The 144,179-nt window shown below is 47.9% G+C and overlaps 1 protein-coding gene and 2 non-coding genes across 9 annotated transcripts; 1 reads left to right on the top strand and 2 right to left on the bottom strand.

The window, feature by feature from the left end:
• Positions 1–26,941: 26,941 nt before the first annotated feature.
• Positions 26,942–112,922, bottom strand: LOC144105264 (spastin-like). Of its 7 annotated transcripts, XM_077638407.1 has the most exons (18): positions 112,764–112,922; positions 107,267–107,392; positions 101,329–101,517; positions 92,778–93,159; positions 62,068–62,154; positions 61,141–61,281; positions 57,568–57,819; positions 54,487–54,722; positions 52,935–53,180; positions 47,175–47,321; positions 46,147–46,222; positions 43,950–44,041; positions 42,659–42,738; positions 39,198–39,320; positions 37,529–37,599; positions 33,525–33,565; positions 29,113–29,271; positions 26,942–28,349 (listed from the first exon to the last, which is right to left on the bottom strand). In XM_077638407.1, exons 1-17 carry the CDS (start codon positions 112,881–112,883, stop codon positions 29,149–29,151), a joined length of 2,532 nt encoding a protein of 843 aa, XP_077494533.1. In that variant the 5' UTR covers positions 112,884–112,922; the 3' UTR covers positions 26,942–28,349; positions 29,113–29,148. The 7 variants fall into 7 exon arrangements, with proteins under 7 accessions (XP_077494533.1, XP_077494532.1, XP_077494535.1 ...); XM_077638406.1 differs by having other exon boundaries at positions 26,942–29,271; XM_077638409.1 differs by having other exon boundaries at positions 26,942–29,271; positions 101,329–101,496.
• An 8,384-nt stretch (positions 112,923–121,306) lies between these two features.
• On the top strand, positions 121,307–121,378 carry TRNAG-UCC (transfer RNA glycine (anticodon UCC)). The gene has a single exon. It is a non-coding gene; the product is annotated as a tRNA-Gly (tRNA).
• A 1,515-nt stretch (positions 121,379–122,893) lies between these two features.
• TRNAG-UCC (transfer RNA glycine (anticodon UCC)) lies at positions 122,894–122,965 on the bottom strand. The gene has a single exon. It is a non-coding gene; the product is annotated as a tRNA-Gly (tRNA).
• Between the last annotated feature and the right edge of the window lie 21,214 nt (positions 122,966–144,179).

Genomic DNA, 144,179 nt, shown 5'->3' with positions numbered 1-144,179 from the left:
ACATATAAGACAAGACATCAAGGAACTATTGGGCGAGAGGCTAGATGCTTATACTCTTGTGCGTGTACGTGTGCGTGTAGTGTCGTTTTGAGCTAGCAGGTGAGACAATACCTAGACAGTTACGAGTTGAGCCCTAAAATATAAATCTGCCTTTACTTCTGGCATGCACTGCGTGCATGCATGTGCACTTATAACATTTCATTGTTATCTGTATCCACTGCTCAAATGAGTCAGTGCGCTGTTGTGTCTGTGTACAAAAACAAATGTACGCCAAGAACATTTAGAAAACACTGCAGCAGCATTTACCACGACAATTACAATAAGTGCTAAGTACAGAATAGACTAACAAGGAAAGTTGGTAGGCCGCTTAATTAACATTAACCGATGATATTGCACTGGATGTTCTGAATTTCACTGCATCTAATCTCCCGCCATTTCGCGCGGTTTGCTGCATGATCGTTTGATGACACTCCCACGCGCAAGGATGGCAGGTGACGAAGACGACGCTTTCATACTACAGCATGAGAGACTGGCAGTTTAACACGCGTGAACGTGGGCACGTGACGAAGAACACGACATCGCAAGCACAGCTTGAGAGCTTGGCAGTTCGTTCAGGAAGGATGTTAAGATTTTTCCAAACTGACTTTTCATCCGAGGAAAGTGTATGAAAAGACCTACTTTAAACCAGAGTGGCACTTCCTCTTAGTGATTCGCTCAGCCTTACCTCGCGTCTAGTGCTCTGTTGCTCTGTCTTTTTACGATGTGTTTCGTGGCGTTTCCTAGAAGCTTTTGTAAATAAGTTAGTTAATGTACATAGACTATATTTTCAATGTAATAAATACCATGCTTAAAAAAAGCTGTGGTGATGGCGTAGTGGTCTGAAGCAGCGGCCAGCGCAACTAAGTGAGAGGCTGGGGAGTGGGAGGCTAAACCGCGGCCGCCGCGCTTTAGCCTCCCACTCCCCAGGCTATGAAGTTTTTTTAATTCTTTAGAGCCATCCCCCAGTGTGGTGCCGGCTTTCCGCGGCAGAGGCCCGTATGCTGTCGCTTAAAGTAAAACATTATTCAGGTCACTTCAAAATCATCCGGGTCGCTAAAATGCAGCATCTGAGCTCAATAATGGTAATCACTAACTCATCGAGTCTCGAATGAACAAATCCTGCGGTTGCTATTTTAGTGCTCTAGCGCTTCCAATCCGCCGAAAAGTGGTTGTCTGTCTGTGCGAAGCCTGCTTCTAGCGCGTGGGCCTACCATGGTCATGTGCAGTTGTGACGGCATCACAAGCTGCCCATCGGATTCTGAGCAAACTGCCCACCGTGCCAGTTCAAGTTAATGATTAGTCGCGAGAGATTTGTCAGGAACAACATAGGTCTCACAAGCACCACAAATGGCAGCGCCTCCAATCGCAGAGCAGTGGCGCGTAGCTTAACCGCTGCACCATGCGCCTGGAGCGCAATCAGGACTCCCAAGTATCTGTGAACGTAGAGAATGACCAACTTTACTGCAGTATAAGTCGAAAATGATGCAATATCATGCAAACTTAAATCATTTGATATATCAACAAAAGTAAGCTAGTTCAGGTCCAGCAAAATCATAGAAAGTGAAGATAAACCATGCAAACCCAGGGCTAACGGTGCTAGAGTGCGATAATTCGTGGTTAACTCCAAACTGAACCGCCAGTGATTTTTTTGCTTGCACGTCTACGCGTTATCCAAACTCTGAGTGTCAATTCTCTTCCATGCCTGCAAGAAATTTGGTTCATAAAATCAGGCGCGCGATTACGCGGCCACAGGTCGTACCAGGGAAATAAATATACCAAGCGATGTTCCTGTTATTTGGAGAGCAGTGCAACTTTTTCTTTTTTAGCACATCGTACAATGCAAGGCCGAGCGGGCGATGATTCAGCTGCTGTTTCATTTCCATGCTAAGACTACAGTGGCTGGCTTTGCCCACCTCATTGCGGCACCGCTTTCCTATACTGCAATTCCAGCGAAAACAGAAAGATGATATGACTGTACTGAACTGCTCACAGTGTGAATGAAAAAATTCCATACCAACGCCGCCAACAGGCTTTGACTTGACAGTGGAATTTCGTAGAAGGATTTTTTGCGTCGCAGCCTTTTCTTCTAAACCTCGGTGAGCTGAAATCAGACTTCGTTCCTGAAAACAAGACTTAGAACATGGACATTCAACCGACTTACTAGGTATAATTTCTACATGTCTTACTCCCCACTCGATCCTCTGACAGACTCGGGACTGTTAATGAAAATGTTGACTACGGTTCCTGTTGGACCGGCGGCCACCCGCAAGGCCCGGCAAGTTGTTAGCACTCTATACAGGGTGCTTCACCTAAAACTTTACACAGTTTTTAAATATAGGCTTTTTAAGTTAGAAGTGCGTTTTTTTCGGCATGGCATTGTCAGCGGTGTAGTACATCGCGGCGACGGAGAAGGTGTGCGACCCATACGTTTCGTGTTCGCCTCGTGTACCTCCAGACTGCATAAAGTACGTCTTCCCAGGGAACCTTCATCCCAAGAACAAGAGCGGGAATTCATAACGGGCTCCAAAGTCAAAAAACGTTAGCCACGAGTGCCACCTCCCTCGCCCTCACCTCATCATGTGTTCCCTCCCTCGCCATCACCTCACGCATTTTTATGCTCCCATCCTCCCCCACCCTCACCTCACCGAGCGAAATCCTCATGAGGTGAGGGTGAGGACGCGCTCATGAGGGCTCGCCCTCGTTAGGATGCCCATCTCTGCCGACTACCGCTTCGCTTTCAAGCCAGTCGCATGCAAATTTATTTATTTATTTACTTATTTTAAATACTGCGGACCATGTATGGACCTAGCAGTGGGTTCATATGCAATCGTTTAAAAACAAATGACAAAGATGATAGCAGAAAAAAACAAATAAAACCAAAAACAAAAGCAATGGAACAAAAATAGACATCTTCATACAAACTAAAACTCGCTAAACAATGCAATGAAGCGACTTTTTCCTCGTCTCTCGTTTATTTAACCCCCCCCCCCCCCCCCCCCCGCCAGAAAAAAAAAAGGTTGTTCGGCTCGCATGCGATTAAATAAATCGACAAACAACCGCGAGTTTATCGTGAACCAAAAAAGAACGCTTTGTACCCAGGCTGCTCTCAGAGTGTCCAGTGCCTAAGACGAAAACGATAGGCTCCTTTGCCGCCACAGAGTTTCGAAATATAAAAAATGGCTGGGCGAGTCGGTACATGATTGCAGAAAGAAAAAACCAGCGCCACGGACGGAGACACAGAAAAGGAACACATTTTTTTTTTGCAGCTGGACATCCACCGCCATGTACATGAAACTGCAATTGAGGTGTCCACTTACCAAGGGAGCCAGTTACGTATGTCTGTTTCACCGTGAATGCCAATTTACCTAATGTACGCAAGCGGTCTATGCTCCAGTGGCGCGTTTCTGCAGAAATGTTGTCAGCGCCACCGCGTATTGCTCTAGTGACTTTTTCTGCCACAATGTTGTCCACTCAAACGCATACAGCGCGCATCTCTCAGTCAATACCGCCACATACCACAAAGCGCGAATAATAGTTTGATAGTAGTATTAGTGGGTGAAGACGACGATGTGCAATGCACAGCGCGACAGTGTGTTGCAATTTAACACAAAGCTTGTTCGTCTGCGGCGATAGCCTAGTGCTCTCGCGCAGTGATCACCAAGCCGGTTTGTGTGTTAATTCCCACATATGCAGATCATTCTCTACTTTCATATCTCGCGGGAAGTCCTCATACCCCTAATGGCGCTGTGGTGCAGCGGTTAAGCGATGCGCCACTGCACTGCAACGGTAGGTGCAGGTGAGGCCAAGGTTGCTCTTCCCGAGGGACTAACCATTAATTTAACTGCCACCTGCCACGGAGGGCAGTTCGCTCATTATTCGATGGGCAGGTTGTGATGACGCCGCAAGATCACGTGACCTAGTTGGCCCAGCTGCATCCTAGGTTGCTTTCCAGGGACCTCCTGCGCATGGCCACGTGGCCTAGTGGTCTGGGCGTCCGCTTCGGCTGCGAGAGGTGGTTGGTTCGAAACCCACCGCCGGACACCCACCGGTAAAAATGGGTACAAGCCACCCCCGGCCCGGCGCCCGGCTTCTTCAGGGGTGTGTGCTTGGAAGAGGCTCCGCAAATCCCGCTGCGCCCCTTCGGGGGCAAACCCAGTTTCGAAAAACTCAGCCTGCAAAGGTGGTTCGTGTTTCACCTCCAAGTGAAGAGTTCGACTCAAGGCTCGTACGCTCTAACCAGCGTCAAGTTCAACACTAATGTCCTTCGTCAGAAGCGCTTCAGAGTATCACTGCGGTCCTGGGCAAGTTCGGTTTTTCCGGCTGTCCGACTTTGTGAGACAGTTGCTCTGATGGATCAGCGATAAGTTCCGCCGTCAACAATGTTAAATCCGCCTTGTGCGGTAGAAGCCTATTTGTGGCCCTTTTTTTTCCAAGCCCACAGACAGGATTTGAATGAGCAGGTTCCTTTGCCAAGCCATGTTCCCTAGCAAGCCGAGCACCAGGCCGAGTTACAACTTGTACCCATTTTGACAAAACCGGTGGGTAACCGGCCGGCAGTGGGATTCGAACCCAACCACTTCCCGAAGCCGAGGCGGGTGCTCTACAACGAGGCCACAGCTGGTGGGGCCACAGTGGTCTGGCCCCGGCCTACTCCGTGTATGGCTGGGGGGGGGGGGGGGGGGGGGGGACGCTTGTAGCAGTCCGAAAACTTCTTGGAGATTGAGATTGTGTTACATAAGATCTCCGTCTCATCAGCCGGGCTCGGTTGGTGTGAGCCTGTAAAGCAAGCGAAAGGCTGGCTGAGGTTGGGTTCTCAGTAACACGGGTGTTCTCTCAACCGAGGCGACCCTATTGAAAATAGGGCTAATCTGTGCTCCCTAAAGGGGGTACGGCGCCTCGGGGCAGACGGTTGTTTGGAGGTGCTGAACCGCGGCCCCAACCAGAACATTGGCAGTTTCGCTGATGATGGGCTGGATTGAATGGGTCGTCTGGACGGCTGCCGAACCGGAGGGTTTGGCTACCTGGCCGCAGTCTAAGTTTGCGACCGGACTTTGGAGTACTAGGTTTGCTCCCAGGTCGGGTAACGCTAGAAGGGGTAGCGTCCTCCCGTAACCTAGCGGGGCGCGGGCTTCGGCGATGAAGGCCCTAGGCGTAACGCTGGGAGCAGTTGCGTGCTCCTGTAACCTAGTGAACTGGGGGCGACTGTCATTAGTGAACCTGGGAAGGGCTGTGGCGACCCTCTCCCTATAACCTGAAGCAAGAGAGTTCATACGCCATGGCAGCTTAGGGTAGGCTGCTGTGGCTAAGTCTCAAGCAGCAACGCTGCAGGGAAATCCCCGCTGACTAACGTCATCAGGGGTAGGGGCGTCCCTGTGTAACCCGAGCCCTACCATCCCTCGGGAGCGCTGCTTGGGTCTGCCCTCGGACCCGCTCCGGGAAACCAGGGCCATCTCTAGGAAACGCTGAGGCCTGCGGGCGTCTCAGTAGGCTAAGAGATCGAGCACGAAGCGAAAGCAGAACTGGCGCTTGCGTCCTTTTGAGAGTCCGTGAGTAGTACCGCTGTGAGATCATAGGGGTGTGGGATGAAGCGCACACTCATGCTTCCCGGTACGTAGGCGGTAGGTCCTGGCTGACCACCAGGGCCGGCGTCAAATCCAAGACGCTTAATAAAACTTGGTAGAATCGGGCTCTCGCTTGGAGCGCGGCACGGAGAGATTACCCGAAGTCAAGGGCGCTTCGGCGTCTGGCAGCGGTGCGCAGCCCGGAAGCGCACCACGGGGAGTAGCGACCCCGCCTATCCGATGCTCCTGGGTTGGACCCAGGCACGACCAACGTGTGGCAGTAGTGGACCAGCCCGCCACACTCAATGGGAGGGCTTTCGTTCCCGAGGATGACCAAACCTAAATTGGTACAAGAGCAGTCTCTGGTGTGGGGGTCCACTAGTTGTCGAGCTTGCTACAACTTATGGGACTCGCTTCTTGGGAAGTGGTCTGGCCCCGGCCTACTCCGTGTATGGCTGGGGGGGGGGGGGGGGACTCTTGTGGCAGACCGAAAACTTCTTGGCACCGAAGCGTGGCCTTGTGGTAGAGCATCCGCCTCGCATTCGGAAGGTGCTGGGCTCGATCCCGAGTGCCGCTGGGTACCCATCGGTTTTTAATGGGTACAAGATTTCCCCCGGCCTGGTGCTCGGCTCTTCTGGGTGAGATGCTTGGTAAAAGGGTCTTGACCACAGTTGCTCTTACGGATCAGCGATAAGTTCCGCCGTCAACAACCTTAAATCCGCCTCGTGCGGTAGAAGCCCATTTGTGGCCCATTTGTGGCCATTTGTGGCTTTCTGTGCTGCTCTGGCGTTCCCCAAGGAAGTATTCTTGCTCCTGTTCTTTTCAATACCTACATTAATGGTATTGTTTGTGCTGCACCACTCGTAAAATTCGTTATTTATGCAGGTGACACTAGTGTATTCATATCCGGGGACAACATGGATGAGTTGGTAGATAGAGAAAACCGCGTGTTAGAGCAACTAGATCAATGGGCCCTGAGAAACGCGTTAAAAATTAATATTACAAAGACGACAGTTGTAATCTTCCGCTCTAAGAACAAATTAGTCCATTTGAGCAAAACTATTTCTTTAAGGTCTTGTCCTTTATAAGTAGTAGCAACGTTAAAAACATTCGGTGTTATATGTAATGAAAACATGCCTTGCGACGCCCACATATTACACATTACAACAAAATTATCTCATATTCTTGGTCTTCTCTACCGTAATTGCCACATACTCCAAAAATCTGCGATGCCCTTAATTTATCATTCCCTTTTTAATTATCGCCTTAATTATTGTGGCTTTATCTGGGGTGCTACAACTAAGAAAAATTTGCAAAAGATACACGTACTGCAAAAAAGTTTCCTGCGCCTTCTTGAAAACGTGCCGCGGTCTTATCACACCGCCGAACTACCCCTCCCCCCTTCGATAGAAGGGGAACAAGCTAATCCCAAGGAATGAGGTCACAGTCACTGATGAGGCAGCATGGTCTGGAAGTTAGGAGGGAGGAATAGCTTAGTGCTTATCGGTGGTGACTCAAATATGAGCAGGTGCAAAAGAACGATAATGGAGCGTGTAAAGGGTGATAAGCGGGTAGCAGTCCGGGCATTCCCAGACAGCACAATGGACGCAGTACTGAGAGAGACAAAAAGCGAACTTTCTGAGAACGTCGCAGAGCACAATTTGGTAGTGGTAGCGGCGGGACTAAATGATGTCTTGAATGGTGAAGCCGCAAAACTAGTGGAAAGATTAGCGGAGGGAGTTGATGATTTAAGGGCGATAGCACAGCAAGTCCAGATCTTGGTGTGCACAGTACCGGAGGTGCAAGGACGGAACGTAGAAGTTGCCAAGGACGTTGTGGCTGTTAACCAGGAGATAAGGAAGTTAAGCCAGGAGAAAGGCTTTGAAGTGTCAGACATAAACAGGGAAGTGCATAGAGCAGGCTTTGGCGGAGGCTTTACACGAGATGGCATCCACTTTAATAAAAGGCTAGGAGCCGAGATCGACTGGCACCTGCAGGCCGGGCAGTAACTTTTTTAGAGGGTCCACTGCGGCTCAGGGCATAGGGGTAGGTAGGAGCAAAGTAGAGTGTGTAACAATGGCGACTGACCCCAGCTAAATGGCCACTAGGAGGTCCAGGAAGAAAACTACAAAAAAAGAAAGTTAACACCAGGATCAGGTACATAAACATGCAAGGCGGTAGAAAGAGAGCGAAGTGGTTAGAAATAGAACATCAGTTAAAGGACGAAGAAGTGTATACGCGCTATGAGAGACACATCTCAGGAATCTAGAAGACCCACCGTTTATTGATGGCTACGTCTGGGAAGGGAGGAACAGAACAACAACCAAGAGGAAGGGAGGAGGACTAGGTATGCTGATATATCAAGGAACAAATTATCAAAGAATAAAGTTAACTTGCAAAGAGCATGTCTGGCTATCAGGTACAATTGCCGGTAAAAGGACATGTCTAGGAGTAGTTTATTTAGGGACAGGGGACAAATGCAGACAAGAAAACAAGGATCTAGTTAAGTGGCCCAATGAGGATATAAAGCATTTTGGAGAAGGTGTCGATATTCTGCTGGGTGACATGAATGGCCACATCGAGGATCTGGATGGATCATCATCATCATCATCATCATCAGCCTTACTACACCCACTGCAGGGCAAAGGCCTCTCCCATGTCTCTCCAATTAACCTTATCCTTTGCCAGCTGCATCCACCCTTTGCCTGCACACTTCTTAATCTCATCCGCCCACCTAACCTTCTGCCGCCCCTGATACGCTTACTTTCTCTTGGAATCCACTCCGTTACTCTTAAGGACCAGCGGTTATCTTGCCTTCGCATTACATGCCCTGCCCAAGCCCATTTCTTTCTCTTGATTTCGACTAGGATGTCATTAACCCGTGTTTGTTCCCTCACCCACTCTGCCCGCTTCCGATCTCTTAACGTTACACCTATCATTTTTCTTTCCATGGCTCGCTGCGTTATCCTTAACTTGAGCTGATCTCTTTTCGTTAGCCTCCACGTTTCTGCCCCGTAGGTGAGTACCGGTAAGATTATGCTGTTGTACACTTTCCTCTTGAGGGAAATTGGTAACCTGCCACTCATGATCTGCGAGAATTTGCCATATGCGCTCCACCCCATTCTTATCCTTCTAGTTATCTCCCTCTCATACCCAGATTGTAACGAGAATTTGATGCTTGAGTTCTGTTAGCGACACAGTCTAGGTATTGCAAATACAGAAACTAAGTGCGACGTATAAATCACGTGGGAGTCCCATAACACGCAAACGACCATTGATCACTGCTTAATGTCGCAGGGGATGTATAGCAAGCTCGCAATAATAGATATCGACGACGAGGCGAAGTAAAGCCTCTGAAGTGATCATAAGCGTTTTAGTCTACAGTTCAGGGCACTGCTCAAAAGAGAAATGAAGGGAAGTCAAAAAAGTACGCAAAATTAAATGACGAAAAAATAGCGCTAATAGCGGCTGGCATAGAGGAAGCAGTAGAGAAACGCCCCATGGAAAAGTGGAATTATAATCAGTTATAACTACTCATTAGTACAAAAATAAAAGAAGTAAAAGGAGTAAACAGCTGGAGTGGAAGCCACGAAGTTGGCGGAAAGGAAATTAGAAAGGCGATCGAACAACGACGGTTGACATCACCGGAACACAGAAAAGCAAAGAGGGCCCAGTTATGTGAAGAGGAAATAGGCCAGAATGGGAATCTTATCGACAAAAGAAACAACAAGTGCAGGTCCTCGTCCGGGCAGAAATAAAGCAGTCCTCTGATCGCTGGCTGGCAGAAGTTCGCGATGCAACTAAGGGGTGGGGGGGGGGGGGGCAAGAAAATTTTGGAATCATATAAGCTGGCTGCGTAAAGCGAATCACAGAAAGCAGGAACAGATTCACGATGCCGAGGGAAAATTTTTAGAGGGTAATGACGCTGTGAACTACATTGCATCAGTTATAGCTGAGTCATTTAGGAAAGAAGATAGGGTAATCGCCCCAAATGAGGGAACAACGCAGGACAGCACAATAGAAAACGGCATTACGGCATATGGCATTACGGGAACAAATGATGTGCGGCCATGACATCAAACAACCCTATGGCAACACTGAAAGTTTAAGAATGCAATAAAAGCAGAAATGACCATCACACGAGTGCGACACGGCATTGCGCGTGCATGGGTAAATCTCCCTTTTAAATGCAGCATACATCTGACTCTCAGTTGCGGGCTAGTGGCTCTAATCTGTTGAACTAAGATACTAGCCTGAATTATGAAGCTGCGATTGTAGGAACAGGTTAGTCTAACGAGGCAGTGCAGGGAGATATGGGCTGGGCATCGTTCAAAGCACGGGAAGCTCAGAGTAAAATGTTACACGAAGAACGATTGAGGCATTGGACGATGACAGGATGGCAGCTAAGGTATTTAAATACCTATAAAGAAAGAGCGTTGACTCACAATAACGAAAAGAACAAGGAAGCTAACCAGTAAGTATGCCAGACACAAGGCCAGAGAAAGACAGAGCATTAAATGACAGGTTAAAAACGCGGAAGGTAAAAATTGGATAGATTCAATGGAAAAGAAGCATAGTGTAGAACTATATCAATAGTGGAAAAGGCAGCTTGGTCGGGGTGTCTTAGAACGCGCCGCTACAAAAAGAAATTTAACACGGAAAATGACACATGTGCTGTGTGTGGTAAATCAGTAGAAACAATAGAACACCTCATACTAAAATGTGATGGTATCCATCCCGATGTCGATGTAGGCACAGTCACTCTTCCTGAGGCCCTAGGGTTTAGAGATAATAATAGTCATGTCAATAAAACTGCGGTGGAAATTAGCAAAACGCGATTGGAAGATTGGTGGCTCAAAAGCACAGAGGTGACATAAGGCTAAAAGTGTAAGAAGACGTATTTTAGACGAATTTTAATAACTTACAACACAGTTAAACAAAAATGAAGGGAAAAAAGCTGAGCATGGTGGCAACTGCCATCACCCCGTTTCAAAGGGGACGCTCCTACTTTCCATCCATCCGCAATAAGTGAAACATACTGCTAACTAGAAACCAGCACAACCGTGCTCCAGTATAGTAGAAACCAGCACAAGCCTTAAGAGCCCGTGCGACAGGGGTATCAGGCTTAATATATATGGCATTACAGGAACAAATGATGTGCGGCCATGACATCAAACAAGCGTATGGCAACACTGAAAGTTTCAGAATGCAATAAAAGCACAAATGACCATCACACGAGTGCGACACGCGCACTGCGCGTGCATGAATAAATATTTCTCCCGTTTAAATACAGCGTACATCTGACTCTCAGTTGCGGGCTAGTGGCTCTAACCCGTTGAACTAAGATACTAGCCTGAATTATGAAGTTGCGATTGTAGGAACAGGTTAGTCTACGTAATAGCACGATGCAATACAAATGTTTGATTACAAAACCATTTTAATCACGCACAGTATGTGTTAGTTATCTTCTACGACATTATTTTAGTGTTAAAGGAACGGCTGCTAACCTGGTACTAGCTGCTGACCATAGGTAGTAATTTAGAACAACCTCTTGCTGGACGAATTGGTGCATGGCTATTGTTAAGAACGAGTTGCGCATACATAAAGACCGAACGCAGGAAATACGATGAAGACGGAAAGAGCGCTAACTATCAACTGGTTTTATTCGGATAAATGTCCCTTATATAGTCAGCGTACATAAAGGTGCATGTGTATACGCTCGCAACTCTTTCTTCACTATAGATAGTAAAATGGTAGGAAGGGCCTACTTTTGCTAACTACCTTGAAGAGGGCAGTAAATATTTAGTTAAAAGTAGCAGAACGCAATCAGAGTCAGTCAGTCAGTCAGAGTCAGTAACTGGTGCACTTTCCACCTTTTTACTACCCTTATTTTAAAGAGTGTAGTAGCAAGATATTGTACATGGGTACTATAAATCCGGTACGGCAGGCGCCACTGTGAAAGGCGTTAGAAAGATACCCATACCCGTAGACTTCTTAGACCCTTCATAGACCTCATAGAATTCTCATAGACCTGGCGTCAAAGGGAACGACAAGACAAGCAACGTTCTATAAAACGGACCACGAACTCTGCTTATAGCACCGCGGGGTACAATTACTCTGTATTTTGTTGTTGTTTGTTGATAGAATAGACAGAAAAATTCTTAACAACATTCGATATCTTAATATATATTCAAACGGAGCCATATGCAACGACATTTCTCGCTGGGCTCTTCATACCGGAGTTCACGGCGCGTGTTGGGACTGGTTACTGTACAGTATTTTGTCATAAATAAATTCTTGCACACTACAGTAAAATTATTCGGTAATGTGTAAACAGTCCCTCTCTTCAATGCGCATTTGAACTCTATTGACGAATTCTTGAAATGAAACTGCAAGTTCCGGAACAAGGATTGCCTAAAGTTTATGCGAAATCTTGGACGGGCTTGGCATGCAGTATTGGAAAAGGAACGCTGATGCGCTTATCACCTCGTCCCTGCGCGTTGTGGTGAAAGGCCACTTGCTGGAGAAGTCAGTCAGCGCATTTTACCTGCCGTTAGCAGTAATGCCTCTCCTAAGAAAGGCAGTATAGACTCACGATAGAAGGACCAGTTGACTGTTGAGCCGAGGCCAGTCTGCCGTTCAGCGTCCTCAGCTTGCGCTTCGCTACCGGCGCCGGAAACGAGCTTGCTGTCGTCAGCCCTCTCGTGCTTATGGCCTCTCCTGTCCTGCTTCCCGCGCCCGCCACTGACTTCGAGGTCGTCCGCTGGCAGTGGCTGTGACGCGTCCGGAAGAGCTGATGGCTGAAGCTGCTGATCCTCTCTGACGGCACCATCTTCGAAATGCGCCGTTTGCTCTGGATCCTGGCCCTGCTTCAAAGCAGAGGCGTCGTTGCCCTTTGGCGTTGGCGACGCAGAAGCTCTGAGGTCGGAGTTTAATGGCACTGCTGCCACTGCTTGGGTGCTCTTATTGTCGAGAGGCATTTCTGCTAGGACCTGGGAATGGTACTCTACCAGAGCGGTGACGACTGCCGGCTCTGCAGGTGAGGAACCAGCGTGCCCATGGCAGCTAGCCGAGACAGTGGTGGTCCTTCCGGTGTCCTTGCTTTCCTGCTCCGCCTCTTGTGTGGCTTTCCCACTGGACGCTATTGCATCAGCTGGTTGAGCGAAGGAATAATCTTGCTGCCCTGCGTGAGTAGCCGCAGAGTCGGTTGACGGCTCAGTGGCCGTCTTGTGCTGCGGCTTATTATTCTCACTTGGCTGTTGAAATACCGCTGAGGTAGCAGCGCTTGCCAACTGCGCTAGCAATGAGCTGGAGGCACCGGTCGCCAAGGACGAAGTCTGACGCTCGTGAGAGCTTGACGAGAAGCCAACTGTTCCGGCGGCCGATGCGGCTTCCGTTGTTTTCTTCTCGAGGCAGCCATCAACAGCGACCTCTTCACGTGAATCCTTGCGGCTGCAGTAGGTGACAACGTAATTGTTTAGGTCAGTATTCTTAGACAGTTGTTTAGGCCTTTCAGCGCTTTGCCCGTAGTAGTAAACAATGCCGGATCTCCATGAAAAATTCGCTTTAAACGTCGGATAGCCAGTTTGATCTACCCTTTCCGTTCAAAAATTGGCAGTTGCTTAACTTCGCGAACCCTGGAATTCAACGCAAAGTAAGGACGCTTGCTGAGCGTCTGAGGCGCGTCCATGGCAGCTCCGCTACACAATCGCGACAGCCGTTCCATATGTACCCACACGATCACGTGGCTACGACTTGGTACCACATGTTCTTACGACACCCCTATCGGATGTCATCACGTGGCTTCACATCACCCCATCGAATGTTCTTAAGGCCAAAGGTCAACCCAAAGGTCACCCAATGTCAAAGGTCAACTAAAGGTCAGAGGTCAAGAGTTCGGCACCATAACGGTACCATATATGGTCATACACGGCTATCCTTGGTTGGGCTAAAGGTCGTTCAAGGTCAGTATCAGGCCTACGCGAAAACGGCTTTACCTAGCGTAGTGAAGATTTTCGCTTCAATATTATACGAGGGGGAGAAAACACAGCTTCATTGACCCTTTGCTAATCTTAAGAAAACGTCATAACATAGGAAACGGGCTGGTAGGTTGCACAGTTTACAGTACTTTGAACGTCATAAGCTGCCCTTCTTACTTATCGCATCTCTTGAATGGCCAGCAACGTAAGAGTGCGAAAGGCAAGAGTTCGCCAGCCCATACCAATAGTCACCAAGTTGATAGTGCTGTCTTTAAAGAAAGAGCTCGAAGTTCTTTCGACGCAACGACAAATTATACGCTCTGTACAAATTTGGCCAACAATGTCGTCAGTCAAGACGTAAACCAGAAGAGAAAAACAATATAATCCACCGTCTCTGATACTGACTACAACCACGCATTAAAAATGCGAACTTCGCAAATAAAACATTGAGAATTGCTGGAACTGTTCACGCAATATTTAGAGCGTCAACGTTGGCAAAGAGCAATTTTTTTTTACAGCCGAGACATGCGACAAGTCGCCTGCTACCTCAAAAGCCCGCGTTATATTTCAACGACTCTCATAATTCTTACGCACAGAGACGTGCTCACCCGGGTGGATCGTAGCTTCGTTTAAATTCAGGAGGGTTGGGAGCCGTTGCTTTGCTTGAATCTGCGACAGCTTCTTTTTCCGACCGCTGGCTCGACGCAGAGGATGACGAAGACGACGTTCTCGAGCCCTGCTTTCGCCGCTTCTTGCTTCGTGCGGAGCGGCGAGATGAGGACGCCTTCGATGGCTTGGCCAAAGCGACACCCGGCCCAGCAATAGGAAGCAAGTTGGCATCGGCACCACCGGTCAGACTTGGCTTCTGCAGAGAAGAGCCGACGCCCTGCATCTCTGCCATGGGCACTGCAGAGGGCCCAGAGGTGCCTGTGCTAGCCGCGGACTGCTTCCTGTCCTTGACGAGAGAAGACCTCTTGCGCTTGCGGATGACTCCCACCTTCTGCTGCTCCTCATGGTCCATTGTGTACGCCAAGAGGTGTCTTCTGTTGAAGCAAAAGCTCTCTAGACTTCGAATAATGGAGCTGGATCCAAAAGCTTCCGCAAGGAAAGCCTCCGTCTCTTCTTCTTCGTTCTCCACCTAATGTCGCGCGCCAGAGTGCAATCGCAGCCACGTCGCTTCGTTTTCTTGTAATTTGAATACTGTCTCTGATGTGGCTAGATTTTTTTTTTCGTTGTAAGTTTTGCGTGAGTTCTTCGTTCAGTTCTCCCAAATTCGCACGAGTTCTTATATTTCTGCTCTGAAGTGTGTCTCAGGTGCCCATTTTTGCGTTTTAGTGCGCTAGCACTTATAATAGACATTCCCTGTATATAGCCGCTGGTTGTTTGTCTGCGTGTTTGTCTACCTGTTTGTCTGAGCCGGCTTTGTGGCAGGCTGCTCAACCATAACCGAAAGACGAAGATGAGCCTGCTGCTGAAGCGCAGGTTCGATCTTTCGCACAAATGTGCTCCTTCATTAGCAACCTGCCCACCGTGTCAGGCGGCAGCTCATTTAATCGTGAGAGGATGCTCAGTAAGGCCAACCTGAGTCGCAGCCCAGCCCAAGCAACCCAAGTTCCACCAATGGCCGTACCTGCCATATAGCAGGGCAGTGGTGCATCGCTTGACCGCTGCGCCACAGTGCCAGGAGTGGTAGGAAGACTCGCAGGGATCTATGAATGGAGAGGATGACCAATTCCGCATATATGGACATTAAGCCATTGCCGTTATCCGAACGACTGCCTTCTGTGAACGCTGGATCTGAACACCAGAACCGGAGAGAAAACCGAACTGCTAGCACACCTAATTCGCATTTGGCGTAACTACTCAAATCGGCCATTATTTTTTTATTTATAGCGTCGCTTCGCAAGCAGCGAAACTGGTTAGTCGAATTTGGGGCCGAGCTCAGCCGGCCATTTTCGCCCTTGGTTGGGCATTTACACTTGCCAAACATAGACCATTCATCGGCAAACGATCTCGGACCAACGTGTACAGCCAACGTGTCACCGACCTCAGTAACTTTCAACCATGGTTTGCCCATGTGTAGCCCTAGAAAATTCTAGGCAGTATCCTGTAGCGAAACCCGTTTGATAACGCGACTTTTGCTTGAAATGGGTGTTACATTGAATGCTGTATACGCCATGAAAAAACTGACGAATATCAATTAGCGTCGTTACCCTGTAACACACGTCTTATGTTCATAGGTTGTCAGTCAATTTCTTTTTTTGCAGCCAGTATTCATCAATGCAGCATGGTGAGGCAACATGCAAACACTTGAGCCGAGCTCGGCCCGAACTTCGACTAACCGGTTTCGCTGCTTGCGAAGCGATGCTATACATATTTTGTGGTCAGAGCGAATACCCGGGTTCAAACCCGACCGCGGTGGCTGTTTCGATGGAGGCGAAACGCAAAGGCACCCGTGAGGTGTGCGGTGTCAGTGCACGTTAAAGATCCCCAAGTGGTCTAAATTATTCCGGAGCCCTCCACTACCGTCTCTTCTTTCTTCTCTCAGTCCCTTCTTTATCCCTTCCCTTACGGCGCGGTTCAAGTGTCCGCCGATATGTGAGACAGATACTGCTCAATTTCCGTTCCCCAACAGCCAATTCAATTCAATTCAGAACGGAACGCCACAAAGGAGAGGGCCCTTAATTGACAGAGCCAGCTGTTCTGCTCTTCCCTACTGCATGCTTTTGCATTCTGAGCACATGGATGTAACACTTCGGCAGGTTCAAAATACGAGCAAGGAAGGCTTCTTTGCAGCCACCATTAAAGCTGTCCTCAAGATCCCATACTTGGAGCGAATTGCAAAACATTTATATTAATTCTTCACCTTATTCGTTTCCTGTTGCTCTACCTTTCCTCGCTGTGCCGTGCTCCCTTTAGCGTGGTGCTGTAGCTCTCGCCCCTCCGCGTGACTCCACGCTGCAGCTCACACACAACTTCCCCTTCAACGACAGCTCATCGGCCAACCCTGGAGTATAGCCTACAGCAGTGGTACCCCGGGCCACTGTCGGCATTCGGACCCCTAATGAACACTGGACCCCGACACCCGACGATTCCTGAGGTCACTGTCTCTTACTCAAGCGCCACTGGGGTCTCACAAAGGAAAGATGTAGCCGGACATAGCAGCCCTCCAGACTCGCAGCACACTGTCACACTATTAACATGCAGAAAAGGAAGCGATAAACCATGAGTGAATAAGAAAATTCTAGCGCTAATTAACAAGAAACGCCGCCTGTATGCTGAATGTTTAAGAAATCACGAACAACGTGTTTTAAAGAAATTCGCTACGTAAGCTATAAAATTAAGGAAGAAATCAAGGTCAATAAACTACTTAAATTTAAATTTCATTGCTTGACACAATGTTAAAGGAACAAAGTAAAAAAACTTGGAATTTTTTTGTAAAATTAAGAGCAAAGAGGTGACCCCTAGTTTATTAGTTGATGGGGAAACATCTTTTCAGTGATTATGAGAAGGCTTGCTGTCTGAATTCCTATTTTAAATCCCTCTTGTTGCATACACTAGTGAGACGCCTGGCATATAATAGCGTACTAGAACATGCCCATGGTGTACCTGTCACATATAACGGTGTTCTCAAACTGCTTTCTAATCTAAAAGATTAATCTGCTGAGGGTCGATGGTATCCCATCCCAGGTAATAAAAGCTTGATCTCAAGAAATAGTGCATCTTAGTCCTTTTGGTTAACAAATCATTATGTAGCAACACCATTACCTGCGCAGTGGAAAGTAGTAAACGTCGTTCCTAATCATAAAAGCGGTCCATCTCTCGTACCTGCATATGCTGCAAAACAGTTGTAAGCATCATCTATAGTGCTGTGATGAAACACCTTCAAAACAATATTTTTTTTATTTTCAAATGCCCAACAGAGATTTAGACCTGGCTCATCATGGGTGACTTAACTGGTGGAATTCTGCGACCTGTTTTATTCTTTTGACATTGGATTTCAGGTAGGCTGCATATATTTTTAGACCTTCTGAATGCCTTCAATACCGTTCCTCATGCCTTCTTTTAGATGAATTATCTTGTCTCTTTATACACCCTACGATAATCGCTTCGAATAGAAATTACTTCGAGCGAACAAAGCAAGTTTTGATCAACGGATCTACACGTCTGAAGTGGGTCTGTTCTGGGGAATTAATTATTTATAATATTGATCAATGATATTGTAAAAGGCCTTTAGTTCAAAGTGCGATTATTATGCGGGTATATGCAGAGTACTGTGCCATTTACCAGAAAACTCACAATGACTGTGATGTTACAGAATGTTTATATACAACTCAGGGTTGGCCTGAAAAATGATATCAGTGAACAGTGAAAATTAAATGAAAATAGGATGTTGGGGAAAGGAAACGGCGCAGTATCTGTCTCACATCTTAGCGGACACCTGAACCACGCCGTAAGCGAAGGGATAAAGGTGGGAGTGAGGGAAGAAAGGAAGAGGTGCCGTAGTGCAGATCTCTGGAATAATTTAGACCACCTGGTCATCTTTACCGTGCACTGACATCGCACAGCACACGGACGCCTTTCGCGTTTCGCCTCCATCTAAATAACGTCTGTGTGCTGTGCGATGTCAGTGCACGGTAAAGATCCGCAGGCGCTCGAAATTATTCCTGCCCCTGAACAGTGCTAAGTCTCAATTCGTATCATTTAACCGAAAACGTCTTCCGGTGAAATCAGACTAAAATTTGAAAGGACTACCACTTGAAAAGGTTGAATCGAGCCTTTTCAAGGAATTTGTAAGTTAACGTACAAATATCTTGGGGTCTATGCCTCAGAAAACCTAACATGGAAGAGACATATTGAATATTTGACATTAAAATCATCTAGAACACTTAACCTCATTAATTAGATAAAATTTTTATAAGGCCTCAAAAAAGAGTAAAAGTACACCTTTACAAAAAAAATGTTCGCCCAATACTCGCTTGCGCGGGATGGGACCCTCCAACCTCTTACAGCTAAAATAACTTGGAACGCATCCAAAACCGTGCTACCAGATTTTGCTTCTGGAATCTATAACTTCCGCAATTGTATTACATTAATGAAAGAAAACTTCGGCTGGAAAACGCTAGCTCATCGCCGCTTAGCCGAAAAGATTAGAACCTTTTTTTCCGAATTTACTCTGGTCTTACAGGAATAAACAAGCACTTGTACATCTCACCAGCTCTTAACGATGTGATCATGAGCTGAAGCTTCTTGAAATGCGCCGTCTCACTGATATGTTTGCCGCAATTCATTTTCTCCGCGTACTTCCGCTACACGTGTGCAGAGTTTCAGTGCCTCCTATCGTCCCAATTTGTCGTAGAAACATCCTTTCACTTTTTTCCTTTTATGCCGCATCGCAGTTTCACTGGATAGGGTGCCATTAATCTCCTGCTGTAGTGTAATTTTTTTATTAAGCCGCTTGCAAGCCTGCTGTTTTGCGCCGACTTTTCCGTGCTAAATTGCTGTATGCTTTGTTGCTACCAGCTAATTTTCAGCATATGTTTTTGTACAATGTCCTCCCCGCAATAATGCCCTTGTGGTGCTGCAGGTAATTGAATAAAAAAATCTGGAAAAAATCTTGTATTATATAGGCGAGTTTTTAAGATACTTTGGAATAAATGCAGATGAGATTTAATTTGTGAATTAATTTGCAGTACACGACGCAGTCATAAGTTTGCAGCGATCAATAAATATACCATATCAACTTCTTCGGGAATTTATTACTTTTGTGAAGTGGTTTCCAAGAACTGCGTTACTGCTGAAAAGCCTTATTGGAAACTGTGTTGCTTGTTTTCTTTGCTGCTTTCTTCCAATTATTTCAAAATTGCCTTAAAAATGTGCTTCATAAGCTTGAAACAACCCCTTGTAAGATGTACTTGTCTACGGTTGTAAATTAGCATTTTGTTTCCTTCTTTATAAATGCGGTTCATCTTTACACTAAGCCAGTCAGCAGGAAGTACAATGTGGGCGTATGCCCGAGCACATGCCCACCGGAAGGCACACACGGAAGGGGAACTGGACGCAGCCAACGTTTATAGATAGACTATAAACGTTGGATGCACCCTCTAGTCGGTATGGAGCCATCTTGGAACACCAACGAGCCCTCAGGAGGACCTACCCCCTCCAAACAAAAACCTTAGTAGAGAGCAGATGGTTGCCTGGAGACAACTGCACACTAATACACACCCCAATCTCAGTTTACTAAGCAAAATCTATCCCTCAGCATATGACAGCAAATGCCCGCTCTGCGGGGAATGCTCAATGCTTTATCACGTACATTACATGGGCCTGTCAGAAAACGCAGGCAGCGCTGATAAACAACACACGAACACCGGAGCAGTGGGAGGCTGCGCTGTCCTGCTCGAAGCCTGAAGAACAGCTCAAGCTGATCGACCGGGCTCGCAAAACTGCAAAGGCCACTGGGGCCGTGAACTGATCGAGGGACCCACCTACAGCGCGAGAATCCTCCTTTCCAATGAAGTTTTTCATTCATTCATTCAGCACGAAGTGCGGCCGTTTTGACTCACCAAATACTGTGTGCAGAAAAAGTTTATCTGCTCAGCATATCGCTTTAGAGACACATTAGATATATGGCCCGGTTCGAACTTTTTTGTGCTTAATTACAGCATTTGTTCCCGTTAAAACAGGTTGGAAACATTGGGCGAATGAATCTGCTCTTTTGTGTTCATCCACGACGATCATTCCAGCAATTTCCAGTTTATAGGTGTCTTTTGGCTCTGTCAGACAGCATAAGAACACTTGGGGCCGAGTTGCCAAAAAGTTCCCAATGTGTCAGTAAAAATGTATGCATCGCTGTCTTAATTTCAAACTTGAGTTGATGAGCCGGTATAAGAACCTCTAGGGTATTGCTTTTTCTCCATCTAATAAATTTCCTTTCTAGAAGAATTATCGAACCTGTTACCCATGGACTTCTATGTTTCATCGTTTTATATCTTTTCAGAATAAAGTTGGTTTTGCAATGCACAAATTCATCGGTTAATTTTATCCACAGGCTATTATTAATGCATTGTGATGCTGCAGTGGAAAAAACTGTCTAAAGCTATTTCGGGGTTGTCTCTCTAATTGGAATCATTTAGAAGAGTTCAGTATTTATGTTAAAATTGGGAACTTTAATACAAGCATCTTGTGATCAGAGATGCTTTCTACAGTAATTAATGAGTTCAGTGAGCCCGACAGGATGGCAAGATACAGTTTCTTAGCACTCGAGTAGGTTCGTTAACAATCTTGGTCAGAGACTCTGAACATTATATGCAGGAGCCGCGGTCACAGCTATGCACTTCTTTACCGCCAATAGCCAATGCACTGCAATCAATTTCAGGAGGCCGAAATCGTCAGTTTAGTGCGATCATTAACTATGAAGTCCTGCATTTTTAATTTTCAGGCTCTGTCAGTCATCTGTAAATGGCACCTATTACTAGCAAAGAATCATTAAATCTACTACTCTACCAAGCACTTTCATAACTAGCTATTCCGAGGTATTGCATGAATGACATTGTTTATTTGGAGTAGGTGCCCCACCCTTCAGGCTATCAAGATCTCAGCGTGAGGGGGGCTTTCTGAATGATGTATGCTAAAATGCAGCTGCATTTCCGTGATTCATTGGTTATTAGGATTTAAAAGGCGCGATCACTGTCTCGCTTGTCTACCGCACCATGTGGGAAGGGAGGAGTGAAAGGAAGGAGAGAGGTGCCGTAGTGGAGGGCTCCGGAATAATTTCGACCACCTGGGGATATTTCAAGTGCTTTGACAGCGCACAGCACACTGGTGCCTCTTCAGTTTCGCCTCCATCAAAACGCGCCCACCGCGGCCGGGTTCAAACCTGGGTACTGCAGCTCAGTAGCCCAGCACCCTAACTACTGAGCCAACCACAATGGGCCGGTGATTATGACCACTATGGGAGAGTAGAGCAATAGTTTGATATTCAATAAACTAAATATATTATGTAGCAATCGTCTTTTTTAATCTTCGATTCCTGGAATGACAAGGTAATTTGCAATGATATGCTGGAAGTTCTTAACTTCCAGTCGATATTTTCAACAACCTGGCATTACAGGATGAAACAACACTGAATTATTGTGCACACCAAAAAATAGTCTGCATGCACTGAGTTTGGTGAGGTAAGTTACGCAAGAAAAAAAATCAAGCTGAGCAAAACAGAGGACTGGTTTTAGGCAGTCTCGAGTATAGTAGATACATGTACAATTTTCCAATCGTGCTTGCATAACTAATGGAAAGCACACAAGATACTGAGTGGTAAGAACAGTCTTTATTTTAAAAACATTCCTTTCGCACCCTAACATACCAACAAGCCATTTAAAATAAATGGTAATGAAGCAGCGGCTTTTTTACAAAGCACATTAGCGCAAGGAATTCTGAACCAGCAGAACACGCTCACCACACTTGGGGAGCCAGAGAAAAAAAATGTACAATATACACAGAGCAAACCATGCTGACAGAAAGACAATGCGTGTGCAGTGCACGTTGTTTCTTTTTGCAACGTATGAACCCTCGTGTCGCTTTCGTCCGATCGCCACTCCATCTGACGGCACGCGTCGCACTCGCTTAACGTCTCATCTTTCGGTGACGCTGAGCAGAGTGGACGTGGCGCAAGCGTCGTACATCCGCTTCAAGTGCACGATTCGTTTGCTGCTAAGCAAATTCGAATGGCACGAGCATATCGACAGCGAGAGCCTGACAATTTTTTTTTGTACACAAAGGGCGATGCGGAGCATGAAAATTATGTAAATTTGTTATGGTTGTCATGCTGCTTGCCGAAGCAAGCAAGTACTCTTTACAAAACCAGGATACAGCAAATCATTCTTTCGGCTTATTTACAAAACAGCTAGAACAGGTCCAGCCATGCCACGATGAATTTGGACTAGAATGCAGCCATGCAGAGGAATAATTTATTTATATACGCTCAGCAGGTTAAACAACGATGGTTAACTCCTCTTAATGAACGCTGAATTAACTTCTCTCGTTCAAAGGCGCGTATGGCAAACGACAATGGCGGAACCTCTAGGCACACAACCTTCAGGCACCTTTCCACGCTTTTAATGTGCCTTTGTTTCCGGTGTCTTTCACACTGCTGCTCTTGTACATTAAAAATACCACTCATTAAAAATACACACCTCTTCTACAAACCGAACGTTAGCACCTTGGTGGCAACAAAAAAATATACGATAGGTCTTAGGACGGCACACCTTTAGGTGTGGGTAACGAGAAATCACAGATCTCTATTGCAACTTCCCATATACAGGGCGTGACAGCAGATAGATGAGCTGAGTGCACTACTTGTGAGAAAATTTGATCTCAAATTTAGAGCATGAACAAAAACAAGCATCGAAGGCATTAGAATAACAGTAAGGTATAGAATCCAGCCTTAGTGGTGGTATTTTAAACTTGCACACTTGTGAAAATAGTGCATCTGTCATGTACTTGTATTAACACTTTGAACCTAAATAGTACCAACCAGTAACGTTCGTCAGAATCTCAAAAACCGAAATGAATCAAAAACAGATCTTTACCAGTTTATGGCAAAGCCTAAATAAACCCTAGGCATACAGTCAAGCCTCGATATATCAAACCAAGATCTTTTGAATTATTGGCAATATCAAACACAGATTATAATCTTGAAAAACCCATTTAACAGTGAAGTCGCGCTATACACCAAACTAGAATTTTGCTCCCAACCATTCAGTATATCGAGCTGTGAAACAGCGCAACAAGGCGAACAAGGTGTGCTTGAGGGTGGTCATGGATCTCCTGACCCGATATTCCATGCAGCAAAACCTAGCAAATCCTAGCAGTGAGGACAACCGTGCTAAAGCCTAGCAGTGAAGACAACCGTGCTAAAGCCTAGCAGTGAAGACAACCGTGCTAAAGCCTAGCAGTGAAGACAACTGTGCTAAAGCCTAGCAGTGAAGACAACCGTGCTAAAGCCTAGCAGTGAAGACAACCATGCTAAAGCCTAGCACTTAAGACAACCGTGCTAAAGCCTAGCACTGAAGACAACCGTGCTAAAGCCTAGCAGTGAAGACAACCCATCTAGAGACCAGCGGTGAAGACAACCTATAGCCAAAACCCAGCGGTGAAGACAACCTATAGCCAAAACCCAGCGGTGAAGACAACCTATAGCCAAAACCCAGCGGTGAAGACAACCTATAGCCAAAACCCAGAGGTGAAGACAACCCAGCCAAAACCTAGAGGTGAAGACAACCTAGCCAAAACTCTGAGGTGAAGACAGTCTAGCTAAAACATGCATAGCGGTCTAGCAAAAGCCTAGCCAAAGCTTAGCGGTGAAGACAGCCTAGCCAAAGCCTAGCAGTGAAGATAATGTAGCTTAAGCCCAGCGGCGGCCTTTATGCATTGTCCTTTGCTGCCGAAGGCATTGCGGAGAACAAGTGTACTTCACATTGTATTTATAGCGTGCTGGCAACTGGATCTCTTATGACAGGCAGTGGTGAGTTCTGAAACAGCGTCGGCAGTGGTTACATGCGAAGCAAGTTAGGCCTAGCAACATCTAGCAAGCAGTGCGCTTCCAGGATACTAGCGGGTGGCGCACTGCTGCAAGATAGTAGGTGCAATATATTTTGGCTTCTACGTTACAGATAAGCTAATTATTCCCATATTTTATATATAGGATTACTAGATCAACAGAAAGGGTATAAACTGCGCGAACAAGACGGGACGAGAGGCACACAAATCGACAGACAAGCGCAGACTTCCAACTGACTTTATTTGTGAAAAACACATCGTTAATAAGGCCAGAGAACATAAGAAAAAATAAGAAAAACACTATCACCATAGGGTTAAACGATAGAAACATCAGCAGAAATTTACAGGTTAATCAGGTCCGATGTGAACATTAACGTGCCCTTCTAAAAACTAGCTCTGGTGTCGATAGCGACAGCGAGGGCGAGCTAACGCAGTCGTCACCCCTTTTGGCTATCAGGAAAGCTTCGATAACCTCTTTTCAGTTTTGCTGCGTGCATAGGAGAGGAAAGCAGGACAAGGAACGGGCTGTCAACGACTCTGTGGGCTGCTTACTGCGAAACTTAAGTCGTATCATTTTACGGAAGGCCCCAGTGAAGAGACTTGTGAACTTCCCGAGTGCCAACGACCTTTAAATAATGGAAGCGGACGAGGAGGGTGGCTTCGTTGTCCTGCCACAGGGAATGTTTGCTGAAAAAGCCCGGGAAGCTGTCTTGAAGAACTTTTATCTGATTGAATTCCAAGGGAAAATACAGCGAAAGCAAGCTACCAGGCTCCTTAAGAAAATGAACCTTAGTTCTGTCGCGCTTTAGGTCTCAAAAGCCGAGAGGGACTCTTTGGAGATGTTTTTCACCAGCAAAACACAGAAGATGGATTGCCCACTTCGCGTTATTATTTCGGAGAGAGGCAGCTGGCAACACATTGTGGGATCCACTTCTTTTATGCGCACAGAAAGACTACACAAAAAGGCAAGGTAGACAGGACGGAGCGCATCCGTCCTGTCTATCTTGCCTTTTTGTGTCGTCTTTCTGTGCGCATAAAAGAAGTCTGAGTATGAACCAACTAGCCCCACAACGTATATTACATTGTGGGATCCTTTCTAAAACCACACCTGGACAAACTTGCAGGCGGTGATCCTTACCTCATCCGCAGCTCGAAGGACCTGGTAAAAGTCCTGGAAGACGGAATTCCGTTATCTTCTACGGCCTTTTCCATCGAAGTAGAATATTTGTTTTACTCCGTGCCTCATGATGGTTTATTCAAAGCAATCAGAGACAGTATTGACGAATATGGTGAAATTGACTTCCAGAATACTGCTGGCATTAGCACAGAGCAGTTCCTAGAACTTTTGCAGTTTTATCTTAACTCTACCGCTAGCTTTCATGACGGGCAATTTTATGTTCAAAAGTCTGGAATTTGTATCTGTTCTTCTAAAGCTCCTGTTTTGTGAGACATATTTTTGGCTTCCTTTGACAGGCGCCTGAAACTAGAGCTTTCAAAGCATCCGGTGTTCCATGTGTTTCGTTATGTTGACGACTATCTTGTGATATTAGATTACAGTACTAATCTTGACCTTCACAACACGGTTGCTAGCATTCTCGCCACCTTCTCCTCTGAGGGGCAAGGACTCCGTTTTACTCATGAAGTAACAAGGGACAACTGCATTCAGTATCTAGATTTAAAATTGCATTTTTCTGATGTTCATGTCTGCTGGGCTTACAGTCCCAGGTCCAACAAAATCCTCCTACCTTATAAAAGTGCTCATTCAAAGTTAGTGAAGCGTAGCATTCTCATGTCGTGTTGTTTGTCTGCCCTTCATAAGTCATGTGTTCACTCTCTTTCATCTAGTTTCCATAATCAAGTCAAGCGACTTGAATCAGCGGGCTACCCTCAGGAAGTAATTCGCAGCTCGTGTGAGTGCCTTCTTCAGAGGATGAAAAAAGCAATAAGGAAAGATCCAAGTGCAGACAGGACCCCTCCCTTCGTCATTCCATATTTTCACTGCCTTTCCCACAGCATCAAGAAGGTGGCAGGCAAATATGGAATAAATGTAGTGTTTTCAGCGCCTTGTAAGTTGAAAAAAGTTTGTCCCATGCTCTCGGAAGAGAAAAAAGAAACAAGATCGGAACGCAGGTCATGCAAGAAGAATCATCATACCAAGTTCACCAGGTGTGCCTCCGAGCTTATCTACCAGATAACTCTATCTTGCCAGTTTGGCTGGCCAGTTTGGCCGGCCAGTTTGGCCGGCCAGTTTGGCCGGTGCTTCAATGAAGAGCCCTTGAACATAGACAATCGATGCACACCGGCACAGGCAGCAATCTGCCATTACACTGCAAAAACTGTGACAGCCGCAACTGCGTTCTCTTCCTAGACAAAACTGCTTTGCCCTCCTATGCACGCAGCAAAACTGAAAGGGAGGTTATCGAAGCTTTCCTGATAACCAAAAGGGGTGACGACTGCGTTAGCTCGCCCTCACTGTCGCTATCGACACCAGAGCTAGAGTTTTTAGAAGGGCACGTTCGTGTTCACATCGGATCTGATTAACCTGTAAATTTCTGCTGATGTTTCTATCGTTGAACCCTATGATGATAGTGTTTTTCTTATTTTTTCTTATGTTCTCTGGCATTATTAACGATGTGTTTTTCACAAATAAAATCAGTTGGAAGTCTGCGCTTTGTCTGTCGATTTGTGTGCCTCTCGTCCCGTCTTGTTCGTGTAGTTTATACCCTTTCTGTTCATCATGAACCAACTAGCCCGCCAGAACGTCCTTCTTTACTAGATCACACTACTTTGCAATCTCCTTCCGAGTTTGATATATCCAGGTTTGACTGTATTTCATCATCATCTTTAGCACACCCTTAACTTCCAGGCAGCATGAACACAATCTGCATCACAATCAAGGCTGCTCACATGCACTAAAGCTTCTAAAACAAAAGAAAAGCTCAACCCATACAACCACACACATTGGCACTGAAAGTTCAATATGAGGACATACTATCTACATTAAAACAAGCACATAACACTCGCACAGGCAAACATGTATGACCGTCTTTCTTTACATTCAGCATCATTTTGTATCCAAATAGATTATGCAAGTAGCTCTACAGTACCTCTTACAATGAAGTGATCATTTCCCACCCTTCAAAGAAACTACGTCTCAATGCAACACACTTTCACAGCCCTGAAAGAATGCATTGCTGGGCAATAATGCATGAAACCCTGTCACTGAAATTACAAGCCGACCATCTGCCCGAACTTGTACAAAATCAGATCAGCCTGTAAGCTTAGAAAGTTTACACTATGAAAGCTAAAGAGAACTTATATTATGGTCTCATTTGCAATATCAATATTTGTTTCTGAACCTCACGAGCATGGCGCAAATGAACTGCTGCGTTGTAGAGATGCTGTGCTGTCAACAGCAAAATTTAACCCAAGAGAACTCAAATGGACCATCACACATTACATTTACATACAAGTCAACTTCACTGCTGTCAGCAGCGACAGCTGTCCTTTTCATTCTGAATCAGCTTAGCTGAAGCAAAGGCTACTGATATAGTTGTCGCATGTGCTGAAGAGTTCAGTTTTCAGAAATATTATTCCAGGAAAGCACAGTGCAAGTGCACCGCATTTAAAATAGGCATCAGGTAAGTCTTGAAGCGCTGAGACGCCTGTTGTGTGCACTACTAATAGCCTTCAACTATATACTGGCAAAAAAAAATCAATTTATTCAGAGGCTTATCTACTGCAACCAAAAAGCATTTAAATGCATCCAATTGCCTCTTGCACATACTCCAAAAGTCAAGAAAAGAGCATGCTGAAATGTGGCTGTTTAAAAAAAAGGAGATTCCTACACTAAGCAATCAGTGCCTATCTTAGATAAAAACTATGAAACAAGGGAATACGTATAGGTCCTTTATATATATATCTATAGTGGCCTATTTTTATTCTGTAGGGAAGTAGGGATGGCAGCCCCTAAGGAAGAGCGCAGCGTGGTCGTTGCACACATCATCCATTCAAAGGCAGATTGTGTGCAGGTGTGAAGTTATGGACTGGTGCTATATACAACAACGATGACGTGCATCTGCAGTAGAACCTCTGCTTTGTACAACCTCTTCAAGCACAGTGCTCCACCAGTTTATGAATCCTGATCCCATTCAGAGCTGTTGCAACTTTTCACCAGGAGACGGCACCACAGTCCATGGGACAGTCGTTGCAACTTTACGCATGATGGAGGCAGGCAAGGCAGCACAAAATCATGAGAACTTTTGACAACCAGACAAACCACAGGATCATCCCACCAAAGTTTCAGTGCAAGACAGTACCACAGGCAGCTTAGCAGTATGCTCAAGCCACCTTCACTCTCCGATGAATTTGTAACTAAATCCACTAATGCTACATCTCCAAACTTTAACAAACAACATTGCCAAAGCATTTAGTGCCGCCCTCAACCTTGCCACACTGCAGGCCATCCAGCACGTTTGATGCACAGTGGCTAATGAACAACAATCTGTCCAGACACTCTTGCAGCTAGACCTGTCATCAGACCGGATGCCCTTTCCGTGTTGAGCCATTGAATCAATGAAGACAAAAGCCACTCCAGCATTAATATCACAAGCTTCAGACAAGCACCACTCAACTCACTCATTTTAATTTTTGCACCTACAATAACGAGGTTCACATAACAATGTACAACCAAAGAGCCCGAATTTTTTTTTCCCTGCAGATACACTCCAATAATTACCTACAAGGCAAGCCCACATCCACTGCTAACAAACGAATGGGTCATTTAAGCAAAAACTTTGCAAACCAGGCTCATTGTCCTAACAGACAAATTTCACGCACTGAGGTTCTACCGCGAAAGTGGCAAACAGCAAGAGAAAATGAGCATGCGGCCAGAGACAACGAAAGACATTGTGAACCTATGTACAATGGTTCATGTCTGCAAATAAAAGATAACATGAGCCAGTTGTATAACTCACCGAACTAAAGACAAAAAAGCCGCGGCATGAACAGTGTCAAACGGTTATATCTCCAAACTCCTGATTCCACCGATCGTAGAACTCTAGGCTTTGTAATGGGACACTGCGGCGCACTTTCTTCAGTGACGTCATGAAATCCTCCAGGGTGATGTTGCGCATCTGACCAAGGAAAAAAAAAAACATATGCAGCCACTATTGCACACAATCAAAAGAAGAACAACCAGCTTAGTAAGCAAGCAAAAAAACTGAGCTGCCAAACATGCAGTGTGAAGCAGGAAAAACAACTTGTGTGGCAGGTCAGAATACAGATTGATGTGCCCCGATGACCTGACTAATCCCATTTTCTCGTGATATGCACTACGTCGAAAAAGCTATGATGTTTTGGTAGCAGCTAGGCCTTGTAAGGCATAGAAGCTAAAACATGCGTGAACTAAGCTACCAAAGCTAACCCAGCACTACACTCAATACATGCAGTGTTATAATTCCATCAAGGATACTGTTCGTTTTCCACTCTCGACATAGCATTATGTTGAGTTTCCATCGCCTTCCACCTTTACTTGCAGACTATAGTAGTTATTCACACTCCTGACAGATCAAGGCCAGACCAGCATTTCAGGGTGCGCATCAGCTTGTTACGCAGCTGCATAGAAGGTATATTGGAGTCATCCTACCATTATCACTATTAATAGATGCGCCGAGCAGACACCCAACAAACACAGCCTCTCCATAAAAATCTGTGATTGAGTTCCCATTTCATTGTTCTGGCAGACTTGTTATCTTTTTCTCCAAATATGTCCTTTTCATCACTCTTGGAGAGTTTAATGGCTGAGTGAGCCTTTAATGGCTGAGTGAGCTCCTCAAAGGAGGCCTTCCAAACAACAGCACTGAGCTATAGCAAAGATATTGCACTCAGTTGCTTTGCACCTACTAGTGTGCACAATAACGGCTAGCTGTGGCGGGTGCAGCTAAAGCAACTGACCATGACATCATAGCAATAGGTCGTCATCATTGGTTGAGGGGTCTCCTTAAAGAGCATTCACTGCTTTGCTTTAGCAGCAGGACAATGTTTCTTGACGAGAAGGTGTCTCTTTAGTGATCTTCATAACTTGACGTCACGACTAGGTCATAAGCAGTAGAGTATGGAGAGTCCTTCACTTTCATGCAATCAACGAAAGTAAAGTGCAGTCAGCAGTACACTGCACATAGTACACAGCCACTAATGAAGCCACTGTAAGAGCAGACATGACCTCGAATTTCTCAAGACAGCGCCAAGCCTCACAGCCTCCCACATCTTGTGATGTGAGAAATAAAGGCTTCAACTAAGAAAAGGGGCACAGTAAGAGTGGCCGGCCATAATAATGAGACAAAGATCACTACATGTGCCATCATACTCATTACGCTCCTTTGATAGCTGAAGCAAGTCAGATCCTCTGGAGGCCACTCAAACCACCCAAAGGCTTTGTGCAAGGTTGCACAGACCAGGTAAGGTGCTGTGCAGAAAAGGGTTGAGGGGCCGTTCTCCACGGCATACGGAACCGCGCGAGTGCCTTCAGAGTGGCCCTAAAACATCAGGTCTCCATCCACTCTACAGTAAGGGCCGCTCGAGTTGCCACCCGTTTACCAACTTACCAACTGCACTGCGACGAGGTTTGACTGCAGCTGGCCGAGTAAATACACTGGTCGCATACGTGACTAAAGCATTTACTCACATAATGAACCTAGCACCCATTTTTGTCATTTAAAATTTACTTTTTTTACCTTGCGTAAAAAACGCACACCTGACCTTCAGGGCTGTTTATCCTGTTCCTCTTAACAGGATCGCCTGGAAACTATCAAAAAATTATCGAATCGTGTCGTGATACAGCAAACACCTCTTGAAATGAAAGATCCTAGCTTAACACCAGCCAAACAAACACTTGTAACATGCAGGCATAAATCATCCACCGCATGCTTTTGTTGCTAATGGACAAACAGACTGATCTAGAATATGAAATTTCAATAAAATGTTTTTTGCAAAACAAACCCTCCCCCAAATTTCCATATACTATTCTGGAAAGGAAAGTGGGTTCATTATACAAGTAAGGTAATTCTAAGGCAGTGTATATCCTCTTACTGAATGTCTTCTTACTGCACACCCCTTACTGTATATCCCGTACCCGTATCTGCCGCACCTGTATATCTTGCACCCGTTTATCCCGCACCCGTTTATCCCGCACCCGTTTATCCCGCACCCGTTTTTAACCCGCACCCGTTTTTAACCCGCACCCGTTTTTAACCCGCACCCGTTTTTAACCCGCACCCGTTTTTAACCCGCACCCGTTTTTAACCCGCACCCGTTTTTAACCCGCACCCCTTTATAACCCGCACCCCTTTATAACCCGCACCCCTTTATAACCCGCACCCCTTTATAACCCGCACCCATTTATAACCCGCACCCATTTATAACCCGCACCCATTTATAACCCTCACCCATTTATAACCCTCACCCATTTATAACCCTCACCCATTTATATCCCTCACCCATTTATATCCCTCACCCATTTATATCCCTCACCCATTTATATCCCTCACCCATTTATATCCCTCACCCATTTATATCCCTCACCCATTTATATCCCTCACCCATTTATATCCCTCACCCATATATCCCTCACCCATATATCCCTCACCCATATATCCCTCACCCATATATCCCTCACCCATATATCCCTCACCCATATATCCCTCACCCATATATCCCTCACCCATATATCCCTCACCCATATATCCCGCACCCATATATCCCGCACCCATATATCCCGCACCCATATATCCCGCACCCATATATCCCGCACCCATATATCCCGCACCCATACATCCTGTAACTGTATATCCTGACACAGAAACCAGTCACACCACCAACCTGCAAGAGTGGTTTCCCAAAGTTTAATTCAGGTCTCTTCTATGTTAAGCTCAGTTAATGGTAGTAGCTTCCCCAAGCCAAACAGAAAGCAGTTCTCAAGAGTGCGGCCAGGCATGGTCAGCTTCTGAGCAGCAGCAGCACGTCAGTGATAAAGCAGCTGGTACCGAATTTTTTTGTACCGTCCACCTGCCTTTTTCTCAGTGAAACATATCTCGCACCTCCGCAATCGTTTCACGCTCAGATCAGAGCCCGACCAACGAGTCTGCCAAACAGAAGAGAGCAAACAGAACTCAGAAGAAGAAAAAAATTGACTATGAAAAAGCCCCAGCCTTCCTTTGCAGCTCACACACGGGTGGTCTGAACAACTGCTACTGCAATTGGTCCTGTTACTACTAATGAAAAGGAATTATCATTCGACTCCCACACTGCCCCTGGCCTGAACAGCAGTTGGCTCGTCATTATCCGCCATTTAATATCAAGCATGTGTCCTCGGATGCAAGATTATTGACATCTTTGTCAAGGTTGTGTTCCATAAGCTTACAACAGTGCGTGCACATCTAGCTCCAATATAAATGGGCTTGCACACAAGAATGAGCTCCCCTGCCACTTGTGCCCCAAAGTTAAAACTGTCTCACAAACTGTATTACCCATTCACAAAAGAAATATTCAGAACAAAGAAAAATATTGTCGTGTAGTGGGTTAATTACCATATATGCAGGTCACTCTACATTCATAGATCCCTGGGAGTTCCCGTACCCTTCCTGGCACAGTGGTGCAGCGGTTAAGCAATGTGCCACTACCCTGCGATGGCAGGTGCTCCAAGCAGAGGGCCTTGTGCAGCCTAGGTTGCTCTTCCTGAATGACCAAGCATGAATTTAACTGCCACCTTCCACAGACAAATTAATTTAACTGCCACCTTCCACGGTGAGCAGGTTGTGACAGCGCCACAAGGTCACGTGCCCCAAGGGGCCAACCTTCCTCCCAGGTTGCTCTTTGGGGACCGCCTGCCAGAGCCATGGACGTGATAGTTTTGCTCACAACGCGACATCAAATTTTTCTGGAGAACAGGGCATTTAACACTGTCGCGTTTAACACTCTTTATAGTTATACAGTTCATATTCATTCGCCGAATGCAGGTAACCGGTTTCTTTTCATACTGGAGCTATGTGCATTAATTTTCCTTTTTTTGTAGGCTGAAATTTCCACACAAGTTCTCACCTTGGAGCACACCACATGTTTGTGGCACTCAAGCTCCAACAATGCATATTTTCTTTTTTTTCTTCGAACTGCCAGCTTCAAAAGGGTTCATACAATCATCCGATACAGCCTTAAAGAATAGCCAACAGAGCTGTATTCTATGAGCCAACTGTTCATTCCATGGGAGCTAAGTATTTCACGTAACAGGGGTAAAGCTGACCGGCCATTTTTGTGCCTAGACAAAACCCTTGGGGTTTACACCCCGCACAACCTGAAGGCATCTAAAATACAAACACATCTGCAGTGGGCATACCTTCTTGGGATCCACGCATCTGACTTGCTCAGGGTTCAGTTCTGCAGAAAACGAGAGCAAAGCTTCAGCAACATTCATCTTCATCATTATCGCCCTCCTATCTGTATCCCCACAAGCTTCCTAATCTCGCCCGCCCACCGGACTTTCTGCTGCACCTTGCTTGGAATCAACTCCGTTGCTTTAACAGCCATCATATCTTGACTTCATGTTACATGCCCTGCCCATGCCCTCTTCTCGATTTTGACTAGCACATCATTAACACCCTCCTCCTCATTAACTCCCATCTGTGCCCTGAAAAATCTGCTCTCTGCATGTCTCCTTTACCATTTTTCACCTCTCAATGGGTGTCCTCCGTTTAACCATTGTAATAGTAATTAAGAACCACTTGCAACTGCTTCAGAGGTGTCCACCACCTGTCAGCACAGCATGTTCCACTGTGCTGCGAGCATGTAGCCGTAACAACCTATACAATTGGCCCCAGATGAAAATAGAATTCACGTCCAAGGCTACAGAATGTAAGAGCCATGCTGAATTAAGGAATCAAGAAATCCAAAGTCATTCAATCCAGTGCCCAACCTTTGCATGATCCAGCAATAGAAAATTTGTTACACTGGGCAACAGAATCTCAGGCACACCACCCATGGAAGGTTTAGTGACATAACAGCGCATTCACAGCTACTTTAGGAACCTCCCAGTCAACCACGGATGTCAGTGGTATGTCCGATTAAGATCCGAATCTCCAGTGCCTCGTGAGGATGTCCATGGAGCATCCCCATGGACATTCATATCCGGATATACGCATTGGAGATACGGAGTATGTTCGAGGGACATTCATTATCGGATGGCTGGCAGATATCCACGGACGGACGTCCGACGGGTATCCGTGAATATCCCTTTAGGAATTTGAGCTTACATCACATACATATTTTGTTTTCCCTCAGACAACAAATATGAAAGGTATTTTACTTTGCAAATGACAAAATTCAGCGATGAAATTTCTATACCAGCAATTAGTTTAATATTGTGTTCACATGAAAGAACCTCGATTTAATTGCATGACTTTCTGGCACCAGTGCTCATAGTTAACGCCCTTTTGTTCAGCATTCCACCAAGGTAAACGAGGCATGCAGCGATGCATGCAGCCTTCCATCAAAGCTAAAACTCCTTCCAGGGGCCGCGGCAGAGCGATAGCGGCAATAGGCCTAAAAGTCGATCCAATCCAATCCGTCAGTCAGCAGTTCCGGCGCGGTCTTTGTTGTCTTTGCGTCGTTTTTCAGTGCGATGCTCTTCTCTCAATTTTTTTTTTTGCTACAGTGTGCAGTTTGTTTGTTACGTGGTTGCGGCTGTACTGGAAACGTGATGTGTCACCTATACACTCGACAAGACCTCCTCCTGCACCTGAATCTCTCGTGAAACCAAAGTGATCCCTTGCCGATACGCCGACGCTTTGTTGCTTCGGACGAAAGAAATGGCCTGGTGTTATCACTTGCGAGGTAAGTAACTGTGCTTGAAAATTACTTTGAGGACGCTTCTGTGGGATGCATGAAGCACTGCAACAATATTACACTCTGCTGCACTTGTTTGCAATGGAGAAGAAAGTTACAATTATGATGCGGTAGCTACCGCAAACATGTTCTCCCGCGTACGCGAGCCTACCACGAAGCTCCGGAAACCAGAGCGTCACGCCTGTCTCTTACTCTTCAACTGCAATAAGACAAGCACGGAAAGAATAATGTTTCTTACTGCCTTTGCGGTGTGGATTTGGCCAGTGTGTGGAGTGTATTGGTGCCTAAATAACGCCATGTCATGGAAAGCACAGTTAAGTTAAATGATGTAAAAGTTGTCTACCTGTACAGCTAATCGATCGACTTGTTTCAATGTTAGGTGTGTCGAGTGAATGTTTCCAAACATCTACTGCACAGTACTTTGTTACTGCACAGTACTTCACACTGCAGTAGCATCATTTAGGAGAGCTGAACTGTGCTGTAAAATCTGCGAACATCAGTCACACATTCTTCACTTATCTTCCTATCGCTGCGCACTGAGTGCAGTCAGATCATGCAATGCGTTGGTACAGCTTTGTCAAACATTTCATGCCCACAGGGTTCAATGCTGCGCAAGGTAGCAGTACCATATATGGCACCCCTAGAGCTACATGTCGCTGGATTGTGAGCAGACCTTTCTCCCTTACTCAGGCAGAGCTGTGGATCATCAAATATGCTGGATGGTGCTTTATCAGTGAACCTTGTGGGCAGGGTGTCAACAAAGATCATGTTTTGCTGCATCATGGCATCTAACGTTATGTTGACAAAGTGCAGTACAAGTTGCTCTCTATTTTATTTCTTTGGCCATGCAGTGTGGATGTGACTGACTTATGACCTATACAGTACCTGCACAGCAGCAGCCTGCAGGTAAGTTTGAACTCCATTGCAAGTATCCTCCCCTCATGTAATCGACACTTTTTTCTTTGCTCTATGCAGTGTACTTGTACAGTGATGGATAAAAATTTTCAGGATGCGAGTTCTTGGGAAAAACATTTTTGTACTGTAATGTTAGCCAAAGCAGTTTAATCAAAAGCCTAGAATCATTAGGGGAAATGAATGCTATTTTAGTAATATGTAGGGAAACATAAGTGTGTCATTGTCTTTTCTAATGCAACTGGTTGGAAAAAAATTGCCTGCTTATGCTTTTCCACCCTTTTTCAGACCTTTGCAACCAGAAGGTAACATACCTCTGCAAGCTGCGGTTGGCACTATGGCACTAGCCCGATTTTGTTTTGTGTGCTATATGCATTGTAAATGCTTGTGTACCTCTTATCACGTCACTGAGTTGCATTGGTATGTTGCAGCAAGGCTGGGTTAAAATGATGAAATTCTCCTGGTATTGTCTTTCATTAACATGTTTACTTACAGTATCTCACTTAAAAAATTGGCTCAACTGTTCAGTAACAGTATAGTATTTGTGTCTCTTTCTTTTTTCAGAGCATCCTTAAGTGCTGTCTGCACACAGTAACCCTTCCCATAGCATGAAACTTCTGCTGGCATGACCAGCTTGAATAATTCTTGAAGATAGAAAGCTGCTTTAATGTCATCAATGAAATTGTCTTCAAACTGATACATTTTCCTTTGTGGCGGTTTCTTTAGAGGCATGCATATCTGACATATGATGGACATACGGTGATTGCAGCCCTTGGTGATTACAGCTAGTAATATACCTGGCAGTTCCCATGGACTTGTATAAAAGCACACAGAATGCCCGAAATCGAAGTCCATGAGAACTGCCAGATATATTACTGGCTGCAATCACCAAGGCCTGCTTCATGAAAGCGCAGAAGGCATGACATGCGAATTGCCTCATTAGATCCACAGGGGATGTCCTCGGATATCTGGATCAGATGTCCGTGGTAGATTGTTCCAGTTACACATGTACCTCCGTCAGACGTCCGTGGAAGATCCGTCGTATATCGGTAGATCTCCCACGGATATCCGTATATCCAAAAAGTGACATACTGGATGTAAAGTGGTTGACTGGGCTGTGCTGATAGCTAGTTAGTACAGCCAAAGTTATATTGCCTCCCTCTTTTCGAGGATGTCTTGAAACGTTTTACGATGGTGGCTACCAAAACAAAAAAAAAAATTTGTAAACTGAGAGGGCTAACATCCCAAAGGCAGACTTGGGCTTATAAGAGACGCTATAATGAAGAGCTCTGGATTAATTTTGACTACGCTTAATTTTTCAGCATAGAGCTTCTTCTGTGGTCACATTAGATCCTGTATCCTTGGGCTCCGTATGGCAAGTCCACTTAAATTCACATGCCTCTGGATGCAGAGACATGTGAAATTTGGGAAGCAAGCATATACTGCTGCACTTGTGCAACGACATGCTGTGGTGCCAAGCTTCAGGCACTGCAGACACCAATGCAACTGTTGCGGAATAGTGTTCCGGTTACTGACTCAGTTTGCATAGGCAAGAAAAAGTAAGAAGACAAAACCCTGAAAACCTACCTCTAATTGGTCCCAGGGCAGCATCTTTTGCTAGGGCAGTTAGATCACTGCCCGAGTACCCAGAGGTAATCCTGCACAAAATAGAAATACTCTTCATAGTTGCCCAGAACGACAAACACATCAGGTGGGAATGAGGGCAGAGTAGAAAACAGAGCCATCAGAGAGGAGGGAATTGGAGGGTCACAGAAAAGAAAATCAATGGAATCTAGAGGTGAGGCTGCAGTAAGCAGACAGTTCACCCTTGAACGTGTAGGAACACTAAATTTTTGGTTGCTTGTTCTTTACTTGAAATAAGCACAGTGTGAAAAAAATGAGCCCCCACATAGTATTATGTGCAGTAAGTATCCTAATTCTTTTCAAATGTAGTTTCAACGTCACTTTCAGCAGCCGAATGGTCAATAAGAAGCACGAGAGGACTTCAAATTACATGAGTAGATCAGTGCTTGCTTTGCCACCCCACTTGAGAGCAACGACAAAAAAATTACAAGCAGCTATTATACCAGTTTTTGTATGCCACCCCTCTGCTGCTAAAACCAAAACATGAGAAAAAAATGCAATTTGAAATAATTTAGCCAATCACAGCTGATTTTCATGCACTGACTTACCGTATTTACACGATTCTAAGTTGACTCACATATAAGTCGACCCCTCCACATCACATTACAGAAAAAAAAACTTCGATGTCAATTACGCTTGGCCTTTATTAAAAGAGAGCACTATCCTGCGGCCTCCACTCATCGCCAGCTGCTATCGGCCGTCGAGCATGGATGCACCCGTGGGCACATTCCAAAACGAAAATGTATTAGTCACTGGACTACTCATCCACACTTGCGCCATCGTCCTCACTAGCGCTGCCATCGTGATCGCTGCTGTGGTCCGACAGCTCGTCGTTCTAACATTGTCGTGCAGCGAAATCCCGCACTTTGCAGCCAAATCGCATCGCGTGGACAGCTGAAAATTTTGCCTCGCTGCAGCTGCCACACCTGTATCACCTGTTGCGAATCTTGAAATTGCGGCCCAGGGTGCAGCTGTGCTTCTTCGGTGTAAAGAATGACAGCCATCTTGAATGTAGCCGTGAACGAGCTCCGGTTGCTTACCGGACCCGGAGCACAAATGACGACTGACAAAGCAATACATTAAAATCTTCTGAAACGCAGCTGGCAGTAGACAAATGCGTCAGAGCCAAAGAGAAACATTAACTGCCCAAGCCCATTTCTTCTTGATTTCGAAAAGGACCCAACCACACTTCTTTCCTGACCCACTCTGCTCTCTTCCTGTCTGTTTATTGTTACACCTATTACTTTCCCTCTCCACAACTCGCTGCATTGTCCTTTTTAGTTAGCCCTTTGGTTAACTGCTTTTCGTTAGCCTCCATTATTCTGGCCCTACTTGCGCGGCAAGATACAGCTGTTATATACTTTTCTCTTGAGGGATATTGGTACTCATCACCTGTGAGTGCCTGCCAAATGCACTCCACCCCATTCTTATTCCCCATGTTATTCCCCTCTCACGTCCTGGTGCTGCAATCAACAGTTGGCCACAATAAATGTGACCACTTCTTCCCTGCCAACCATAAACCCTAGCTACAACCCAATCCAATATGAAGTGATACAACGAACCACTAAGAAGCCAAATCCAAATTTAAAGGCAATCAGGCATGGCAGGGTACCTTGCCAGGTACTTCAGCTTGTCCAGAGACAGTGGGCTGTTCTGCTTCTTCAGCAGTTTCTCCAGGAGGACCAGCCGGGTGTTTTCATCAGGCAACGTCACATACACCCGTTTCGTGAAGCGTCTGCAATGCACAAATGCAATGCACAGTGAGCCACACTACTAAGCAACTCTGCAGTCACAACGGCGCTTGGTTACAACACAGCTCCTAAAGAGATACCGCATCCTCAAGGCAAAAAGTACTTAAAAGTGCAGATTGTACTGAAACAATATTTTGCACCGGTACATGGCAGAAAGCAGAAAACACGGGACGACACGACAGGTGATGACGGCCTGATATAAGACTGACGGGTTTGGCTCAAGCACAGTGCTGTGGCACTGCCTGCTTCACTGCCTTCTGGTCAAACAACTTCAGTCTGCAGTGAAGCTCTGCCCCCATTCTTGACTTTCACGCAGTTCCTTTTAATCTAAACAAAATGCAAAATGGGGCGAAATTGTAAATGCAAGAATTTTGATGCCTCTGGTGGGTTGACTGCAATAAAACATTGAATTGCTAATTCCGTTCACTACTGCGATTAGCTAGGGGAGCAACACAACCCCCTGCAGGCCATGGGTTGGTGCCATCTGCAGCTTATTTTTTTAAGCTGTATCCTACTGTAAGAACAAAAATCATTCTGTCAAAAGTGTAACTCAGGAAATAGTACTGCAGCAAATACTCTTCAGAGTATGCCCTCCAACCAAAGGTCAGTCATGGTCAATCACCTTGCACGTGAGTGGGGAACAACCATGATAACAGAATAACTCAATTGGTCAGAGAGGGGGTTTTTGCTGCTTCTTTTTTGCACTGAATCCAACAACAAACACCAGTGAATATATCGTACATTCCTTTGATAGCATTATAATTACAGGGAAATTTTTTTCACAGATATGTTTCGGAAGGAATCATCCAGAACAGCACTCAAGTTGGAGTTTTTATTTGTTAAAGCTACAAGTCATGAACCTGCCGCATGTGCTCTTCGCATGATTTCGAATGCTGCCAGACACAAAACAGTGTTAAGGCAGTAAGCATTAACGAAAATTGGCATTAACTTCCGATTTTTCTGCCCCTTTTTACCCAGCGCTTGATGGGTAAGACAATCTATAACAAGGAAATTAAACTGGCTGACATAAAAATGCTGAATGATAAATGGCTGAATGGCTGAATGATAAAAATGCTGTTCTCACTGATAACGAAGGTTCTGTAGACAGAAAGACTTGAGTGAAATGCATATAGTGATGCCACTAGCTCCTTTCACAAGTATAGCAGAAACTCACCAAAATGTTCCCAGGTCATACACTCAAAGATACAGAGCAATAAAAATGCGCAGAAGAGTTGCACAGTTTTCCTTCTGGTTAATATGTCACCGGGTAATAACGATATTTCTGGTATCTTAAATGTTTCAGCAATTCTGATGCGAGACATGTTTGGTGGCCATCCGGAAGTTCGCGGGCATATTTGTGGGCCAAGCATGGGAGAGGGGCACACCGACATAAGCAGAGAGCCAGCCAGGCCACCAGAGTGGCTTTTCCGCAATTTACCAGTGTAATGGGGCAAAGCATCCAAAGCAGTGACGGCAACAACGAAGAGGTTCCGGTTACTTTCACTGTTCACAGCATGGATAAGTTGCTAAGTTTATTTCGCACTAAAATACAATAGATGTCTGCAGGCGCCATACAAGTTCCTCAGATCTTGTGCCAGTAAGTGCTGACCCACCTCTATGGGAAGTGAAACTGAATAAATGGCTTAGTACTTAATTCTTTACCCCTGTCACACGGGACGTTGAATGTCATTCGCAAGAAATTACATTCGCACCGAATGTCACTGCGATCTGGCGTTCCCGTTCTACATTTGTACACAAAATGGCATTTGCAATTGATGGCGATGTCCACCGGCGAACTGCTATGACAACAAAGCGTTACAAATCAGGTTTTTCATATATATGTATATTTATTGTTAGTAGCACATTGCTAAACATTAAAAGACTAAAAATTTTTTGCAACACCTGAAATGTCCAAAGCAAGACAGGCTCTAAGCAACTCATGATCTCTCCTGCCCACGATGCCTCCCACAGTCGGCAGTATGGAGGGCTGTGATATCGGTAAATTTTTGACAGTTGCTAATGGGAAACAGTGCAAACGAACGAACCGGTACCTGTTTCCAAGGTTTTTGATCTTGGATTTTATCTCCTTTAGTCTTGCTGATAACTTTCGCACAAAGGAACTCCCGAATGGCAATATGCACTCGCATGTTGCGCTTGCAGCGCAAATCACTGAGGTGGTCTTCCACACTTTCGGAAGTGCGCATGTTGCATCATCAGTTGAATGTGCCTTCTGTTTTTCATTCTGGGCTGGCGAAGCTGCACGGTTGTTCTCCATGGTGAACCTTAATGGTGAATGGAATTTGCGACCATGTCATCTCAAGGAAGGATAGAGGGCGGTTTGTAAACAAACACGGCAGACCGACAGCAGCCATCGGCGACTGGGAAGAGTATAGTTGTGCAAATCGCTTCAAATACAGATTTAAATCGAAGAATAATTCAGAAGTTCAATGATCCAAAAGTTCATGTTTACAGACAATTTCACCAGCGAAAGTACGAGACACCAGGAAAAGAAGAACACAGGTTAACATGACTACCTTGTTACAGTTAATGTTTACTTTGATTATATTTTGTTTTCACTTGTACATTTTGTAAAATTTCACCAAGGCGTCATCGTCTAGATTACACAGGTCGTGCGTGCATGAGTTCGGGAAACTCATTCAATGGGTGAATGTAGTTAGCTGTGAATCTCATTGACTGTGCCTGTGTAGCAGCAAAAAAAACGCCATTCACACGCAATGTCATTCGCTGCGAAAGGCATTAAACATGCGGTGTGATAGGGGTATTAGTCACATTTTTTACAATCTTGTTGGTTTTGGATCATACATTGTCGAGGTACGTGACATAAGCAGAAAACCAGCAGCAGTCAGCCGCCAGAGTGGCTTTTCCGCAATTCATTAGTGCAATGGGGCAAAGCATCGAAAAGAGTGACAGCGACAACGAAGGGGGTTTCGGTTACTTTCACCCTTGGCGTGGACAGCATGGATAAGTTGCTAAGTTTATTTTACGCTGAAAACAAAACAAATTACAATACAAGTCTGCAAGCACCATACAAGTTCCTCAGATTTTGTGCCACTGAGTGCTAACCCACATGTCTATAAGTGAAACAATAAATAGCTTTGTACTTAATTCTTAGTCACATTTTTCACGATCTTGTTGGTTTTGGATCACAAACTGTCGTGGATAGTATAGTTTCCTCAAGCAATACTTAGCAAATCTATTAATGATTTTTTATTGCAAACTGCCATGACGTCAATACTGTGCAGCTAACATGGAGGGCTGAGGACTAAGCAGCTCGCATTAAGTTCAGCCATTTTCAACTCACCTCAACGCTGCATCGTCGAGCTCCTGAGGCCTGTTCGTTGCTCCCATCACGAGCACCCGCTCTTCACTGCCCGTGTGAAGCTGCATTGAGAAAGCCCAGCTCATCAAGCCATGTCACTGACAGTTCTCATTGTGACAAAATGTGCAGCTCCATCCGAATGCTGTAACAACGCACAAAGACAATCTAATGGGGAATGCCAAGCTTTTAAAAGGTTCATGCATAATATATTACTCCCATGTCTTGATGTGAGCCAAAGTACACGTCTTTCTTTTGCTACAGACCACTTTATGACGACACTGATATTCCGAGATGCTATAAAAGTTCATGGTAATGAGGGTCAACCTGATGTTCGCAACTTTTTTTTCTCGCAGTGCAGGAGAACTGTGCTTGAAATTGTTAAAACACATATAAGTTTTATTACTAGTGGTTTTTCATATGAAACAAAAGCATGGTGGCTACCCATGGTGGCAGCCACCCACTGTGATGGCTGCCCACCCACCCAAGCCCTTCTGTAATTTTCGCCCTCCACAAAGACTGCCGCATATGTGAAGCCCAGGAAAAGCATTCAATAGTGGTAAAAGCATCGAAGTAATCATCAAGAGTAAATTCAACTGCTTTCACAGAGTTGTTGCATCAGATGTCTGATCCTCATGCACTCTCAATGCACGTCGTTTTAAGCTCCCTTTTTTTTCCCGAAACCTAGCCCTTCAAATTCAAGGGTTCACCAAAAAGCGAGTTACAGCCAGGGCTATGACCAAAGGTTTGGATTGGTTTCATGGAGTTTAGCATCCCAAAGTGACTTGGGCTACGAGGGATGCCGTAGTGGAGGGTTCCAGATATTTCCAACCACCTGGGATTCTTTACCATGCACTGACATCAAGCAGCACAACGGGCCTCCAGCATTCCGCCTCCGTCTAAATTCAGCCGCTGCGGCCAGTATCAAACCGGCGTCTTTCGGGTCTGCACCCGAGCACCATAACCACTGAACCACGGCGGCGGCTTCATGGCCGAATGAAGGAAGCGAACGTCATGGAAGTCCCATGCTCTGGGTACCACTGAGCCTTCAGGAACCATGGCAGTTGCTAACACCATTACTATGCAAAGGTTGCACACCATACATAAAACTACCATGTCATCCTCCATGCAAAGGTTTCACGGCTTAAGGAGGCAATAGTGCCAATGCATGTCTCACTAGAAGCCTGCAAAGCCCACGTCGACAAGTTGCTGCATGCACATTTCTAATGACTCAGTGCTTTAAAAAGACCTGTGAAGCTCAATGGCTGAGACTCACCCCATCAAACTCCACCAAGAACTCAGTCTTGAGCCTCCGCGTTGCCTCGTGCTCGTTATCTTTCCTCTCACTCAGCAAGGAATCAACCTCATCTGCGCACAGAACATGCACAACACAAAGTCTGCAATCTATTTGAAGGACTGAGAGTAAAATGCATTTAGTCAACACAAACATGGTGCATTTTAGGCTGATTACAGAACGTGTACAAGAGACAGGCCCTTAGTTGGTAAGCAACTGACGGCCCTTCTATATTAGTTTACCTAGGCCAGTCACTACTGTAGTCTTAACACTGCCAATCCCTTCTGATATCTCAGTACTAATGTGCAGCACAGAATTACTAATGTGCAAGTCAGAGTAATCCATTGTGAAGCTAGAGGAGTCGCTGACAGCAAGCGATATAAGACTTGAAGAATCACGAATTTAATGGGCGCTTGCTTAGCTGCATTACATGTTTACAATGCATCAGCATTAAGAGCATTTCTCCACTATGCAGCGATTTGTGTTGTTGCAAAGTTTTTCATCGGACTTTGCACATTCGCGAAAATGCTATTTGATTTTCATTTTTTGCTGATGAGTCATTAGTCATTATCTGTTTTACGAAGTCATTTCATTCAACACCTCTTTTTAAGGGGGTTTTCCTCCCACAGCAGCCATCTCCGGCCTCTCCATCCTCTCTCCCCTACAGTTTGAGAGCGCATTTCTCTCTCCCAATTTTGCCAACTATGCCAACTATGGTAGGTGGCTATTCCATGTACACTGCCTCACATTAACACCAGCAGCTGCTCACAATGGGGCCTCTAATGGCAATGCTAAGACCCACATCAGGCAACCAAAATTTTTGGCTACAGAGAACTGCAGACAATGGTAGCAACAACAAAGTATTAGGATAGCAGGGCACTGGAATGGCACAGAGGTGTACTGGATTTACTCAAATCTAAGTCACCCACAATTCTAAGCCAACATCTGAAAGTTGAAGGCCAAATAAAAAAAAAATAACTTTCCCCAAATGTAAAACCAGAACAACAGCAGGGCCACCAGCACGCAAATGGAATTTATTTCCATGAACCTACTCCCACTCACTTGTACAAATCATTGCTGTCCTCCTTAACGCTGTACTCTTTGTACAGTGCACAATCTACTGTGCCAGCAAATGCAGTGGGAATGCTGCACCTTCGGAAGGAGCGTGCAACCAAGCTTTCCAGGACATAATCCTGGGCCACAGAGATCCAGCTAGCTACAACTCCTAGTGATGCACGCTGGATGCAGCCTCCTGGAGTTAGCTAGCGCATTTCACTGGTCCCGTCGAATGTCTTAGCCTCTTGCCAGCTCTCTCACTTAGTCCTGTAGTACTTTTGTCACTGAAAATGCCGCTGACCTCCACGATTTTACAAACTCTACTAGCACCGATTCGACTGCGGAATGGCTGCGTTTCTTCGCACCTGTGAAGACCCTACCCGTTGCGGGGCAAGCTCACCCCCCTCCAAAGATGAACATTCTTTATGTCCACGCCGAAGTCCTGACCGGCTTGCACAATTGAAGGCTGCTCTGGAATGAGCACTACCTTTTGCTTGAAGGTGGCGCTACATTGACACCATCTGCTTAGTGCCATGATGTCGGCGAAACACCACGTGTGAAAAAACTTGCACAGCCATGGAACGTGCCCACGCCCCCACACAAGAGAAAGCGAAGTCAAAAGGCAGCCCGTGCTCATGTGCACTTCTATAGGCATCAGCTGCGAATAGTAACCGCTACAGTGCCATTTTCTGCTGGCATTTCGTGGGGGTGCCAGCCACCTATGTGCTACCTGTTTTTTTTCTGTTTTACGTGTTGTCCCTGCATTTTATGAACACAACAAAATCTTTTAATCTGAGCTGACCTCCAGGAGTATAGGACCTATAGGACGTATGGGAGTCAACCTATTACAAAAACTATCGGTGTAGATTTTAATACAGTAGTGCAGACACCCATTCCATGCATGGCAATGCCCAGCCACCGCATGGCGCACACCGTCCGGTGTGACAGGCACGACCAGGGAGAGAATCAAGGAGACAAGGAAGAGGGTCTCAGGACGGAAAGGGGGACAGCGCAGATTACGATGACAATACGATTTTGCCGAGCACAGCCCATACAGCTGTCACTGCAGAAACATAGCAGGGGAAAAGGTACATGCAACAAATGCCAAACAGAGCCCACTCACCAATAAAGATGATGCTTGGCTGCAGCTCGCGTGCCACAGCAAACAGTGCTCGCACCAGCTTTTCACCTTCGCCAACCTTCATTCCGAGGAACAAGAACGGAGGGAAAAAAATAGATGGCATGAGACAAAAACTGTACAATCATGAGCAACACAAAAAATGGCATAAATTGCAGAAGCTAAAAGCATAAATTGATTATTCCAACCAAATGGCTATAGTATAAATGTCACTGGCGGCTCTGAACAAATCAAACCGAGGGGCTTGTTAAGCAATGGAATAAAGAAAGGTTAACTGTAGGCCATGGTTCATTTTCCCCTTGCGATAAATATTCCAAGGGCCAAGTTACCTTTACAAAATTAGAGAATTACCTTTTTCAATCCTCTTGCAGTAATGAAGTTATATCATTAAGATACAAAAGGCCTAAGGGCCCATTTTCGTTTACCATGTTTTTTGGTTTTATGGTTTAAAGAGGTTTAATGTCCCCGTACTTGCTGCTGTTTGGCACTTCATCCTTCAAGAATTGTGGCAAGTGCGTCGTGTGGTTAAGATGACAACACAGTGGCAAACCCTACTGCTTTCAGACAAAGCTGAGACCACCCACCAAGTCGAACACAGCGAAAAGAAATCTGATGCCACAGCACACTCCAAGATTGCCTGGACCACACATTCAGTGAAAATCTTAATAAGTCAGCCATTAGTGAGAACACGTGAGAACGTGAGTTCGAACACCAGTGCTACATTTTAGCATTCAAACCTTCCAGGTTCGATATATCCAGGATGGACCGCTCATATGAAGTTATGGTTTTTACATTGCACACTTTGTGGGAAACTTTGTACATGTCTGAAAAATAACCACTGGAGATTAGCACCTCAATTCTGACTGACTGGCATTCTAGAGGCCTGCATAGACTACTCTAGTAGAAAAAAATATTTGTGCAACAGAAATGAGCAGCACCTAAAAGTGTTGGACGTGACAGCAGCTTGCATGCCAGAAACAATTCTGCCCCCCATCCCCATAGCAGGCACTCACGTATTTTGATGTAAGCGATGCAGCACTGATGTTGAGGAATGTTGAGTTGGACTCGTGGGCGACTGCCTTGGCCAGCATGGTCTTGCCATTGCCAGGAGGACCAAACAGGAGCAAGCCCTTGGGCGGTGCTCGCAGGCCAGTGAACAGCTGAGAGAGAAACACGATTTGACGCAACCGTGAAATGGGGCAAGGGAATAAGTTTAGAGGACACCAAAGTCTGGTTGAATCCTTCTTTTAATGGGTAGAACTTAGAAGCACAAGACGGTATACATGGATCACCATGTTGATTTTGCCTAAGCCCAGTAAGCAAGTTGTACCTCAGCTTCTCTCATGTTTTGGTTTCAACAGTTGAACGGTGGCTACAATGTCAGACACAAGAAGAGAGAATGTTGAGGTCAAATGAGGCACATCAAATCAGTGCTGTGATAACTGCTTCCATTATTTTAATTCAGCTGTTACGTCAGCCTACCCTAAAAGCCAAGAGGACAACACCCCTCCTTCGATACATGCAGTCTCAACTTGCCCGTAACATCATAGCCATTTGGGTTAGACTGTTGAAGCCAAAACATGAGAGGAGAAAGAATTATAAATTATTAACCAGGCCTAGGCAAAGTCCATGTGGTGATGCATATTTACTGGTGTCTTGCACATCATTTCAAAGAAAAGTCAAAAGCAAGTCCCCACTCTTTGAGCTGGTTACCTCGCACCCATGACTTGGCAACGACAATGAACTAGGCAACAACACTAGAAAGAAGGGTATCTCGCCATGATTAGCATGCAACAAACATTACCAGCCAGAAGACAGATACTGTGGAACCCCGGTTATACGTCCCCCGGTTTTGCGACGACCCGACCCGGGCTTTACGATGGATTAACGCAGTCCCGGCGAAGTCCCCATAGAAGCAATGCATTAAAAACCCTGGTTATCCGACGTAATTTTACGCCGGACCCGCATTATACAACGATTCTCGCGAAGCGCGGGACGGAACGGCGGGCGAAAGAAAGGAGCCGCGGATCTCTTTCATCACGCCGTCTCTCCGCATGTGGAGCGCTCGACCTCGCTCAACCGGTTTGCTCCAGCGGGCACAGCTTTCTTTCCTGCCTGCCTCGTCTCATAGTTCGTTTCTCTCTCCCCCACCAGCTGCCCTCCGCGACACCCGCTGTGCTGAAGTAGCGCGTTTTCTTCTCCACAATCACTTTCTCCCTTTCACTCCCTTTTTTCTCGGCGGCGTCGCCTCTCGTCGCGTTAGGGAAGCGTTGCTTTCCAGTTTCTTAGCAGCAGATCGCCGACAAGGTAGCGTGGATAGGCCTAGGTTCATCGCACGTGATCTTCGTCATAATCCTAGCGACCAGCGTTCAGCAAGGTTTTGAGTTGTGTGGAGCAACGCGACGCACGATGTCCCGAATGCTGGCAGTTCTGTCGCTCGGTGATAAGCTCCATATTATCGAGGAAGCAGAAAAGCGGCATGGAGCCACGAAAGCCAGCATTGCCCGGGACCTTAACATACGAATCTTCGTTTAAGACGATCCTGGCAAACAAAGCGGTGATATTGCAAAGTGCCAACAAGTTCGAGCTCAAGTGGATAGCGGCAAAAGAAGGACAGCATGAGAAGCTAAAAAAATTTCTCGTCAGGTGGCTGCATCAGGCATGGAGCTCTGCGATCAATGTGGACGGCGCCATCCTAAAAGAAAAGGCGAGCCTTGTGGCATTGCGTCTGGGCATCAACAACTTTCAAGCATTGAACGGGTGGCTGGATCGCTTTAAAAATCGAATAAGGATTGTGTACAGCCGCTCCTGCGGAAAAAGCACTTCCGTGGACGTTTCGACGGTGAACAAGTGGATGGAGTCGCTGCCAGAGATGATTGCTGCATACATGCCCTGCGACGTTTTCAATGCCGATGAAAGCGGTATTTTTTACCATATGCAGCCCGAGCAAACCCTTGCGTTTAAAGGTGACAGCTGTCATGGTGGCAAGCGCAGTAAAGAGCGGGCGACAGCACTATTATGTGCTAACGAGGACGGTTCCAAGAGGTTGCACGTGCTCGTTGAAAAATTTGCCCTTGAAGACCCTGCCATGCAGCTACAACTTTAACAAAAAGGCGTGGATGACGTCTTCGCTCTTCACCAATTTTTGCAGCAGTTGGATTGCAAAATGGTTTCCAAGGCAAGGAAAATATTGCTTTTCGTGGACAATGCACCGTGCCACCCACCCGATACGTCCAGTCTGAGGAACGTAAAGGTTGCTTTTTTTTCGCCCAACTGCACAAGACAGCTGCAGCCGCTGGATGCCGCCATCATTAAGTGCGTGAAGCAAGGGTACCGGAAGCGGTTAGTGCAGCGTCGGCTGGCGGCTATGGAGCGCAGCAAGTCGGAAAAAAAGATCACTGTGCTCGACGCCATGCATCTTATAGCCAGTTCATGGAACGCAGTGTCGCAAAGCACAACCACCAACTTATTCAAGCACTGTGGCTTTAAGCGAGAGACTGCCTCCTTTGCTGGGGACGCAACGACCTCGATGCCGCTTGAGACCGATGCAGGCTTCACCGAAGACGATTCCGAGGGTTTGAACCTCACCACGACCTTCGCCGAGTACGTGGAAGCCGACGACAACGTTGCGATCTGCGGCGAGGTGTCGCAGGATGATGCAATCACGGAGGCTTTGCCTAGTGCCGACACCACTGCGACATCGGACGAGGACAACGACGACGCCACAAATGCCGTGCCTGTGCTTACCACATTCGCCGAGGTGCAACGGCACATAGACGGCATCCGGAACTTGATCTGTTCACGCGACGCCGCAGAGGACCTCCTTTTAGACGTTGCCCAACTAGAGCGAAAGATTTTGCAAGTTCACGGATTAAATGAGGTCCGAAAGAAACTGACCGACTCTTTTTAATGTTCGCGCCGGCTGGCGGGAATTGCGGCAGTGGGCAGCGGAGTGCCGGAAAGGTCCGTTTGAATAAAGCATGATTGGTACCTGTACTGCGGCATTAATTCTTATCGCATTTACTTTTTTAGTAATTTCGGTTTCCAAGCCCTCCAGAGTATGTTAGTAGTTTACATCGTAAACTCGTCGCGCGAAAAAATTAGTATTTTCATAGGCATAATTTATGTTCGGATTTTACGGCGCTCGCATTTTACGACGCTTTTTCGCGGTCCCGAGAAAGTCGTATAATCTGGGTTCCACTGTAGTTCAATTTCCATCATGGTGACAATTGCTGATGGGCATGAGGTCACCAGAAGGTCCGTGAAACCAGGTTATCTTTCCAACAGACCATGACTTTTTGTGACAAACCGGGTTTGCAAAAACAAGTACATATATGCATGAATTGAAATTTCGTATTACCAAAAAACAAGCAAAATCAAGTTTTTTTTCCAACCATGAAGCCCACATACAGCAATTCATTTGCGTGCAAGCCCCGGATGTCTGCCGGTGCGTAGCTCTACCAGGTCAGCCAGCAAACAATTTTGAAGAGAAAATAACAGAGCACAAGTGTTTCCAACGCATAGTCTGATGCCACGACATGCCACAGAATGCCGAAGGCATGCATCGTTTCCACTGTTGCCAGTGGCTGATCATCGCTGCAGTTGCAGCTGTCTTCATCATTGCTGCTTGCGAATTCAGGCTGAGATGTTGCCATATCCTCTACAATGTCGGCAGCAGTTAGCAGACCACAGCTTGCGAGATCCTTATCAGTAGTCACAAAGTTGTCAGCAGAGCAGTCCACGCAAAGTCTGTCCCAGTTTTCGATGGGAATCAAATCTGAGGCGGCCAAATTGGATTTGAACATACCACACTAGCTGAAGCAGTTGGCTATAGTCGTAAGGGACACACTCTGCCAGGGCATTGTGATGAAGCGCACAGAGCCCAAAAGATTGATCTGGAGGTTCAGTCCTTTCAATCGATTTTCGATAAGAGGAGGCACAACGACACTTTTCAAGCTATACGTAACATTCTTAATAATGCCAGAATCAAGAGGCTGCAAATGACTTAACATTTCCCGGCAAAAACTTTTACACTTTGCAGCATAACCTCTTGTGGGCACATTAAACACTGATCTAAAATCAAAACAGTGGGGACAATCAGGACATATTCCGGTCCGGATTCGTCACCAACTCTGAAAACAGCGGCGACGTCATCCAAGCCTTTTTGTTTGTCTTATAGATACAAGGCAACCGACCAGATAACTTAAAGCATCGGGGCTTGTGAATTTTCCAATGACTTTCAGTGGCATCTTTTCCGAGCAGTCAGCACTGCAGCAGAAAAATACAGTTGCTGCTTGCTTTTTTGCCTGCCGTGGCAGGCTTTGAATTTAATACAATGGCTCTTTTTGGACTGCAGGTTATAAAATAGCTCAGGCTCATCCACGTAGACAATTCTGCGACCCAGATGGCCCACGATGAGCGTCGGCATTGACATCCAATCCTTTGTAATGGAAGCCTCAACCGTCTTCGCTTTGTTGTAGGCAAGGCCATGCCTGTGTACTCAACCACTGGAGGCCCGACAATCTTCCATGCTGAAAGTGTTTTTGCGCAAAACTGCCATCAATGCTGTCAATGCTTAAACCGTGTCAGAAGGACTTTCACCACCTCGACATGATGGGCATGTCGTCGCGTCTTGTGTTAACGCCAAAAAGCTGCACACTGTGCATGATCTGGTCGCTCTGACCAATAGTTGACAAGAACAGAGAGCACTATAGGCCTAGCTTCATGGGGGACGTCTGTGCATTTTTTCTTTGGCTCCTCATCCACTTTCTTTAAGAACTCTAGTTTTTCCTTAAAAGAGCACCTTCCGCATATGCAACCTTTTTTTTTTTGTTGGAACAGACGCGAATAAATAAAATTCCACACACCTTGCTAGTGAGTGAACTAAACGGACTGCTTCGTCCACGGCAAGCTGGCAATGTGCGGGCGAGACGATGACTGCGACAAGTGTGCGTGGAGACGCGAGAAATGCGGACAGAACAAGCGATGTCACCGCCATAGGACTGGTCGGTTGGCTGGTTCACGGGGTGAAAAGCCCCATCAGTGGAAGAACATTTGTTGTGTTCAAGTGCAATGACAAGGAGACCAGCCGGGAGGGAGGGCTTGTCTCCTCCTTGTGTATTGGCCTCCTTTTTCAATGCTGCTGTTGGCTGCTTACAGTTCTCTTATTCACATCACCCACACCGGCGTGGCAGAGCTTATGAACCATCCTTCTGTACTGTCAGCAAGAGATGAAACGTGAACAAGATAACTAAGCCACGAAGCACAAAATAAGCATGTAGGCAGGGAAAGCTCAATACTGGTGAAGGGTAATTTAATAATTCCGGAAGAACGAATACTGTTTTTCAAAAATGTTCAACTCCGTTGTACTGGCTGTCCAGGAGCTAATATAATGGCATTTTTCAGTTGCCTTCTCAGTTTTCTTGTTCACGTTTCGTTTGTTGCTGATAGTACATTGTACAGAATGTACTTTGGCAGAGGAATTTCACCAATTCGAATCATCGCCAAGATTCCACAGCACGCAAAATCCTACAACACAAATGTGCTTAGGCAAGCTCAGCTGTGCTTCACAAAACTACCTATGCTCAAACTCCTGGCCAGTCCCCGCACATTAACAAATATTTACTGCATGAACAGCAATTCTCCCATGCGCTTTTATCGCGATCCAAGAAACTACTACAAACACCAAGTGATCCATGCATGAGGACCGCACACTGAACAGGTCACACAACACTGTCAACCGTACACATATGGTAACCTTCCCCCAACCTCACCTCTGGCCGGTCGGTGGGCAGGATGACCATTTCACTGAGAGCCTGCTTGGCAACCTCCTGGCCGGCAATGTCGCTGAAGAGAACTGTGGGTCCTCCGTCCACAATCTCGTCGAGGATCATGTGTGCTAGCCTCGAATCAACACCCTTGAGAGTGGACATCCTGCTGTTTGCAGTGTTGCCACCCCGGAAGGAGCCACCACGCGCACCAGGCCGCGACAATGGCGACGGCTGCGGTTGCTGCCGGCCCTATAACAGTTGGTGGCAATAGTTTATTAAAAGTAAGAAGGGAACGAAAAAGACTCATGCTGCCCGCAGGAACGCCCACTCAACCCCCCTCTGGCACCTGACCAGCATTCCACGCCCTTGGTCAATGGAAAAACTTAGATTTTAACAAAGAGGATACTGAACGAAACTTGGGCCCCGCAAGGCACTCCAAATGTACCCCGCTGCACCGCATGGACAAAACACACATATATTTTGTCCAAAATCAAGCTTCGGAAGGTCAAAAGAAGTCAGCAGGAAATGGCCACTCTCAAGAACTGCTCTAAATTCTAGTCTACAGACCAACATCGGTCTGTGACATAAACGAGATGCGCTGGCACTGCTTTTGCCAGGTGGGGTAAAAACTGAGGTTCCATATCAAAAGAAATACATGCAAAGTTTTCAAAGCAGTTTTCCAATTTCCCAGTGCACCTGTGATGTCATTCCTTCGTAAAGAAAAGCCAAGTAAATCTTACAACAGATCGTGCAAGTACGGAACGTCATTCTAAAGATGATATACCTGACAATGACACAGCAGAGTATGCCATGTCATTTCAAAGTTGACTTTTCAAAGCATCCCAATAAGCTTGTTTTACATATAACCAGCCTATAAGCACCCAGCACGACTCTGTAAGCTAGAAGTTTCTATGTAACGCACAAGCCTCATGTGAGTCGACATGCTGCCACGCGTGTTATATTTGTTTGCCAATACAGCCATTCAACGTAGACAGCCAGGACAGCTCTACATGAAAAGCAGCTTTTAAGCGGCGCAACAAGCAAACGAAAGCAAACCGTGCACAGTAGCAGGTGACGGCGCAGTGGCAGAGGCCATCACCATCTCCATAGTGGTTTAGATCTGGCTCCAAGGGTATAGCATTTTGTCCGAGCTGAAGGTGGGGGCAGAGGGAGGCACCTTATCTTACCCTATTCCCTTGCATTCGTCTCCCAGTTTACCCAAACGTTGCTGCCCCAGGAAACAATGCCCCATCTCAAACGTCTCCTCACGACTCCACCTCAACTGTTCCAACCCTCGCGACCGGTAGTGACAGCCACAATATGGTGCCCCTTTGATATCTGTGCAAAAACCCAACAAACGCTACTTACGCCCCTTAGCGGAGTCCTTTAAGCACAACATGAAAAGACTTAGACTTCAATGAAATTTACAGACATATTGAATTTGAAAACAAACACCTAGTAAATCCTTGCCGAATTCAAGGATATGAAAAAGCTGGTTCAAAACTTGCCTGCCAAGCTCGCTCTCCAAAAATAAGCACAAACAATGGTTCCTCACCTTGGGCTGCTGCTGAGCATTTGGCTGCTGCGCCCCCAAGCGCCGCCTGGCTGCCGTTGGCGTCGGATTTGGAGCTGCATCGTTACTTGCTGGCCGACCGCCGACCCGCGACGGCGACTTGGCTGTCGTCCGAGGACCAGATGGCGCATTGCGTGGCAGGGTTTGAGCTCGTGCTGGGACACCGTGTGTAGCCATGCTTCCTCGTGAACACGCTGGGGTCTGGCTTTTTATCGTCACTGATGTTCGCATAAGGAAAAAAATTGAAACATCAAGAACATTAAATCGTTCGAGGCCATCGAAAAACACCTGCATGTGTGCTCTGGGGAATTCACAAAAGAATTCGCTGACAATTGGACAAGTGCATGGTAACAGATGTGCTACAGCAGAACCCCTCTGTAGTAAAGAGACTATGGGGATTTTTACTATATCAACTGTTAGGATGGCATGGCTCTGAAGATGCTCTTTGGTAATTAATTCGCAGCTTATTAAAGTCAGTGTTGGTTTATAAAAGAAACACTCACGAATACCTTCTACCCTGTTCTTATTGTCCCTTTATATGTGATAATTATGTTTGGTTATCACATTTCATGTTATCATGTTTCCAATTTCCTACACATCCCGAAGTGCACAAGTACACAAATACAATGGAACTACAAATACAATACAAATATACAAATATAATTCACAAATGCAATGCAACTACGAATTTAACGATAATTTTATTTCATGTGAAAACAAAATTTTTGCGTGAACACGGCGTCATTTTCAGCAACCTCAGCGTCGTTTAAAAGGCAATAAGACGCGCGACACAGTCGAGGCACGGTACCGCCCATGTACGCCGCCTCCATTGCCGCTTCCCTGTGCATCGAAAGCTGCGGTGATTCGCGCTGCCGTGATGCGAATGTTCACCCTTTTCTTCCCTTCTCTACCCTTTCACTGCATTTTTACTGTCTTCCCTTTCTCAGCGAGCCACGCCTCCTTTGCATGTTCATGGGAGCTTAATTTTTTTTTTTTTCTGCACGCGCCGCGCGCTTTGCCTCACGGCCCCAAGGTCTTTCAGAAGCTGGCTTCTCCCCACAGCTTTTCAGCTTGGCGGTGAAGCTATCTCAAAGAGCATCGTTTTATCGTCTTTGGTATGCATTTACCTCCGAATGTCGGCCTTGCGCGTGCCGGGTAGTCATCATTACGCGGAAGCTGCGTCGCCACAGACAGATGCTCTACTACGGACGTTTTTTGAAAAAAAAATGTAACAGCAAAAAAATGCACAGTCCTCTATGGCGAAATGGAACCGCAGTTTCACTTTACTGCATGATAGTTTCTACAATATCCGAGTTTACTATAGCAGGGTTCTACTGCATTCGAATTCTATGCAACTTTCTATGCAACTTGGGTTCGGTTGCCTGGCTGATGCGCGGCTGATAGCCGCCGTCACCACGTGCTGGCGCAAAGTTCTGAAAACCGAAACCTAAACTACGCGGTGGGACTACCCATAGAGGCAACTGACTGTTTTTCATTAATTTACGCCTTCCAATGCACGCACATCACAGGTGAGCGGGCGACTCTACAGCACGCGATTCAGGTTTGAGCACATGCCTATGACGATTGCTTGCCCATGTGGTCATTACTGGACGTGGCTGCCCTTAATTGGAATCCTGCTCGAATTAACCGGTGCGAGACCCGCAGCGTCCATATCACCGAGCCTCCAACGCCAGGCTAACATGGGTATAAGCCAGGACTGCGCTGGCAATTCAAGTTATCCAGGTTTCCGGATTACCAGGGGTTCAATTGATGAGCCCTGACTGCACTAGCCCGAGTCCTCCCAAAGTGTGCCATTTTCATAAGCTCCCAAGCCATTCACACAGATTTAAAATGCTCACCATATCTTATACACATAGTTTTCTCTCCACTGCAAACATGCCCAAAGGCAAAGCAAGGTTCTCCTCTTCACACTCAATGAACAGACGCGATGGGGAAAGCGCACGTGGTAGCTGCATAGTGCAGGTCATGAGATGCCACTAAAAGTGTCACAGTCGCTCCAAAATGACTAACCAAAAAACATCTGGGTTTGCTCATCATGCATGTGCCTTTGGCATCACCTCTGTCAATGTGGAAATCAGCCATGGCAAAAGAGTGCAGGAAGCACACTTTGCTTTGAACTTTACTGTTTTCTTGTGGCACACATTGCGTGCAGTACTTTTCTAAGACGACCCTAACCAACCTATCCAATATATTGTGAATAATGAAAGGAGCATAGACACCTAATTTTGGTGCATATGTTTTCTGATCTACAATGAGACGGAAGGCAATAATATGTATGGATGAGCCACCATGTGGTATTTGCCTAGGACCGCTAAATAAATTATAATCGAGTTTTTCAGTCATGCAGTTTCGGTTTCAGTTTTCACAGCTGAACAATGGCACAATGGCTCTGACGTCAAAGTGAGGGTTTATGTCATGCGAGGCATGAAATAAACATCGATATAATCACTGCTTCATCATCTACAGTGCTGAAACCAGTGCAATGAATTCACTAGAGTGCTGAAACCAGCCTTCTTCAAGAGCCGGAATGACAAAGAATTAATGTAGAAGCAATGATTTTATTGCAGTTTTTTCATGTCTCTAGTGACCTATAACCACGTCACAGTCGTTTGGCTGTTGAAGCCGAAACCAAACCAAAACAGAACAAGAAAAATTTAATTACAAATTATTTAGGGGTCGCAGGAGAACACCAAGTGGTAATCGATGTATAATGATGACTTAAGCATCGTTACAAACAACAAAATGTGCACCCGGAAGTTAGGTGCCTATACTCTAAGATGTCGAAGCCTGATCACGGGCACATTAAACATTGTGAAGTGCAAGTTTGCACTATACTACCCTCAATTATCATATCAGCGTCACCAATATATGGCACGGAGTTTGATGTTTTCCACGGTGACATAAACGACTGCCAGAGGGCACACTTTGCGTAACCAGCCCAGCAGCTTGCAATGGCAGCCAGCACTTCCCAAACAAACACTTGCACACAAAATTAACTCTTGTAGTCTAGACGGCAAAGCGTAATGATGGCGCAAGACTGACCACAAGAGGGTGCTTGGGGTGTAAGCGTGGGTGACTTGCAACGCCTGTGCCTGTCATGCGACTGGCCATTGGCGGTAATGCCTCCGTTTTCCGCAATCTTCAGCCAAGAAGGGCCGTCTCTGTTCGCGGAGGCGGCGTCGCGGCCGGGTGCCATCTTCTGCCACGCTCGACGCTTCTGGCCACCCTGGGGCCGCGCCACACCCGCATGCCAGGGCAGGTCGTCGCCTAGGTGCGCAATCTTCACCATGCTCTCTGCACATGCAACGATGGCCAAGAAACATGCAACATGCTAGTAGCATGCTTACGCTGCCAGAGCTCTCGTCAACCACATCGGCCGCAAAATTCTGCTTCAAAATCAGGCCACCTCTAAGCAGCTAGCCTCTTAATTAACAGAACCTGAATATATAAGTGTGCCCCCCCCCCAGGCTCCCCCTCTGGAGTGACCACTTAGGAGACCCATATGCAGTTCATTTAATAGCAACAGATGGTGGAAGAGTCCGCTGATATCCACATTTCGGTCTAATCAGCATGCACAGCATTGAAAAATTTGGTGTATTCCAAGCTTTGCGGCTAGTTGAAGAGCTTTGGCTGCTGCTACGACAAATGCAACAGGGCAAAGCCGTGCAAAATGGCACAACTTTTAATAAAAAGCAGATCTGCGCTGTGTCATTACAACTATAATCCTAGGCACAAAGTATGCACACACACCATAAACAGAATATTGAAAGCATTGTTTGCAGTATAGTGTTGCATAGTGAACAACTTCAACTTAGCACAGGAGAGTGGTGTAGGAAAAAATTCTGAACCAGGCAAGCAAAGCCCTCACGACTCTTGTGCAACCATCTGCATGAGAACTTACAATGCTGGCAAGGGTGGCAACGGTAAGAGTAGGATGCCAAAAGTTTACTATAAGATACTAAAGCTTCTACAAGGAAACAGATGTTATATGTCCAGGAAATGTTAGTTAATGGTCAGCTTCTTTGCTTTGCTAACTTAAAATAAACAACTAGGTAATCTTGCTTGCAGCCCATTCCCAGCTGAAACCAGTTGGTTAATACTTTCACATAAGCATTACTTACTACCCAGAAAAATCTAGAAAGTTACGTATATTTGGAGCTCCCTGTTTCACGAAAACAACATGAATGGCGCAAGAAATTTAGACATTCACACGCACCGCACATTTCCACACTTACGGAACTGAAGCCGTATTTTTTTATAATTGGTTTATGAGGTATAACGTCCCAAAGGAACTGAGACTATAAGGCACACTGTAGTGGAAGGCTCCGGAATAATTTTGAGCACTTGGGGTTTTCTAACGTGCACCGAGATCGCACAGTTCACGGGCCACTAGTATTCTGCCACCATCGAAATGCGACCGCCGCAGTTAGGATCGAACCCACATCTTTTGGGCCAGTAGCAGAGCATCATAACCACTGAGCCACCGAGGCGACCGTATTCTCTGAAAAGACACATTCAGGCCAAACTAAATATTTCCTGTGCACCTGAAGCCATTTCTGCAACGAAAACTCAGCTTCAGCTTTTTTACCAAAGCATTCCACCACATGAAAGACTAAAGAAGTTACGTACAGCACCCAACCACATTTCCCAGGCGCACCGTGAAACGTTTTTGTAGGCATAAAATCGCCCTACCATTCTGTGTAGCTGGGATTACAAATATGGCCGCATTACGGACTTTGTAAGAAAGTTCTAAACGCCTCGAAAAAAGCTTGAGAAGTCGCATGCACAATCACATACATCATGCCACAAAGGGTCAACAACGGTCTCTGGCAATCCGGCACAGTTACAAATATAGCAAAAACCTGTTAATTCCCTTGAACAAGCAATTTTTACTATCAAAATTTTGAACTTATTCATACAAACCATTACATGCGCAAGATACTGAAATTAACAATACAGCAGAATCTCTCCCACTCCTGCCTGACATGACCAATTATGCTAAGCTTCCTGACACTGTCATCATCCTTCACAATGTTCTCTAATGCAATGTTAATGGCCCGAAGGATGAGGTTTTACTTAAGCCAAAAAGTTCCTTTTCAATGGATCCATTACTCAAAACTTCAGCAATGCTCCTTGTAAGCTCGTGATGCTGATATTAGCACTGTCACTTCCACATATCCTGAAGTAAAATAAAAGCCAGCTGATAATCACCGTGCCATAATAAGCCTTCACATGACTTTTAAAGAAAATTAAAAGTGGTCTTTCTTGTGCATTTTTCATTACCTTCTTGATGCTTCACCACAGTTTCCAACCCAAGTGTGCTAGACACAAGCCGTGCTTCATTATGCTATGCCATGTAGCAACGAGCAGCAAAGTGCTGTTGGCAAAAAGCACAAAAATGCTGGAAATGCTCACACTATGCATGAAATGCTGTGTTTAGCACTGCTTGTGCACACATGTTCAGCATGCTTCAAGACAGCCCAACATGCTGGTGCATGAACCCATCAAATCACCAGCAGGTGGCATAACCCTAATATGCTCTTTCTGTCTCCGTTTTTGTTCCTTTGCGCCATTCAAACTTCATTATGAACCGACTAGCCCAACAGCAAGTGGTTACTTGGGGCATGACCCCAAGTAACAGTTTCAGGAAATCACTCCCAGCACACGCCAGCACGTTTAAGCAGCTGAACCATCAAAAGAAACTTATGGGAGGTCCCTTTTGGCCACTGTCCTTGTGTCACACAGATAAACACGCGAAAAAATGCCTACAAGCAAATTGTTAAGAAACCTGGTCAGTACCAATTCTGTGATATTGCAAGAATCTTTGGTCTACCTGGCTACATATCACCAAAGTGGCCAAAACATGCAAACCACTGGTGCGAAACAGCAAGGAGCAGAGCACGAGGAATGGAGCTAGGAAGAGGGTGACGAAAAGAGCAAGGCAGAGGACGGACACAAAGCGAGAGAAGATGGGAGCAAGTAAGGAAGAAGGAAAAGAAGGAAGCAAGGAAGGGAGCTATACTCTGTTTCATACTTAATTAGCATGGAGCAGTATGGAAGGTGCTCAAATACTGCGCCCGTAAAAGCATGCCAACATGCTGCATATCATTCATACTTCTCAATGCCTCAGCGAGAGTTTTAACGAAAGCATAGAGCAGTAAAAAACGACATGCTTCGCACTGCAAATCATGCTTAAGGCAGTAGGGCAGTTCAGTTCTTGAATCCTCCGATTATTACTTTTGCTGATGGTGAACTACTTATTAGGCGCAAATGGAGTCGGATCAAATAGTCTCGCCAGTGGCATATCCCTCCACTGCACGTCACTCATTTTTCAAGGTCTCAATGGGGAAGGGTTGGAGGGAGGGGGACAAAACGTTTTAAGAGGTAAAATTTATTGCAAGACATTACAAGTCACAGTGCTTGAGTCACAATACAACGAAAGATGCACATCTGTACTTCGGAGGTGTGATAAACTACTTTTCGGGCATGGATGGACAGTGCAAAGAGGCATGCTTAAGTTTGGAAGTGTTGCCCGCCATGTATGAAATAGTATGATAAGGAGTAAAGGAAAGGGGCTAAGGAGGAGGTAAGAGCGAACAAGAAATGACAACCAACCTAGGAAGTCTAGCCTGTCCCTGGCCATCTGCAGGTTCGTCCTCATCTTGTCTGTGAGCCTATGCGCCCGCTCCCAGGTGGGACCTGCGTCGGCCGGCACAAGGGCCAAGTTGGTGACAAGACTGGGCAAAGTGCCTGCACCTACAAGTGCAGAGTACACAACAAAGCAAAAGGGAAGAAGGAAGCATCAATACCCTACTCCACTGCCCTTGTTACACCCTCACATTTAAAAAAAAATAATCCCCATTGCTGCCACCCGATATTAGATATCTTGCATATTTAGGCCCTTTCACATGAATGATAGAGTACTTTGAGACTTGACCCTGACTTGCCTAAATTCTATGTAGCAAACCCTGTTCTCCAATACTGTTTATGTCGAATCTTTATTGGTCACATTTCAATGCTTACGTCTCAATCGTACAACCAAATATAGACACCCAAATATACATGTCTGCACCACCTGCGGCACCGAAATGCCTAGCTGCACAATTTACCATGATAAGCTCTGACAGTGTTTACTGAGCCACTCATTTAGTCACAAACCAACAGCAGAAAGAAGCTGAAATAACAGTCATGAAAAATGAAAGGCCTTTAATTCTATCTTTCCTTGTGCCAATGCAGGCTTGGGCACGTTACCCAATGGTTAACTGCGAAGCATGTAAATCATACATCAAATGGCCTAAATTACTTGACCTCTACTATTTTACCATATCATAAGTTCACAGTTTGTATTTCTTTAACCTAACCATGTACCCCTGAATGGAAATCTCGGGCCTTAGAGGGCAGCCATGCAAATAAAGTTATGTCCCTCTCTCGTCCTCTGCCAACATGACAACACTTCTCTTCAAGCATTCAGACAGTAAAATGAGTGCAGGTTGGCAGTGATCACATTCCCTCTCAGGTGACAAATGAAATTGGGGAAGTCACCTTTTCCTTGAGAGAAGTCAATGGCAATGCCCTTCTGCAGTTCTTCAATGCCCTTGCGGTACAAATCAATGGCCAACTCCTTGAAATCTGCAAAGAAGAGCACTATCCTCAGGGCCTCATACAACCACTAAATTCAATCACAAAATCACTAAAACAAGAAAGGCCACTAAAGTCAACAAACTCAACACCTGCTTTTATCCATGGACAGAGATACACTGTGCTGCAGGGAAAGGCCAAGAATATAACAAAACTGAACTGAAAAATTTGATTTTGAGTCATCCTTAAAAATAAACAGCAAAGTTATGAGTGTCTGTCTTCTATCGTATCACTTGACGTCCACTTCTTGAAAAGTTAATTGATTACAACCACGTATTAACTAGTCTAACTTTACATTTTCTTTTCAGCTTCAACAGTAAGCTAAGCGAAATAAATTGGTTGCAGCCACTGATAGGCAGTCCTGTAATGAAATCACATGATTCATTGCGTGCTTCGAACCTCATGAGCAATTTTTTTACAACATAGGCACCATATTCCAAAGACATCCCAGGCAGACATGAGAGTTAAGTGCACAGATCTAGGAAGGAATATTTTTTTCTAAGAACGCTTGTTATAATGAAAAGTGTCATACAGTCCCCTTCGAGCCAGTCCTCATTACTGGTGCATGAACAATAACCACATGCTTCTTGTTAGAACGCAAGGTTGCCTATATATGTTAAATGCTCACACCCGCACTGCTGAACGGCATCCTTATTTGACCACCACTACATATGCCCCAGGTTCAACAACCTTTCCTGTTGTGAGGAAACGCGCTGCTTCGGGCCCAAGCCTACTCCGCAATTTAGACACGAAAAAAAGCAGAGTACCGCGAGCCGAGATAAAGATCTTCGCAACGGCGGGCAAAATTGGAACCGAAGAGCCCCCTAGCGGCCAGCCATGAGTTAGCACAGCACCGCGCAAGGAAGCACGACTCTAGGGAGCACGCGACGACGTCGTGCCGAGGAGCGGGCGGATCGAAAAGCTGAGACCCGTGGCATCCCCGCGGCAGTCACCGCAGGGCGACCCACTCTCCCCCTCCTTCCTTCATCGATATGCAAATTGCGCGCTGCGGTCGTCGGGTCCAGCTACTATATCAGGTCAGGCGCGCGCGCGCGCGCGCTACATGTGTCGATCGTACGCGATAAGCAAAACGCGGCGTTTACGGCAATACAACCCCCACCCCCCCTCCTCCGGCTACCTGGTGCTGCTGAGCAAGCAACAAGACCCTTCGAACGCCGTCTATTGCTGGGCATAATCAGGCACTGAACCTAACCGCGAAATGTACTCGCCAGAACCACCATTCGAGCTGCCTACGGTGCCGCGCAGCTTCGTACTATCGATCTAACGTGCGCGCTCCCACCACTGTAGAATAAGCAAAAAAAAAAAAGGTATGGCTGGCGGTTTAGAATTGCTAAGCACGAAATATTGCGCGAAAGCACTTTTTTTTTTCAGGTGGACACCACAACTACCTGACCGCGCGATAGAGCTAGGTGTCCACTGACCCCGGGAGCCAAGCGCCTTTACTTTCCTTAAAATCAACACAGCCTAAACCTTCCGCTGGTTTCGAGAAAAGGAAAGGCGCATAACTGCCTCCATTTGTAGCTGGACGCCACGTCCTACTCCCAGCGCGATTAAGGCTTCCAGAGGCTTCACACCCACCGCTGAAAGCCGGGGAGTGCAGCTAGAACTGCTTTCGCACCAAAAGAACTAAGAAAATTTCCTGGCCCATACCGAGTGGTAACTAAACGCGGAGCTTATTTCCGAATGAAGCGATGAAGGCAGGGTAGTACACGTTGGAAAGGAATCAATAATTGTCAACCGCGGAACTTCCGAAAATTCACGCCGCGGTGAGAAAAATCTGAGCAAAATGAGCTGAACAGCTTTCTTTGTGGTGACGGTAAAAATTGATAAATATTGAGCCTGATGTTACAGACTGCTCTTCCGTTGGCTCTTGATGGCGTGAAGTGCGCCATATAAATGAGGGATCATGGGTAAGCAGGTGAATAATAATGATAATTGGTTTTTTGGGGAAAGGAAATGGCGCAGTATCTGTCACATATCGACGGACACCTGAACCGCGCCGTAGGGGAAGGGATAAAGGAGGGAGTGAAAGAAGAAAGGAAGAAAAAGGTGCCGTAGTGGAGGGCTCCGGAATAATTTAGACCACCTGTGGATCTTTAAGGTGCACTGACATCGCACAGCACACGGGCGCCTTCCTCCATAAAAACGCAGCCGCCGCGGTCGGGTTCGAACCCGGGAAATCCGGATCAGTAGCCGAACCACTGAGCCACCGCGGCGGGTCGGGTAAGCAGGTGGCTATACCCGTTTTAGCAAAGCACGGAAACGGTCACTGCAGTGATTACCAGGTCGAGGCTGTCTTCGGGGAGAAAGCGCGACCAGAATCCTTGAATGGAGCCAATTCGCCAGCCGACCATCAACGAACGCCCACGCACAACACGCACGCGAATACGCGGCGAAAAGCGCGAACACTGGAAAGTAGCCTGCACGGTCCCCGATTTGACCCTGGACCAATTCGCGCTCGCAGAGGGGCGGTGATGCTTTCGAAAGATATCCCGGGGACTTGTACGGATGGAAATTTCCTTCAAGTGCCAACAACCAATATCGAACGAACGAATGCTCCGTGAAATTTCTATTCCCGAAGGCGAGAGCTTACGACGCGACTGATAAGACAACGGGATACTCCGCACTGAATTTCTCCTTCCGAGCCAGTTTCCTAATCATGTTCCTAGTAGAATGCTACGGTGCTCGGCTGCTGACCCGAAAGACGCGGGTTCGATTTCGACAGCGGCGGTGGAATTTCGATGGAGGCGAAATTCTGGAGGCCCGTGTACTGTGCGATGTCAGAGAACGTTGAAGAACCCCAGGTGGTCGAAATTCCCGGAGCGCTTCCCTACGGCGTCCCTCATAGCCTGAGTCGCTTTGGGACGTTAAACCCCCATAAACAATTAAACCAAACAACTTAAAAAACAATGGGCGCTGTTAACACTGGGCCACGGTCCGCGTCATCCTATATTACTCTACCGGCCAGTCGTAACAGTAAACGAAATCAGCTTTTTAACATCTGACTACATTAAACAAGCGACGTTATCAACATTCTAGACCTTGTATTTTTTTCGCGTGATAAGCTTCTTGTTTAGGTAACAAGAAACGTTTCAACAACGAACTACATTTTAATAATATTAATAATAATTGGTTTTTGGGGAAAGGAAATGGCGCAGTATCTGTCTCATATATCTTTGGACACCTGAACCGCGCCGTAAGGGAAGGGATATAGGAGGGAGTGAAAGAAGAAAAGAAGAATAGGTGCCGTAGTGGAGGGCTCCGGAATAATTTCGACCACCAGGGGATCTTTAACGTGCACTGACATCGCACAGCACACGGGCGCTTTAGCGTTTTTCCTCCATAAAAACGCAGCCGCCGCGGTCGGGTTCGAACCCGGGAACTCCGGATCAGTAGTCGAGCGCCCTAACCACTGAGCCACCGCGGCGGGGCAAACTACATTTTCGGCGCGGAGGAATTCAACCCGACGGTCCAGAATGCGCGCGGAGCTTCACTGCAAGTTGTAACCGACAATATAATCTTTCCTATTACGTCACTCGTGCTCCCTCAAAATCTAGGATCCCAGACACGAACCAAGTCCTGCTTCGGGAAGCTAGTAGCACGGCTCCCAAGGGAGTTCTGCGACTACGGTAATCAAAAAGCTGCGCTTCGAAACCCAGAATGAGGTTACACAGACGTGAAAAAAAAAAACTAACACTCGAAGAAAGAAACGCGGAAACTGGAATCACGTGCGAGAAATACTTCCAATGCGGCAGGAAACGCATGCCAAAGACACTCAGCGCGTTTCCAAGGGGTCTCGCTTTGATCGTCTGGTGAGGATACTGTGCATTCATAACCGGATATAAATTACCTCTCGTATGGCGTCCTTTAAAAATCTCAGCTCTATTCACTGTAAATCACTCCGTACGAAATTAGAGGCAGTTTTTAGCAACGCCATTGTTATTGGGGCACTTATTGCAAGCTAACCAGTGCTGGAGCAAGTTCCACTTTGCATAGTCTATTACCCGCACGCCAAATGACAGGGCGCTGTTGGTAGTACCTGCAACTGCAGGAGGCGCTTGGGCGGACATCATAGTGCTGGTAATGGATAAAGATCGTGCTGATAGTGGATAAGGATAGTGGTGGATAGTGACGGTAGTGGCGGCGATAATGGCGCAGGACGGACGGACAGAATTCTGCGGACAAAGAGAGGGGAAAATGTAGCCCCTAAATGCATTTCTGCACTGAAGGAGGACTGTGTGGCGGCGTTCCGCGGGCTGCGCACGTGTCCGACACGAATTCGTCCGTCATCCGTAGCCTTCAAGCAAGCGGCGCCATCAGCCATAATGAGCGCATAATATGGAAAGCAGACGGCGTTGTTCCCGCTACCACTGAAACGTGCCTGCCCACTCCCTGCAATTGTCGGAGCGAATCCTGCCGACCACGCAAAAGAGGGGGGGAGGGGGGGGGGGGGTACGTTCGACTGGAACCGCCCTCATTAAGGCAAGATGCTCAGACTCAAAGGTGTTGCAATAACGCCTTTTTACATTGACTTTTTTCCGCGAGCAGTGCGCGAATGGAATGCACTTGACGCTTCAATTGTAATGCAGCCGACAGTCAAATTTCTGGAGCTTGCCGAGCTGAGTATATTGCCGCAAAACTGACTAAATTTTGTTAAAATGCTGGTGATATATACTCTCTATTGTATAACTGGTGACCTCGAATTTACAATGCGCAACTGCTTATTGTTCATTAACTGTTTTATATGGAAGTTGTGTATTTTTTAAGTGCACCCGCCGCTGTAAAAACCCCAGTTGGGGTTGACCGTATATCAAAATAAAAAAAAAACCTGCACCGCCAGCACTGGCGGAAAACAAGTGAAGGCAGTAGCTGGGCGAACTAGTTAACAGATATAACTAGATAAAGAAAACAAGGGCCAAATCAAAACAAAGGAAAAGGGGTGCGAGGCGACGGCGGCTTCCAAACGCGCGAAGTTGGCTGTGTGAGAAGGGCGTACTCGTGGAAGCCGTCGCCTCTCGGTCCCCACTCTGCTAGCGCTAAGTTCCGAGACTAGGCATACATTCTCTCCATACTGCATTATGCAAGACGACGTCTCTATCGCGACTCCACTACCGCATTATTATGCGCCCTCTGTTACCCAGCACTAAATATACGCTGCAGTCCAGCCCAACAAAACCAGACCACAGCCAACCTTACTGGAAGGCGATCAGAATGCGCGGCACAGCGCCGCGGTGCTCAGAGTAGGCGCTTTCAATGCAGCTGGTGCACTCTGCAAAAGAAGCTCCCGCCCGTTTCCACACACAGCGGGATGACTTCCGCGTGGCCAGACCAGCTACGGCGGGGCCATAGTAGCGTCCGCGCGCAATCTCCGGCGTGACAAACTGTAGCTGCACCGCACATAACGAGATGCCACCAGCGGAACCGCGCAGCGTCTTCGCCGAGAGGCCGAAAAATAGCCACGCCGCGGCAACGACAAAAGATGTGCAAGCAGCCCAGCATATCTACCAACGTACAGGAAGACGAAAACGCAGCCGACTCGGGCCGTGCAAGCCAACTATATACACACAGGGTGTGGCATACCCGGCACAGGAACACATTACTCACTGCCAACAACTATACTCCCACACGCGCCAAAAGAGGGCTCCGGAGACTACGAGAGAAAGTCCACGCCACTTGTTCCTCCGTATGCGTACGTCTGGAAAAACGGAAAAAATCGTCGGGCTCAGCCGGCTGCCTCAAGAGCGTTGAAGAGGCAGACAAGGCCCAACCCTGACCCAGGAAACAGAGCGGAGTGGATTCATCGTCCCACACTGAGCGCACGCGACGACCTCCGAGCGATGTAGGGAAACAACGAAACTATAGGAAAAAAAAGACAAGCGAATCACAGAAAGGGGCAGGCGGTGTGCGCGTATATGGATGATGTCCTCTCCCCGTGCGGCGCCCGCACATCGAAAATGTGGGTCGTCGCGCGGCTGCGAGCACTGCAGGGCGTGGGCTGCGCGAGGAAGCTCGGCGCTGCGTGTTCTATGTGGCGCACACACACACACATGAAGCAGCCGTTGTGCACCCCTCCCTCTCTATATATACAGACTATCGCTCTCTGCCGCCGACGAGAGATCAATGGGGCTCTCTCAGACTGAGCACCCAAAAGGCGATGTGGTCCCGACAAGACCAAGAACGGCTCGCCGGTGAAAAAGTAAAACAAGTCGAAACGGTACGCGAGACGTATACAGTCTTTGTCAAAAGTATGCAGCCCAAGGGGTCTACTTCTGAGCTCTGCAGAGCGCCTCCTCCTGCATACACAGGGACCCTAATCTCACGAAGGCGGGAGCAACTTTAGTCCTCTAAGCTCCCAAGCTTAGCACTGTCAGAGGTGCTAAAGAGCCCCGCTACATGGTTTGTAAGCAAACCCCTTAGGGTGTATATATTTTTTGACTGTATGCATATACACGCGCAAGTTTGAGAGGCGTCGCATTTCAGCCCCCCCCCCCCTTTCTCTGCCCCAGGAAAATGAGATCATTAACGTGGCGTATTGAACGAAACTCGGTCTAATAAACGTCCTGTCCGAAACCCCGAGTCGAATTTAGAGCAGAGCTAGACCGACAGACGTTCGTATAATGCGCCAATTAACAGACAGGTACCGCCGCGCCGAAATATGCACAAAGTCGGATAGAAGTCAAGGAAAAAGGAACTTTTCCCGCGTCAAAGGACCCCATCCCAACCAATGGCATCGCCCGAGTCTCATGAGCCTGCTAGTGCGACAATGCAGGGAGTGGGAGGTTAAAGGAGACAGCCCACTCCCTGCATCGGCACGCTGCTCAGGCCAGCAGGTTCATGACAACCGCGCAACGCCAATGGCTAGAAGTGGGTCCCTTTGACAGGGAAAAGCCGCTTTCTTCTTGACTTGTACCCAACTCCCCCTTTACTAGAAGTTTCGCTCGTGGAGCAGGCAAATCGATTTTGGAATCGCACGCTACTTGACACTCCTCGCTATGCTCTCGTGAGGGCGCCGCCGCAGCAAACCGAGACTGAAATTTTTAACTGAAGAAAGAAGGTGCTGCAATGAAGTACCAGAATCACACAGGAACATTCCTTAACCGGTTATGTTGTTCTTAAGGCCCCCTTGCACCGTGCCCCCCCCCCCCCCCCCACCCCGCCCCGCATGTATCACCAATAAAAGAAACTTGGGAATTCGGTGTCCCAGCAATTATTACTACGAAGCATTCGTATTACGCTGGCCTCACAAGCCAATAGTGTCGTCATATCAGAGGCGACCCTCATAAAGGCGGGGCTCCTCGATAAGTGCCCTCGGTGCGGCCACCTACGAAGACGGTTAAGGGTATAAGGCCCCCAGAAACAATCGCAGCAGCTTTAAACGGGAGCTGGCTTGCGGAGGCCCCTAAAATTCATCTCGATACGGTACCACAAACCACCAGGTTACTTTGACTCCCTTGGAGGTACATCAAATGGAGCCGCTCAAGTATATAACACAGCGGCTCGGTGAGGAGGCAGCTGGTGCTATTGCACCTCGAAAGAAAACTGCGTTCGCCTTTCGCGCTGTCTTTTTTTTTCTACAAATATTTCTTGATTTGCTGACTTGCTCCCTATAGCTGAAGCGTCCCAGAACCAGGGTATGCGCGGGATCCCGAGCAGAGGCTCTGATCACAAAAGGAACGCGGATTTCAAGGTCAACGCCATGCGCATTTCTTCCTTCGGATACAGCTAACCTTGTATACAGGAGAGCATATACTTGGGACGGACAGGCCGGAGACGTCTAAAGGATACGCGGGCGGTCGATTTCTCGCCTCCAGAGGTGAGCGGCTCACAAGGGCGCTCTGACTGGGCGTCGGAAGAGAGCGAGCCACCGAAAGAGTTCAGTGACCACCTACCTGCAGCAAAAGCCGCCTTTCGGGTCGGGTGTGTGTATATTTTCTTTTATTCGATTACCTGCGCCGTCTGTGTCAAGAAGAGAAGGAACGGTCCGTTTTTTTTTCCATGTACCTGACCTTGTTTACGCGGCAACGAACGATTTCGAAGTGAAACTGCCCATTGGGGGCGAGCGCCCCGGGGATGCTCCAGCGTCGGATTCCACCGGCGAATTGCATGCAGCCTTCTCGGTCCCCTTCGGTTAAGGATCCCGGATCCATTCGGGGAAAATTTAAAAAGGCATTCACATTACATTCACACTATGAAGAAGATCCATACGGTACCGAGTGAACAGTTTAACGGTGTTTCTGGATCAGCGCTCGTCAAATTCATGTCCTCGCAAACCGTTTAAACACACACCCATAAAAAAAAAGAATACAGTTGAAAAACCGCTTTGCACGCATCTTTGCACGCGGCTCGGAATAGATATGTACGCAGCGTACGTAATTCGGAGTGCATGAATTACACTGTAAATAGGAAAGGAGTAAAAAGGGGGTAATCTGCCCTCAAGCGCACTCACTTTACGGGGCACGGTATGCGACCGAAGCCCTGGGGTAGATTTCCGCCCCGAAATATACGGATTACTAGCGGTAGGCAAGGGAAACAAATTCCCTCTTCGAAACATGCCAAGTTCTAGAGCAGCTACGAAGAGGTTTTAATAACCGAGGTTTTTCAACCTCTATTTGCTGACCTGAAGGCCTCCGGTGCCGCATGTAAAGGCCTTCCCCCCATGCTAACTGCATATCAAGTGCCCATGCTTTGCGGTAGAAATATACCTCCGTTGCCACGAGTAAGCGTTCCGGAACATGGGCCAGCATACCCTGCCCCTAAAAGGGAGTGCACTACAGGTTAGCTTACTCCCTTTCCACACCCATATCGGCGTATTCGTGCTTAGGGTGTACCCAATGCTGCATTGAATCCAGAATCAAGCGCCCGATTTTTGCAGAAACCCACAGTGCCAAAGGCATCGAAGTGGTGTGGTGCCAACAGGAAAGAGCGAAAAGCGCACAAGAAACAAAGCATTCGGCATGCGCTCTTAAAGCACCGAAAAGAAAGCCTCATTTGGTGTAGCACTCACAAGGCTAGCCGGTAATCTAAGCCACTCCCTAAGGGCCCTTTCGGAAGGAAGAAATGTAACGTCGCCCTGACTGCATCGGCATAACGAACTGGTAAGACATGCTAAACGAATCGCTAACATTTCGTCGCAAGGGTAACGGAAACTAAATTTATTCGCCAAAGAAGCGTATATGAAATGGACATGCCAAAGGAAAGATGTCGGCTCAGTGAACAGCACACAAAATCATTATAGGTAAATCGCCGATTATCTTGGATGTTTTTTTTTTTTTTGCTTGGCATTGGATTTTGCTCTGATATGCTGAATGACCGGAGCTTTCAGGCACCATTAATGTGTTGCTATAGAGGTCTGGACGGACCTGTGATGTAAGGGGTTTTTCACAAGCCAAACCCCCACTGTCGACTACAAGAGGCGCTGTAGTGGAGGCTGCAAGACTGATTTCGACCACCTGAGGTTCCTCACGTGCACTGGCATCGCAAAACACAGGCGCCATCCCTCACTGCCGACATTTACATATCAGCCTTGGAAGTATAATGATCACTTTTAAACCGATGTTACGTAAAAGGTAAACCACGTCGGCTTTTCTCAAACTCTGCACATAGCCTGCAATCTCCACAGCTCCCGGCATCTGCAATACAGAAGCTGCCTGTGAAGGCGCTGCAGGCTTTCTAGAAAAAAAAGCTATTTCTTAACGGTTTATGGGAGTTTAACGTCCCAAAGTGACTCAGCCTATGAGGGACGCCGTAGTGAAGGCATCCAGCCACCTGGATGGGTTCAACCACCTGGGGTTCTTTAACGTGCACTGACAGCGCACAGTACACGGGCCTCTAGAATTTCGCCTCCATCGAAATTCGACCACCGCGGCTGGGATCGAACCCGCGTCTTTCGGGTCAGCGGCCGAGCGCCATAGCCGCTGCGCCACCGCAGCGGCCTTATATTTCTTAACGAGGTAATCAATCGATACTGGGCGACAACATTTCATCAGCGTTTTAAAACCCGAGAAAACGACAGTTCTGCTGTGGCACTTCACCGCACTGCACATGTCCGCGCGGGAGGAGGAAACCTGCGGCAACAACTCAAACATGACAAGCGCAAGCTTAAAACACCGCTATAAACAGCACGAGACGCGGTTTTACTTGGCACGACCAGTTTCCCTCCCGAGGTATAGTTTTACGGGCGAAACAAGAGGCCGTATATGTATATACGTGTCGAAGACAATGCAAGGAACGCGAGGGCCGCGGATGGGGCTTCACCGGCAATAATTTCCTATAGCTCTCCTTTTCAAAGTGGACTCCCGAGCCGCTGTCCCCGCTTTTGAAATTCGAGCACTGCGCTCGGCACTCGCAGATATTGCGTCGCACGTTTGCGAACAAAAATACTTTACCGCGACAGCGTTAAACCCCCCCATATCAGGAGAAAAAATTGGCGGTGGTTTACTTCTGGTTAAACCTGGAGTGACGCGATAGCTACAGCTGGCCGAGTCGAAATTGCTCAGTTGGATTGCGGCGTCAAAAAAATATGGACGTTAATCCCCGCATAAACCAAACCTAAACCTTAATTTTACTTATTCTACTCCAAACACTGCATTTTTCTCCCCTCAAACCCCAACTGTTCACTATCCCGTGATCTGTTAGCGATGCGTACAGAGACCTCTCCCTCTTGAGGCCTCAATCTAACTTCTGTAGTCAAGCTCGAAAGCGAAGTTCCCATCGTATACGCCACGACGCACGCTTCTGCCACGTGGCAACGACGTCTACCACAAAACCAAACACTGGTTCCAAAACACAGACCCGGGCGCATACGTGGAAACGAAAGACACTAAATCGAAGGAGGATATATAGGGCCTAATCAGGAAACCAAGAAGACAAGGCACGAAGTCGCGCCCGACATCATGATGGCTGAGCCATAAACAACCGATAACGTGAACAGCACGGTACCACAGTCGACGCTAAAAGCCGAACAAAACAAGGTCAACCACCGAAACATATGACAAACGAAAACCATTACAACTCGAAGACGAAAACGTTTGGAGGCCAAGGAGCCCATGGAACGTGACAGCAACACAAAAAACCAGCGTAGACTAGAAAAGCCAACTGTTTCCTCACGACAGAAGGAATGAACGTCATGCGGCTTGACGGATAACCGTGCCACAGTTCCCACTATATCCTCGTTAGACCCCACCTACACATATAATGCACATCTGTATATTTTACGAAATTCTTAAAAAAAATGCATCACTCCTGCAGCATAAGTTCCATTGGAATTCAGAGTACTCTGCTCCCACGCAGTAAGCTTTTCAAGCGGGTGACACAATAGGGGCGCTCTAAGCAACCTCCCAAGATGGTCGATTTGTCTGAACCACATTTCTGCTCCCAGTGGCCGAACAGCTCCCAACTCTCTCGCACCAGAGGTCGTAAGGGAAGAACTGTTGGGTCTACGGTTGCCAGGTTTTGCGTACACATTCACGGGACCATCGAGGTTTGAGATATGCATTTGGGTTAACGCTGACAGGCGGAGCTTTTGCTCGTGTCTGACGAGGATACAGGCATTCGTCCTTGCCAAGAATTCCCTTTTCTCAAAGCTGGTTGGAACTTCGTACACACGCTGCCAGAAACTAAACTCTGCTGTGTTGAAGGTTTTTATTCGGAGGAGTTTCACTCGCCTGCGTATATTTATAGTTGGCGGGTGGTACCATAAATCTCGCCATGACCCCGCTTTTTATGTTCGCATAGCTCTCGCATGATGGCGATTTGAGAGAGAAGCTGTACATTCATTTTGGCTTGCGCAGGAGGCCGGTTGGTTGCTCTTTACTTCAATGTGACTTCAGACGGCGAAGGAGCCGCTCGAAATTTACGCTTCTGGTTTCCGCTCCATTTTTCCACGTTAAGCATGTCAGTGCCTATGAGATTAGACCTTACGCGATATGACTTCCTGCTCAAAATTGGTCCTGTCCAAGTCTCCAAAGCCAGAAGTTTAAGCGTATCTCGTGTCTTGGCCTGAGTACGCTTTACTGACCTGCACGGCCCTGCTATATGAGCATCCTACACCCCTGCATCGCAGCTGGCTGCCCCTGAACTGAAAGCCCCAGCCAGAGCAACAACAACAACAACAACAACAAAAAACACGCACGCCTAATCTTTCGGATACGATTAGTGATCAGCACAAGAGCTGGTTGGCAAAACGAGCCAAGAAATGATGACTCAATACATAACGACTTTGGTGATGGTTATATCTGCGATGGTAATGGTGGAAACGTTTACGGTTGAACCATTACATGACGAGAATATGTAACATTGCATTTTGGACCCTACGCTTACCGACTCTGCGCAGTTCGCGTTCCTAGCAATCCTGATTATATATGCACGCCTTCTGGCCGGAGGAACACGTGAATGGTGGACGTAATCACTTTTGCCCCACACTGGCTGTTGAACACCGTATAAAGGACGCGTTTAGTGAAGTCTGGTTTATGGGGGTTTAACGTCCCAAAGCGGCTCAGGCTATGAGGCACGCCGTAGTGAAGGGCTCCGGAAATTGCGACCATTTGAGGTTCGTTAACGTGCACTGACATCGCACAGTGCACGGGCCTCAAGAATTTCGCCTCCATCGAAATTCGACCGCCCCGGCCGGGATCGAACCCGCGTCTTTCGGGCCAGCAGCCGAGCGCCGTAACCACTCAGCCACCGCGGCGGTTGTTACGTGACGTCGTCGACGTTGTTAACTCGATTGGGTTCGAGAGAAAAACCTCCCGTGGTGCGGAGTCGACGACGAATTGTCTGTGCTTAATGACGTCGACGCTGAAGCCGCCAGCAAGGGCGACTGGTCAAGTCCGATCGAAGGGTCTGAACGAATTTCACGGCTGTTACCCCGAGAGGCATTTCGAGGCGTCTGGCGGCGTCCTGTTGCGACCGCGTATGCACCACCTGAGGCATGGGCTGCTTGCTACCCATGGCCTACGCTACCACTACCGACTTCGGCTACGCGAAGCCCGGGGGGTGGGGGGGGGGGGGGGGGGGGGGGGCACGAAGCTAACAAGAGCTAGCACTGCAAGAACAGGGAGCCGGATGCTCAGAGGCGTGCGTCCGTTAGAATCGCCGCCTCGTGACCGGCTGAACGTGTAAAGAGCCCAGCGCACGACACCAGTGGTTGCGGCCAGTCACGGTGACTCGAGGACAGCTCGGAGCATTGTAGTGAGCACGGCTTACCGAGGTTCAGGCACGCACGAATAGGGACGCACTTTTAAGCCACTCCGTCGATCGATCGGGATCCGGTGTGCCACGTGGTTTTACTAGGAAGGAGAAATATACGGATACAGGCAAACCCTTAGCGGCACCATCGGCCAACATTAATTCGAAGCGGAGAAATTACGTCGCTATTGGTTAGCGCCAGCTACGGGAACCAGGGGCTGTGGGCAACAGATGGATAGTAAACATGGACACCGCTACGCGTCACAACTGCACTGCGTTCTCTCAACCTGAAGCACAGTCGAACCTCGTTGTAACGGAATGGTTTATAACGAAATAATGGATATAACGAAGGAATGACGAATACCCTTGGAAGGTCGGCCAATAAAACAAGCTATGAGGAAGCTACGGCTATAACGAAGCAAACGCCGGGCCCCTTCAACCTCCGTCTTAACAAGGTTCAACCGTAGTATTTAAATACACAACGCTGGAAGAGAAAGGAGACACGGAGTGACAAAGGTGCTGCAGCGCACTTAGATGCGCTTTTAACGCGTGAGACGAGTGGAGCCCAGAGAAAAGGCAGTGACCCGCTCACTTCGGTCCTCGCGTTTACACAAACATTGCACGCTATAGGTGACGCACCAAAATACCGAAAAGTTTGGGCGACTCTACAGAGAAGGGGAGGTGCGCGTACTACACACTTATCACAACACGTCGCAGGGCGGTGTCTGCGAGACGGCCCAGCGGAGAGCCGAACGCACGTTAATTGCCGCCGCCACCTAACTTGTTTCCCCCCCCCCCCCCAACTCCCTTTGTCCATCTCTGTCCGACGCCTGCCCGGCACACGCCCAGCGAAAGCGTATTGTGCAACGCCCAAAGTGGAAGACGAGCGGCTAGTGTGATCAACGGAGTGACCGGGGCAATTACAACGCGCCAGAGACGGAGGAAGTGCACGCGAAGACGGGCAAAACATTAAAAGAAAAAAAGGGAGGGGGAAGGGCTTCGCAGAGCGGCGCTAATGATAGCCGCAGGCTGGAGGAAAAGTGGACAGACTGCTGCAGCAATAAAGAGGAGGGAGACAGCAGCATGGTCTGTCTTGCGCGGCGATTAGCGCGACAAGAAAATACTTTTGAACACCGCCACCCACTTTGTTCGGCGAGGTAGAGGAGGAGGTTTCGTGCAACGTATACATGCCCCTCCCTCTGCTTTGCAACGCCGCACTACTGCACGCAAGTTTTCACACCATCCACTGGAAAAAGAGAAAAAGTGCAGCCTGGTTCGATCAAGCGACGCACTGTAAAGAATAGCGCGAAACAAAGCGAATTACAGTGCAGCTGGCAAGGGCCTGGCGCTTACCTCCACCAATTTTGAAAGCAACGACCGTTTATCGTCTAGAAAAAAAAGACTGCCTCGCTCTGTTTAGAGGGAACTAGGGGACAGACGTGGTATTACTATAGAAAAGAATACCCGGCTATGGCGTACGAATCGCTGAAACGAAAAAAAAATGGCCTTAACAAAAAAAAAACCGAGTGTTTTGGGCAACGAAACACAAAAGATGACTGCAATAATCCTGAGGTAAGAAAAATACTGAGCCAAGCAGCTAAAACAGCCAGTATGACGAAAGTGAAATCAAACTCTGGCGAGTCGATTTCGACAGAGGTGAAATAAATGCAAAAGGCGACCGTCTCCTGTGCGACGTCAGTGCGCGTTAAATAATTACCGGGTGGTCGAAATTAATTAAAAGCCCTCCACTACGGCGTCTCAGATCGCCCCTGTGCAACTTCGGGCGTAAGTGCGCACACATCGTTAACGCTGCCATAGCATAGTTGTGAAGAATCCCCAGCGAGATGAAGTGCCATTGCTTGGAATCAATTTAGCTGCTCCGTTGGGATCTGTTTTGTTTTGTTTTTCTGTCCGATGCGTGCGGCCCCTTACCAAAGTGAAATAAAGTTTAGTACTTGTCTGACCATTACTCGTTTTCTTTGTAGGCATGTTCCGCCTGACTTAAACGCGCACAGCTTTTCGTGGATAACATACCCCAGCCCCCTCTTTTTTTTCCGGGCACATCTAGACCGCAATTATCAGTCCAGGAACTGGAACCGCGCCTTAGAATCAAATTAGTCGAACCGAAAGTGAAAGGCGTGGCGAGCGGCACAAAACCAGACAGAGCAAGACCCAACCCCAAGCAAGACACAAATATAAGCGCAGCAAAAACATCAAGTGTAAACCCCACTCAAAACACAGGTCGCCTTGACCGAGCGGAGAGAAAAGGAAAAAAAGACCTCGACCTCCACCAGCCTCCGCCGCACAACACGCCAAGGCAAAATCTCGAAAGAGGAGGAGAAGGAGCCTCGTCAAGTGCAAAGAGGAAGAGAGGGAGTCGCCCTTCGACGCAGGCTCTCCCACACAACCCCGCCCACGCAGACTAGAGAGGACCTTCGACTACCCAGCAAGTAAGCAAGCCAGCGCACGCGCTTCAGGGGATGCCTGGCGCTCGGGGCAGCCATCATCTGCCTACGCACACGGACGCTCCGTCTCGCAGAGCGCCCCGTGGTCGCCAGTCGGCGGAGCGAATTAAAAACAAAAACTACACGAGGGTATGGAAGGTAGAGCAATAATTGCGCGACAGCGTTACTTTCTCTCCGTTCTCTCCATTCTACCCTTCCTTCGGCACGCATCCCACGGCCGTATTCCGCGAAGAACAAGAAGAAGGTCCGATCCGACTGAAAGAGGCCGACCGACGCTGCTGCATTATTTCTCACCTCTTGCGAGGTTCTTGCAACAGAAGCGTCGGCTTTCCTTTGTGCGTGCCTGTCTCGCGCAACAAGCGGGGGCTGCCCGTGGGTGTCGAACCCGCCGAAGAAAGGAACGCACGGAAGGTGCGAAGTGTGCGTGTACCACATGTCTGCCGGTGCACACTGTCCTTGGAATAAGAGTCGAGAGGCGATATGGAGAACGGAGGACGCGGGCTTTCCAGCACGAGACAGGAGAGATCGAGCAACTGAATGCGGCCTCTATATTTTCACTGGACCATGCGCCAGTGGGGAAACCATCTAATTTATTCTTGTATTTTTCAAATTCCAGCACTGCAATCGAGAGAGGTCGACACTGCACGCCGTCGTCCTCAAGCGCAAGAGATCTCGCGGGCCTCGTCGTATTACGAATCCAATCTGTAGATGCGCGCCCGCGACAATGTCCGCAATGCGTCGCCGGGCTCGGGTCTCGCCTTGCCACAACCGCACCGAAGTAGCGCTCCTTGCAAACGTTTAATGCGGGCGAAATCACACGAAACACAGCATAGCCCGCAAAAGTTGCACCACTACGAACACAGCAGACCTGAGCACCGTAATGCGACAATTCCGCCTTCACTCAACACAGTTATTAGCGCAGAACTATGGCGGCGCATCGACGCGCGCTATACGCCGACAGACCGAGACAGCCATACGCGGATAACGGCAATAACCTCCCGAGACCCGCAGTGCAAACTCAAGTACCATTTGCTGCGTTTACAACTTTCGGGTGTGTGTGCGTGTTCCGAGTATACGCATGTGTGTGAATTGCTCACAAGTGTTAAAGTGCCTTGCCGTGTGCTGCTGAACTGCGCGTCAGTGCGCTTGTACTTTTGACGCCACGGTAAACAAAACTCTCACTGCTGCCCCCCCCCCCCTTCCTGAGAGCTTCTGAAAACGAGGGAAGCGATACTGCTTTAACATAACGCACTACAGCGGGATACAACTGTCAAAAAAAGTAGTCGGTAACACTGACCCAATGTCCGCGGCGTACTGTATTACTCCGCTGGCCAAACAACAGTAAATGAAATCAGCTTTTCGTCACTATCAAAAAATCTAAAGCTTATTTTTTTTTTCTTGCGGTCAGTCTCTTTAGGTAACAAGTTACACCAGACTACTTTCTGGTCGTGAGGAATTCACTGTGGCGCTGCTGAATGCGGCCGGAGCTTGACTGTAGACTAAGGTTGTACGCGAATATATATGCAGCAGCAGAGGATCTAGTAGCAGCAGCGAAATATCCTTTTCACGGTGCTTAACCTGCTTCCATGGCTGCCACTCGTGGGATTCCGTTGTGCAGTGATACTGGATCAGGCGTGTACAACTACGTCTGGACCTCGGACAGCCACGTCACGAGGTTTATTTAGAACATACAGGTTGGCCCGGAGAAACAAAATAAGCGAATAAGAAGCGCGCGCTGCCGATCAAATCACCGCAAACGTTCTCCGAAAGGGCAGGCAACCTCCTCTATTATACAGGTATTTCAGTGGCACGCGCTTACTCAACGAACATTGTGAACAGGCAGTTATGAACCACCCTTTGCGTTGAGGCTGAGACCGGTGAAACTGACGCGGAGGCGTCTGTTCCCAACTGTAACTACACACCACGTGACGCTATCAAGGTCAACGTTGTGCCTACACATTGGGCGCATCGGTTCGCGCAACAATGGCCCGCTCGAGCTATTAAATCTACATCTACGCAAACGTTGCAAATACAGTTGCACGCGGGTTTTAAGGTTATAACCAGGTTATCTCTGGTTAGGTTTACAGAGAAGATCGCAGATCCCACCACCCCAAAGAAGTCCCAAACGGCATCGTCGCTCAGGAGTACCGAGGTCTCGTGAAGGAGTCGTGCCTAACGGCGGCCACCCGCACAGAAAGTGTTTCAATCGGCGTGTACGCGGCCTGTTTCACGGCGGCGCGCTTCGTGCGTACGCGTCGTTATAGAGAAACAAAATCTAGAGAAGCTCGAAAAGCGACTGTAGGCCGATGTGCGGTCCTCCGCTGTCTAGGCTAACTTAACTCCCCGACTGCTCCCTCCCCCTTTGTTTCGAGTAGTAATGGTTAGAGTTTTGCTTCGGCCTTTAACCGCCCCTGACCGTTTTGCCCAACGCAGAGGAAAGCGCCTTGAGGTCAGGCTTCTGATCGCACACAGCGTGGCCTGTCCACTGCTTGGACTGACCGTGGCACACGCATACAGACAACCGAACAAGGACGCGGGACCTCCAACAGCACAACTTGCCCCCAGCAACCCGCCCTCCACTTGCCTCGAGACTTCACGGTCAATGCTGCGATATCGCGCCTCTTCCTGCCCTGACAAAAGCATTTTCGCTAAGGAAGAAAACGAGTAACAGAAATATGAAAGAATGGGAAATAACGAAGTAAACAAGGAGAAACCCCCCCCCCCCCCCCCCCCCACCTGGCTGGTGAAGGAACGGCGGAGCCAATGAACCTGCGTACAGAAGAAAAAAAACTAAGAAAACGGCGACCTCCCGCCAGCTCCAAGCACGACTTCTGGCATCCGTGTGTGGTCCTCACCCCCACACCAGTACACACACCGCACCACCTCTCCCCCTCCCAGCGCCCTCTCATTCGTTCAGTATAGAAAACATCCGGCTTCCGTGCCACACAGACCCGCGCTGTACAGCACACGCAGCGGCCACGCAGTAAATCGTACGCGCTCAATTCAAACCTCGAGCACCATAACGGCGCCGTAGTACACGCGGGATCCACAGCGGGAGCGTAGTGCAAGCACTGTGGACACCCTTTCCAAAGCAGCCGATGTTAATCACGGCCCCGCACAGAGCTCCGGCCCGTAAGTACACGGCCTCTCCCACCGAACTCCAAACGCAGAGCCGCCGAAGGAGGCGTTCGGCCAAACCACGGAGGGGGAGAGATCCGCACACACACGCGCGCAGACACAAGCGCGGACAAACAATTCCTTTTCCTCCCGAGGCCACGAGGAGCTCGGACAGGTACGCAAACGCGGTCAGTGGAGCTCTTTCTCTCTACGCCGGAGCGTCGCGCGTGCCTGTACTATAGTAGAGCAGTGCGCACGCATAAACTACGCCTGGCTGCTCACCCCCTTCGCTTTGCGCGAGGGGATTCGATGGGGGCGCGGGCTGCTCGCTGAACGCCATTTCGCCGATATACAAAACACGAGCGGGCGAGCGGGGTCGTTTATATAACAATGAGAACATTGGCGCCGCACATAAGTAGATCGCGTTTGTTTATACGCTTTTGTTCTTTGAACGCGCGGCTCAGATAGGAACACATCCAAAGCGAGGGGATTCTAGACACGGTGTCATTTGGAATACAATGGGACAGCTATGTAGCCTAACGCAGCGGGGGGTGCCAACGCGGATATAAGGGCAGCTGAAAGCGTACGTCGCTCTCTTGCCGCAGAAAAGGCATCGCGTTTCAAAAGAAGCAAAAGCGGCGGGGAGAGGACGATTTTAAACCCCACGTTTTTTTATATATATTGCATATACACCTGTTTGTTTTTTTCGGGTGAGCGGTCCCAGCTGTGGTCACAGTTTCCCGGTCATTTTCACCTTTGGCACCCCAGAGGAGAGTGCGCTATAAAATGGGTGTAACTATAGGCGCGCAAGTCTGGCGTTACCCTGTAGGGAAACAAACCTCAGAGGCCCGCGCCAGCTCTGCCCAGACTCGAAAGGGCACCCGACACGGTAACTGGCGTCGGACGTTTCGCCGCCAGAGAAACGTTCCTCGACCGATCGGAATCAATGCCCACGACGCGTGGTACAAAACAGTGTGTACGTATACGGACGGACTGGGGACTACTGGATCCACTCAATTATTGTTCCCAGAAAAAAAAAAAAATCGTTCACACTTTCTGAGTATGCTGACGTTTGTCCGGCACCGAAAGGCGCATTCAAGAAAGATGGCTTTAAAGATCAACCCGAGAGCCGATTAATTAGGGGTTGCCGACAGAAATTTTTTTGTCGCCAACTTCTACTTTTTGTCGCGTGCTCGCTTCGCAGTCTGAAAGCCCTGGGTTCAGCTGTCCTTACCTTCACAAGAAATGTTATTCTTGGCCTGGTCACGTGCTTTTGGGAAGCCACTTTTTCTTGAAATCGTGTTTCATTGCCGGCGAACCTTATAATGCCCGTGCATTAATAGCAAGGCCACGCTGTCTCAAAAAAGCTAACTTTCCCCAGCCATCGCTTCCGCATACACCTCGCCTATAGCCTTCAGAACAACTTCATCAATGTACCGATTGTAACGAATTCAATGCAGTGCAGTCCCGACAGGTGTAAGCCAGCGGCCTGCGTGCCACGCTAGGTCGAAACACGGGACGCGGAGGACCCGACACTCGATTCCAGCACCACTGCACGCCTCATTGCTCGATTCCTGCACCGACAACACTGCTTTTGCTGGAGGCACAATTTACACCTGAAACAAATAACTATCGCCGGTTCTTTCTCAGCTCCAGTCGTTTTGTTCTAGCTCACACGATCGTGACACCCGCCCGCTTCACGCTGCAGGAAAGTTTTGCTCCACTGCCAAAGTCGGAGTATACGATGAGGCGCTGCTCCACTGTGACGTCATCGCCACCTCCGAGGTGTGTCCACGCGATGACGCAGGAAGAAGGCGCTGCATCCTTCGTGACGTAGGCAGCGAGGGCGGAAATCCTCACTTCCCGGTTTCACTGACGCCGACAGAGTGCAGCTAGAGGCTTTCAAGAGATTTTCCGCGTCGAATTCGCGCGTGCGAATCAACGAGTGGCGACGGTGGCGCCAGAAGAGTGTGGTGCGAGTCAAGGAAACCTCTCGGGCGTCGACCGAGTTCGGCGCGCAGCAGCAGCACACCTTGCATTTCGACTGAGGTTGGAAAACAGCCAGAGGAAAACCTGACTGGCAACTGAAACAGCTGGTGGGACACTGTGTGACACGAATATCAGTCATGATAATCAGGGTGACTACACCCACTGCAAGACAAAGACCGCTCCCATATCTCTCCAATTAACCGTGTCCAGTGCCAGCTGCGACCACCCTATCCCCGCAAAGTTCTTACTCTCAACCGCCTATGCGACACCATGTGACATGAATATCTTAAACAATCATAGTTATCATAATCAGCATGACTATGCCCACTGCGGGAATAAGGCCTCTCCCATATCTCTCAAATTAACCGTGTCCAGTGCCAGATGCGGCCACCCTATCCCCGCAAGCTTCTTAATCTCATCAGCCCGCGTAATTTGCTGACGCCAGAGGGGGCGGCAGAAAGTTAAGGCACGAATATAACGGGATAATAGAAACACATAACAGGCCTACGCGGCAGGCCGGTTACACTGGAGTCACACGGATGTAACAATTTAACAGACCAATGTAACACGCCAGTCAAACATGTACGGAAGGCTTAAAGGCTATGACAATTGTAAGTGGCGTACGTAGTGATAGCCGGAAACAATTCAAATAAATCCAAAGCCTACACTGACTTCGGTTTCGCCCCCGGCGAGCACAAGAAATATGACCGCCCCTCTAACGAGATAATTTCCCAGCACGCGCGTGAGTCGGTTTGCTAAGTGCCTGGGAAACAACGGCGCACTAGCCGAAAACTAAACTACCGGGGAAAAAAAATATAAGCATTCCCTTCGTAAACTCAATTATAACGCAAAATTAAAGAGCAGTACAAATGGGGTCAGCGAACCCTTCCTTCATCAAGCCTGCCCATACACCGCGCACACGTATACAGAACACGGCGGTGTAACAAACGTGCGCAGCGCACGAAGCAACGAGGCGTATCAGGCATAGCCCATTTCCTTTGTCTTGTTCTTTTTTGTATGCCACCCCCCCCCCCCCCCCCCCGCACGTCTCGCCCGAGGTGCACTGCATGGGCATACGCTCGCCCGAAGCGATAGCCGGCAAAGCGGGTCATTCATTCCATTAGGGAAAAGCGACCCGTACAGAAACAGAGTGACACTTCCAATTATAACCCTTGCGCGCAGGTATACTCTGGCCTCGCTCCGAACGAGTGCAATGCAGCCGCACGTTTCTGTGCCACGACGACGACTGTGCAGCTGTGCAACAAGGCCCGCTCGCTGTGTAACAGGGCTGCAGCTTTTATATAGGGACGCCTTTGCAGTGGAAAGCACTGGCGCCCGATGAAACCGAAGCGCAGATACGTAAAACGAACCAGTGTACACACAACGACGTGCCCGTGCGTGAAATGGGTTTCTCCATGCTTACAACTTTTATGAGGCTAAAATTAAAGCTCGAAAAGCCCCCCGTTTCTCAGCGGGCATTGCTTTTAAATAGTCTCCACCAGCGACAGCCCATTTTCGTGAACGATGCTCCAGTGTCAGCCAAACGAGGGCGCTAACTGGCGACACTCAACGCACTGCCCTGAACTCTTCGCCGGTACAGGTGCGAAGCGCGCCTAAAATTCGTCGCGGTCTCAGCAAATCCGGATCGCCGATCGGAACACAAGACGTGCTCCAGCAGCGCGGGGCAAAAAGGCGAGGCGATCAAGCGCGGCTTAAACCCAAAATATGAATCCAAATCGCGAGCTGAAACACGAGTTAAAGGGCTAGCGGAGGAAGCAAAAGTGCTATGAATCACCGATTGGTCTACGGCAATATGGAAACTGCCATTAGGAAGACTGGCAACTCCACACTTCCAGGGCATTGTGCACTGGCAACTATACAGTGCACCAGTGGCGCAAATGCATTGCCGCCGCTGGCGAATATACGGAAAAGAAATGGCATGCTCGTAAGAACAAGGTCATTCCAAACTTTACTGTTCAATTCCTCAAGGCAGTAAAATACAAAATCAGGAGTCTGCGAGGCAAAACTTATTCCACCGCGCCCATGTCTGCACTGTTAGTGTCAAATGAAAACGCGAACAAGACAGCTGAAAAGGAACTAGCAAAATGAAAAACCTTTAATTGAGGCACAATGATTACCAGGGCAATCAATGCTTCGCTTTGATGGCTCGAAGACCGCTGCCTGCGTTCTGCCTCCGCAAGCTAATATTTTTGTGTCGTTTCGGCGGTGAAGTTTCCCTGTCCGCACCTTCAGTTGACGCCGACAGTACACGTATGGCGAGGTTATGTGCCGATCCTCCGTAGGGTTCATTACTTTGGGCCGAAAACCTAACGCACGCACAACTTTCGAAGAGTGCTTTGCTGCACCCGCACACTATAGGTCGACCGGATATGAAAACAGAGCAGTCCACGCTGGATCGCCTGTAATGTGCGGGCGTTTAAGCGATACCAACGACCCGAGCACACATCGGCTGAAGTCGACCAACCACTGCCTCGGTCCAGACAGTGTGTGTACTTCCCATTCCATCAAGACACGCCGTCCCTTCCCTTCAGGTGCCGGCCGCTGAGGCGTCCAGTTGGAATGCTTGCTTGTCCAAGCTTGCCCAAAAGCATTTGAACTAAAAATGCGGCGGCTGCGCGTTTCTGTGGAGGAGAAACGCGAGCACGTGTGCTGTACGATGTCAGTGCACGTTTAAAGATCCCCAGGTGGTCGCAATTACTCCCGAGACGGCAGCTTTCTCTTCGTCCCTCCTTTATCCCTGCCCTTACGGCGCGGTTTGGGTGTCCACCGAGATAAGTGAGACACTTACTGCGCCATTTCTTTTCCCCAAGAACCAATTTTCTGTTATATTATTCACAGCAGCTTTGCAATGCCACGGAACGTGTGTGTGTGTGTGTGTTAGGTAGCACAAATCCAGTTCTATGTAACGCGTGCAACAAATTTATGTTGCAGGAATACAAAAAAAGAAAATGTCTCACCTTTAACCTGATAAGTGCTTTGTTTTCATTTTTTTTTTCCTCCACGACAGCGTGTTCGGCGAATTGGTTCGCTCGCACGCAAACAATTCCGAACTTGTAATTAAAAATGAACGTTAGCGCGCTTAAAAAGACGGAAGGCTTACTACAAACTCGCGGAACTGCGTATCATACTGCACGAGCGTTGATTTCATCGCGCTGCGGTTAGGTGAATGTAATCGATGATGATGACTATGGATCTGGGTAAAGCTGAGATTTGGGCGAGTTGCTAAGCATTCACGGTGGGTGAACAGAGCAAAAAAGGCAAGACAAGCGCTGACTAGCAACTGATTTTATTGAAGAACGAAAAGCGGTAATATACAGTGAACGTAACAATAAGATAGAAAAAGAGAAAAAAAAACGGCAAAGGGGGCTAAACAGCCTATGCCACGTGCAAGTCAAGATATTGAATTTCCTTATCACTTTTCTCCAAGATCATAACGTGATATGTTTCCATGATTTCGCGGCTCACCTTGTTCTTATGACAGAACAGCACCGCTGTATTCTTGTACAAAAAGGTGACGCTCAAAAGCGAAATCATATCACGTATACATAATCTTGAAGAAAAGTGACAAGGATGTTCAATGTCTTGACTTGCACGTGGCATAGGTTGTTTACCAGCATCCGCCCCCCCCCTTTTCTGTTTTTATATTTTATTGTTTACGTTCACTATATATTTCCACTTTTCGTTCTTCAATAAACACAGTTGCTAGTGAGTGCTTGTCTCGCCCTTGTCCCGACTTGGTTGCCCTGTTCCCCCAGCATGGACTATGGATTTTTATGCCGCAAGGGCATCTGCGGACAAAGAGACCCATGGCACAAGGTATTTTTGTTTGCTCAAGATGGGGTCAAGGCCCCATTTCCTCACCCCAGATAATCCGAGCACCATACCAGGGGAAAGCTTGTACCTATTGTATGACCGATGGGTACCCGGCGGCACTGGGGATCGAACCCCCGAACCTCCCGCATGCGAGGCGGATGCTCAGCCACTAGGCCACCGCTGCGGTTGTGAATGCCATCGAGGGAGAGCCTTAATGGACTTGACCAGCCCACGGCTGGTGGTATCAATGACCGCAGAAGAGCAGCTACAACGTCACGCATTAACGCCAGAGTGCCTCGTTGTTACGTATATGGCAAAAACGCTAACACGACGAGGACAGACTGAAAAGTACGGACGAACGCATGTGTGTCATCTGTTAACGCTATGCTGCATGTTTAGGAACTAAAGTCCCAAGCCCTTTCCCCAGTTCTCCATATATGCTCTACCAACACCGACCGCATGCTTACCCGCATTGCCCATAACACGTCCCAGCGTGTTGCAATTCCTCTATGACCAGCTAGAATGTAGTTTTATTTTTTTCCCACAGGCGAGAAATGCAGGGTGATCTAAATGTAGCGATAGAATGATGCCGTTATGAAAAAAAAAATGTGAAAACCGCACAGCGCTACTGCGTGCAACATTTCTGATGACTAAGCTATATTACTGTCTGTATACCTATTGGATCACTCCGTATTCGCGATAGGATCCCTCGCTGTCATTTTTCTATGCATTGATGTCTCACGCGTCAAGGAACGCCGCCTGCCACCGGCAGCACCGTTCGAACTGTCGCCCATAAATCCGGTAATCGTGATTCGCCAGATATTCGTCGCGCCTTCTTTTCACAAGGCAAAAAGGCCGCATATAAGCGACCCAGTGACGGCAACAGCCATCACTGGGCCGCTTATATCCGTACCGAGAGCGACGGGACGCCACGAGCCGCGAATAACGGAGCGATTTTGCCACCACCAGAACGTCCCAGAGACTTCGCAAAAGAACGCCATAGACGGCAGAATTCGGTACATTTTGTTCCCGCGCCTCTGTTCTCCCCAAACACACGAGGAGAAAGTGAGGAGGGGGGGGGGGGGGGGGGCAGACTATCGATTCCCGCGAACAACACACTGTTCGCACTTCCTTGGCTGATTTCCAGAAAGGGTATAAGGGAATTGCTCTCGCGTCTTCGCCGCCAGAAATTCATTATATTCGCGGATGCCACGCGCGGTGCCAAACTGGGCCAACGAGAAGACCCCCGAGAAAGCAGAAACAATCTGAAAGCAAGCGACAAAGCGCAGGAAGTGCGCGCATTCCGCCGTCCATCGCATCGACCTTGCGGAGAGAAATGTTCTAGACGCGGAACAGCCGCCGCTGGCACTATGCCCGGACAGCGTGTGTGTGTGTATATATATGTGTGTGTGTATATATGCATATATAACACTTAAAAACACTGAGAAAAAGATTCAGTGGCGAGATGTTAACGCATCTTGCCCTAAGGCTACCCTGAAAAGTGTCTTTTTTGCACCGCATAGCTCCGGAAGCGAAGTTTGCGATTTTTTACTCAGAAGATTAACACAGAAAGAAAACGTTTTTTTATTCTTTCGCATAGAACAAGTTGCAAAGAGGTACTGAAAAAATACTGACGTGCAGTGATGCTCCAAGCTTGCAACTTTGCGAAGTGGCAAAAACGACGTTCTCCAACTCTTGTGACATACGATTTATTTCGAGAAATCTACAGTTTCTTGCAAAGCTAAGCTTCATTCCTTTGTGTGGACATATTTACCTATCTCATTTAAAAATTTCATTGAAAACAAAAAATGATCATGGGACCTCGACTACCGTTGTTATCTGAACATGCCCATATATATACCGCATTAAGTTCTACCCCGACGAAACCTAAAGGCGCTGTCGCATCTACCGTTTGCGTCGCCACTATATGCTCCTCACACAGAGGGAGTTTCGCTTGCGAATGTACAAGTCAAAGCCATATGAACGGGGCATTTTATTATTTTAGCATCCAATTGACTCATTAAGGAAGTCATTAACAACGTCACGCCTCAGCGCTTCCCTGACGTGTATATACCTTCTACAAAATACAATAGCTAGGCGGGCGCGAAAGGTTGCCGCAGAATAAAATATTAGGAGACCGACGGTATATGCGTGGGCCGAAGAAGAGTCAGCACTGCAATAAACATCACTCAATTAATTATGCCGAGATTACTCCTCCATGCGTACTCTGATTAGCTCTAATAAGGGGGCGGAAGTTGTACCACCGTAGGATAACGCCCGGAAGCTCAACCCCCAGGGCTCCTACACTGACGTCACGGACAAGTACTAACGGCCACACCGAACGCATATATAGATATATAGAAACGAGCATACAAAGCAGCATGACGTAGTTCAGAACCCAACAGTTTCTCGAATGAACAACGCACGGCATCGCACAAAGGGTCCGCTTTAAAGGACGTTTATGGGTGTTTTAACGCTGACACAGTGGCGAGAAATGGCACTCGGAACATTACAGAGGGATGTAAAATTTGGTCTGGTTTATGGGGTGTACCGTACCAAAGCGATAAAAGCTATTAGGGACGCCGTAGTGGGGGGCTCCGGGTAATTTATTAGACTACCTGGGGTTCTTTAACGTTCACTGACACCGCACCCGTCAAAATGCGACCGGCGCGGCCTGAATCAAACCCGCGTCTTTCGGGTCAGCGGCACAGCACCATTTAGCGCTGATCCATCGCGGCGGCACTGGAAGGATGTAAAGAAAAAAAATGATGGGTGTAACATAAGGAGAAAAGTGTGCACTAGAGACCAATCGCAAGTTGATTGTTTAGCCGACAATAGAAAAGCGCAAATCACGGAGGCTAAGCTATTCGGCCATTAACTTCAAAACAACGGCGAGCATGGAGTTCTTTTCGGCATACTAGCGTGAACTGGGCAGCGGAGTAATGTTCTAGTGCTTTCGCAAGCTTTTCGCCTCCATCGTCGTCACGACATGCACGAAACTAACAACCAGTGGGTCAGCTGGAATGTGAAAGGACCGAGGGACACAGCAGGACGGGGGCGAGAAAGCTTGGGGAATTACTGCAGCATTTCCACGCACCGAATTCAAATCGGGTCGCCGCAAAGGAATCCGTGTTCCCCGTTTTGAAGCGGATGGCGGTGTAGACCAGCCTCAGAGATCTGCGACACACCGTCTCCACGTAGCCGCAGTTCTGCATGTAGTTTTTTGGCCCGTCCTACAGCTTATAAAACTCCACTTTCCGTGAGAGCGGTCTCTGCCGTTACAACGCCGTAGCCTATCGATAGAGGCCAAATCCATTTGTCCCCAGAAGGGACTCTTGAGAACAAAGTGGATACTCCAGCACTGCGGACTTTTACGACACATGCATCAGCTCTGGGGCAATTGTTCCGTCTCAGGAGAAGCTAAAATCAAAGTTAAGCCTGGTCCCCTATCACGTTTTGACAATACGGGCGAATAAACTGCATCCAGGATGTTTCCACGGGGCAAGGGAGAGTCTCCAACTCCAGCGCACTTAATTATGGGCAGACGGACCATTACGTCTAGACGCGCTCCAGACGATGAGAATTGGAGCGCCCATCAATACTCATCGAGCAGCTCTCCTCGGAACGGCCGAGTTCCGCGAGTCCGAAAAACTAAGTTGCGTGCAGCGGAGCGACGAGTGATTGATCGAACGGCGCTTAAACCAGGCGAAACTAGGCTGCAACGGTTAGGTCACACACGCCGAACAAACCGCTGCGGCGCGAATCTGGGCCGACCATTCTTGGCTAGCGATGCCCGGCGAGGGTCGCGACCTCTCCGCCGAAGGCGATCGTTATAATCACCACGCGTCGAAATGTGGCACGGACCTCCGGTTCCTAACGTAGCAGATAGCCGTAATTGGTGCTGAACCCGCGGAGCTTCCAAAAAGATCCCTTATCGCGGTCAGCAGCGACCTAGCTCTAATCAAAGTAATATCTAAGCCAATCTTAGGTACTTTAACAAGGTGAAAAGTCGAGCTGGTTGGGTCATGATCTGGTGGCGGGAGCAGCGCAGCACCATACAAAGAAGAGAGAGGCGGGACCTTCTACGCTACTGCGGGCACAACCTGTGCGCAACACAAGGTTTCGATAGCACACGCATGAAGATCGTCTGCAACGAAACCCAAGGCGACTGATGTCTTGTAACAAGCACGATCGCTCGCTCCCACCGGAATACAGAACAAACAAAACACGAATGAAAACCCAGCTCCGGCCCAACTACCGCCAACGACGACAGACGTGTGCACATAATAGGCAGCGCAATCGCCGATGGTCCCGAAGCCGAGAGGGCCGCGAGCCTGCGGCCGATAACGGTTCCTCCCGAAGCTTCCCCTAGACGACCCTGAAAAACGCGCTCGTGGCCAACGCAGCGGTCACGATACAGCAAAATCCAGGCGTGAAGCGTGCGTGTGTGTACTAGCCTTTCCTCGACAAACGCCCCCACCCACACAAACAACACACCGCTCGAAGCAGCGGAAACGTTCGTGGTCATGCGGCCAGGACCAACGCGGTACGCCACGTCCAAACCGACCGGCCGATCGAGAAAAAGACGAAGAGCAATACAATCACGAACTGCGAGGCTTGGAAGACGCGCGCCGTGCAAACCCACCGAAGCGAAGGTTACGCGAGCGACGAACACGCACAACACACGAAACCAACAACAAGCACTACTGCTTCAGCAGCTCGCGCCTGCTTACGGGGTCGCCGACAGATGGAGCCACGCGTCGCGACACAGCAACAAAATTCGTCTGCTACCGCCGCCGGTGTTCTCAATAAATCAATGTTCCAAAGGACGTTGCCTCCGAGTTCGGGTTAAGCATCCTCTTCGGGCCCTCCGCGCGTGTTTGGATTCGAAGAAAAGAGATTACCACGCGCGTGTTCCCGAGCCAGAGGCGGGCGTTGAAAAAACGTTTACGCAGACGAGCCAACAGAAGGCGCCTTTAAACAATATTTGAACGCGCACAAAGAGGAGAAAAACAAACGCACACCGGTCTAAATTGAGTTGCAAAGAATAAAATAAACTGGGTAAGGCCCTTTGCGCGCGGGTGTACACTGAGAACAGAAAGAGTGCAGGCCCGAACACGCCCGAAGCGAGCCATAAAGTGATTTCGAAATGGCACGCGCTCGCCCAAACACGCATGCTCACGAAGCACAACAGAAGAAAACCCCTGCAGCTGGTCCGCACCCCAAGACAAGATGAAAACCCTACCTAGCTGCGTCCATTAGACGGAGCGTCCTTCTCGAAAAGATAAAAACTGATATAAGAAAAACTGCACGGGAGGCGCGAAAAACGTGAAAAAAAAATGGAAAGTGTGAGAGAAAGAAAAGGTGCGGCAGGAAACTTCCCTCCCGAGGACGCGAGTGCATTCACTACAGGCGTGCACGCAAAAAAAAAAAGGCCTCCCGACAGTAAAGGACGGACGCACCGCCCTTGTGACGCTTTTTTGTGTTGCTCGCGCAAACAGTTTTCCTTTTCGCAGCTTTAGACAGCGCGTTCCGCTTTGCCGACCAGACAGGAGTAGCACGGCGCTCCGAAAAGTTGGAAAGAGAGGACGTTGTAACGGGGAACTTTGAACTCGTGACACGACTTGTCAAAGCCTGTCTCAAGCTCTCTAGAGTCACTGGAGCTTCATCTAGCGGGGCAACGCAGCAGTACTGCATGCCGTCAGTTACTCAACGTTTTCGGACTCCCTTGACGCGCTTTCGAACGCAACGCAATGACGTAAATTCCTTCAACCAGGAAAGACAGCTGGGGCTGCACGGGTTGAAACACGCAACGGAAAGGGCGAGAAGAGGCAAGAGAGGGGTTAGCCAGCTGATAGAACGCTTTCTTACGAACGTGTTTTTGCCGAGCGCGGATTTAGCCCTAACCCCCGATGCAGACCTCCGCGAGCGTACGGCGGTTAGAGCGCTCCGTAATCCAAGCACGGTCGTTCGTAACTGAACCGCAGGGATCCCCGGACTCACCGTCATTCTCCTCGTCGTATTTGAGCGCCTTGGAGATGAAGTCGAAGGCCTTTTTGTGGTGTTGCTTCTGTCGAATGAGCAGATTGGCGTCGGGCTCCCCACTGGCGGCCGCCATGACCTCGGTGTCATCCGCCGCCGTCAGATGGCTCTCGCGTTCGACGCCGCTGCTGCTGCCGCGCAAAACGAACGCGAACACCACCAGCACCTGGCTGCACAGCCATCGTAGAAGCCAGAACACCACAAGCACCGGGTAGAAGACGTAAGCCACGCTCCTCAGTGCCCCTCGGCGACCCGCCTCTGCTGCCGCGTCCTGTGTGCCGACGTCCTCGTCGTCGGCGTCGTTCGCGAAGCTGTTCTGCGGCACGGCGACGCTGGCAGCCATCTGCACGTCGCCATAACAAACCACTCGTCTGCTACTCCTCTCGTGCGCTCCTCCTCCCGCGAGCAGACGCCGATGCGCTAGGGGGCGCTGCGGCGCGACGGACGTCTACGTAATGTGTCATGTGACACCTCGCGTCGGACCAATCGCGGGTCAATCTGACTGGCGGGCTCTGTGGCCGGCGTTTCGAGCGCCCAGTAGAACCGGCGGTCCGGCGCACCATGCCAAGTTCTGCCTGTACACGTTTCCAGCAGGCCCTCGCCGGTTTAATCCTAGCGCCGGCGTGACGAAATTTCTTTTTGATATTTGTGTCGGGACAGCAGCCATCGATCGAGGCAGACGACGCGCGACTACGCCATCTGCGCCGAGCCGAGTCGCGATATAGCGGGTTTCTGGCTCGTCCGTGCACATGTATTGCTGCGTTCGGTTGCGTCAATTGATAGTTCGCGCTGCTCCCGATTTTCAATTACGCCGCGAATGCTTCGGCTTCGGAAACAAAAAAAGAAAGTGAAAAAGACGTGGCACATCCACGCCTATATTACCAATTCCAGCTGTCCTCAAACTTCTGTTCTGGCAATGAAACTTCCTGGATAACTCAAAGAAGTGCCGCTCCAGGGGCGTTCGTGGAATTCTAATGATCACTCATTAAAGACCTGGACGCTGCGTTACGTAACGGATTTATGACCTGGCCTCGAACACGTTAGCGGTTCACAACTTTACATTGCCCTACACGGATCCTCTTTCAATGCGGGCAATTCGTGACGCGATATGAAAGGACGGCCATATATAGCTACACTGATTTATACACTACATATCTTGCTTTTTTAGCGCACATGTGAACACGTCGGTTTCGTTGTTCTGCTCTGTTAAAGGAGGGAGTGAAAGAAGATAGGAACGAATAGGTCCGTAGTGGAGGGCTCCGGAATAATTTCGACCACCTGGGGATCAGTGCACGTTAAAGATCCCCAGGTGGTCGAAATTATTCCGGAGCCCTCCACTACGGCACCTATTCGTTCCTATCTTCTTTCACTCCCTCCTTTATCCCTTCCCTTACGGCGTGGTTCAGGTGTCCAACGATATATGAGACAGATATTGCGCCATTTCCATTCCACCAAAAACCAATTATTATCTGTTCATTTCTAGGTATCTACCTTGAAGTGTTTTCACGTTCACCACGCCCTACCTTGTAACGGTCACCTGGGTCTCGTCAAGCTGCCTCGAGCAGCTTTTAGCCCAGGTGCCCCAACCAGTAAATATCTGGTGCAAACAAAACGATTTGATTTGATCCCACCTCCTCCCTACAAAGCCTAAGCAATGTAGAACCGCCGGTCGTCGCATTCGAAACTCCATTATGAGCATGGGCGCCGCCCCCAAATTCACTTTCGCGGGCCCTTGCTCGTTCAGACAAAACCACCGCCTCTATATTAAAAATAAAGAACAAAAAATGCGCATCTATACTCCCGGTCAACTTTCTGTGGTTCTGCAGCCAAGGCTAGGCATGGAAGTGAAGGAGTTGGCCTTTGCCCGGTTCCATGGAGAATGGGTTACACGCGGTTGATGGGGACAAGGGCACGTCTCTTTCCGTTTCCTGTCTAGCCTTGGCTGCAGAACCACAGAAAGTTGAACTGGCCTGCATTTAACGAGGATTCCAAGTGCGGATTAATGGCACATACGACTGCCTGGCCGTGGCCAACTGCATAAAGTTGGTTTAGCTCGTGGTCACAGCTGAGAAATATAAGACCTAGATAAAACACTCATCGCACGTAACCCGCGCACCATATATATGCTCGGCACAAAACTGCAATAAAGTATGGCACGCTTTTAAACTCTGCGTTTACGAAGTACACTACACAGAAAACAAAACTTCCGTGGTTTTTCCTTAGGAGCGGACCTTACGTGACATCACGGACTACAGTTACCAGGCGGGCGTATATAGATGACCGACATCGCGACAGTGAACGACCTCTGCTTGAGGTTCACCGCGATGTCCATTAACGACGGAGATGAAGTGATTTACATCAGCCCCCCCTCCTTATGCTCAGTTTTCGACTTGCCTCGGGATCTTCAGGAAGATGGCGAGCAGTCTAGGTAGACGAGAACTGTTTGGTTAGACGAGGGCTGGAGAAAATCAAAAGCGCGTAGTTTACAACGAGGGCAGTTTTCAAATGAAGCTTTTCTGAACTCCCGTGACGATATATATAGATGCCTACAGCAATATAAAAAAAACGCTGACACGTACCACGACATCTGAACTAAATTTTAGCATCTAAACTGATGCTATAAAAGCTTAAAGCTCACTAGATATATATTATCGAAATGAGAGAAATGAAGACTGTATCGATGGCTTGCACTGACGTCATAGCAGCCGCCATGTTGGTCCAATATACAACTGCTGTAAAAGCCTGCCTGGTAATCTAATGCGTTAATCTCCTCCTGCTCTGGTCAGTAACTTGAAAGGCGTCTGTGCTTCGTCAGCATGGCGCCTGTAATCTCATGTGAAAGTCATCTGTAGGCAAGTTGCTTTAGCGCCTCTTCTGTCGCTACATCGGGAAAAGAATATGAATTTTTTTATTTCTTCTCAAATTTGCCTTGTTCAAATGCGCTATTTTCCTGGAGTGTCCATCCTTCGTGGACGGTTTTTTCCTGGGCTGTGCTCTTCTGTTTCTTTCTGTTTGTCAGATGCTCGCGTGTACTTATGCACTATGTGACCCAATAAAAAAAAAGCCATCAGTCGTAATTCGGCACTGCGTTGCGTCCGTTCTTCAGGTATTAGTGCACCGTTTTGTTTTTAACCATCCACTTTCGCACACGTACAGTCGCGAAGAAAAAAAAATAGCACTGTGACGTGTCATCTGAGCAGCAGATAGCAACTCTCGGAGCTGCAGTTACGAACATGCCGATAACAAAAGTTCCAGGCGTGTTCGCGAAGCCCGGCGCTCAGCCAGCCGAACGGTGTCGCTTCAGTGACGTCATTGCGCTAATATTTTTCCATGGCGACTGTACTGAAACAGGGATGAAGCACAGAAACGTGTGATCATGAACACATTACTTTTCGATGTCGTGTGGCTGAGAAAACGGGACGACTACGAACAGAAAGTATCGCATAGAAGGAACGGAAGTGCCTTATTAAGAAGCGCCACTCACGTTAAAGGGATACGCTAACGCATGCGCGTTGAGCTAAGCGAAAAATTGCACAGCACCTCAACTGACACAGCTGTATTCGAACACAAAACCACCATCTGAGAAGTGATGATGTAACTTTTCAAGGTGATCTGGGGCCAAAGAGCTGCATGGCACAATGTTTTTTTTTTTTTTCTGCTCAGGGTGGAGTCAAATACCCATTTCGCAAGCATTTAACCCCAAAGAATAGATCGCCAGGCCGTAGAAAGCTTAGTGTACCAATTGTATCACCGGTGGGTACCCGGTGGCACTGGCGATCGAACCCCGAACCACCCACGCTCAGCACCGCTGCGGCCCCCACCAGAAAGAGAAACGGTTTCCACGTAGTTGCACCCAGTAGACTTGCGAAGGCGTGTATTTCGCATGGTTGGCTCATTGCTGAGTCGTCAGCAAGTCTGGCAACGATACGAGTTACACTCTGATCGAGGTTAAGCTGATCTGTTCGCGCCGCAGATGGAAGTCGATGAAGACGGCGATGTGCAAAGCACAGCAGTATAGAGAATGTGTTGCAGCTTAACACGATGCGTGATTGGGTGTGGCGTTAGCATAGTGCTCTCGGGCAGTAGCCAGGGAAGCTGATCTGTTCGCGCCGCCGCGTGTTCGAAACTCAGACACGACAATATATTTAGCTTTCCCGGGTTCAAACCCGACCGCGGCGGCTGCATTTTTATGGAGGAAAAACGCTAAGGCGCCCGTGTGCTGCGCGATGTCAGTGCACGATTAAAGATACCCAGGTGGTCGAAATTATTCCGGAGCCCTCCATTGCGGCACCTCTTTTTTCCTTTCTTGTCTCTCACTCCTTTACCCCTTCCATTGCGGCGCGGTTGGGGTGTCCAACGATATATGAGACAGATACTGCGCCATTTCCTTTCCCCCAATACTTATTATTATTATTATTATTATTATTATTATTATTATTATTATTATTATTATTATTATTATTATTATTATTATTATTATTATTATTATTATTATTATTATTATTATTTAGCTTATTTCTGCACCCTCAAGATCAGGGACGCCACAAGATTCCTGGTTGGGTTTCACCCCGTGCTTTAGCTCTAAATGAGTCGCTGTACTCAGAGAAGCACAATCTAGTTTTACAGAGCACACCATTCGAGCGGAGCCCACTCCCATGCAGCGTGTAAATTATGTAATAAGTTGCCTTCATCCTTGAAAGGTTTACGGGACTGTCAAAATCATTCAAGCTTATTGCCGAAATTAGAAAGAGGGTATTTCCTCTTGCCTTCGAACTTGTGCAGCGGGCTGTAATAAGAACATAAGCAGACAAGCTCATTTCAGTCAAGCATGTAAAGCAAGCATCCCGAATACACGAGACAACATACGAAACAGAGGCCTGAACGCAGGAGCCCTTCATAATGGCTCCACTTTTGAATAAGATTCTCTCTTCTTCCCAGCTGTACTCTGTTCCTAAAAATAGTAATAAATCCAACAAGTGAATATGCTTGCGTCACTGAAGTGGTCGAAGAAATGCTGTTAAGCTGAGGCAGATCTCATATTGTCTCAAGTGGGCGGTGTGTGAACTATAACTTCCGAGATCATGTGCCGCCTCTCAGGCCTCGGTAATTCATCTCCCATGTGGCAGCCTACCGCCAATGCCATTTCTCTGTAGTCGCATACAAGTCAAGAAAAAAGCGGATTTTCCCCGTCAAAGTACCCCCTTCCAGACAGTGGCGTCGGCCGATTCTCATGAGCCTTCTAGCGTGACAGTGCAGGGAGTGGCAGATGAATGGAGACAGTCATCTTGCACTGTCGGGGATAACCCCTTCCTGCATTGCAACGCTAGCAGGGCCATGAGAATCAGCCGACGCCACTGTCTGGAAGGGGGTACTTTGAAGGGGAAAATCCGCCTTTTTCATTACTTGTATGCGACTATAGAGAGGCAATATTCGATTCTCGCCTGCAATATCTCTTCCTTATCATCCAGCTTTCCCCTTCGCGCGAGGTGAAAAAATACTTTATCACGTATTTACACGGCCAATCTCACCTCAGGAGAGCAAGCTGCCGGGCTAGTTGGTCATGCATGTTGTTTACTAGGAATAATAATAATAATAATAATAATAATAATAATAATAATAATAATAATAATAATAATAATAATAATAATAATAATAATAATAATAATAATAATGTTTACTAGGAATAATAATAATAATAATTGGTTTTGGGGAAACGGAAATGACGCAGTATCTGTCTCATATATAGTTGGACACCTGAAGCGCGCCGTAAAGGAGGGAGTGAAAGAAGAAAGGAAGAAGAGGTGCCGTAGTGGAGGGCTCCGGAATAATTTCGACCACCTGGGGATGTTTAACGTGCACTGACATCGCACAGCACACGGGCGCCTTAGCGTTTTGCCTCCATAAAAACGCACCCGCCACGGTCGGGTTCCAACCCGGGAACTCCGGATGAGTAGTCGAGCGCCCTAACCACTGAGCCACCGCGGCGGGCTACTAGGAAGCGCGAAAAAAAATGCTCTCTACACTTTATAGTCTATAGATTTTTACACCTCCTCTGTTGCCTTCCTCTATATATTTACTTTTATCTACTCATAGTCTATGACTTTCTATTCACAAAAGTCTACTGAAAGTGTACGGCCATATATCTATAGATTGTAGACTGTCTACAGGATTTCTATTGTCTTAGTGCAGTCCACAGTATTTCTCAATATCGAAAGTTTTGACTTTCTAGACAAACGTCTATAGAGAGTCTATAGACTGTTTAAAACTTTTTTGTAACGGTCGCCTTCATACAGGCGTAGTAGCTGTTTCCGTTCTCAGCCCGGAAATAAGCTTCGGGCGCCTCAATACAATTCCATCCGCTCAGTGAGACACTTTTATCTCTCAATAGAAAAAAGAAGCAGAAGAGCTGAGTGGGTCCGTGCGCAGTCTTTCCATTTCGATGAGAGCCACTTGGTCGGCGTAAGAGATACAACACTCTGCCGGCGGGTATACGCTGTCGCGACAAAACCACAGAGTACACAGCAAACAAACAAAAAAAGAAGAAATCGCTAACAGCGGCGCGACATGCCCCGATACTCTGCTCACGCCACCACGCAGCTGCATGGGCGCTGTTTGCGAAAACAGCAGAGCGCGAAAACACAGCTGGCGGTTCACGGTTTGCTTTGTTTTTGCTTTTATTTGCAAGCCCGCCTTTGCATCGCTCTTGCCATTCTTCCGGGTGTGATCTGTTATGCTGTCCTATCTGTGGAAACAGGCCATTAGAAGAGACTATACACTATCTGGATCCCTATGTCTGCTGCTCTGAAATTCAATGCACACACTAGTAATTCACGTTTATTTCAACGTTGTCATTGTTACTCGAGGTGTAAATATTTCACACAGAGTATCCAACTGCAAAAGCTCCTCTAGCGTGCGGTTAATGATATGACAGAAACTGCGACGCACTGTTTCTTGAGAAATGCACGAAAACACTTCTCACGCCGCGTGACCAAGATGTTCGGCCTGTTGTGCAGAAACGTTTTCTTATAAAATTACTCCTTTATTTACACACACTAACAGCTCAAATAGGGCCGTGATAGGAGTGGTTTCATACAGCTTATCACACTGAACAGAAAGGAGTAAAAAAAGTGTAAACTGTCCTCGAGTACACTGCCTTTTATGAGAGGAAGCGTGCAAGAGGACAGTTTACTCGCACATAGACGTATTCGTGCTTAGCGCGTGTATTACGAGAACGGGAAGGGAAACAAACGTTGCAAAATAGTGCAAACAAAACACAGTGGAAAATACGTCACAGAAAAACAGTGAACTAGAAGATGTCGTATTTAAATTAGAACTGAGAATGACTTCTTTTCCTGTCTGAAGCCCCCATCACGTCACGTTCTGATGCGGTCCCTATCCTCCAGCGGCCATGCGCTCTGGGCACTGGTGCTGTCGCAGCGGCTGCTTTGGCTCACTTTCACTTTACAGCCCGTGCTTATTACAACGGCCCATCAAATTTTTGGCTCTTTCCCAAGAAGGACGAGAGAACCTCTGCAAAGGGACGCGGTTTGCCTCCAACAAAGAGGCCAGCGCTGCGCTGCTCCCACGTTTGTCTACACGGGTAGCAGCGGCCCTGTTTTCATTTTGTGAAGCAATTAATAATAACAAAGTAGAAGATAAAGGATCTTTGCCAGCCGCAGAAACTGCCAAATGTCATTCGAGCACCTGATATATACGTCTGGCAGAAGTAGGACGCCGGGGAGGGGTAGAAGAGTAGTATAAAAAAGGTGGAAAATATAGCTATTTAAAGAAAATCACAGGTGTAACGATAAGAGAGCGGAAGCAGACAGAGTGATAGAGGGAAAAAACGTGAGGGGTTAATGACATCGTAGTCGAAATAAAGATGAATGGGCTTGGGCAAGGCATTTAACCCGAAGCAAAAATGACTGCTGGTCCTTAGGGGTTAACGCACTGGATTCCAAGGGAAGGCGAGCGTAGCAGGGGGCGGCAGAAAGTTTGGTGGGCGGATGAGATTAAGAAGTGTGTGGGGATAACGTGGGCGCAGCTGGCAAATGATAGGGTTAACTGGAGAGAGATGGGAGAGGCATTTGCCCTGCAGAGAGTGCAATCTAATTGATAATGAAAGGATAGCTGAATGGATTACTAGTTCCTTATAACTAAGCATGACGTACTCGTACAAGCCCATCCCCACAAAAAGAATAACACTGCCATAGTGGCTCAGTGGTTATGGACTTCTGCTGATGATTCCTATAGGTCGCGGAATCAGTCCGTGGCTGCGGGGGGGGGGGGGGGGGGGGGGTGAATTTCGATGCAAGTAAAACGCAAAAGGCGATGTCCGGCCGCGTTACGAAATCCCAGGTGGTCGAAATTAATCCGGAGCCCTGCACAACGGCGCCACTCACAGCCCATCGGCAGCTCTGGCGCGTTAAGCCCCCTGACATGTTTATCTACATTAAATACCTACCATATTTTTTTTCATACTCCAGGTGTGTCCTATGAAGGTATTCATTACCTCTACTTGGCTCCAGGCGAGGCCATCAAGCAGGTTGTCCTCTTGCGTGAGGAAAAGTCCTTGTTTCTGAGGCGTGGCCGAGTTTCGTCGGTACGGTGAACCGCTGCCTTCAGTAGTAGGCTGCCTGGTCTCCACCATGTACTTGAAAGACCTTGGACTTGAGTCCACCTGCGCCGAGAGTAACGCCACCTGGGCAAACAAAGCTTTCTCACAGCTTCGGTGTGGGCCACCTGGAATTTTCAGGGTTCTTGAAAATGGTAGCTGTGCAGCGAACGTTTCGTAACAATATGGGGGCTTTTTTCCTTAGGCAGATAGCGGCTCCGTTGGCGTCCTAGTATATCGCAACCAGAAACTCTCACGTTAACATGATGTCCAAAGAAACGTCCGTCAGGTGAGCCTTAGATATGAGATACACTGTGACCAGGAGATTTTCCCAACTGGTATTACCAAAGAGCTCTGCTCCAGGCAACATAACACGCGTGGCGTCGCGCATAGTTTCTCAGAATTATACCTGGAGAGGGAAGAGGCTCTGCGGTCTTTCATCTCACATGGGTTCGGCAGGAATGCCAGGAAGGTCCCACTTCGCATTTGGCTCGGATAATGTTGGGTAGAAAACGTGGATTGAGTCGTAATGGATAGATAATACCCGAGTGGCTCGGCTTTTGAGCCGAGTCAGACAGGGAAGGTATGAGAGAGGTTGAGGTGGTACAGGTACCGGCGCACTCCGGAAACCCGGGGAACGAGGCGGCTCAAGCAAAAGCTTGAGGTTTCTTCAGCCGAGCAGGTGAGTAGCCTGTCACGGGAGGGTCCACGAGAGATGGGCTGGTGTCCTTCTATGGCATTAAAAATCACTACAAGCTGGGCTGGGGGTTTTCCCTCCGCCGGAGAAGACATTGGTCAAGGAGCAGGAGTATGTTTGGAGAAGACTCCAGATGGGGTCTTTCGTATGTCCTTACATACTCATCAAAATATATCTGCATGAGGTGAAGACTGAGTGTAAATGGTGCAGGGAACCGGCGATATACGATCATATCCAGTGGGAATGCAAAAAAAAAGCCGTCCCCTGTGACTCTACTGCCATATCCTTCTCCTGAGCAATGGGAGGCCGTATTGGCCAGCTCAGGCCCGGCCGACCAGGCCCGGACAGTGGAGTGTGTCGCCCAGGTCGCCGTCAGTAACGGGCTGATCGTCACCTAGCACGGAATCTACACGTGCCTTCGACGAAATAAAGTTTGCTCACTTCACTGCAGCCAAGTCAAACCTGCTACAAGGACATTTTACTAGTTTGCATAGGAGGCTAAATATCGATCATTTACTTGTATTATGCTATTCAGAAGAGAAAAACGCGCTGTTGAAATATTGCATTATGAACACAGTTGAGAGCACCGCGACGCAGCCACATACCAAAACAGAATCCATGTTTTCTCTCCAACATTAGCCAAGCCAAAGACGAAGGGCCCACTTCCGGTATTCCCGGTATGGATGAAGTACGCGTGAGGAAACTCTCATAGAAGGTGACACCTGTTTTCACTCCAGGTAATTTTGAGAAACTTCATGCTTATGTGGGGTCCAGGTGATGAATGCATTAACTAATAACGGAAGGAGGTGTCAGCGACAGCAGGGGTTGGAAGCGCCACTTCTTGGTGCTGCTTGTTCGCCGTGATGTATACAGCAGTAGGTATGAGAGTAAAATTATTGTCCCTTACAATGCCTTCAGTGGAGACTACAACGAGCCCGCTCTATGTCGGCTTCAGGGCTGCTTCCGGCACGTACCGCTTATCGCATTGACAAACCGCTTAAAGTGGGAGAAGGGAGGCATGCTTCTTCATTTGTCGAATAGTCATCTAGCACACGCAGTCGCCCACGACCTCTCATACACACTATTGACAGGTTATTTGCCGTTGTTAGTGCTAGACATATAGTCTAAGCTAACTATAAAAGCGAAAGTAACGGGCAGCAGTATGATTAGTGTAATTTCAGGGCAGTATTAAATAACCTGGTCTATAGGTATATGAATGCCTTGAGACACACTTTATGTGATATTCCATGGGTCTAGATCACATTTCCTTCTCACGCAGCCTTACACCCATGTCTGCAGTTAGAGTCATTTCTGTACTGATACGTATAGAAAGTGTATTAAGAGCCTTTTCTTCATATCGCTGTAAAGAAGAACTATTTGATGCAACTGAAGGGGGAAACGGGAATGCCTGAAAGGAAAAAAGCGCAAGAAGCTAAAGTTGCCAGCATTTGTCTTTTCCGCCCTTGATTCAAGTTCCTGCGAACCCGGCGGTCCCACGAGCAGCCATTAGTGAATTTTCACTGACGCCAGATCTGGGAAGAAAAAGAAAAATATCCGCAAATACCAGCGCAGTAAAGTGCATGCACAATGACTAGAACTAGAGGTAAGCCTGCAAGAAAGCGTTTCAGATAGGACATCGTTACCGGCAGACGCTGTCCGAGTTCGTGTAAGCGTACACGGGCACTTCACTAGCGTGCAGCTTGTGAACCCACTCTGTGAATTCACAAATGATGCGCCGCAGCAGGTTTTGGTAACATCAGAGGAGCGACGCAAAGGCTGTCTGGTGCGCGTGAGATCATTACGCAACACAGATTGGACGCGGACCCAAACACGCACACAAAAGGCGCGCTTCCTTCTACGCCTTGTCTCGTTGCGCGACTGTGTACGTACACATGTACGGGCAACATTCGCCCCCTGGCATCGCTTGCAGGAGTCTCGGTAGGCGAGCTGTCCGCTACAGGCCTAGCGTACAATAGTGGGGAATGTGAAGAGGTTAACCTAGTGAAATGTATTGCAAAGACAGTGGCATATCTGAACACATCGGAACGAAGGTCGGCAAGCGAACATTCCGCACGAATAAGCAACGTGAAGCAGTTCGACAGGGACAGGCATGCATTACAAGCAATGTCTTACAACTCGACCAACGTGAACAGCATAAAGAGAGAACTAGGGCCCAAATGAAGCAATCTGATATGTTCGTTATGAAGTGTGATTGACCAGTGGCTAAACCAACCCACGCCTCTTCTCTGAATCTGGGAGGCTTCTGCGATTTCCCTTCACTACTTGATAGCTTGATGGGGGAGGGAGGGGGCGCATAGTTTTCGTTTTGTGTTGTAGCTGTTAGTCGAAACACACAATACGCATTGTGTGTCTTTCGGATCAAACTTTTCAGCTATTAGCCCTTGCGTTATGCGCTTTTTTGCCCTCCTTCTGGCTGTCTGATCTGCGAAAATAATGTGAAGTGAACACAAAGGTTTGAGCGCGTTGTAAAATATTGCCTGACCCGATAGTGGTGGCGTTCGGCTTGTGAGTATTCGAGTTCACACGTTGTGCTATACGGCTGCAAATCGCCTGTTATGGTAAAGACAATCTGCTAAAATGGCCCGTATGCTGAGACTTCCATGTATGATAAAGAACCTCATGTAATCAAAAAGAAATCGGAGCCATCCACCACGGCGTCCTTCACAGTGCATAGTGTATGTCCGGAATTTAAAACAACCTTTAAAGTAGTCTTAAGAAGCACTTCAACGCTGTTTATAAAGGCAGCCTAAAAGTGCCAAAAAAGACGAACTGCGCAACAAGAACACGGACGAAAGGGAGGCAGACACACACTGTGTGTGTCTGCCTCCCTTTCGCCCGTGTTCTTGTTGCGCAGTTCGTCTTTTTTGCATTATGATCAACCAACTAGCCCGACAAGTCCTGTTAAAAGTGCCCCTTCCCTTCCCCATTTGAAATCATCTCTAACAAGAATTTTTCGAGGAGGGCGAACTGTACAGTCGTGAAAAGAATAAATATGGACCACGCTAAGGCGTTTGAGTTCTTCCTTCGCCTTGCATAATTATAGAGAGGCTTTCTGCCTTCATGCCCAAGCGCAAAAGTGGTATTTTTGCAAATGTATCAAATACCCAGTAATATTCGCTATGTACAGAGTCAGAAGAGTTTGCCCACCGAAGCATGCTCCACATGATTCGGTCCGCAAGTGTACAGTTGTAGTTATGAGGGATATTAAAAATCGCCCCTCGGCCCTTCCAAGCCGTTCTCTGTCCTTTCGTCATGCGCTAGAGTCTACGCGTCGTTTCTGGCAGCGAGAGATGCTCGCTGTGGTGCGCAGGGTCACCACGCTTTATATACATATTTTCCTCGTGCCTAATTCAATTAATGGCGGTTCAATCATCCGATTTGCTAGGCTTCCTCGGTATGTTTCCCGGGTCCCTGTACACATTTCCAAACGTACTCGCCAATCTTGACGCTGGAGCAACCCATTCTTCTAATAGATGACCGCTGTAGTCAGTGACGTCATAGCAGTAGAAATGCCGCCGAACTAAATAATGGGGTCGAGGTTTAAGGTGAGGCGCAGGGAATGGGAAACAATTTTCTGAGCTATCAACTACATTTTCAGCGGTACGTAGCGCTGGTATGTATTTTACTGCAGGCCTTCATCGATCGGCGCGTAATCTAGTGATATGGAGAGCTAGTTTCATTATGTTTTGCGCTCAGAAACAGTTTTGAACGTGACTATGGAGAGAACGTGACAAAAGAGAGCACCACCTGGATTTTCTTAACGCGCAGTGACATCACACAGCAAGCGGGTGCTCTTGTCAGTCCTGCGGTGCGGTGCACTATCACAGATGCGGCCGTCATGGCAGGGATTCTATCTCGCGACCATGGACGCAGCGGCTTGAACATGCTCACTTAAGTTCAGCTGCCCTCGCGGAACTTGACTCCGTTAAGCTTCTTTTTTGCTCGCTTTTTCTATATGTACTGAACGCTCAATGTATACAGTGACGGGTGTAAAAGGTAACCAGATTACCAGAAGTGACCGATGATCGAAGCTGCAAAAAGAAGAATAAAGCGTGAGTGTTATCAATTGCTGCTGACAACAGCGTGCTGAATTACACCCCCTACTCAGGAGCTGGAAAAGACTGGCATTTTGTTTATCGGGCATGTAACATGAACCACGCGGCTCCGCGCATTTCCATTTCGCCACTACGCGGTGATCGGTCACCTGTGCTAATCTTCTTGAAGCGGAATCCTTATATCACCCGTTAGCAACGAAACCCATCGGCGTCCACAAAAAGTTGGCCGACAAAACCCGCAATGACGTCACCACAAAAAAAATATTTCTTAACCCAAGGTGCAGGCAACTGAACCAAGGTCCTTCATATCGCGAGCCAAGGAAGTAACCCATAGGCCACAAAACCGCGTTACTTACCCGCGCGGTGGCTCAATGGTTAAAGCCCCTGGCTACTGATCCGGAGTACCAGGGCTCGAACCCGACCTCGGCGGCTGCGTTTTTATGGAGGCGAAATGCAAAGGCTCCCGTGTGCTGTGCGATGTCAGTGCACATTAAAGATCCACAGGTGGTCGAAATTATTCCGGAGCCCTCCACTACGGCACCTCTTCCTTCCTGTCCCTCCTTCATCCCTTCCCTTACGGCGCGGTTCGGGTGTCCATCGAGATAAGTGAGATAGTTACTGCGCTCTTTCCTTTCCCCAAGAACCAATTTTCTATTTTAATAATAATAATAATAATAATAATAATAATAATTGGTTTTGGGGAAAGTAAATGGCGCAGTATCTGTCTCATATATATCGTTGGACACCTGAACCGCGCCGTAAGGGAAGGGAGAAAGGAGGGAGTGAAAGAAGAAAGGAAGAAACAGGTGCCGTAGTGGAGGGCTCCGGAAATAATTTCGACCTCCTGGGGATGCTTAATGTGCACTGACATCGCACAGCAAACAGGCGCCTTAGCGTTTTTCCTCCATAAAAGCGCAGCCGCCGCGGTCGGGTTCGAACCCGGGAGCTCCGGATCATTTTATGCTGTCTCATTCAAAGCACGCAAGTAGTCTTAAGGGCTCTCCGTGTTTTACTCGCCTCCTCCCTTGCAGTTACATCAAGGCAACGAGGAGATTGCACTCACCGTGAAGCTGCAGCTTGCCTTGAACACTATGTTGTCCTCGGCGTCGGAGCACAGTGACTCGGTCTCGTGCATCTTCTTCAGGTGGCGTGTCAACGCTCTTGCTGCAGTGTGTCTCCCGTACGGCATCTGAGACAGACCCGTCATGCGTAAAAGTCCCAGCTTTAAGGCATATTCGCACTTGTGGATCGCGGAGGTTGTGAAGCCATTCTGGTACTAAAGTCGCACAGTCGCAGCAAGTGTCGCGAGCTGCTCGATTTTCCGGCCTTCAGAACACGAGCCTCTAACCGCTAACCCTATCAACGACGCGCTGGAAGTGACGCGAACCTTGTACTATAGCGTGTCCAGCATTATTGGGTAAAGTTTGAACATTGGGATATTGTAAGCTACTGTTATGAAGATTCATCGACGCTTGAGTAGCCAGCATGTCTGGCTGGTACTCGAGGAACATCTCCCTTCGGGTGACGAACTCACAACATTCCATGAAGTAATTTCTCATTATAAGCTCGGTCGCAAGACCTATCCAGCAGCAGATAAACAGCTCCGTAGGAAAGAGCAAATCATGTAGAGGAAATTGCAAACCGCGGTGTTTCCAAACCCTCAACTGCACAATAAAGGGTATCAAGAAGTCCTTAATCCAAGATGTACGCACTGCAATGGCACCGCAGATCTAGTCCACGTAGTCTGGACGATCCCTTTCTACAACGACCCGAATAGAAATGTACAATCCTGGGAGACCTTATTGCTCAACCACTAAGCAAAAGAGCAACGCAAACTCATCGGTCTCGCCTTGACCGCCGCCGAGTTCCAAGGGATTCCGGCCGACGGTTAGGGGATGGAGTAGGGGTTTAGGCTACAGCAGCTTTCTAACCAGTCATTTTTGACGGGTGCAAATTAAAGTTATTTCTCTCTCTCTCTCTCTCTTCCGACGCGCAGCAAAATCTTTCTTTTAAAGTTTTTTTCCATCGCCCGCATCGAGCAGTTAAAACTGTCATGGGAAACGACAGGGAACGTTTTGACGATACCAAGAGCAGTAATGCAAAAAAAAAAATGCAAGGCTGCTGACGGGAGATATATGGATGTAGAGATTGTTATAGTGAAATCTTACAATATATGAAAAAATGAGTTCATAAACTCCTTCCCATTAAAAGTGATGCTTTTGTTCAGAATTGTTCGGTATGACCCGGCTCCTCGCTGTGGTAACGGGTCAGGGCCGATAAGTCTCGTTTAGAACGACAGCTTTCAGGAAAGCGACCAACAGGCCGCGCTTGCTGGAGTGACCCCTGGCATGATTGACTCGCTTTTTGGCCTGAAATGACAGCCGATCTGAGGCCCTGGGTTGCTTGGAACTGTCTACAGCGCAAATAAATCTGGGGCTCACAGCGCGCATGCGCGCAGCCTGGTTCTCCATATTACGGCTGTTTCAGTGGAGACGGAGAAAGATGCTATTACAGGAAGCTTGCGTTTCGAAAGCCATCAACAGAGCTTTTCCCTAAATTGTTCACTGTGCTTGGGGACCCGCGTTGCACAGGGGTAAAATTTAGAGTACGCCTACATGTACGACCTCGCAGGAAGTAGATCAAAAGGACAACGTCAAGTGACAGTCTTCAAATCACCACAAGACGATAACTATACTCCATTTCATACATCAGGTGCAACGCTGTGAAAGGTACGGAAGTAGTCCACGAAAAAATGGGGGGGGGGGGGGGGGGGCGGGAAGCACTTCACATCCTAAAGGCAGCCAAATTACCGCCGAAGGAAAAACAATTGCAACACATCATAATGTGGGTACCGGGACACAAAGGCATCGCGGGGAATGCCGAGATGGATAAGAAAGCTCGAGAGCTTGCAAACCGAGCCTCCAACCAAACCAGCCTCGAGCATCCTGACGCGGAACCATTGCCCTTAGGATACTCAGAAATTTTGAATTACTATAAGGTGGTCAGGATTAGATATCCCCCACCTCACAAAAATCTCCACCAGCAGGAAGCAATTTAATGGAGAAAGCTACAGCGGGAACTTTCCCGAATCTAAACATGCTAGGTAAGATCCATCCAGGGCTATATAGCAACAAATGCCCGTGGTGCGAGGACAAAGCCACGTTAATTCATATAACGTGGTGTGAAAAGAGAACAAATGCGGCTGCAATAAACAGAATCCCGAGTGCGGAGCAGTGGGAGAGGACGCTTTCCATCGAGGACCCGGCGGTCCAGGCAGGACTGGTCCGGAAAGCCTACCCGGCGGCAATACTCAGTGGGGCCCTGAACTAGAGGCAACAAACCTGCCACAAGAGCGACAGATCACATAAAAAGATGTGAAGAGTGGCTCAACACCTAGACCCACCCATATATTTCTATCAATAAAGTTATTACCACCACCACCGGTCCGCGGGAAAAAAAAAATGAGGCATGTTACTCTGCGCTTGCTCTGTGGCCGAGTGGTCTAAACCACGATAAGGTATAACAGCTTGTCGTCAGCAATAAAAGAGCATTTACTCGAGCTAATGACGAGTGTGTTGTGTAATATTCCTGCAGGCAAAGCATTTACTGCTTTTCGCTAACCACTAACAACGCACAACTTGTTTATCGCGGATGCAGGCAGCGCAAACAACAGCGCTAGCTTTGACAGCGTTGCACCTGATGTATAAAATTGAGAAAACTGCGCCCTATCTATGTGCAAGTGGGGAGGGGGGGGGGGGGGGGGGAGTTTACCGCGGCCTTTATCGCCCCCTATACTTCGAGAAATTAAAGATTAAAGACAGTGCTTTGTTCTTCAAACGGCTTCCAATTTGTGAAGGGCGGAGCAAAGATGACGGAGAAGGCGGGCCGGTTGGTGTGGTTAAGTCAGAGCTGTGCCAGTAATGAAACTACCTCGTCGAAATCCGTGCATAACCTGAGGCTTGTTTCTGGAAGTTCGTAGACAGAAGCGTCACCTGTGGGCTGGGATATCAGCCAAGGGTGGTGCATTGCAAGTCGTGTTCCTCCACCCTAACCATGTTTTAAGCAGCGGCGACTATCTGCTGGACGCATGCAGTAGGTGGCGTGACAATCAGCTAGCTTCCCAGTTTTAGGCCTATCAGAGAGCTGAATTTTGATACACAGGACCTGTAGGGTGGGTCTGGTTAAAACTTTGACTGGAGGCTGCGCTGGTCATCTGCGACACCATCATAATACTGCCAGGAAGGCTTCAATAAACAGCAATGCGTCAGGATTGCTATTTCAATTAATCTTTTATTTCAGCTTGTGGTTACAAACTGGGTATGGCGAGAAAAAAGCAGCGAATTAGACGCTGCTTGACGGGCCTCACCACCCCTACAAGTCAGCTGTAGGCACAAGGCGGAAACAACCACCAAATAAAACAAAGAATACAAAATAATATTGAACAGGAATGACAGTAACTATCAAACAAACAACCATCAAAGAAAACTAAGAATACATAACAATATAGAACAGGAATGGCAATAACGGGCGTATATCTAAATTATCAACATTATTAATACCAGAAATTTCACAGTTTCAACAGAGTGATACATTTTAAGATGGTATGAAAACATCTGAAATCACTGAAGGATAGACTGACGAGTAAAGCTCTTTCGGATTGTGAATTTAGACATAGTGTTTAGTTGGTCACAGGATGTGTTCTTCTAGAACTTTGGTACGATATAGTTTAACATGGAATGCCCGTAATTAGTCCTGCACTTCGGTAGTACAAATGTATACTGTGCTCTGGTGTCGTATGATGAGTGGCGACATATAAGTTCAACAATGTTAGAACTATTTTTACGTGCACTGGAGGGGTCGCTTTGCCTACAGGCTTTCCGAAAGCACACGTATTTCGCCACCATGTAGCCAAATTTTGTTGATCCACAGCAATGAGGGTAATAGCGTTTTCGAAATTCTAAAAACATATATGGTATTACTAACAGCCGGCTACAAATCTGTAACTGAAATCAGGTACCTATCAGTAACAGATAAAAGTTAACTATTAGAATTGAGTTAATCACTTTGCTGTTAACATGTTTCGCCTGTTTTTGACGACCGCCAACACTTGTATTCATCATTATCATCTTCATTAGCCTGACTACGCTCACTGCAGGTAAAAAGGCCTCTCCCATGTCTCTCCAGTTAACCCTGTACTTTGACAGTTGAGGGCACCTTATACCCGCAAGCATCATAATCTCATCCGCCCGCCTAACTTTCTGTTGCCCCCTGCTACGTTTCCCTTATCTTGGAATCCGCTTCGCTACCCTTAAGTACCAGCGGTCATCTTGTCTGGTAACCTGGTATTACTATGCCGCAAAAAGCTTTTTACCTCGAAGACTCTATTTTTAAAAATCAGTGATCACCTCCCCTGAAACTCTTGGTATTTTAGCTGTATACGTGGTGGGGAGTCTTGCAACTTTGAAGATAGAGCTCCGAAAGGCTAAGCGGCCTACATAGGTTGCCTCCTTTTGAGCGTGTCCGCTTATACTGGGGACAACTATGGTTCGGTTTGGGAACACCATTTTGTTTCTCAAAGCCTGGGCAAACCTCAAAGACGAAGCTGGTAAATGTCGGCGTGAAATAACACTTCTATGTCTGCCAGCTGTATTGAACGTTCTCGTGGCGCAGTCGGCGGTAAATGTTGTATTTGGGAATATTGCTGCGACATAAAATTCTGCATCTGAAACGAAATCATCAACCGAAACAACGTGGCTCAAAATCTAGACTACCTCACCTTATAATAACATGGAAGTGGCTATGATGCCGACATGCCGGCAGAATCGTCCGAAAAACAATGCCAGCAGTGTCGAATCGCCCGAAAATATAATGCCGGCAGTGTCGTCTTATTGGCTCGCTGTAGTCACGTGACGTGCCCAGAGCCCTCGAGCATGAGTTATTTTATTATTATTTTTATAAATGGAAAAAGAAAACAGGACAAATCAATATTTGTCTCCCCTGGTAGTGTGTCGCCTTTAGGTAGCATTTTGAGATTCTTCGGCTTAGGTTTGAATGCCGGCTGCCGGCAGTTTTTTGTGCAGGGTATGCTGCCCGCTAAACAGCTGGCAAAAGATAATGCCGGCAGTGTCGTTTCATCGGCTGTGAGCCATGAGGTGTCTCGAATCATTCAATGGGATCAAACTTGCAGAAAACTACCCTGCGGGCTATTTTGTCGGCTGCCGGTGCAGTAGTCTCGTCCTAGAGTCGGATACAACTGAAGCGGCTTTTCCCCGTCCGAAGGACCCCCCATTCCAGCCAATGGCGTCGACCTATTCCGATGACCCTGCTAGTGTGACAAAGAAGGGATAGGTAGATGAAAGGGGGCAGTTGCTTCCCTACGTGGTCAGGGATAGACCCGTCTCTCCATTGTGGCGCCGCTTCCTGCGTTGTCAGGCTAGCAGGGTCATGACAATCGGCCGACGCCAATGGCTGGAAAGGGGTACTATGACGGGGAAAATCCGCTATGTTCTTGAGTTGTATCCAACTGTAGTAGCAATCGCAGGTAATCAAAGGTGGCGCACCTTGAAGATGTCGTCGTGTAGCCCCGTTCCCCAGCCCTTTTCTTCCTGCTTGCGCAGTCGGACGCAACTCTGGTGAAGTGGCCGAAGTGCAACGGGCGTCGCAGGAGCAGAGACAGCCATGGTTCGACCTCTTCGTCTGCTGCGACGGTTATGGCCGTGTGCGGGGCTCGGCACGTTCTCTCTATGCGTCATCTTCTTCCTCGGCCCTTCCTCTTGCTTCTTAGTATTCGGTCTGGATCTAGGAAAGAAAATGCACTTTACGCGACTGCGGGAGATGGATGAATGCTTGAAGTGGTTGAAAAATGGCATTTTGCGTAAAAAAAACGCATCCTGAATGTCTCAACGAACAAAATGAAAAGGCCAGTGCGTCGACTGCACAATTGTTTGAATGTACAATGCACCCTGGCCAATCCACCACTGTGGGTATGTGCCCCTCCAACGGAGGGCAACAACCACCACCACCAGCAGCGTATTGTCTTCCATGAGGTGCGTTGTGGCCAATCCCCCACTGTGCGTATGTGTCATCGCTTTTGAGGCAACGACAACTTCTGAACGGAGGAATCGACAGTCCTGTGTTTCGGCCGCCGCGGTGGCTGAGTGGTTATGGTGCTCGGCTGTTGACGCGAATGACACAAGTTCGGTACCGGCCGCAACGGTCGCATTTCGATGGAGGCGAAACGCTGGAGGCCCGTGTGCTGTGCGATGCCTGTGCACGCTAAAGAATCCCAGGTGGCCGAAATTATCCGGAACCCTCCACTACGGCTTCCCTCATGGCCTGAGTCGCTATGGAACGTTGAGCCCTATAAAACCAAATAAAACCAAAATATGGTGATCGCAGACTAACCTGTTCAGTGACATCAGGCAGCGTATACCGAACTTTCAGACGTCACCAAAGCTTCCGAGGAGAGCAGAAAGAGATAGTTTTTTTCAGAAGGAATCATCATGTTTGTTTCGGAAAAGATGGATGTGCACGGCTATGGGAAGGAGGCTAAGGACTGGGAAGCAGGATCCTTGGTGACTTGAGCTTAATCCTTTCTTGCTCATTAGGCTCACTTCACGAGGTGCATCTCGTCCTCCAACCCAAAAGTGCCAGAAACTAGGGATGGTCGTAGAGGGGTACGTGCATGGAAATGCACAGTCTTCATATAAGTCTGGGCTTGCGGGGGTTTGTGCCTGCTCCTATCTTCGGTGATCTCGAAATTAACCAGGAGTGGATTTTTAGGGGGGGGGGGGGGGGGGGTTGCCACCTCCTCATGCTAAATTTTTACATAGGAAATCCGTGTTGAATGCCATTTTTTGGACGAAGAAAGTCCAAGAAGCACATGGTTCAAATAGGATCCCCTCCAAGAGGGATCCATAAATCCATACCTTACATTACCAGACTATGTGGGCGATGTCTGGTCTAGCCTTTCTTGCATCTGGGGCACGTCCCATTTGGTGGGTCCGTATATATGGCTTGCTCTTTCGGTGTATTTTTCACTACTCTCTCACACCCATCTCATCTCGAGAGATGTCCTCGGTCAGGGCGGTCTTAGCTCGGGTTTTGTTTAGGAAGACTTTTTCTGTCCTGAGATAACCATAAACGATGATCATCTGGCCTGCTACTGTTTACTGGGAGATAGTAAAATGATAAGAAATATGTTTGGTGATAGGCCAGGATGTGGACAGAAAATAGATGAGAATATACGCGAACACATCGGGAGCGCGCCTGGTCACAACCGCCAGTCGACAGTCGTGTTGCACAAAAAGCAAAGAAGCGCACCTGGCAACGCCTGGAGAGCTTTTCAATGTCTCCTTCCAAGCGTCCAGTACAAGGTCCTCCAAGTGTGGCCAGCTCTGGAAACCCGCTAAGGAAGCTGCCAACGCCAGTGTTACCCGCCCGTATGCTGAGCATATCCCAATTATATGGTTCACATGTTCACTGACACGACAAAATGCGGAGTTTAGAGATTCCGCCCATCTAAATGGATGTAAGTGATGCCACACGACAGCGACGCCCGATTTCAGTCTTTGCAGGAGGTTACGCTAGATGCAACGCGGAATCGTAAACGTGATGATCGGATCCTACATTTGAAGACAGCTGGGGCGTATGCCTGATTGAGCCCAGTGGCACACTGTAGCACTGCACAAAAAACGGAAGGAAGGGAGGAGGCACCTGATCTTGAAGAAGGAACTTCTATTCGTACGTCATTTCTGAGGGCACTCTTTGCTTGTGCAATAGCACGGCCGTTTTTATGGAGCCCAGAGCATTCCGGGATTCACTGAAACACGATGTGACATCCTTTTTCGCGAGCAGCCGAATGCAGCTCAGCGACGTGCTGAGCCGAATACTGATAGGAGTCTTGTCCTCAAATCCCGAGAAGAAACCTTATGAAAAAGCTATCTGGAAAAAATTTAACGGTGAAAATGGTATGCTATTCCACTTGATCGCAGAGGAAACACAGCAGAGGATGAAAGTACTACCGAAGATAGCGGTTTGGAGTACGAGGAGCAGTACTGAAGCGGACGGCAAATAGAATTGCCTTGCAATATCCAGCGCTTATATCCTCTAGCCTTTGTCACGCGCTCCTCGCCTTTGTTATCTCCTACTCTTCTCTATGTCCTGCAATGTACTAACATCGCCCAGCCAACTGCCGTATTTAACATTTTGTTTTTTAACACATTTACTCCTTTGTTATGTTGCGGCTAATTTTGTAGATAACTTATTGCACGCTCCTGAATATTTATTGTATAATCACCGTCTACATTTGCGTCATCTTTTTGATGTTTTTTTATTTATGTTGCTTTAAATCAGCCACTACCCTCCCTAATGCCCTTGGGCCCTGAGGCAAAGTAAATAAATAAACTCTAGCCTGGAAAAGTAGTATTGCAGCTAATATAATTTCCGCTTTGTCAAGAGGTGGATGGAGCAACAGGACAGAAAGGTATAATGAAGTTCGAAAGCGATCGACAGAAAAAGCTCGTCGCAAGAGTCCACATTGCCGTCAGTTACCTACTACACGTATTGAGGCACTTCCCGTCTGCTGACCTCATTGCGTTGTTTGTCCATTTCTGTCTTTCTACTAGTGTTGTTATCTATTAGTTCATTCAAGCACTTTTCTGCTATTTCTATTAGGTAATGTCGAGCTGAACACGTTCTCCGCTTCAAATTCAGTCATTCCGTCATTCCTCCACCTCTATTCCCCACCCCCTCCCTGGTTTTTTCCCCGGCTCTGTCTTCTATACGCGTTTTTAGCATGTGTCCTGTCGGCTGCCATTTCAGTGGAGGTCCACACCATACGCTCAAAGCGAGAAAGGAGTAACAGGTTTGGTTCGATTTTATGGGGTTTGAAGCCCCAAAGCGATTAAGGCTATGAGGGACGCCGTACTGCAGGGCTCCGGATAATTTCGACCACCTGGGCTTCTTTAACGTACACTGACATGGCATAGTACACGAGCAACAAGCACTTCGCCTTCATCAAAATGCGACCGCCGCAGCCATGCAAGATCGAACCCGCGTCTTTCGGGTCGGCAGCCGAGCAGTCTAACCACTCAACCACCGCGGCGGCTGGAGTAAAAGGGCTACAAGGGTCAGTCCTTCTGGAACTAAAGAGCAATCATTACTCCTTTAGAGACTAACTACAAAGGGTGCATCACCCATAGTTGATCTCCACAGGCACTAAGCACTCGTCAGTTAGATAAAGTTGTACAGTTAGTCCCATTATAGCGCTTTTTTCGCTGAAAATGAACGCTATCGCAGAAAAAAACTCCGCTCAGAAGCGCAGGCTATACCTCTGCATAGAAGATTTTTTTACCAGGATTTCTTCCTGTCTATCTCCGTGGTGCTGTTTTTTTTCGTTTAGCATTCATTTCGTTGACGAGCTCTTTTACACGCGCCGAGCAAGGATTGCACGGTGTTCACTCATACTTGTATACGTTCCTCACCAGGCACCGCAGCTGAGGTAGAAATAACCCTAACAAAAAAAAAAGGCTATCGGGCATTCCGAATAGTGCTGGGCGGGATCGATGGAACCGCTCTGCTTACGCAGCAGCGACCGATGACCCGAAAAAAAGGAAAGCGGCTGTTCGCTTCGCTGGACATCGAGTTGACATCCTCGCGCTCCGCAAAACCCCTCACCGACCTTTTCCTGTAATTAGCTCCGTATACTGGCGGCTGTGTCTGCGGTGACGCAAACTAAACGCACGCAAACCGACCGCGATGCTCGAGCGCTTCTGTAACCTTTCCAGATTACATGTCAGTCTTTCTGTCTGCTGGTTGCACACGCAGAGAAGTGACAGACGGACAGACAGAAAGCACAGCATATGCCACCTTCCATGAGGAAGGAACGTCGACAGATTGAGGTAGTTTAGGAGCGCTTTCCTATGTTTCCGATGCAGGCTCCGCAGCATTTGGTTGTTGACGCCGTCGGGACCTGGAGTACATCGGCGCCACAGTCTGCTGAACGCTGTCTGAAGCTCGCTAAGCGTCAACAGGGCGTCCATGACAGACGTGCAGGCAGAGGAGGAGGACACAGGTCAATACCAGAATTTTAACGCTGCACGTACAAACCCATCTGCAAATTCCTCTGCCAAGCACTCAAGAGGTGTCTTCTTCAAACGGCTGCGAAGACCTTCAAACGGCTGCGAAAGTCGAGATTCTCCAGCAAGACTGCCAGTGACTCGCAATACTCTCAACATCGATGAGGATACAGTCAAGCCAGCACAGACGGAGGCCCATTGCGACCTCTAGAGCTTGTTCGTGTGCCGTCGAATGCCAGAATCAATCCTCTTGAAGGCAGACTTCAAGGCTCTCTCGTCCTTCCGCATAAGCTATCGCTCCATCCTTCTGCTCTCTGCGCAAAGGTTCTTAGAGTTTTATATCCGGGACCGGAAAATGGTCAGGTAACTTGACCGCCGTAATTTCTGCCATTTTACTAGAAATCATTTTGTCAATAAACATCACCGGATACACAGGCTAGGTCCTCTCTGCAGTTGTCCCAACTGAAAACAAGCCATATTCTAGAACCACACATATGGAAGTCAGCAGCAAACGCAAAAATCGTGTAGTGGTCAATTCCCATGCTGTCAGGTGCTGCTAACCACTTCATCGGACATCAGGTGAATCCAAGGTGAGGTATATAGTTGTGGCTGAGGCTGGAGGTCGGAAGAAAGTGAGGCCTGCGTCATTGGCAACACACAGGTCCAAACTGTAAACAAACGTTTGTAGAGCATACCGGAGACGTATACCGGTTTACCGGACCTTCTTGTGCACGCGCAGTGGCTGCCAATCACCCCAACAACTCCACCGCGCATGCGCAAGAGGGGTCCGGTAAACCGGTATACGTCTCTGGTAGTACGTCTCCGGAATGCTAAAAACGTCTAATGACTTCTAAGAGTATGCGTCCGTAGGAATCCGTGTTCCAGTCACCCCAGACGAAGTGTTGGGGGCTGAATTCAACGCATATAACTCGAGGAGCTGGACAGCGTCAGAAAGCTAGCGTAGAAACAAATCCAATGCTACCTTCTTCCGCGCAGACACGTACACGGATGCAACAGAAAGAGTTCGAAAGCCGAGCTGTATCCTCACAGCCACTACCTCAATGTCATCTGTGCAAATATCGGTGACGTTCAAATAAACATCTGGAATCGCCTGGCGTAAGTAAAGCGCGGCACTTCCTGCGGGAGGGGACTTGATGCTGCAGCTTTTATGGCCGACATATCCAGTCAAACGTCTCCCGCTTGGCAGCCCAAACTTCCGTGAGAGCCAATACTGAAACACTAGCTTCTTTCAAGAATGGTTTCAGTTCAGCTAATCGACTTAGAATCCCAGCGCAGTTCTATTGCATTGTACACGGCACTTTTCGGTGGTTTTTAATTAAGTGAGGTTGAACACTAGCCATATTAGAGCGAAATGAAGTTCGCTGCGAAGGCGGCTATCATGGACTCAAAGGAAAGCACCAGCTGTAAGAAGTTCTTCAGGGTGCCAGGCGGTATCGCGGGAATAGTGAACGCACGGCTTCGAGCAATAAGTGCAGAAGGGCGAGCATACCGTGATTTTTGATGCCCTTATTTCGCGCTACGCACTGGCCAAAAACTTCGACAAAAGATGCGGACTGGGGCACACCCTTTTCCACTGTTGCTGATTTTCTCGTCGCTCGTTAGGCATGGGAGAGTCCTTCCCTGCCGTCGAGTCTGGCTGTGACCTAATCGCTCAGGAACATGGACACTTTTTGGTGAAGCGGCTCGAACAATCGACTCGCACGCAGGGGACCTGGACGTCTTGCTACAATCAGGTCTCTCTGGGACAGTGCTTGTTGACGCGACACGAACATCCAACTCTAACGCAGGGAACTCGGCACAAGCTTCTCAATCGGTTGAGTTTTTGGTCCGGTAATGAAGGACATTCGACGGTGTAGGGTGCTCACACGGAAGGGGCAGACCCCGAACTCACTGGATGGTCCCCACCGCAGTTGACACTAGCAAATTTTCTGCTTTGCAGGTCTTAAAATCATGGGTGCCATCACACTGCTTACAGCGTTGATCCTTGATGCAAACTTTGGCCACATGGCCAAACAGTTGGTATCTAAAACACCAGGAAGGAGTTTCAGTGAACTCGGTGGCTGCATGTTTTGTGAATCCTGGGTCAATTTATCGGTGCGCTCTGTGTTGGGAGGGAATGTCCGCACAACAGAGTTGGTAGGTACCACTGCCTGTTCCTTTCTCTGAAACTCTACACGACGCACCAGTCGTCTCACGTGCATAACATGTTGCAGATTCAAGTAATGAATAAGGTCGCTTTCTGAATACCACTTTAGTACACCCTCATTAACAAAGGCGTACTTGTAGGAATGGAGCAAACGGACGTTAACTCTAATGTCACCAATCTGAAAATATTTCTGAAGAATGACAACCTGCTCTTCTGTTGAGATATCCAGATGAAGAGCCCCTTGTGTGGTGAATCAGTTGCGAGTCGGAAATGATTCTAGCAGAGATTGAATGGCCGCGAACAGCGTGATGGGGCTTCGCTCTCTTAAATCAATCCATTCCTCTGTGCGCGAAACTGTCACCGGGATCCCGACCGTTCTTACCTTGCGATGATTCACCAATTTAAAGCCCACGATATCAACGTCAGCCATATCGGCCACTAACTAGTCACAGTCGGCGATCGTTGATTCTCCCCCACTGAGCGATGATGATTCGCTGGACGGGGGATCATACCCGTAGTCTGGCCGCTCCACACCCTGTGAAGCCAAGGCCGCCTCCTCTACGCAGGCCTGCTTAGTATGGTGCGGTCCCTTTAGAAATGCCGGCGCCGGAGCATCCGTACTCTTCCAATAGGGACAGTATCGCCTTGGAGAAGCGGCCATCTTCGAATGAATTAAACAAAATTAGGTAAAGCAACAAAGTCGAGACGACAACTACTTCTTCTTCTTTACCCTAGTAAACATGGCGCATACCCACGCGGGAGGATTGGCCAAGGTTGTTGTTGTTGTTACCCTCACACAATGGCACATGCCCACACAGGGTGATTGGCCAAGAATTGGGGAGCACAGAGGAACACAGAGAGTTTTTCAGATAAATCTTTTCATGGAGAAAAATAAAATGAATGCCGAGGAAGAAATAAACAAAAAGGTACAGTGGTGAATAATCGAACAACGTCTTCTTTGTCTTGCATCACGTCGTTCTTGCCGCACCGCCACGTGCAGTTTGAAGGAAGACTTTAAGCAATTTTAAAAAATAGGTGTTTCGAGGTAAAACATATGGCTTTTGCGGCACAGTATTACCAGTGCTGGCGGACACCGGAAAACCAGTGAATCTTCTCAATAAGTAAGCTGGTTCACTAATTTTTAAAAATTAGCTTTTTAACTATCACAACTAGGCAGGTTGCAAATAGAGATCTGTAGCCAGTTGTTAGTAATAGCCACATGAGTTTTTAGAATTTCGAGAACGCGATTGTCCTCGAGGCTGTGGACCAATAAATTTTGGCTACATCGCGCAAAAATAAATGCACTTTCGTAAAGGACGCAGGCAAAGCAACCTTTCCAGTTCATGTAACCAGTCGTAAAAACCAAATTTTGTCGAGCCACAGCGCCAAGGGTAATCGCGTTTTCGAAAGTCTAAAAACTCATATGGCTATTACTAACGGCCGGCTACGTGTCTCTAGTTGCAACCAGTTGCCTAGCTGTGATAGTTAAAAAGTTAATTATTAAAAATTAGTTAACCAGCGTACTAAAAACGATTCTCCGGTTTTTTAGTGTCCGCCAACACTAGCAATACTAGGCCGCAAGAGCAACACTTTTACCTCAAGAAACCTATTTTTGAGAATTACTCACGGTGTTCCCTGAAACACCTGGTATACCTATCGCTTCATATTCATTGTCCTTCCCTACTCAGAAGCAAGCAGAGCGCACCTGTCTCAGCATTTCGCGGACCAGAGCAAGTGCGAGGAGGACAAAACCGAAGCGGCTTCAAGCCGACATGTTCTTATGGCGGCTGCACTGAAAGCACGCTTGTTCGGATAATATCGCGGTGAATTTATATCAGAACAAACATAGGAACTGCGGGCGTCGGTGGTATAGTGGTTAGCATAGCTGCCTTCCAAGCTGTTCACCCGGGTTCGATTCTCGGCCGACGCAAGTTATTTTTTCATTGAATCATTCATGCTGAACCACCAGTAGAATAACATACCTGTGAATTTCTTATCCACCACGTTCGCCGTAACAGGCGCTTCGATGTCCCGGCAGATAATGACAAACTTCCGCTGCCTACAAGGTCCGTCTGTGCGTTTGCTTCGATATTTCTTCAAGTGGTTACTATTTCTCTTTTTGTGCAGTAAGTTTCAGTATTGTTATGCATTTGGTTTCCTCCCTCCGCGGAAGTTTCACCTAAGCACAAGTTACTCACTTCAATTACATCCATACATCGTTCGGTACAAAGTTTCGTGCCCCCAGAGCCCTTTCCTCAGATGTCTTTATTTTATTTGTGTACTTGTCTGCATTGTTCTTTTGTGTTTACTTTCATTTATTTGCGCAGTTTGTAATAATACTAATAGTTGGTTTTGGGGGAAAGGAAATGGCGCAGTATCTGTCTCATATATCGTTGGACACCTGAACCACGCCGTAAGGAAAGGGATAAAGGAGGGAGTGAAAGAAGAAAGGAAGAAGAGGTGCCGTAATGGAGGGCTCCGGAATAATTTCGACCCCCTGAGCGTTTTTCCTGCATAAAAACGCAGCCGCCGCGGTCGGGAAACTCCACTCGGACGGCCAAGAGCTGAGGCATGATGAGCCGTTATTCTAGTCTATGTAGTTAACCGCATCGCTTTCGTGTTTTTTTTATTATCGAGTTTATACGGAATAGCAAAGGTCATACCGATGTAATTAAAACGAAGGATTAATTATTAGGTAAAACTTCCGCAACTTAGAAGCACGAACTGAAGCTTGCTGCAGAGTTATTTATTTAGGACGCCAAATGTGCCGCACGGCATAAAACGTGATGCCATTAATGAACGTTATTACGTTAATAGGTTACAAAAAGGCATGGAGTCCAGTAAGGTGTAAAAAGTCACAAAATCATCGGGCGTAAATATTTTCATTATCCACAAGTTGAAATCGGAGTTATTGTTTGAGGACAAGGCCTGCCTCCTGCAGAACGCGAGCCCGCACCAGCGAAGTTCCTGGGCAAGTCCACAATAGGTGGTGAACAGTGGTGTCAGAAGCGGGTGTGTCGCAGTGAGGGCATTTTTTTGGTGCAGGAATCTTCTCCCTTTGCCACTGGTGGCTAACTGCAGGCGTAACGGCCACTCCGACACGCAGCCGCCTCAGAGAGACCTCCATCCGTGATAGGTTGGGAGGAAGGGGGTGGGTACTCGGGGGAATAAGAGCACGTGTACGCCGTCTGAGGGAGGCTGAAGTTTAACATCTTCAGCTTGCTGCAGAGAAACGCGCAAGAATAGTGCTTCAGGGAAAGTTGGAAGAAAACATGCCTTGACGGCTTGCAGGTGGCATTTTTTTTATTAATTATCTGCCGCAACATCCAGTCGATACTCTACGCCATATTACTTGTCTGGTGGTTGGCCAGCCTAAGTTTTCTGGACAGCATTACTTTATCGACGAAAGGAGGGCTACAAAAAAAATTGTGCTTGAAAAAACAAATGCGTCGGCCGGGAATCGTACCCGGGTCAACTGCTTGGAAGGCAGCTATGCTAACCACTATACCACCGACGCCACACGAGGCATAGAACTGCTCGGGGATACAAAGTCTGCTTGCAAGGCGGACGCCAAGAAAGGAAAGTGGGTCAGCAGGTATCCTGCGAAGCCGCTTCGGATTCGTCCCCGAGTTGTTGCCTGCAAACGTCGACACCGCACTGGCCTCGAATCGCGGGCAGCGGCTGTTCCAAGTGCGCTTGCTTTCTCCGCGTTGGGCGCCAAGAATTTCCTGCTTTCGACCGACTTTATTTAACTTGAAAAAAAACAGTCACAAAAGACAAGGGACAAGAGAAGGAGTGTTCATCTTGAATGAACTTTGACTAAGGTAACCAAGAGTGCGATTGGCTTCGTTAGTAATGTTCATTACATGTTCAGACCAACTTAGAGTATTTAAAGGGTGACGCAGAGGTATTTATATGAATTAACGGGGACATTTGAGGGCCGCATGTCACATATTTTTAAAGTTGGTAGTGCTGCCGACGATAAGAAGAGATAAAGGACGTTTTCTTGGTGTTAAAACGCATTAAAAATTTATTGCATCATCATCATCATCAGCTTGACTACGGCCACTGCAAGGCAAAGGATTCTGTCAAGTCTCTCCATTTAACCCTGTCCTGTGCTAGCTGCGGCCACCGTATCCCCGCAAGCTTCTTAATCTTATCCGCCCACCTAACCTTCTGCCGCCCCCTGCTATGCTTTCCTTCTCTTGGAAGTATGCAGCGCTGACTACTGCATGCTTCAAGACAACCTTGAGCGTGTTGAGGCTTAGCGCAATAAATTGTGAAACCAATTAACTCTCACAACTTATTGCACCAGGCCTCTACACAATGAATGCCGTCTTGAAGTATGCAGTAGTCAGAGCTATTAATAATAGGGCGATAGATTACGCAGTCGTCTTCAATAGACAGATGTGAGAGGAGATATGATTGAGAAGGTCATTAAATGCATATTAGAAAGAGTAAGGGTGCAGGTACTGTTTCTTATGTGATATCGAAAAAAGCTGGAAATGATTATTCGCGTGATTATAAGCTGATTACTATTAACTAGTGATTATTAGCGGATGTAAGTTGTTACGGGTTGGTTACGAAGCAGCATATCCAGCCCCAAAAAGGGGGCAAAGATCCAATTTTGAAAAATTCAGTAGAATACGTTGTTGAGGAACTTTATCAAACCCATTTTCAAAATCCAAGAAGATAACAACTGGTGCGTTTAAAGCAAGATTACAACTGATTTAGTTAATAAATAACGCTGGCTCAGTGTAACGTTAGATCCCTTTACGATCGCCTTGTTGATTAGGATGAAATAAATTACTGTTACTGGGCGACGTCACCGACGAGTATATGGGCTGCTGAAGATGCGGGGCCTTGCCGTCCGTAAGACCTCATAAACTGGTTAAAAACCTGGTCGAGGTGAGTTTTAAGGTAACTCCAAAGGCCAGCTTGTTAAGCAGAAAGGCGCGCTCAATCTTAGTATTTCCAGATACAATTTGCACGAGAGCAAGTTGAGAGAAAGCTTCAATCAAAATTCTGATGGAACTTAAGTCTGTTTGCGTGGAGGAATGCGAAAGCATGTGTTTTGATGAAAGGCAAGGTTTTTGAGGAAAGGAAAGGACGCAGTAGCTCTCAGATCTCGACATCTCGGTGGACACCTCAACCGCGCCTTAAAGCATGCAACTGGAGGCGCATATGTCATCGGTTCGAACCCCTGTCGCAAGTCTCAGAAAGCATGCAACGGAAGGTGCATATGTCATTGGCCCGAACCTCCGTCGCAAGCTAGCCTACAGCTTGACTAAAATTTGACACCACCCCGAATGCTCTATGACGAACAGTTGGTCAAAATTTTGGTGATTGTTTTCGGGAATACTGCCACCACATCCGCTCCTCGGTTCAAGGCCATATGAAACACACGCCTACCAAGCTACGGAAGGGCATAGTGGAGCTTTCGCTTTAACAATCACTTCGGTGCGGCAACGATGCCCCTGAGTACAGGCCTAGAGAGTAGTAAAACTCTAGGTAAACTGAAGAGGATATATCGGTTGATGAGAAGTGTGGTATTGGCGGAGGCGGCCGAGAGTAGGGAGTCAAGAGTCAGAGCTGGCAGTGACGACAGGCGGCCGAGAGTAGGGAGTCAAGAGTCAGAGCTGGCAGTCACGACAGAGCCTAATTAATGAAAAGATTTTACTGAGGAGCAGAGGCAGTTTATAGTTACGGGAAACGTGACGTGAAATGCCGAGTATAAAAATTACAAGGGCGCTTAATTATCATAATGCGATGACACGGCGTAAGCATGAGGTTTTCTGTATGCTTTGAATGCCTTCTCGTGGACTTCTGATATTTCATTATACATTTTGACATGCACTTTTTTGCTCAAGTTTGCTCAGAAACATGCCGAGCAACTTTGTTTTGCTTTTTGCTGAGTCATTCTGGGCCGATCTCATTTTTGCTGAGTCACTCTGAGTTATTAACAATTTCAAATTTGGGGGGGGGGGAAGGCGATTTCCCGCGGCCGCCCCTGTCCTTCCTCTCCCTCCGCTGCCCTAAAATGGAGAGGAGGATTTTCTCTCCTCTTCGTCACCTGTCAACTATGACAGGTGGCTGTTGTTTGCTTCAGCTGGAATGGCACACACTCACAGTGGGGGATTGGCCAGCGTGCCTTGCACAATCAAATAATAGTGACATATCGATGCAAATAAGTTGGACGTTAGTGCAATTTTGTGTGAAAAGAAACATATTCAAAGGCAGAACTAAGAAATGAATCTCTCTGAAGCAAGGATGTCATTATGAAGATAATCGCACACTGTTTCTAGGATATATCCTTTCGTGTACGCAGAACTATGCCGGACGCCTCTTTTATTTCACAGTAGGGCTTGTAATTATAACGCATTAAAAGTACATATACAGACAGACAAGTATGCAGACAAGACACTAAACACAAACCGAAACAGAGACCAACAATACAACGGGAAATTCCACTGAACCTTCCGACATTTACGGGTCTTCCCAGGAAGACGGAAGCAGGATCATAAAAGACGAGAATGAAAGCATTCCCCCCATCCCCCTGAGTCAGCCACTTTCAGTAATTAAGCTTTTCCGTCTTGACAGCGCTCGTAAAATGGAGGGAGACCCCTATGAGCAGTTCCCTTCAATTTTTTATTCCACCACATATTACTTAAATACGCTTTCACTGGGTCCCTGGGCGTTGTGGCATTGCTTCTAATGAGAGGGCTGATTTTTTAGCAAAGTCCGTCCTTGGTGGACCTATTGTTCCTTCCGTCCCAAATGCTGCCTACTTGACTGTAGCAAGCTTCCAACGATTCCAGCGGTGATTCCAGCGTCTCCACTACTTGATCCAGGAGCCTCTGTTTTGAATCTCAGCGCAACGGTTCTTCACTTCTTCTTTTAACTTTCAATCCCGTGCATTCGTCCCCCCCCCCCCCCCCCCCGTTCCTTTTACAACTTATGCCTCATGGCACACTTCTCGAATAAAAAAAAAAAGGAGACTCTCCTTGCTGCAGCGGGTTTTCAACGCCTGGCATTTCCTTGGAGTGTGCGGATGTACAGTTCAAGGAAATGTGAGGCGTCAATGGCCCTCTTGCGCTGCAAAATACCGCGACTAAAATCTCGGTTTATGTCGATAGGAATTATCTATGACCAACCTCTGTGAGATGTTGTCCTCTGTTGGAGTGGCACATACCCACAGTGGGGGATTGGCCAGGTTGCATTTTCATCACCATCATCATCATCATCATCATCATCATCATCATCATCAGCCTTACTACACCCACTGCAGGGCAAAGGCCTCTCCCATGTCTCTCCAATTAACCCTATCCTTTGCCAGCTGCATCCACCCTTTGCCTGCAAACTTCTTAATCTCATCCGCCCACCTAACCTTCTGCCGCCCCCTGCTCCGCTTACTTTCTCTTGGAATCCACTCCGTTACCCTTAAGGACCAGCGGTTATCTTGCCTTCGCATTACATGCCCTGCCCAAGCCCATTTCTTTCTCTTGATTTCTACTAGGATGTCATTAACCCGTGTTTGTTCCCTCACCCACTCTGCCCGCTTCCGATCTCTTAACGTTACACCTATCATTTTTCTTTCCATGGCTCGCTGCGTTGTCCTTAACTTAAGCTGAACTCTTTTCGTTAGCCTCCACGTTTCTGCCCCGTAGGTGAGTGCCGGTAAGATTATGCTGTTGTACACTTTCCTCTTGAGGAAAATTGGCAAACTGCCGCTCATGATCTGCGAGAGTTTGCCGTATGCGCTCCACCCCATTCTTATCCTTCTAGTTATCTCCCTCTCATGATCCGAATCAGCCGTCACTACCTGCCCTAAGTAGACGTATTCCGTCACAATTTCTACGCTCTCGCTGCCAATTGTGAACTGTTGTTCCCTTGCTAGGCTGTTGAACATTACCTTGGTTTTCTGCATGTTAATTTTTAGACCCATCGATCTGCTCTGCCTGTCTAACTCATTGATCATGATTTGCAGTTCACCTCCCGAGTGACTCAGCAAGGCAATGTCATCAGCAAATCGCAGATTATTTAGGTATTCTCCATTTATTCTTATTCCCAACTGTTCCCAATTTAGGCCTCGAAATACCTCCTGTAAACATGCGGTGAACAGCATTGGCGAGATCGTGTCTCCTTGCCTGACGCCCTTTCTTATTGGACTTTTATTTGAATTTTATTGCTGACTTTATGGAGGACTATAGTAGCTGTGCAGTTGCTATATATATTTTCCAGTATTTTGATATAAGGCTCTTCTACCCCCTGATTACGCAATGCCTGTATGACTGCTGAGGTTTCCAATGAGTCGAATGCTTTCTCGTAATCAATGAAAGCTATATACAGAGGTTGGTTATATTCTGCGCATTTCTCTATCACCTGGTTGATAGTGTGAATATGATCTATTGTGGAATATCCTTTACGAAAGCCTGCCTGATCATTTGGTTGATTAAAGTCTAACGTTGCCCTGACTCTATTAGCGATTACCTTAGTAAATACTTTGTAGGCAACGGATAGTAAGCTGATCGGCCTGTAATTTTTTAAGTCCTTGGCGTCTCCCTTCTTATGAATTGAGATAATTGCATTAAGAGGTTGCATTTTAATTAATTAATTAAGAGGTTGCATTTTACAGACAAGCAATTGTGAAACAATGACTAATTTAAGGTAGTCGAGGAGGTTGAATGTTGTGCTTGAAGAAAAAAATTGAGCGAGTCGTGCTGAGTCTTGTGGCAAAATTGAGTCCAGATCACTTTTGCCTCTTCTGCCGGTGGGTCGCTGCACTCCGTAGAATTTACCTGAAAATCACCCTCGCTCGAATAGGGCTTCCTCTATCTATTCCGATTCTCCTCTTCTTCGGGGCAAGAGCCAAGGGATATGCCCTGAAAAAAGGGTGCGATTGTATTCACGATTGTATAATTACATCAGGTAGATTGCTCTGCTAAAATGAGAATCAACTGTTTTTTTCTTTTTCGTTTTTTTGTACAAATTCTAGTCCAAGAAAACATATCCAAATACTCCACTCCTTGTCGATGAGTGCGTTTGTATCTGCAAAGCACACTGGCCAATCCCCCGCCGTGGGTATGTGCCATTAAGCCTGAGGACATCATCATCATCATCCTCAGTCAGCCACGCAGAACGCCACGAAAAAGCGCGAGGCCTAGGCACTGCCAGCATCGGTTCCCGAATCAAAAGCGCAGCAAGATCCACTGGGAGCCATGGGGAACACCACTCAGAACAGCAAGGCTATGACTGCGGCCGTGCCTGAGACGCCAATAACATCCCCGGGAGCTTTCTACCGGTTGTGGGGGCATTCCTCGGCGCGGCAGTCTCGACCTTCTTCTTAGTTCTGGTAGCCGTGGCTGTACTCAGCAGGAGCAAGTCCGACCCTTCGATTCAGACCGTGAGCTCCTTCTGCTGTACCGACGAGGCGCTCACGGTGCTCCGCGTCCTCGACTTGGGCACCGACCCTTGCGAAGACTTCTACGCACATGTCTGCTCCAGGGTGGACGCGGGAGCACCTGAACACCTGTCGCCCATTTTCAGAGCCACCATGAAGCGGAAGCTGGTGGAATGGGGCGCGGAAACACCGGGTCCCAGCGCTGCCGCCCAGATGCTCGCCGCTCTAAAGAAGCCCATCCGCGAAGAAGAGGAACTTCTCGGAGAAGACATCGCCGTCTTCGTGACGGCCATCGCGCAAGTCGCAGCTGTCAACAAGAAGATGGAACTGCCCCACGCGGTTCGCCTCTTTGCGGAGCTGAGCGTGAGGTATGGCCTGCCGACCGTCGTTTCTATCACGGTCTCTGAAGACGGCATCGTAGCAACCATCCGAAAAAACGACGGCTGCGTCTTGGATACGGATCAAACGGACGACCTTGGCACTGCGGTTGACTCTTTCAACAAGGCCCTGAACGATGTCGTGACTCTTCAACAGCTTCAGCAGCTTGAAGATCAGTTGAGCTCTACTCAAGGCTCCAACAAGGCTCCAAAAACAGTGTCCCGTAGTATTGACCTCTCCCCTTTTTCTGGTCTGTCTGAGAGGGAATGGCAAGCGATAGTCCAAGACCTGATCTTATCTTTACATCCAAATGTCACGGCCGTGAAGACCCAGGAAGAGGACAGACTCAGTGAATTCCTCGAGATCCTTGTGAAGGCGCCTGGACAAAGTACCACGCTTGCGTACGCAGTCATATGCACCGCACTGATGAGTCGCGACAAGTTGTACGACGTCTTGCCGGCCGACGCTGCGAACGGAATTTCTTGCGAGCTGCTGCGCGTCTGTGAAGTCGAGGAGGCATTTTTCGCAGAGGCGTTAAGCAGCAGCCGCATGGACAAATACGTTCGCGGCCTGTTCGCCAAAATACGTCTTAACGTCATCGACCAGGCCGCAGTGCATCCAATGCTCGGTGGGGCGTCCAAGGGACAGATCTCGCAGGAACTGAATAAGCTCCGGGTGATGGTGCCCGCGGAAATCGTCGCCTCCGATATTCAAGTTCCAAACGTTTCGAAAACGTTTTTCGCAAGCCTTTTGGGGGCGCGCTCGTACGTATTCGATGTCAGAAAGACCATGTTGTCCCGCAAGATACCTGACGCGAACAGCCTCTCTCTGCCTGCTATCGCGAGGCGCGGTGACGTCATCTACGTGCCGACAAACGTGTACGCTCTTCTGGGCCACAAGTCGAGCCGGGTGGCTGCTCTTGGGATTCCAGTTGTGGGAGTGGACATGGCTGCTGAGATGTGGTCTTTCCTCTTGGAGCGTCCATGGCCTAAGGAGATAAGCAAGAACATCGAAACTGGCTTGGAATGCTTCGCGCAGAAGCCGTCGAACCACTCGCACCATGACGAGTCCCTACGAACTGCCACCGTGGCCCTGGGGGTGGCGTCGGCGATAGACGCCATGATCACGACAGAGTGGGACACCGCCGCCGTTGTAAACCATACGGCAGTTTCATTAGGACAGTTGGTGTACCTCAAGTGGCTTTACGACAGGTGTGCCTCCCTGGAAGAACTTGTGCCCCGTTTGGACGTCAACTCGGCACTGCGTAATTCGCCAGCATTTGTGAAATTTTTCGGCTGCTCGAAGAGCGCGACCATGGCTGCTCCCAACTGCTGCCTCAAGTCATGTTAAGAAGGCAGTGTGATAAAGAGTGTAGGCGATAGTACATCGACTACCATAAAATTACCTGATGAATCTGATTCGCCCAGCAACTGTGTTTTGTTTTTCCTTTACTACGGTAAAGAGCATAAAGCAACGATAAAAAGGATTTAAACAGGTAGCTGCTATCTCTAACGGTTTTTAGACAGGTGTACCGAAATATGCCCTAAAACGCATGGGAAGGATGAGCTTACCCCGTCCTCTCAACGTTCTTCCATACGCTTGTGCGACTGAAGTAATGCGGGACTGGTAGGCGATTGGAAGCTTTCCTAGCACATCTTGGCAGTGGCCGATGAAAGGGGATAGTCCCGTCCTTCCATGATAGGGGATAGTCTCCACCCTGCATTGTCTCGCTGCTTCTTTTATTGTCACGTTAGCGCGTTCATTAGGATCGGCCTACGCCATTGGCTGGAAGCGGGTCCATTATCCAAGAAAAGTCGCTGCGTTTTTTAATTGTATCCGACTTTATTTACCAGATCCCCTCCACCAGCATTTCGCCTCTGCCTTGCTCGTGGATATTAGGTTCCGTATGTGCCCCATATTTTGACATTACTTCTGTTGCCTTCCAGTGTACTTTACAAATCCGCGTAGAATTGATTCATCTGCTTTATATCCTACACGAATTGGTAAGATTATTTCCATCTTCGCGTGATACTACGCATAACCTGTCTAAAAAACATGCAGCCCAAAGGATTTGCCTCTAGGCTGTAACACATACTAGGCCACTCCGGTACTCTTAGAATCCCTGCCTTCTAGAGATTTAGAAAGCTAACCATGCAAACTCAGCCACACGATGTGGTCACGAAGGAGACCTCGAGGGCTGCGTACACTTTTTACACAGGCTGCACATCCTGTTTCCGCTTATTCCCAGCTTCGTATTTCCTTTCCTTGAGAATACCTCAAGCATGCACGAACTGTACCCACAATAGCTTGCCACTAGGTTTAGAATGGAAACCAACGTTGGATAGCAGAGTCTGCCATCAGAATTACAGGGCGTGCATAATGCGCTATTGGAAACCATCGGTGACATGCCTCATAACAATGGGACACCGTGCATTAGGTAGGCCGAATGAATAATGAAAGGATGAAAACTTTGTTTCGTCTCCGGAATTGCAGGTGGTCGTCCTTAGTACAGGAACCCAGTGGACTGTGCGCCTGGTAATTTGGTTGCGAGCATTGTCTTTCACTTTTTCCTCGACCAACCTAGATACGAACTGAAAATATCGAGGGTTGAAAGAGAGCTGTAAACGCAACGTGCTACTCGTATCAAGGATGATACAGTTGGGTGGTGCATGGGCACAGCTGGGTAGACGTGTTGGGCAGTCAAACTGTTCCAGCACAAAAATTATCTGCAGACAGTCACGGTTCGATTCGAAAAAAAACGTGCCAGGCAAATAAACATATACGCTCACAAAACTGTTTTCATAATATTTTTTTCAACAGCTCTGTCCGATATTTGCTTGGTTTAATTTGGTTTAGTGGTTTAGGTTTTTTAACGTCCCTAAGCAACTCAGGTTTTAGGGAAGCCGCAGTGGAAGGCTCCGGATAATTTCGACCGTCTGGGGTTCTTTAACGTGCACTGACATAAATCAGTACACGGGTCTCTTGCATTCTGCCTCCATAAAAAATGCAGTCATCTCGGCCGGTATTGAACCCTGACCTTTCGGATCAGCAACCGAGCACCATAACCACTGAGCCACCGCGGCGGTTCGATCTGCGCTTTGTTTTTCAGTAGTCGGACTGAACTCGAACATACATAGCGACTTCCCAAACGCGGGTCATTTTCAGCTCAGCCTCGCGTTTAGCTTACACTATTTTTTTCGAAGGTGGTTATGGTTTGCCATTTATAGGAACCGTTGGATATGTTTTTTTTCTTGACTCTTTTGGTGTATGAATTAGTGAATCACTTCTCGCATGCGAAATGCGGGAAGCACTAAACCCAACCAATAAACACCAGCTTAATGTCAGCGTATTGGCAGACTGAATTAGAATTATTTTGTTTCCTGCTATTCTGTTCTTCGGCACGAGAACACAAATCACGCGAAATCTGCCCCGACCTCGAATCCTGTCCGTAATGCCGAAAGCGAAGATCTGGCTAATGCGTTCTCAGAAATCGATCGATATCGACACATCTGGGGGCAACGTCCGCTGCTTCGCGAAATGCATTTCACGCACCCACGGACAAAACTTAAATAACTAGGAAAGACAGAAAAAAGAAATTCAGAGAAGAAACCGCTGTCACAGACTGGTGGCGTTCTTGCAGACATAAGCAAAGATGGGAAGGGAACAGATTAGCTCTATCCCGCAAGCCATATCAATGCCAAACTAAGTACCCTGATACAACGATAAAGCAGTTCAAAAAAGAACTAAAGGCGAGACTGCTAAGAGCTTAGAGGAATATGACCCCGTGCCTTATGCCCGCCGTTTTTTTGTCTTATTTTGTTATTTGGATTTGCGTGAGCATTGAACAAGCGCTCCTCTTCCGCAGTCGTTGACATTCGGAGGCGCACCTAGGCTGTCGAATGCAGCTCTGCCAAGAAGCGTTTATATATTTGTGAAGAAGTCCAGAAAAAACACTTGGCCCCTGTTTAAAAAAGAAGTAAAGGTGAAGCAAACGGAAGCTGTTGGCACATCATGTTATTCAGGGTCCCATTCCCTCTGTCAAAAAAGCGTTCTTCAACTGCAGAATCAAGCGGCCGTACTTTTCTAAAGTTGATATAAAGCGACCACATTCATATACGTATGCACTAGAGTGTCTCACTGCCAGCGCCGGGGTGGAGACAACTTCAGCGGCGCCGCCATATTGAATCACACGGGATCAGCGGCGCTAGTGTTTGCAACGGCGCCGTTCATGCTCTCGGCGCGCTTCAAAGTGCTTTAACTTGAACGGCCTTTTGTAGCGAGAGCTTGACTGGGCTACCAGTCGAGCATTTCGCGGTACATGGGAGCGGCCAGTTGTGATTCAATATGGCGGCGTCGCTTAAGTTGTCTCCACTCGGCGCTGGCATCGAGGCACCCTATCTGCGCACGACAGAAGCGCGCCCTGTGGTTCAAGCACGCGAATTAACTCTCGGGGCATGTAGAGCCTGTTTCAATCTACTTCGAGAGCCGTGCCATGTGGCCGCCCACCTGCTGCATGATCAGTAAACACGACAATTTTCTGATCGATATATGGCCGTTCGCAAAGGACTCCCATCCCGCCCCTATTTTTTTCTTTTTTCTTTAAATTCTTATTTCTTCCGTCAACCAGTATTTCGTTCCGCCGTGCTGCCTAATTCCCTTATCCGAGTTTTTCAGGTCAACGCAGCCAGTCACAGGAAGCCACCTGTCGCAGCTATACGCACAGCCTTTCAAGACCACGTTTGCTATCTCTCCACGCTCCATGCCCCCAGATTCCTTTCTGCTGAGCTGACCTATTTCTTTTCACAGTTTTGCAGATGAACCGGTTAATCCTCTTAAGCAGCCATCATGCCTGGACAAGATTCACCCTCCACATACCAGCACCCTCCTGCCCCTCACCAGGCCTCCTTCCTCGGAGTGAATACCCTATTTAAACCCCGATTAGGAAGATTAGGAAGTTTGCAGGCATAGGCTGTGCCCAGCTGGCAAAAGGACAGGGTTAGTTGGAGAGACATGGGAGAGGCCTTAAATTTGCCCTGCAGTTGGTGCAGTCAGGCTGATGATGATGATGATGATGAACTCAGTCTGTTCGTGTTATTGGGCCCTATGCAAGAATCTAAGAATCTCTAAAACTCTCTAAGAATTCCAAAACTCGCAGGTATTATCAGGCACGTGCGATATATTTCTAGCAAAATGTAAAATCATTCCTTCACTTGCTGTTGTATAGCAGTATACGTCTGTGAGGCGAAATTGTTTGTTTTGCCGGTAGTGGCTACAGATTCGCAATCAATGATCTTACAACCATCAAAGTTTGCTTGGATAAGCCAGTAGGGAAATACGGTCTGTGCAATACTCTGGGTATTTCATATTCTTTTGTGAGCATACATTGAGGCTGTTGACATTCTTACAATCCGTGTCTAACGTTACAGTATATGCCGGGCATTACAAGCTTAAATTTGCCAAAACTCCACATTTCTCTCCAAAAATAAACTTCGAAATAAATAAACTGCATTTGCCCGAAAACAGACTCCTCCGAAGGTGCAGAACCCTAAATGCAGCACACGCCGAAGCTCAATATCCGTCGCACGTGGTGTATACAGAGCGGGGTGCATACGCGGGTGCGTTGCTCCGGGGTATATCGATCTGGCATAACACATTACCGGGTTGTCCGCATGGCTGTGAGTGCCAATCGTTGCACACGCCACCGGGCACAGTAAGGGAAAAGGGGGAGGACGGCTGAGGGGCACAGAGTGGCGAGGTGCTCTTCTGGGAACCGCAGGTGATGCATAATACTCAGCCCCCAAGCTTCCGCCCTGACACCGCGAGCCTAGAACGGCTGCGCAACCCCCTCCTCCACACCACCTACAATGACGTCACAGCTACGCCCCTGCTTTCTTCCTCTCTCTTCCTCTTTGTGCGTGCGTGTGTGCCGTTTGCACAGCGGGCCACCGCTCCCCGGGTGGTGTGTTGTCACTTCCGCTTTTCGCTCCCTTTACAGCAGCCTTTTGTCGGTTGTTGGCTCGCCTGACAACAGTGCCACCTTTTGTCTTTGTTCTTCGCTGTCCGCGTGTCGAATTCAGATATTGTTGCTCGCTCCTCCCATTATCATTGTTCATACCAAACCGACGACTGCCAAATGGCGCATTGTCGGGTTGTACGCGCCCGACCGCGTCCCCCCAGCCTTCATTACTACTCCGGTGTCTAGAGTGAGGTGCTTTCGAGACTTGAGTAAGGAGATGCGATCACCTCATTCGGAGCACCTCAGGGTTCCCCGAATGCACCGCGGTCGACACTCACTCGCCTTGTTTTCTCGGTGACACACTTCTTTGGTTGCCTTCTCAGCTTGCGGGATTTTTAGATTAGTTTAGTTTATGGGGGTTTAACTTCCCAAAGCGACTCAGGCTATGAGGGACGCCGTAGTGAAGGGCTCCGAAAATTTCAACCACCTGGGATTAGAGTTAGCTCTGCTGGTCGCGTTTCGAGCCTCCGAGTTATGCTGATTGCACGGATAGAATCCAAGTTGGCGGCCTCCAAGTGGTTGCCATGGCAGCCGAGGTGGTTACATAATGGAAAAAATAACAACAGGTGGCAGCGTGATGCCCGAGCACCAAAACTAGAAACTAAACTATGTCGACCCGGTGTATATATATATATATATATATATATATATATATATATATATATATATATATATATATATTTGTCTGGCAGGTGTCGAAGTCGGTCCACTTAATCCCGACATTCGAGTAAAATTTGTGGGTCAACCGTTCGCAGAATGTTCCGGATGGTGTCATACGATAGAGCGTTCTGTCCAGCATAAAGTTACTAGTTAAGTTAGAGCCTAGCTCGTGGCAGGGATTCGAACCAGCGACCTAAGTGAGGCGTATTAACGCTCGAGATTCGGTCGCTGTCTCAGCGTTGACTCATTTGTCCACTAGGTAGACACACACGACATTCATTCCGGTTCCATTCCAATCTGATACGGGGAGCTTCCTAGACACGTCTGAACACAACCAAGCGCATCTGTCAACTACTGAAAATTGAAAATTGGTTGCTAGGGAAAAGAAATGGCGCAGTACCTGTCTCACGTCTCGGCGGACACCTGAACCGCGCCGTAAGGGAAGGGATAAAGGAGGGACTGCGTGAAGAAAGGAAGAAAGAGGTGTCGTAGTGGAAGGGTCCGGAATAATTTCGACCACCTGGAGATATTTAATGTGCAATGACATCGCACAGCACACGGGCGCCTTTGCGTTTTGCCTCCATCAAAACGCGGCCGCCGCGGTCGGGTTCGAACCCGGGTACTCCGGATCAGTAGGCGAGCGCCCTAACCTCTGAGCCACCGCGGCTTACTACTGCCGAGACCGCCACCTCACTCCGCCATGTAACGTGACCAGTGCACGCGGCCAAGCGGCCTGACAGCGCACGTGCTAACTCGGCCCTGTCACGTGATGTCACCATGTCGCACACCCCTTTGACCAATCAGCACTCGACTATGTCTCGACCCTGTGTCGTGATCACTGTCTAGACCAAAGAGCGAATTTTATCACTAACTACGCCGTGTTCTTAGTGCGGAAACACTACTTCACTAGCAATCCTGAAAAAGGCGCTCTCTCGGTAGGCTCCCAGATGCCTGCAGGAATAAATATTGCCGCGGACCGTAATCATGCTCCTAGCCGCACGCCACGTGGCGGCAGCTAAGAGAACTGAATGCGCTTACCCCGAATTCCCAGTAATATCACAACAGGCAAAACGAAGACATGTAAGGGGAACACACATTAATCGCTCCACCTCACCCACATCTCATCAAAAATCCATTCTGAATTCTTCGCGAAATCCGAACCAACGTACCCCTTACCCCACAGAGACGTTACACCGAGCATGTGCTTTTCACATACGTCAGACTGACTACACCCACTGTAGCTAACACAGGCATCTCCCATGTCTCTCCAATTAACCCTGTCCTGTGATACCTGCGGCCATCTTATCCCCGCAAGCTAAATCTCAAGCGGCCATCTAATTTTCTGCTGCCCCTGCTACGTTTCCCTTCCCTTCCAAACCAGTCCGTTACTCTTACGGACCTTGCCTTCACATTACGTGCCCTGCCCAAGCCCATTTCTTTCTACCGTCGCCGCCGTGGCTATGTGCTTGTGACGCTTGGCTGCTGACCCGAAAAACCCGGGCGGCCGCGGCGGTCGAATTCCGATGAAGGCGAAATTCTAGACGCCCGCCGCAGTGGCTCAGTGGTTAGAGCGCTCGGCTACTAAAGCCGGAGTACCTCGGTTCGATCCCGACCGCGACGGCCGCGTTTCGGTGGAGGCGAAACGCAAAGGCGCCCCTGTGCTGTGCGGTGTCAGTGCGCGCTAAAGATCCCCAGGTGGTCGAAGTCATTCCGAAGTCCTCCGCTACGGCACTTCATTTTTCTTGCATTTTTTATTTCGCACAATTGGCATGAAGGCATAATTTGGCCTCGCTGCGAACTAATTCAAGTAAATCATGTGAGCTGTTTTCATGCAGAAACCGGAGAAGGCTCCTGCTCTTATTGTTGAGCCACTTCCAGAAATCCTCCTCCCTCCTCCTTGCTTCCCTCCCTCATGGCGCAGGCGGAGTCTCCACCATGATTAATGCGCCATTTCATTCCCTCAAAAACCATTTTAAAGCGAAAGCTTTACTGGCCGCGAACTTGCGATTTCGCCGTGGCGGTGCTCCGAGGAGCCACACGACGTCACAACGCGCGCCTCGCCACGGATATTTCTCTCTCTCGCTCCATAGTCACTACTGCCCATGCGCCAATAGTAGCACCGAGATACAGGTGTTCCGCCGGTGCGCAGCGCCGCGCCTTTCCTCAAAATTCAACTTTCACTTTTCAGTTTTGTCTTTCTTCTTTCCCTCCCCCTTTTATCCCTTCTTTTACGGCGCGGTTCGGGAGTCCACCAAGGTATGCGAGACGGTTGCTGTGCCATTTCGTTTCCTCAAAAACTAAACAAAACGAGCCGACGGCGTTCTTTCTTAATATCTGATTTATCTGCAGCGGGTCCTTGGACCTAAGATATATAATATAATTGGTTTTTTTGAGGCAAGGAAATGGCGCAGTATCTGTCTCATGTATTGTTGAACACCTGAACCGCGCCGTAAGGGAAGGGATAAAGGACGGAGTGAAAGAAGAAAGAAAGAGAGAGGTGCCGTAGTGGAGGGCTCCGGAATAATTTCGACCACCTGGGGATCTTTAACGTGCACTGACATCGCACAGCACACGGGCGCCTTAGCGTTTTTCCTCCATAAAAACGCAGCCGCCGCGGTCGGGTTCGAACCCGGGAACTCCGGATCAGTAGTCGAGCGCCCTAACCACTGAGCCACCGCGGCGGGTACCGCGAAAGCTGTACTGGCCGCGAACGTGCGATTTCGCCGTGGCGGTGCTCCGAGGAGGCACATGACGTCACAACGCGCGCCTCGCCGCTGATATCTCTCTCGCTCGCTCCCTAGTCACTACTGCCCATGCGCCGCTAGCAGCACTCAGCCACAGGTGTTCCGCCGCTGCGCAGCGCCGCGCCTTTCCTCAAAATGCAACTTTCAATTTTCAGTTTTCTCTTTCTTCTTTCCCTCCCTTCTTGATCCCTTCGTTTAGGGCACAGTTCGGCTGTCCACCGAGAAATGTGAGACGGTTGCTGTGCCATTTCCTTTCCACAAAAACCAAACAAAACATGTGAGCCGACGGCGTTCATAGAGTTCATTGACGTTGCCAACTTTGCAAAGGCCGTTCATTTTCGCGAAAGGAAAGGCGCACAACCGGCTCCGTGGGTCAGTGGAGACCTCAATCTCGCTTACATGTACGTGCCGTGGCGTGGCGTTGGTGTCCAACTGCAAAAGCCTGCTTTGACTGCGTTCCGCGCACTGGATAGGCAGCGCGCCCTCCCTACCGCCCTGGGGTGTGGCATGCAGTTCACGGTTGATCGCGAGAGATTCATCACCAAATGAACGTTGCGGCCTAGCTATTGCTGCAGTGCCGCATGTCAGCCACAACGGTGTCAGCGCTACTGCATTCAGGCCACACCTCTCTCTCGCCACCGCCACATGTATCAAAGCACGAATTAGGCGTCCGCATATCCAGGGAGCCCCCTTCGTTTCCTCAAAGCCATCGCCGTCTAGAACATTCTCAACGCCAACGCCAATGAACACAGTGAACGCAGGCATCTTTCGCTTTGTATATCCCGGATTAGCTGAGGTAATCCACACTACTTTTTTTAAACCTGCTAGGTCTTATCAAGCGGTGTGTGTTGAGATGCGAAACATGGATTTGGGGAACATATATCTAGGTCGTGTTTCCTTTTTAGGCCGTTTGGTGGAGATAAAACAAGCGACAGATAAAGAATTTCCGGCAGGCATAGGAACGCACCGCGTTTAGTTTTGGAATATGCCCTTCTCAGGTTTTCAGCACAACATTTTGTCCACGACTCAGTTAGAATCTGGTTATCAGTGCGCGCTTTTAAAAATGGCTTCATGATGCCGCGCGATGAATGGATGGCTTCATTTGCGGTAGAAGAACGTGATGCAAACACTGTGATTGGCTGTATACCGCCTAGTTTTTCTTCACACAATCAAGTGATTTTGTTTACATATAAATATCCACACGACAGACCAATACGGAAGAGAGACGAACACCAGTGCTGACCGGCGATGGTTAGGCGAAAACGCGTTTGCAAAATGTAGCGCGCTATGTCACATTAAGTTGAGACTTGTAGTCATGAAGGAGTATGTAACGACAAGAGGCATATAAAAGACATGCCATGTCTTTGTCATGACAACCGAGTCATTGTAATTTAGAAATGAGTCAATGTTTACGGAGGCATATAAACTGTATATATAATGATATCTATGGATATATTTAAGAAACGGAAATAATCTAACTCTACTACTGTATGTACGTGGCAGCGAATGCGGCTCAGCCTGAGCCAGTAGGCAGGCCCGTGCACTTTCCATTTTATTCTTCCTGCAGTCGCAACATCTCAGGGAACGGGGTGAGGGTGGCTTCCTCGCCCTACAGAGCTGGCATCTAAGAGCTCTCATCAATGTGGCGAGGGCTCCTTGTCCCCGGATGTATCTGTTGCTATACCGCCGTCATCGTTTCGGAAGGCGCGGTTGTTGCAACGTGCGTCTTTCAATCTTCACACATCTCTTTTAACTCTCCTGTCTCCACGTGGCAGCGATTGTGGCTCAGCTTCAGCCAGTAGGCAGGCCCGTGCACTTTCCATTTCATTCTTCCGGCAGTCGCAACAACTCCTCAGGGAACGGGGTGAAGGTGGCTTCCTTGCCGCACGGGGCTGGGATCTAGGAGTTCTAATCAATGTGGCGAGGCTCCTCTCGGGTGTATCATTTGTTGAATCGTAGTCGATCACTTGGTGGTTGCAACGCGCGTCTTTTAGAGCGAAAGCTTTACTGGCCGCGAACGCGATTTCGCCGTGGTGGTGCTCTCAGGAGGCACATGACGTCACAACGCGCGCCTCGCCGCGCCTTTGCTCAAAATCCAACTTTAAATTTTCAATTTTCTCTTTCTTCTCTCCCTCCCTCCTTTATCCCTACCTTTACGGAGCGGTTCGGGTGTCCACCGAGATATGTGAGACGGTTACTGGGCCATTTCCTGTCCTCAAAAACCAAACAAAAGAAGTGAGCCGACGGCATCGATAGAGTTCATTGGCGTTGACAACTTTGCAAAGGCCGTTCATTTTCACGAAAGGAAAGGCGCAAGACCGGCTCCGTGGGTCAGTGGAGGCCTCAATCTCGCTTTCATGTAGGTGGCGTTGGTGTCCAACTGCAAAAGCGTGCCTTGATTGCGTTCCACGCACTGGATAGGCAGTGCGTCCTCCCTGCCACCCTGGGAGGTGGCATGCAGTTAATGTTTGATCCCGAGAGATTGATCACCAAATGAACGCTGTGGCCTAGCTATTGCTGCAGTGCCGCATGTCAGCCACAACGACGGGATTTGAAGCCGCAGGCTCCTTTTCCAAGCCATGCAACCCAACTAAGCCGAGCAGCAGGCCGGGTCACAGCTTGTACCCATTTTTGAGAAAACCGGTATGTACCCGGCCGGCAGCGGGAGTCGAGCCCACCACCTCCCGAAGCCGCGGGTGCTGCTGCAGGTGATCGAGATTCGATCCACGTTGGCAGAAGGGGCACCACCTTTAGCAGGCTGCGAGGTTGTCCGAGACTAGGGCTTCGCCTGCGAGGGGCGCAGCGGGGTTTACGGAGCTTCTTTCAAGCGAACTCCCCTAAAGAAAGCCAGGCGCCAGGCCGGGGGACGCTTGTACCCATTTTACCGGTGGGTGTCCGGCGGTGGGTTTCGAACCATCCACCTCCCGTAGCTGAGACGGGCGCCCAACCCACTGGGCCACGCCTGCCATTCATGGTTTTCTTGGCAAAATCTGTAAGTGCAGCGCCAGGACATGCCAAGCCAGGACTTAGTGTGCGCAAACTATAGTTTCTCATAGAAAAGCGGGGGATCAGGCAAGTTTCTCACGGCGAGAACGCAGCCTATGCACGCACATAAGGCGCGTCCCGCAATAGCTGACTACACCAGTGAAATATTTCTCTTTTTCACAACACGAAAACAGAAGCTTCTAAAGAGTAGAATTTTAAGCGCTAACAATTTTTTGAAAGAACTTTGGCTGTGAAAAGCGTGTCTCTCGAACTCAAAGTTTATTTTCCACGATTTGCTACATTTGTCGGCAGGAAGAGAAAGCCTTCTCTAACAATGATCAAATTTGGTTATCGTTTGCTTTTCTGCTCATTTATTGCAATGTACAGTAAGCATATTTTATTGCAGGACATAGTGATTGCAAAACAACGATTTCTTGCAAACTATTATTGCGAAAATTTGTATTTTTGCAGTCGTAGTCCCGTTTTAGGGAGAAGCCAAGTGCGCCTTGCTGTCTTCCCGGCATTCCCACGGTGGATGGTGGTAGTGGTAGTGGTTTTATTAAAAATAATAGTAAAAAGGAAGGAAAAGATTTTTGCTAACCACAGACGGTAGCGCCAGCTTTCCCTCTAGGTAATACTTCGAAAATCTATGGACAATTACCGCGCCATTTCTTTTCCTCAAAAGCCAAAAACCAACCTTAGTCAAGCCACAGCAAGACGTTGATATAGACGTGAAATAATAAAACATTCAAACTAAGCGAACCGTATCTCATCATGCTTAATAGAGCTTTCGCTCGTATAACTAAATTCGAGTCGCGTTGAACCCCAACCATTTTTTTTTTTGGCAGTACACGGGAGACCCGTTCAGTAGCCGAGCGCTCCGATACTGAGCCACCGAGGCAGGAATGGTCCTATACAAGATTTTTCTGTAAGTGAAAAGCGGATCTTGATCCTGACTGAGGTATTGTGAGCGTAAGACGTTCGCTAGCTCCTCTGTGTTTCCTTGAAAATTGTGTATCGCGCGATTGAGGTGTTTCTGGGTTTCCGAGCGTGTTTGTGTAGGGTTTATGAGACTCCTAAAGAGCCGCCAAGTGTTGCTGCTCGACATCTGTCTTGCTACGCTGTTGCATCTATCTACCCAGTTATTGTCAGCGAGCTGGGCAGCATACTCGGCAGCTTGCTGGGTGAGGTCAGAGATGAGAGCGCGGAGCTTACGATTGTGTTTCTGGCGCCTCCATCGTTTAGTGAGGCTGCGGCGAACTTCCCAGAGGTGCACCAGGTTGTTATCCACGTCCGACGCAAGCTCCGTACGCTGGACCTGCTTTTCGTGTGAACGGAGTGTTTGCACCGGATATGTAGCCGAGCGCAGTAGCCACTGAGCCACTGCGGCGGGTAACTGTAAGCGACGCAAATCCTGGAACTATGAAACGAGATTTGGGTATACAACAAAGCGGCCATGGTACTAGTCGGAAGAATAAGAATAAAACAAATTGTGTGCAAGGGGTTTTCAGGTACTCTACCTACTAAATCACTACATTAATATACATATATGTGAGCTCGCTTGGAGCATGTTATGAAACGCACGTCGTTAAGAACGCACCTAGACAGTTTTCTATGGCCACTATATCATAAGATGGAGAACGCCTCAGTGGTAAGAGCACCCGCCTACTGAGCTGGTGCACCCGGGTTCGAACCCGACCGAGGCGACCGCGTTTCGATGGAGGCGAAAGGCACAAAATTAGGGGTGGCTTAGCTCTGCTATGCCTTGTATACGTAGCGAAAATAGCCATTAACTGATGAAGCCGACCCGCCGCGGTGGCTCAGTGGTTAGGGCGCTCGACTACTGATCCGGAGTTCCCGGGTTCGAACCCGACCGCGGCGGCTGCGTTTTTATGGAGGCAAAACGCTAAGGCGCCCGTGTGCTGTGCGATGTCAGTGCACGTTAAAGATCCCCAGGAGGTCGTAATTATTCCGGAGCCCTCCACTACGGCACCTTTCTTCTTTCACTCCCTCCTTTATCCCTTCCCTTACGGCGCGGTTCAGGTGTCCAACGATATATGAGACAGATACTGCGCCATTTCCTTTCCCCAAAAACCTATTATTATTATTATTACGCTTAATTCGGCACTAGTTGAGCATTTAGATATAGCTCACGAGCACCGAAAATGTGCACCAGGAGAAACGCGGAATCACCTAAGAAAATCCTAGTTCACGGGTAATCCAGACAATCGCTTTGGGTGCTTTCAAGGGTTGCCCCGGCCACTCTACTTTACTACTTGGGTGACTGTATTGACTACTTCTACGCAGCGCCGACGGTGGCAGCTTACAACTTCAACGCTAACTGCATACCAGCTGCCTTGTGGCAGCTGATTGAGCGGAAAGAAAATTTCCACACAGTCACACACGCACGCACGAGCACACGGCTCAGCTATTTCCAGATTCATGCTATTTGTTGTTCCCATTTCCTTTGAAAAAAGAATTTCCCGCAATTTTCCTTTGTTCTCGTGTTTTTTCATCGCGAATGTTCCGGCACATCGGTTACAGCGTT

The sequence above is a fragment of the Amblyomma americanum genome, chromosome 9 (assembly GCF_052857255.1).
Source record: "Amblyomma americanum isolate KBUSLIRL-KWMA chromosome 9, ASM5285725v1, whole genome shotgun sequence".
Classification (NCBI taxonomy): Eukaryota; Metazoa; Arthropoda; class Arachnida; order Ixodida; family Ixodidae; genus Amblyomma; species Amblyomma americanum.
Note: the sequence above shows the minus strand (reverse complement) of the source record. Positions and strands in the feature narration are given on the sequence as shown.

What these genes read in the sequence shown, in the direction of transcription:
- LOC144105264 (XM_077638406.1), bottom strand. Translation starts at nt 112,883, where the DNA reads ATGGCTGTCTCTGCTCCTGCGACGCCCGTTGCACTTCGGCCACTTCAC. An exon ending in TGACTTCTCTCAAGGAAAAG is followed by an intron (nt 61,282 to 62,067) that starts GTGACTTCCCCA and finishes CTGCACTTGTAG; the next exon opens with GTGCAGGCACTTTGCCCAGT. An exon ending in TGCCCTGGGACCAATTAGAG is followed by an intron (nt 33,566 to 37,528) that starts GTAGGTTTTCAG and finishes CGTTTTCTGCAG; the next exon opens with AACTGAACCCTGAGCAAGTC.